Below are 144,179 nucleotides of genomic sequence, written 5' to 3' on the forward strand. Positions count from 1 at the left end.
GGGCTGCCCTCAATAAATAGAAAACTATTGATCTGTGAGTGCTGGTATTCTGTTTGTTATTAACATTTAAACCAAACAATCTTTCATAAACCTTAACCAAACCTAAATCTAACCACACACAGGACTCAGAATCCTGCATCTTGTACCTCTGATTTCACAGCGATATATTAATGTAGCACTTTATTCATTCGAAACAACATTGCCTGTGAACATAATCCAGGCAGCACAATCGGCAGCAAACGTAACTGAGGAAACAATTTAGCAGTATATAAAATGCAATTTCAAGGAGACAGTGTTGCTATGTGATATGTAACATAGCATGGTCATGGCAGAGTTATGGACATAGATAAAACCAGTAACAACTCACTAAAATACAAATCTGTCCATTTAAATATAAATCTGTCAAGTTTTCTGCTGTTCATTTGTTTTTCCTCAGTGAGAAACAGGTACTATAAGTGTAAAATTTTGTAATCTTGAAAACAATGTGATGACCTGTTGGCTTAAAACAGGTGCAAACTGTGTACATTTGTAGTCTGTGAGTAATGTTTTTTTCTTGTGTAAAAGATCTGGCTGAGTGTGAGAGGGATGGCAGATGTTTTGAAGTTTAGTCAATAATATAATAGTGGGATTCAATGAGAATGACACCAGGGATAGGGATGGGTTTCTGTCTTTGAAATCCACAGTTTGCTACTGTGAGAAAGCTGCTCGGAAAGTGAGGTGGCTGTTTTTGTTTTGTTTCAGCAATATGGCATTGGATTTTCAGGAGACCCAACAAGGAACTAACATGGCATATAAAGGGTCATGACAATTTTGAAATCAAGAAGGATAAATGAAACACATCTAAATGAGACTCTGGGTTTTTTCCTACAGCAATCAGCCGCTGAAGCACCCTTGAACAACCATGTTTTTTTGTGGATTTATCTTTTGGGAAATCTCTAGTTAAAAAGCGAGAGTATTTTTCACTTTTTTTTTTTCCTCCAAAGATGAAATGAGCGAACTCTAATATCTTAGTGAAACCATTAATTGAGGCGTTTTACTGAATAGACATCACTTCAGGTCATCATGCAAAGGGCATAAAAATGCAAAAAGGAATTTATCCTCAACCCTCTCTACTGGAGGTTACATAACAAACATTTCCTCTTCTCCTCTGGAACTCAAATAAAAAAAAAAATGTTTCAAGTGCCAGAGGATGAGTAGCAGATTGTATCTGTGCACAAACAGACCTTTGGCACCATGTTATTAAGATTAAGGATAAATACTGTCTTTTTCTTCAACCGGTGCTCTCATATGAGGAGAGATTGTACTACTGCCAGCTCAAGGTTCAAATAGGGCATCAGTGAAGTTGTTTCAAATATTTGTACTGACAAACACGGCCGTCTCACAAACTCAAGCCTGTACGGCCCATAATAGAAACACACCTACAAAAAGGCTTTGTCACTCAAGCAACACCTGGCCATGATGGGTCTCTAAGCAACGAGTGTTAGTGCATGAAAGGAAGGAGAAGAAACAGCACCCATTTAATTATGTGCTGGTTGAAATCTGCCTCCATTCTTTTGCTCTCGGTATATATATTTTGTGCTGTTATGAGGTTGATTAGTGCATTCATGTTATATGGCAGTTGGAAAATAGTTGATTGATAAAAACAGATGAAGTTTGTAAGAAATGCAAATGAAAAATTTTCTCTTCTTGCAGGAAAAACTGTTGAGTATCAAAATGGATTCAAAACATGGTGCTGTTGTGGCAGGTCTACAGAACACTTGTTTATAATAGTGCTCATTTGTGTCCGTGTTATTTTACACATTGCTCATGATTTGACGCTGTTGGCACGTAAGGATGCAATCATCTGAGGCTTACTGTTAAGTGTCCTTCTTACTTCATGCCTCTCTAACATCTGATAGGACTCTGCATGCTTACATTGCAGAGGTAGTTCTCACAGGAGTTGCTAGGGGAAATCTTAAGGCAGCGGTGATGGGAATTTAAACATTTTCACTAGGATCTGCACATGATATTGTAGCATAATTAGTTTTACTTTTCCTACTAACTAGTGAACTCATAAAAAAAAGATATTAAATTAGTTAGTGTGGCTGAATTGGCAATTCAGATGTCTTGATGGTGGCAGCTTTGACAGTGTGAGAGGTCATTTGTGATGCAATTTTACCATAAATCACCAAATAAATTAAAATAAAGCTTTAAACATAGAGAGTGCATGTGTTTTCAGCTGATGCCTATGGTTAGAGCCTTTCTCTTCTGGCTGGATACTGTCATATCTGTTGGCTCAGCCTCTGATGTCACTGAATGAGCAGTGCGGGCTTCCAGTGCGCACCTTCGGGGACGCAGCGGTGGCACAGACAGTGCTTTTTCTGCTCGTGCACAACTACCTAGAAACCTTTTGGTTTTGCCATATTTCCAGCATTCGGATTTTAAGCGGTGACTGAGAGCCCTATAAGCTGCTCCCCATCAGTCTTGCTTAATTAGGACGAACTTTTTGGAAGCAGAAAAAAAAAACAGGTAGGGTGGTTTCACACTTAGGTAATGATGGTGTTGTCCTTGAGCGCGGGCTGTTGCAGTCTGGAGCCATAATCTGTGATAATAGAGAAATTTTCTGTTTTTTTCCTATTTTTTAGTGTGTGTGTAGCAGTCGTTGGAAATCCAGCTGTTTTGACTGATATCTGTCTCAGTTGAGCGGTCACTTTACCCCCCCAGCAGCCCGGACGGTGCAGGCAGTTTTAAGCACCATGGAGAGCGGCGTGGTGCACATCTATAAAGATGACAGATGTCCCACGGGGCAGCCTGAGGAGTGCGTCCCAAACTTCACCTGGCAACCCGGCTTATCGGACATCTTCAACTACACACCCAACGGCACCTGGGATGCTGAGCCCGAGCCCATGTCGCCCATCATCCCCATTATAGTCGCGGTGTACTCCGTGGTGTTTGTGGTGGGCTTGGTAGGCAATTGTTTGGTGATGTATGTCATCATTAGGTGAGTTTTCAGCTTTGAAATATGTAAGCTATGCATGTTATGTCTAAAGCAATGACAGCGTCTGCCTCATGTCATAAAGTGAGGAATATAACGTGTGCACTTGCATGCCCATATGGCTCACAGAACAAAAGCGGATACGGTGTGTATACATGTTTGAATAGTATAATACGTGAAATTGCGAGACGCAAGTGTTTGTTCAGCTGCTGTCATGACTGTGTTGAGTTCAGTCACTTGCATCCAGGTCCCTGCAGGGCCGTAAATGTAAATCAACAGTGATAAAGTAGAAAAGCAAAGCTTAGAAATGTCTTTACTTTTATATTTCTTGTATTTCTGCGTCTTCCACTATTTGGTGTTTGCGCACGTTTTCCTGCGCATGTGCTTAAAGGTGCATTTGGGCGGTTTTTTTTTATTGGTAAACTGATTTGAATCCAGCATCCTGAGCTATTTTTCCTTCACCAATGACCACAGTACGTTATAAATTGTAACAAGTCTTGCAGTGATTGTAAATTCAATATTTCCTCTCAAAGTCAATCTGTTCCATTTCATGTTACATCATGTCAAGTGTTGGATGTGAAATTAACTTTGATAAATTACACGTTCCAGCCATGAATAAGGCAGTGTTAATGGAATTGGAGATATTTCCCTCCATTTGGTTCCCTTTTTATTAGACTTTGTGTGTGTACTTTGGCTGCTAAAGTTAATCTGTTTAGTGAGGAGAACAGTTAAACCCCATGACTAATCCTTATCTGAAAAATAGTTTCATTGACCTTGTTCCTCTTTTGATTGAAACAGCAAAGAATGAACACAAAGCACAATCAACACAGTCAACCTGTTCGTGTTTCCCTCTGCTTTCGTTCTTTTCCTACTACAGATACACCAAAATGAAAACAGCCACCAACATCTACATTTTCAACCTGGCTGTGGCTGATGCTCTGGTCACCACCACCATGCCCTTCCAGAGCACCGACTACCTGCTCAGCTCCTGGCCGTTTGGTGAAGTGGCGTGCAAAGTCTTCATCTCCATCGATTACTACAACATGTTCACCAGCATCTTCACTTTGACCATGATGAGCGTTGATCGCTACGTGGCTGTGTGCCACCCTGTCAAGGCCCTGGATTTCCGCACACCCGTCAAGGCCAAGATCATTAATGTGATTATCTGGGTGTTGTCGTCTGCTGCCGGGATACCAGCAATGATACTTGGCAGCACCAAAACCAATAACGGTATCTTGAACTTTCAAACATTCACACTTTTTTTCTTACCAACTTTTTATTGATATACTGTATATACAATATATATGTATATATGTATGTGTGTGTGTGTGTGTGTGTAACAACAAACTCAAAAGCACATACAGAGAAACTAAAGATGGTACTACTAGAAAAATGACCAAAATGCAACATTCACACTTTTATGTAGTCGTGTGACTCCACTTTAGATGTTTCACAGGATTGGCTTGAAATAGCTTAATTGGCTGCAGGAAAAGCAATGAAGTGAAGAGGATGTTCTGTAGGTTTGATGAGAGCCTACATTACAGCTACTTGATTTTCTGAAGCTATGACAGACATAATGGGTCTTCCTCGATTGAGAATAGAACTTGAAAGATTTTTTTTTTCTTTCGGTGACATTCTAATAGATTGTCCACTTTGACAATGAGCCTCCTGTCAATGAAGCACAGAGCACTTTACCCAGAGTTATTAGACTAGTCTCTCTGTGGTGTCAGCCCGACTCCATTTTAGGATCTGACATTATGATTTTTAGTCATGCTAGTGGCGTGGCTCTGTTGGTCAGTCCAACACTTCGATTGAAATACCTCAACAACAGTTTGATGGATTGGTATGACATTTTGTACAGACATTTATGATCCCTAGGCTTTTCCTCCAGCACCATCTTGAAGTTGACTTTTCGAGTTTTCAGTGAAATTTCTAGACAACCATTGGATGGATTGCCGTCTTCAGGATGAATTGTAATACCTTTGGTGTTCCCATGACTTTTCATCCATCACCATCATCAAGTCAAAAGTTTTGTTTGTTCAAAACTTTAGTTTATGACCAAATAATCCTGAATTAAATACAACTGTGTCTTTGCATTTGTCTTATTCTACAACTAACAGGGACTACAGAATGTGCCCTACAGTTCCCTGAACCCTACTCCTACTGGGATACCCTGATGAAGATCTGTGTCTTCATCTTTGCCTTTGTGGCGCCCGTCATCATCATCACTGTCTGCTACACACTGATGGTCATGCGGCTGAAGAGTGTGCGTCTGCTGTCGGGCTCACGCGAGAAGGACCGCAACCTGCGTCGGATCACGCGCTTGGTGCTGGTGGTGGTCGCCGTCTTCGTGGTGTGCTGGACGCCGATCCACATCTTCATCCTGGTCAAGGCTCTGTCAGCCAATGTGCCCGAGACCACTCCCGTCATGGCCGCCTACTTCTTCTGTGTGGCGCTAGGCTACACCAACAGCAGCCTCAACCCTATCCTCTACGCCTTTCTTGATGAGAACTTCAAGAGGTGCTTCAGAGACTTTTGCTGTCCTGGTGCACAGGGACACGGGGACTGCCAGGGTGTGAGTCGGGTGAGGAGCACCCTACGGGATCACTCGTGTCCCACAGAAGCCAGGGGAGGTATGAGGCAAGCCAGGCCCGTATGACTAGCCATGGACGTGTCCTCTATGCCCTATCAGGGCTGGGAGGACTCCAATGACCTGGGCTTGACTCAAATCACCACTGCCATCTGAGGGCGGCAAGTGAGAGTAGTTGTTATTTCTTCAAAAGCATAGTCACTTAAAGAATAAGACTGGTGATATTCTACATTTGTCTTATTGTCCGCAAATCCCATCAAAAGACTAAAACCAATGTTGAATGATCCTACGAAAACAAGTATTAGTATGTACTACTTAGTAAGAAGTAGCTTATTCCTCCATTGTGGTACAAAAACTATTAACAACACATCAATGAGCCACACAGTTGTACAGGATGATGTGTTCCTTTATTACAATGAACAGAGCCCCAGTAGTTTATTTTGCCACTGTTTCTCTGCCACGAAATATTCACTAGAGCACCAAATGCGTACCAATCCGCCACTGAAAATAGTCCACAAAAAATGCACTTTTTGCACCTGTTTGAGTAACATTTGCTAAAAACTAAAATGCCCAGCCGTTCTAGGAAATTCCTGAGACTTTTTAAATAAAACTACAGTACCAGTCAAAAGTCTGGACACACTTTCTCATTCAAGAGAATGGGTGCGTCAGGACTTTTGACTAGTACTGTATATAAACAGTATGTGACTTTTTTTTTTAAGATTTATATTTTATGTAGGAACCAATGGGCTTGTTGACAGTAAGAAAAATAATAGAAAAACACCAGATTTATCCTTTAAGATGACATCAAAAGCCTATTAGACAGTGATGGTTGAAAAAGATGCTTCTGGGATCACACCACAGCTAGATACTGGATCACTGTATAGTGTTTCGTAATGTATGAAATCCCTTATGAAGGAATTGAAGCTTAATGCATTAAAAAGCTGAAGACTAATTATTAACATGTACATGACGTCATTTTTCACATTATTCATATTAACAAATGCCAATCTCTTCATATATTGATAAAAGATGTCAAAACAGACAAACCAAAAGTATTTTATTGTGTAGCTACAGTGTATTCATATGTAAATTGTCCTATAGGTTTTCATATTAAAGTGATTAATATAGTTCTCACATGCATAAAAAGATCAAGTGGTATTTTGAAAGAATGAAAGTGTTCCTGATTATTTTGGGATCAAATCGCATTTCAAGCATCATATTACACTGATTGTGTATTATGTGAATTGTGGTTTGGTTCTTTGCTCTATTGTGAATTTGTGAATATCTTTGAATAGTCTCACTTTTGCAGTAAAACCTTGTAGAAAATGTGATAATGTCTCAGGGACCATCCTCTGTAACTCACCGCAAGAAGATATTGAATACAAAGTGTTTTCTCCTTGACGAGATGGTTGACTTTGACAAGGCTTCAGTGTCGAAACGTCAGTGGCTACTATTCTTTAAAGCTGAACTTTGTGCTTTAAGAAACTATTATTACATCTGACAGTGTATTACAGCTTTGAACACTTTCAGCTGTGATGCTGCATCTCATCAAGGATAAGTCGAATATTGTACATAGTGTTGTCATTCAGGCATGTTCTCACCTTGTCTGAAGCACTAGTACATGTGAAAACTGGGCAGAGGGCTCCAAGGCAACAGTCGACATGACAATACCATACTGTATCTACACAGCAGGGCTTTTTGTGTTTAACGCAATTTAATCTTTTCAGCTTGACAACCATGTGGGGGTTTTTTTTGTTTTGTTTTGTTTTTTGTTTAAGCAGCAGGTTTTTGTGAATTTTCAAAAACACAGGTGTAATTCTTATAGAGAAAATGTGATCCTTCAATTTGGCCAACACATGAAAATGAGGTTTTCTCTTGACAGAAAGTGCAGCTTTTTTTGTGTACATAGATAAATGACAGCCTGAATGTGACGTTAAGCCCTTAATTCAAATAGCAAGGCGGTGGCTTTTCAGCTTTATATGTTTGACATTGGCTGCAGTGATTATTTCCTGTTTAATCAGTTCATTATAATGAATAACAATTATTGAATGTATACAGATAAGGAATGTATATGGCTCAGTGTATATCACATCTATGTTTCATCATGTAAAAAGTCATTCATCTTTCTGTCATTGTTTCTGGATTATTGTAGCTTTTATAGGAGTCACCAGATCAACGGGATTTTTTGAGGTTTTTTTTAAACGTAAAGCTGAAATTCAATATTTTATGTCTAAATCTGGTAATGATACAGTAGTTATAGCAGAAACTGTGTTTTGTGCCTTGTTTTGTGTGCCTTATCTTTGGCCTCAGCTTGCTCAGCAATTAGCCACATCCATTTTTGTAGTATATTTTATATTCTGGTATAAGCTTACTGCTTAAAGTTATTGTAGCATTATCTCTGAGAAAATTGAAGTCTTACAGTGGACATCCCACTGTTAGTTACAGCATGTATTTCTTAATTATTCCTATAATACTGTAACTTATTCAGTACATGAGATTGCATTCAATTCTAACTGTGTTCATAAACAAATGATGAGCCGAATTGAGCTCAGGTCTGAGCACCATATATGTGTAAGTGCTGCATTGTAAACTCACTGTATCTGTTGGATATTTTGCTGTATCTTTAAGCTTTGAATGTCAAAATATACTTCATACATGTGCAACTAAGCCACAATAAAGCTGTAAAATGTGAGCTCGCTTCATTTAAAGGTGGGGGTTCATTTCTGTCCTTAATGATTTTCTTGTAGTTCAAGGAAGAAAAACATGGACTAGCATCACAAAACAGCCATGAGATTATAACTAACTTTGCAAATGGTATTTTTGTCAATCCTGTATCAATTCTATTCAACTGGAATACAAAGTTTGTGTTTCCATGGTGAGCGCACTGACTGAAAAGCAGAAGTCCAGGGCTCATTGTACTAATTGTCAGTCGTTTTTGTGTTGGTGGCCTTGCAGAGGAATTTTCAATGACCACAAATTCAGCCACTGCGTGAGGAGCTTGAGGATATGTTGCTGCTGCTGTGCCTCTCTAGATTTGGGATTTACCAATTTCACTACCCAGGTGTGAACATGGATGTGTCTAGAACATTATGAATGGGATGACTCAGTTTGCAATAGAGGGCCAATTGCCACCTGGACCTACCTTTTGTTGTGATGTTCTACAAGCAGCTTAATATCTGATGACATTACTGTAATCTAGGCTGAAACACTTGAAGATGAAGTACCTCTGATGGTGTGATTGCAGCAGAAACACAAACAATATTTGACTAGATTGCCAAAGTAGCCTTTAACATTTCAGTTCACCCTGTTCTGCAGACCTTATCACTGCTAACTCTGCTCTTCTGACTCCTTTGATACACATAACTGCATGGGTTTACACTACCCCACACTTGCACCCTGCAAGTGCCCAGAAATAACAGTAAAGACTGTCCTTACAGCATTTGTTGTTTGTTCAAATTCCTTAAACAATCTATATTTACATTTACCTGACAAGGCCTGAAGTAGCATGACACCACTATAGCACAGCAAAACCTTTGAGAGGTCAGGGATGGTGGTTAGGTCGAAAAAGCGAACTTTGACACTAGACTTCACAGTTTGCATCCCATTTTCCTTCAACAATCAACAAAGTTTTGACCCTAGGCTGAACTACCAACTGGGCAACGCAAGCAAATGTAAATTTGTAACTACTTTTAAGGCCTTTATTATGTTAACAAAGTAATTACTAGTTACTAACTAATACACAATACACAGAGTTGGTGGAAATGTCCAGCCCTAACCTTTCCCTAACCAAGTATTTTTTGTGCCCAAACTTGACTAATTCTTAACTCAGTAGTGGTGGCAGATCAGGAAAATGGTCATATCAATCCATTTTTCAACAGTCATTTGTAACATTTTTGGAAGGAAATGTTGTCCTGCCTATACGGGTCTCAGATCAGAAAATGGTCATTTGGGTCATTTTGTCACAGTGTGTTCTGTATTTTAGCACTTGTTGAGTAGGAATTGCTATAAGGCAGCAACAAGCCTGTGATCCCTCACAGACTTTGCAACTGCAAACACTGTCATTTGTGTTTGTGAATGCACAACCAATCAGAAGTTTCCTGTGTAAGTAATTGAACCCTGGTCTCAGTGGTGCAGTGGTGGGCAATTATTTTACTTTTGAATTTTATTTTACTGCAAGAACAATTGTTTTTCTCATAGTGGACATTTGTCAAAGGCTTTTGGAGGATGCAGCACTCTTTCCGGCAGCTGACAGGCATTCTCAGAGATTTGAGAGGCAAATTAAATCAATCTGTCCTTTTGTGCATTGATGAAGCTGTCAGACATAATGACCAAGATTACTGCATTTTTTCCCCCCACTCTCTCTCTTTTTGTTTGTCAAGGTGCGTGTGCATTAACAAACCATTCCATATGGCCAGCCTCAGTAATAGGCTCTTGTGTTTAATAAGGCTTTAATAGGCGTCATTGTTCAAAGGAGAAAATGTCACTCATCATTTGCTGGATAAAGCTTACACTACAGATAACAGCACTAGGGGGAAAACAGAATGTAGATGTGCTATTAATATTATGTGTATAAGTATTATGTACTGTTAATTATATTAAGCTTAACTGGCTAAGTAAGGCACTCTTATGCTTACAGTAATACTTTATTAATCTGTCGAAAGCCATTATAAAGAATAAGTTTGGGGTTGCCAGGTTGTGAAAAATCCCTTTGGCTGGCGTTTATCCTTTCAACTGGATAATAATGCAGTTGAAAATGTTGGTAATCATTTAATAAATGCTCATGGGATTTTCACTTTTTGATAGGCCATCATGTATACAGTTATAAATGTCAACTTGAATGTGCATTTCCTGAAGAAAATGTATGTGATTGATGCTATCTGATTAGACTGTTAGCTGCTCCTGCCACCTTATTAATAATAGGTCAACACTGTAACAGCTGAGTGTCAGAAAATGTTTTTATTAATTTTAAGATTATAAAAACGTTTAACTGAAGACACAGAGATGGGCTCCACCAAGTATACTGATCAGTGGCGTTACTGCTATTATGTAAGCTGATTACTGTTGGTGTAATCTGATTACTCATGTAATCTGATTACTGTGGAGACATGAAAATCGCACGATTTTTATGGACCAGCGAGCCAATACCTTGGGTTGGCCCGGGAACACAAATGTGTCCACCAAGTGCTGTTGTTGCTATTATTGCTGTTGCTCCTCCAGTCTGCCCAGATAGGGCTGTAACAAGAGGTCTGCTCCTCAGTTGGGATGTCTCCTGGATGGGAGGCTTTATACCCACTAAAACCTTGTATATTCTCCCATTAGTAGTCCAGACCCGCCACAGCAAGCTGCTGCCTTCTAGGGTTCTCCCTGGGTAAGTGGTCCCCAGAGAGGATGGAGGCTGTTCCATCACGGAGCAAACCAGGACTAGCTGCAGTGAGCTGCTGCCTCCTGGGGCTTTCTCCCAGTGTCTCCCCTCCCCGGGTACTCCCCCACTAAGGGCCGACCAGAATTAGCCGCAGACAATTGCAGCCATCCAGCCAGCCCCAGTAGAGTATGTGGACCAGCCACAGTGAACTACTGCCTTCCAGATCCCACTGAAGCCCCCATGCTAGGAGGAGCAAATGGGAATACTGGTCGGGCACCTGGGACCAGCCACAGTGAGTGCCCTGTTTCTACAGGGTAGTGGGTGTGAGGGAAATTATTGTATGAATATAAATGCTTATGTGAACTTCTGAAAGGTTAAAAATGCTTAGTGACAGTCATAGAAACAATGTTTGTGCATCTGAACAGTATGTTCTTGTGTGAAAGAGGAACAAAGAACATCTGTTCATGCTGAAGCATATCCAGCCATCTCTGTATGGGTATAACCATGCACAGAGAAGTCACAACTACCCCTCGAGGTTGGTGTGAAAGAGATAAAGGATTTATTTATTCAGCCCATTCTTCAGGCTCACTCCTCTGCAGCAGCTTGTATGTGTGTATCAAGGTTGAGTGAGTCATGCTCTGAGCATTAAAGAAAGTGTGACAATATAATACTGACAAATTGTTTCTTTCTTCATGGAAGTCAAGTGCAAGAGGTGAATTGCCACGACAACAAGTATCCTGGACCAGCTGTACTTCCCAAAAGTAGGGTTGCCATTAATTTACTGCAAAATTAAAGGTGTCTTACTGTTGCAGAAAGTAACAGTTTGTTGCTGTTTTTAGAAATACAGCATAAAACTGTTATTTTCCACTTTTACAGTAAATACATTGCCAAAAGGATTGCAGTTTCTTACTGTTAATTTGTACTTTTCGCAAGTGTTATACTTACAGATTTTTACTGTAAACTGCAATATGCACGACATACTACTCAACACACTGTTGTGAGGACTACACTGAGTTTTGTTAAATTTTTAAAATATTTTTTCCCCAAACCTTGGGACTTGACATAATTACTCACTGACAGTATTTACAACAGTGGATAAACATTGTTTTGAATTGTGACTTAAAATGTTAAGACAAATTAACTTTAAGGTGTTTATTTGAAGATGCTAAACATTTGTACAAAATTAGAAAGTAACAGAAAAAACAAAACATTGCGCTCATTCAGGTAATTAAACTTAAATTTCAGTCATTTAAAAAACAAATACTTAAACAAGTAGTGCAGGTTGCCTGAACATTGTACACAAATAAAGACATAAAACATTACAAAAATATGAACATGCTCCTCTAATGCAAGCTGTAACCAAACTGTCTAAGTTAAGTGTGTATTTATATGAGTTTGTAGTGAGTGAGTGACTGACTGACTGACTGAGAAAGTGACTGACAGTCATGAGTGACCAAGAATAACAGAGTGAGTGACTGAAAAGTGTGGCTGGGTGATTGTGTGGGTGGGTTCACTGACCTATACAAAGTCCAACTCAAAAGTCCATTAGTTTCTTTAGTGGACTCAACACACAAAGGTTGACTGATGTCATCTTTTTCTGTGTGACTTTCTCTGTCTTTTGCAGACTTTGTCCTGTCCTGCCAGGGTGCCTCTCTCAGAGTTTGTCTCTGTGAACCTGAAAAAAAGAAGCGTGTTCAGAAAGGGTGTGGAAATATGTTTTATTTATTAAAATATTATTATTATTATCATCATTATTACATATTTTTTTTATCACCATATCATAACTATTTAGGAGCAGTGGGCAGCAACAGTCTAACACCTGATACTTGAAGCAGGTGCACTTTGTACTTCATGGAGAAAGGCTGGTCTGGTGTGCTGGCTCTCTGTATTCACTTATCTCATATGCATGGATTAACCAAAACATGGGAATGAATTTTTATGACCAATTAAAGGTCCTCTTCAATCACTGTAATTTTAATAAAGAAATAATTGTTGGGGATGATTTTAATAGACTATAAATTGGAATTAAAAGAAAGAAAGAAAAAATATTGCAGATTACTTCAATCTTACACAACAGATACAACAGCCTACTAGAATAACCCATCATTCAAAAACAAGAATATATTTATTGTTCACGAATCGACCTGAAAGAATCACTAAGACCCAAAACCTCTTGACTAGCCTGTCAGACCATAATGCAATTATTTTATTTCAAGAAAGCTCACAAAATGTTTTTTCAAATTAATTTAAAACTACATCCTATTATGAAAGAGTCCCAAAGAGTCAACAGCAAAACCTTGTGGCAACTCTAAAAGAGTTTGATTGGGGTTAAGTCCTCTTAAGCAGAGACAGAGTGGCTGAGATTGATTCCTTGCAACAATTAATGAAGTGATGGCGTCCTTCACTAGAACGGGGAGCCAAAATCAAAGAAAGGGGAATGTTCTGCCCTGGCTGAATGTTGAATTTAGGAAACAGATGAAAGACCAACTGCTTAAAAAATCTTTGAAGTCTGGTCTGACTACAGACCAACAAAAATTCACCTCAACTAGTGCAGTGCCCATCAAAAATGTGCCTGTTCTGAATGGGCCAATTGGCCTCCAGCTGCTACTTCATAATTTCTATGCGTTGAAGTAGCTCACAGTTGATGTGAGGTGTGAATGAGTATATACACCAACAACATGAAAGAAACTAACAATCTATTTTACACAGTTATAAATAATAAGTACTCTAATAGTAAATGCATGTTCTTTTCTCATTTCAAATAAAATAAGGGCTGCATTCAAAAATAGAATAATGTGCATCCTAACATAAAGTGGATCAATAATATTGGGCTCTTAGATTGTTCCTGTTTCAGTTCAGATTTGAGTGGGTATGTTTGCTCCAAAGATTTGTGCTTTGTCTGTAGGTCTCAGAGCATATGAGACAAACTGGTTTAGAACTGCCTGTGGAAGTATTTGCTCCGTTTTATGTGCATAACTACTTTTCTCTTTTTTTCTCTGACTTGTGTCACACCTCCTCTCTGGCATGTTGGAGTCAGTCATCAGATCCCTGAAGCACTGCCCTGCCCCTGTACAGAGCAGAGCTGCTTGCTGATTGCTGGTTTATTCAAAGTTTATTAATATTAAACGTAGTACATGTCAAATGTGTCACACGTATCACAAATTGCACCAAATTGGACACTGCACTCCCTTGAGTCCCCAGCCATATACCCACCAAGTGTGGAGTCAATCGGATGAACGGTTCAAGAGATACATGAAAGACATACATACATACATACATACATACATACATACATACATACATACACAGATTCCTTCCTTTAGTAGATAGATAGATGAGAAACAAAGTAATACAGACTATATGAAAGGCCAAAGCAAATTTCTTATGGACATTATTGAAGGTGCAAAAGGGAATTTTAAAAAATGGCAAAATATTAAATTAATCAGTAGACAAAACAAACAGAACAATAAAATATTAGAACTCAAAATGAATAATGTGGGCTATTAGTGAAAAATAAATCATCCTTGCTACCAATCACAATATTTTTTCTTAAATTCTGTCCATGAGATAACCCAGCTTTTTACTCCATCTAGTGTTACCTATAGTCCTCCTAATCATGCACAGCCTATTTTTTAAAATAGAGGAAATAACAAATCAGAAGTGGCTGACACTATCGGTGCACTGAAAAGCTCTTAAGCTAAGGATAAACAGTTTTGATTAAAAAAAATAAACAAAAAAACAAACAAACCAAAAAAAACAAAAACAAAACACTCTCATTCCATCATTGTAACATCCTGGAATATATAATATATTGTGCTTTGAGAACTTTTTAACTTTAATTGTAAATATGCTTGTTTTATGTATAAGGCTTTGCATGGGCTTGCCCCACCTACTTTAAATGAATTCATTGAACAGAGGGCTGACAGTGGCTATAGCACCAGCGGAGGGGACTGTGTTGTGCCACATAGGTGGACCACATGTGGACAAACTATACTGTCAGTAAAGGGAAGTACATTTTGGAATGGCCGACCACTTGCAATAAGCGGTGATCTACATATCACACCTTTAAGACTCATCTCAAACAATGGCTCAAGGCGATTGCTACTGTTTCTGTTTTTTGTTACCTGCCAAGGGACTACAGATGTAAATTAGCATTCTTGCTAACTCCGGAACGTTTACATTGTGTATTCTATACTGTTGCTCATTAATGAGCTCTGTCCATATCAAAGAAAGAAAGAAAGAAAGAAAGAAAGAAAGAAAGAAAGAAAGAATTGTATCTTGTGCACACGCATTAGCATTTTGAGCACTCGATACATAGTAAAATGTGGCCTGGATTTTTTTTTCTCCTCTGCTCTTAAGATTTTATATACAGTATTTGATACTAAAAAAGTCAAAACTCATTTTTTTAACCAGGAAAATTTCAGCAAAATAGTTTGGTTTTGGATATAAATAGTTTGACTGAACCAGTAAATATTGAACTGTGATATTATTGAACATACTAGATGTTTGTATGGTAATTCCTCAATATATTTTAAGTTAAGTTTGTCATTTATCTTTCTCAACTCAAGGCTCAACTGGAACATGAGTGCTGAGGTTACTTTAGCTTCAAAGAAGTCTCAGTACGATGTATGCTGAAATAGTGTTGGTGCTTGAATGTTTAATTAGCCATGTACCCGAGGGTTCCCCCAGCGCTAACACTCCAGTGACTGGTTGTCTCATCTGAAGTAGCCACTGGCCTTTAATTTGAACTTTTTCATAGGTGTAGGATTTCAGTTTTTCAGTTGTTTCAGGCAAACATTTTCAGACCAAATTTTTGAAGACCAAATAAATTAAATTGCTCACAACTTCAAACTAAGGCTGTAACTAACGATTATTTTCTTGATTAATCAATTAATTGCTTTCAGTCTATAAAATGTCAAAAAGTAGGAAAAAACACCCATTATAGTGTCATTTGAAGAAGCCCAAGATAGCTGCAGCAATCACACAATAAAGAGTGAGAAGAACAAGGTGTGATTGCTGCAAATTTCCTCTTTTTGTCACTATTCTCCCACTGCATCTCAACAGGGAAACACTGTCTGAGGGAATTTGATACTAAAAAGTTATAAATGTGGCAGATATCCACTTGATATGACTAACTCAGACTGCTGAAGCCTCATATAAGCTTCAGATAAACTTTTAAATGCATTTTTGCACAAAATGACTCTGTGGACGCACTGTGGATTTTGCCCCCCATCACTTACATTGAAAAAACATTTGAAGGGGATCTTTTAATAGCCAGTATGAACAGGAGGAATGATTACAGCCAGGAAAACCCCTCTTTCAGTGTTCATATGGGCACCTGACTGTTGTTTTAAGACAAACTTGAAAAATTGTGAACCTCCCCTTTAAGTAAAGGATCTGGATAATTCTCCTACCACTGACATATGGAGGGGTATACTCCACGCACTTGCTATAATCAATTAGATAAGTCAAAAATATGATTAAAAGCCTAATTTAATGCCATCATATCTGCAGTGGGTGTGCAACAAAGACTGATGGATGCAGTGTCAACGGGGACAATAGGTTACCAGTGAAGCTGCAGTACCGATGTACGTCACAAGGTGGCAGGCGCGACTTCAAACTCTCATTGGCCATCACTGTTTACGCCAACCAATGCGAGCCGTCTGCATCCGCCCCGTTGCTTCCGGGTGTCTTCAATGAAGAGATCCTTTTACATTTGATGCTTTTTGTGTTTTGTAAGGAAACCTACAAGCTACTAACCCCATTAAACGTTGAGAATGAACAGAATATTCGGACGCGGGAAGCCCAAAGCGCCTCCTCCGAACCTGTCGGACTGCATAGGCAATGTGAGTTGTTGTTTATGTCTTTAGATGTGACCTAACGGTACCGTCAAGACAGCTAGCATGGTCACAAAGGAGGAGACAAGCCAGTAAACCGTGCCTAGCGAGTAAACAAGCCATATTTAACCAGCACCTTTTACTGCTGTACAACACAAAACGACTCTTCTTGTACTTTAATCCTGGTTGGACAACGAAAGACTGATATATTTGATAATTAGAGATAGGCTTCTCACACACATATACACATACACAAGCAGTTTAGGACACCTCAGCAGTGTGTTTAATCTGCCAGGATGCTGGAAATCTTTCTGACACCTCTCACTGATGTCCTCCTCACTCAGGTGGATGCGAGGGCAGAGTCCATAGACAAGAAGATTGGCAGACTAGACGCTGAACTTCTGAAGTACAAGGATCAGATGAAAAAGATGAGAGATGGGCCCTCCAAGGTAGGACTCAGCATGTCAACGATAAGTCTTATACATGGTTACAAGATAATTTTGCAAACATTGCAAATATGACTTGTATTTATTATTTTCTAAATGCAGAACATGGTGAAACAGAAGGCGATGAGAGTCCTGAAGCAGAAGAGGATGTGAGTCCGTCACTTTTGGTTTGATTTTTAACACAGATATGACAACTAGAGCGTGGCTGATATCAGCGCTTCAAAAGTCTTAAAAAGCACTAACACACTTTCCTACATATTCACCAAGAAAACTAACAAGAGCACACAGATTTAAACCAGCGTAAAACATGGACATGCAAAATAAACTGTAATTATAAGCATATAAAACAAGGTGTTATGCATAAAGTTGAAGCATGACACAGTATAAAAACACTAAAATATCTAGGCTGCAAATATTAACCAATATATATATATATATTGTTATTGGACACTGAAATACTGACTATTATTGGCCTCAAATCTACAGTATCAGTTGAGCTCTAATTTGAATTGAGCTTTGAAAACCATTGTGTGCATAATACAGATGTTTCAAAACCAACTGTATTATTTTTCACACAGGTATGAAGGTCAAAGGGAGCAGCTGGCTCAGCAGTCTTTTAACATGGAGCAGGCAAACTACACAATCCAGACACTAAAGGACACCAAAACAACAGTAAGGACATGATGTGATTGTCCACTCTGAGCAAAGATGAAGATTAGAAGAGGTTGAGACAAAGTCAGTCAGTTAAACATGTGCCCAGATGGACACCTGACTTAATCACTGCAGATGGAGTCCTCTTACTTTTAACTTGTAACTAAACATACTTTCTATAATTTACTTTCTTTTCAGGTGGAGGCCATGAAGATTGGTGCAAAGGAAATGAAAAGGGCTTACAAGGACGTCAAACTTGACCAGATTGATGTATGTTTGTTATATATACACAACTATACTGTTTCTGTTATCACTCAGCAATTATTCATTGATTGTTTAGGCTACAATGGGCATCAGTACTAAACAGGGCCATGTATTCTCTCTGTGTCTATTTTCTTTGTCCTTGGTTCTTCAGTGTTGCTTCAGTCAAATGTAATTTAAAGCCTCTTTCAGACATGCACCACTCTACGTTAATCTCATGGCAATTTAACATGTTGGTCTCACGTCTGAATAAACACCCTGCTCATTTTTATGTAAAAGTCACAACGGCAGTCTTACTAGTAACATTTCCATATCATGTTCAACACAGCACAAGTCTGAAGTGAATGTTGTCAGATTAATGTAAAGGCTGCAGCAGCACAAGTCAAACAAGCAGAAATACACATCTTGTTTCGCCTTCTAACATCACTGTTAATAAGTTAATATCTTAATCGTCATCTCTTATGTACAAAATTGGTTTAATGAACAAGGAAACACTGTGAAAGAGCCATTCTTAGGTTGATCTTAGCAACCTACAGTAAAAGATCTGATGAGAAAATTGTCCTCCACTGTTGGCTAAATGAGTATTTGTACAGAATGGTTAAAAACTTCTAACATGGATAGATAGAAACAGGTGAATTTGCATCTTACATGACAGTTTAATGTCAGTAGTGAGTAAATACCAGGCACTGAGAGTGATCACATATATTTGAACCTTCAGGATTTACAGGACCAACTGGAGGACATGATGGAAGACGCCAACGAGGTACAAGAGGCCCTGAGCCGCAGCTACGGCACACCAGAGATAGACGAGGAAGATCTTGAAGCAGGTAAACCTGACATATTTCTTTTTGCATTTAGTTTCTGGGCAGACACCTTCATCTGTAGAGCAGCCTAAAATAAAGAGGACTCAGCACTTGGAAAAACGACAAAGATGACTCACAGAACATCATGTATATCATGGTTTTATGTTGATGGAGTTTATCATCAAGCATTAAACCTCAAATAGTGAATGAACTGGCAAATAGTGTATCAGATCAATGACAAATCCATCCATATAACATCTGTTTATCTGTAACTTTCTGTGATGCGGTGGTGGCTTTTTATTGGTCTGGTGATAAAGTTTCTTTACCAGTAATTGTTGACCGATTGAACCAAATACCTGGTAATTACAACGCAGACTCTCATGATGAATTACATGATGGATACACAAGTTGAGTCTCCCAAATTTGGGCAAAAGTAGGCTGCAATTCCTGCCTTTCGAAACGGAGTAAACGTTTGTCATTTCTTACACATTTGGAGGATCCTGCCCCTAAATTTGGGACACAACTTGTGTGACCATAGCTACTTGAAGTTAAGATGGATAAACCAGCAAAGACGACTTTTCTCTACCATTATATAAAAAAAAACATTGTGCCTGACAAACAGCTACTAATACTTTGCAAAGTATTTGGATTTTTTTGAACAATAACAACAAAAAGAACAAGAATGCAACAGTGAAAACAATAATGTTGCTACCGCTACAAGTGACGAGAAAAGTTTATATTAAAAGTCATGTGCAAACATAAATTACAGTATAAGAAAGATAAATAATAGTCATTAATAATCAGACAAATCGCACAATCAAAATATCGCAATGCAGAACAATTAGTTGTTAGAGAGCCTGTTAGTCTCTCTGTTGTAATAACTTAAATGTTGACAGTACTGCAGTAAGTTACAGATAAACAAATATGGATGACAGTGCTGACAGTATGACTGTGGTTTCAGAGCTGGACGCTCTGGGTGATGAGCTGCTGCTGGATGATGACAGCTCCTATCTGGATGAAGCCTCAGCTGCCCCGTCGATTCCTGAGGGAATCCCCAGTGACAGCAAGACAAACAAGGTAACAGTCTACAGAGCACAGTGGAGATCTCTTTAGATTTAGCCTCTCAGTTATGATGATTTAATGCTTTTCTTTGTCGTACATGATTGTAAACTGAATATATTTGAGTTTTGGACTTTTGTTTAGACATTTTAAGACATAACTGGAAAATTAAAACAGGCATTTTCACAATTATCTGATGATTAAAAGAGAAGCAATTAAGAAAATAAATAAAATATTATATGAAAGTCAACATAAAGACACTGGAAAACTCACCCAAGGTTCATGCATACATGCCGTGGTGAGAAGCTCCAACATCTGAGAATTAATGCCCGTTATCCCTTTCACAACGTCCATGGATGTTTCTTATTGAGTTTGACTTCTTCTCAACTTCAGGATTTGGGAGTGTGTGTTATCTTGGCTTATTCAACTTTATATGTTAGTCTTAGCTGCGTTTCCATGTAAGAATACTCTGATAAACCAGTAACAAGCTGTTGACTGATGGATAACCAATCTCAAACAAGTTTCAGGACTTGAACTATTTTCATACCCATATTATTGCCATTACCGCTGACAGCGATGAAAAGTGTGTTTTCATTATTAGTAACATTAGTAAATATAGTTATTTTTTTCTTGACAACCTTCTTTTGCTTTCAGGACGGTGTTTTGGTGGATGAGTTCGGCCTGCCGCAGATTCCTGCCACATAAACAAGGAATGGATGAACCGACTGCGCTTCAACTAAAAACACTTTTATATGTAGAGTAACATTTATACATGCAAAACCATTTGACCTGAGAACACTACAATTTTGAAGTTGTCCCGGTGTTGGGTTGTGTATTGTTACTACTACCGTGCTAGCATGTGGCCTTGTAACATACTGAACCTTTTCTAAAACATCATTCCCCTTCTTTTCACCCCATCGTCCTCCTGTCTTACTCTTGTCAGTCTCGTTCATCACCAGTATTACCGAATGTTAATTTATTTTAATTTATTACTAGTTTTATGTGTTAGTGTGCAGTCATTACCATCTTTGTTTGAATTCTCAAACTCAGCCTGATCAATATGTCTGCAGGTTATTTGAAAAATGCAAATAAAATGGTGCGTTTGAATTTAATCTTGAATTACTGATTTATTGACTACTGTAACACACTTCTTTTTTCTTTGTGGGTTTTTATTTCTTCCTTTTAGTTGCTGTTTTTGATTCTTTGCCCTTTAGTGGTTTATTCATGGTAACTTAGAGCTGTTGTGGCTCAGACTTCACTCACAGACCTTGATGTTTATGCTGCTGGCAAAGACAATGAAGAATCATGCTTATTTTTTAGGAGATTACATGAGGTGTGTTGCTATGAACCTTTTATGGTTAATGATTTTCTCTTAGAGATGCTAGTAGCATGGCAATCAGTCGGTCTGTCCACAATTTTGGTCTATACTAAAATTTCTCTACTATCATTCTATACTATACTATGCTTGTGTTGTATCAGCTCTCAGATGTACATCGCTTTGGATAAAAGTGACTGCTAAACGAAATTGTAAGATTGTACTATTGCCATGGAATTTTTTTTTATGGGCATTCATGATCCCTAGAGGATGAATCCTAATGACTTTGGTGATTCTCAGACTTACCGAGCGCCTCCTAGAAGGTTTGAGTGAAACATCTCCGCAATTATTGGATCGATTGGCATGAAATGTTGTACAGACATTCATGTTCCCCTCAATAAGAATTGTAATCACTTTGCAATGACCCAACTTTTCATCTAGCACCGTCATCAGTTCAAAACTGCAATTTGTCCAATAATTTGTTTTATGAACAAGTTTTTGTAGAGCTAATAATATTCCCCTCAGCCTCAAGTGTACTTTGTGCTCATTAGCAAATGTTAGCACACTAGCACGCTAACTACGATGGTGAACATGGTAGGCATTAGCTGCTAAACATCAGCACGCAAACTGTGTCTTGTCGACTTTTTTACCTGACTGTAAAATTATAAAAATACATGACGAGTACCACTTCAGTATTTTTAAGAACATATTAACTACAATTCATGTCATACAATAACTAGTACGACTTCTTCAATGTTTTCACTTCAACTATTTTATTCTGGACAGGAGTCACAAAACTGAGTTCAGGATGTTGTGTCTGGCTTTGGTGTCACACTGCCGGCACGAGTGGCTCCCACATTTTGCTTCTCTGATTCAAGAATGTGCGACTCATCTGTTATCTCGCTGCAGGCCTGAAACATCTCAATCAAGCAGCCCAGCGACAGCCTCTCCTGCACAGATTTTGGTGATGGTTGTTTTTCTAACGACAAGAGAAGATAAAACTTTATTCATCAAATAATAATTTACAAGTTAAACTATATACAAGGTCAATGTAGAGTAGGATAAAGAAGTATGATACACGTTGGATAACAACCTTCAGGCTCGGGGCTTGGTTTTACAGTGAATAGGGAGAAGACGGAGTTGACTGAATGAGACTTTTCTTTGACGGGCTTGCTGTCTGTATTTTCTTCTCCAACCCAATTGTTGTACAGAGTTTTCATTGGTTCCTGCTCTTTAGCCTTCAGGTCAGAGGTCAGGCGTTTGGGGCTAGCTGCGTCTTCCACTCTTGGCTGATTTTCCACAGTGGTCAAATTGTGCATGGGACTTGTAAGCCACAGCTGCTCCTCTACCCGCATCACCCTTTTCCACTCAAGCCTCTCTTTCCTCAGTCGCTCTTGTTCCTGCCTTATCTTCTCCTCAAGTTTTTCTTTCTGTATCCTCTGACTCTCTATTGCTTTTTCCCTCTCCTCTTTTTCCCTCTTGCACCTCTCTGCGATCTCCTGAGCAATTCTTTCTCTGCGCCCCTTCTCCACAGCTCTCAGCTCGATGTACGTACGTCTTCTGACCTCTTTATGTCTCTCCTCTGGGGTCAGTTTCATCAGGGTTTTCACAATCTCCATTTCAGTCAGGAGGGAACTGAGCTGTTTTGCAGCCATCTTTTCTTTTGTCTTGTTACGCGCTTTCTCTACGCGTACAAATACGTTTACTTGGGCAGCTTTAACTTATGAATCCAGACAGGAGAGTTTTGTATGACTTGTGATATGATGAAATTCTTATGACCCAACAATGAACATTATAACACGTGTTCTAAGAGAGTGTCAGCAGAGTTCCATTCAAGGCAATAAATACTGTTTATACTTCAGCCACATGTAAAAACACATTGTACAGTTAAATACTTTGCTAGTGGCTTGAACTTGGATTTGTGACTTTGGATCATCTTTTATAACGTCATCCATCATGATCTCTTCTCTGATTAATTGTTCACTACTCTTAGCAGCAGGTGGTCCGCAGGTGTCTTGTAAAGGGTTATAAAGCATTCAGTTAATCTAAATTAACAGGAATTATTGAAAGACTTTTTTTAAATGAATGAATAAATCCATAAATAAATAGATGACATTATGAGGTATATATTGAATTCATTGATATAAATTGTTTTTTTTAATCTATTTTGTCAAGTTTTTAGATATAATTTTATTTTAATCAATTTTATCATTATTATAGTTTCTATTTTATTTTCATATTTTTTATTTCTCATGCACATTAAACTCATATTGTTGTACTGTTTACTGTCTACATTTGTTCTGTCTTATTATCAGCTTGTCAGTCCTCTGTGAAGCACTAACCTGTATGAAAGGTGCTGTTTAAAGTTTGATTGATGGTTTGATTGAAAAGATGAATTAAATTAAAATAATTTACAAGTGAATATATTAATCTGTCAATTAATGATAAACAAATTAAAAAGGGGTTTATGAAAAAAACAACATGAAAACTTAAACATAAAAATAGATCAATCAATACTCATAAATAATGGAAATTTAATATCAATTTTGAAATCCAGTTTTAATAGAGAATTAAATAAATGAATTAAAATGAATTAACAATACAGGTTTTAATCAGGAAACTGGAGGGGCAATTCTTTTTTCCTTTTGCTTTTCCTGTGGCTTTTCTTTTACCATTTACTTATTGTTTATCGTTTAATACTGCCTGATGGCTGTAAGTGTATACAGTAAACACATATTTATGTCCATACCTTTCAACAGGCTGGACTCCCTTAAGTTTTCTATTCTCGTCGCCATTTAAACTAGGCTTTGTGTGAAACCTTTTCACCACCAAGCACTATTCTCATGGAGGTTTTTGTACACAACTTTCTCTTTGAAAGTTTTATTAAGGATTTTTTAAATTTGCCAATTGTGATTTGAATTCAAATGAGGTATTTGTGAGATACAAAAATAGCCAACTAAGAGATGCCTATCGATTAATTGATATCCACTATTTACAGTCGCAAGAAGCTCCTGTCTATCATACGTACAAGATGTCTGGAGTGATGCAGATTTTAGGGGAAGAATCATTTGAAGAAATCAAGTTTTCGTTTTAAAAGTCCGACTCTGGTGGGACTCGAACCCACAACCTTTGAATCGCATCTCAAGTGCTTGACTAGAAGTCCAATGCGCTATCCATTGCGCCACAGAGCCAGATATACGTAACTAAAGTCACACACCAACAGTTGTTCAATCTACAGACATGATGTGTCGTCCAGTCTAACTTTGGAAACTTTTGCTGAGAAATATGTGAACGTGCCGCCACAGTTCGCTGTTTAAACAGTAAAGATGAATAAACGCTTTTTTTATGTTATTTATTTAAAACAGTGAATGTATGTTTATTTTTTATAATATCTCTATATATACTCTCTATATATTTTTGCATCACTGGTGTGATCAGTTTGTTTGGATATTTAGTTTGTACATACCGTGCTGTTAACCATTTTTTTCCTAGGATGGCAAAGTCATGACCCGCCCTACTCTGCCTCTGATTAGTCCCTGTTGCTTTCGTTGGCTGGATTGGTTAGGTTTAGGCATGAGGACTGAGATTGGTTAGGATTACGATAAGAATATCAGGGTAAGCCAATCAGAGGCAGAGTAGGGCGGGACATACCTTCACCCTCCTAGGAAAAGAAATCTCGTGCCGTTAATAAAAAGTTAAAGAAATAATAAAGTTTAAAAAAAAGGCAGAACTGTTTCCGCTGTGGTCCGGAAGTAGTTAGCATCCAGCAACAGTTAGCTGTGTGATTCATGTTGTGATTAAAGGACGCTAAAATACAGAATGTCAGAGCAGGCGATAACAGTGACAGTTGCATACGGTAATAATATTTTACATGATATTACAACAATTACCAGACTGTAGATAAATTACTAATCATCGACCATCGCTCGAATAGCTAACCAAACATTTGCTAATAACTCACTTCAATAGCTAAGCTAGCAATTTAGATTCGTTGAATATGTCTAACTTAGATACACTTTAAGATCCTAAATGTAATATTGTCTTCCAATAAATACATTAGACTCGCGTTTAATATCTTACTCTTACATCCAAACATTCATGTGACAGTTTCATATTTGTCACGAAAATGTGTTGCGTTTGGTATTTACAAATGGTTTGGTTGTAAAGTCATAAAATGGCACGATTAACGTTTAAATATATGTATTTTAAGTAAATGAATATTTTGTCAATAGGAATTATTGGTGGATTAATTCATACACAAGTTAAAATTTAATAAATCAAAGCTCATGATGAATTTCTTTCCAAGTTATAATTTGTTCATACAGCTGTGGTGTAGGGAAAAACTCCAAAACGTTTTACTAACTTAATACAGTCTAAACTAAGTTTTATTTGTATGTATATCATTTTGTCTTTATCTTGATTTTTATGGCTAAAAATGAGACCTTTCTAAACAAAGGACGTATTTCTGTAATATCAGAAAGTATGCTCCAATGCTTTATCATTTTAACATCATAAGGCCTGCCAGGTATCATTTACCTGAGCTGTAATGTTATACAGTAAATGACCTTCATCTTCATCCCCCTTAGTCCACTCTGTCATTTACTAACTTCGTTCAAATACATTCAGATCATAATCATCATTCTGGGCTGCAACTAATGATTATTTTCATTATCGATTAATCTGACGGTTATTTCCTCTATAATTCAATTAAGAATTGTGTTAATTAAATGTAAGAAAATAGTGAAAAACAACTGCTTGTCTTCTCTTGTCTTCTGTCGAATAAACGGCCCAAATCCAAAGATATTGAGCTTACCATCATATATGATACAGAAAAGTTTCAAAACTTCACATTTGAGAAACAACAACCAGTGAATATTTTATATTTTTACTTTTAAAAATGATATTCAGTTATCAAAATAGTTGCCGATTAATTTAGTGTCAATCGACTAATCCCTTAATTGACTAATTTTTGCAGCTCTAGTGAAGCTAGAGGGTGATAATGATTGATCTCAGTATTTAGATAGTAACAGCCATATATAGATGTGTTTGTGCTATTGTTTTTAATAGTCACATTTATATTTTTTCTCCCACTCCAGGATCTACTAAGCACAGCATCACAGTAACGGGCCAGGAAGATGGAAAGAGTCCAACTGTTAAAGACCTGTCAGATGCTCTCACTCAAGTTACTGGCGTTCCATCAGCCTCACAGAAACTCATCTTCAAAGGTAGACTATAGGTCTCTTTTGTCTATTACAGCCAAATAAGCGCCTGTTTCAGATTATATAGCCAGTTCTAACCTTGTTTTATTCTTCCTGGCACTCCAGGGAAATCACTCAAGGACATGGAGGAGAGTCTACCCAGCTATGGAATAAAAGATGGTTGCAAACTCATGATGATTGGAAAGCAGGTAAGGCTTTTTACATGTGTGATATCTCTGATGTGTGACTGTATATGCAATCAGATACTGACAATAATCTACAAACAGAACAGTCCCGAGGAGGAAGCTGAACTAAAGAAGCTGAAAGACATTGAGAAATCTGTGGAACAGATGGCCAAAAAGCTGGAAAAGGTGGACGGGGAGTTGACTGGACTCAAGAACGTAAGCATTCAGTTTTCCTGTATTGGTTTGTTCTGTTCTTAAATGTGTTTGTGTTAAAGATTTTGATCGTCACCCGTTTGCTCCCATTTTTTCAGGGCTTCCTGGCCAAAGATCTCCAGGCAGAAGCGCTGGGTAAACTAGACCACAGAGTTAAAATAGCAGCAGAGCAGTTCATGAAGATCCTGGAGCAGATAGATGCTCTGGTAATCTATTTTAGCTCAAGTGTTAATTTTTGTGGGCATGTTATGTTTTTTTATGTGTCACACACATCAAACACTGAACTGTCTTTCCTTCCTTCAACAGAGCATCCCAGAAAATTTTAATGACTGCAGAATGAAGAAAAAGGGACTTGTTAAGACAGTGCAGGTTAATCTATTTGTTGTTTTTTTTTGGTGGTACCTTAACATTCATGCTTTGATTGAAAATGAGAGAGAATATTGAAATGTGTTCTTTTTCTGTTAGCAGGATTTCCTGGCCCAGTGTGACAAGATCGAGGCGTGTATATCAGACCACTTATCAAAGATCCAGTCTAAAAACCTAGCCCTGGCAGAGTAAAGAAGTCTCCTACATATCATGTGCTACACATTGCTCTGTGAGCAACTGCAAAGTGTACAGAAAGCTTCAGGTGTGGAGCAGATCCTTGTCTATTTATTGTTGGCGTGATGTGTCCGAGAGAGCCCTCATCACAAAGAATCCTGTTAATCCTAGTTAACACTGACACTCGGTAAAACTGATGTGTGCTCTTATAGAGCATTAAGACTGATATGTGATGAGATGTTTTCTGAGATATCGACACTCTGTGAAAGGATCAGAGGTGCTTTGAATTGTGGCAAAACATCCCAGACTAGTGCTAAATAGAACTCCCACTGCCAAATGTTCATCAAATTACCTGTGATGACGAAAGTAAACTATTACTAAAATGACCCCAAAATCTCAAGAACTGTGTACACAAACATAGGAAAACATTTTTCATTGTGATGTTGCATCTGCGGAGTGTGCCATATGGCATTTAATACACACATGTGGCCGAACGTATGTGGACCCCTGAATTTTATACTTCTAAAACACACAGGACGTCTGTCAAGATCTTCCTCAAACTGGGAAAACCATTTCTTGATGGAGGTCACTTTTTGCATGGGAGCATGTTAAAAAAAAAGGTGCAGCGGGTTCTTCTATCACCAGTAGTTAAAATAAACAAGCTGTACATTGAAAATAAGGTCATTTACATAGTGTTTAAGCACATTAGTGTCAAATATCACTGTATACTAACAGGAACTACAGGGCCTACCTCAAATTAGAGCTGAAGCTATGAGGCCGTTAAAAGAAAAGTGATCTGCAAGTATTTTGATAATGGAATAATCCTTTAAATTAATTTGAACTTTTTAAGTAAAAATATAAAATGCCATCCTATTCCAGTTTCGCACTTGTGAGGATTTGCTGCTCTTGTCTAGTTTGACAGAAAACTGAATTCTTGGATTTTTAACTCGCATAATCAAATTGATTGCATCACCTTGAGCATTTTTTCAACATTGACATTTTATAGACCAAAGGATTAAATGAGCAGATAATTTAGTTACAGACCCACACCAGGACAAGACTGTCCACATACTTTTGGCCATATATTGTATGTTTTTATTATTCAGTCTACATTGAGAGTCTACACCTTTGTTTAATCCAGTGACTGATCCTGTGTATTCATGTATCTTTGAAACGTGTGTAAACTGTGGAACTGTAATTTACTTTGAGTCATCATCACCATGAAAAACACATTGTGTCTTTTTTTCCTTTTGTTTTAAAATAAATACTTTTGCTAAATGAACAGAGCGTTGATTATTCAATTGAACCTTAAAACTTTAATTTCCTACAAAATACAAATGATTCAGCAACACCAAACCAGTCACAGTAACACAAACCTTGTTCCAGTTTATTTCCAGCTTTATCCATGAGGGTCTTTTCATACATCTCTACTAGCTTATACAGACCCTTAGTGGTGTTATCACAGATGTGCAAATGAGCTTTGATAGTAGGGTTGGAGAAGGGATCCAGAGATATGGTCCAATAAGCAGCATAAACAAATAACCTTTTGTTGGCTATACCACAGTGAAGCTTTCTCATCATGAGCCAAATGACAGAGTGTAGCGATTTTAACTTTAGTGGAAACCCATTAAAGATACACATAAACTCGTAACCCTCGTCCAGTGATGCTTCTGTAACTAATCGTCCTTGTCCTTTGCGCCGTGCTTTAGGATGCGTGTGAATGCTACATAGTTAAAGTTGCCTTTCTTGTCAATGGGGGCCTCACGGAAGAGCTCGTCCACTTCTTCATCTGTAAACCTGTCACCCATCGTGGTGAGCAGCTCCCGCAGGTACTCCTCCTGGATCATACCTGTGGGGTGAAGACCTTTTTAATTCCGATCCAAGAGAGGTAACAGAAAGCATCACACGTAACAGATTGATGCTATTTTCATTCAAAGAAGTACACCAAGTTAATTTCAGAAACCTCACGTGGCTCATAAAGCGAGTCAGGTACCCATATGAACACTGAAAGAGGTTTTCCTCGTTGTAATCATCTCTGTTCCTACAGGCTATATCAAATGCACTTTCAATGTAAGTGATGCAGGCAAAAATGCACAGCGTGTCCACACAGCGTGTCATTTTGTGCAAAAAATGCATTTATCTGAAGCTAAAATGAGGCTTCAACAGTCTGAGTTAGTCATATCAAGTGGATATCTGCCACATTTACAGGCATCAAATTCCCTCTTCCTCTTTCCTCAGACAGTGTTTCCCTGTTGAGCTGTTGTGAAGTATAGTAACAATGAGAGGGACTTTGGCGCTAAGAAGACTAACATTGAAAGATATCTACTTTATTCAACTCATTCGGACTTCTGAAGCTTCATACTATCTTCCAATAAACTTTTATACACATTTTTTTTACATGGAAGGAGGCTTGTAGATTTTGTCCCCCATCACTTACATTGTGAGTGCATTAAGAAGGGATTTTCATAATGCACCTATTTCAATGTTCATTTGGGCACCTGACTGTTGTTTTAAGGCAGACTTGGAAGAATTGTGAGCCTTTCCTTTAACTCACCTGTTCCCTCCTCGTCAAAGCAGGCAAAAGCGTTACGGATCACATCTTCAGGATCTGTGCCGTTCAGCTTTTCTCCAAACATGGTCAGGAACATAGTAAAGTTGATCGGGCCTGGGGCTTCATTCATCATTGCCTCCAGGTACTCATCTGTGGGGTTCTTACCTGGGAAAAGAAAATGTCAGAGGATTTACTACTTTCAGCCTGATGCACATCCTCACAGCTTCTGTCAAGGTTTCATTTCTTATCTCTAATCTTTGTGACAGTTTTGCATGTCACACATTTACTTTTAAAGAAGCGATTTTTTGTGTTATGGCTACCCTTCTCTTACATAATATATATTATTAAGTCTACCTAATGAGGCCAGCATGTCATGAAGGTCTTCTTTGTCAATAAAACCATCCCTGTTTTGGTCGATCATGTTGAAGGCCTCCTTGAACTCCTGGATTTGAGACTGATCAAACATGGCAAACACATTGGAGGTGGCGCGCTGAGGACGCTTCTTGGTGTTCTTCCCCTTGGCCCTTTTGCTTGACATCTTGGCGGCTGATAGGTCCCCTCCTCCTGTAAGACAGATGATATGAAGCAAGCGTTGGACAATATGATCTAAAATCTATATCACAAGATAAGTGTTATGGTAAGTAATTATTTCATGACGTCTCCACAATCTTAAAGTGATCATGCTATAATTAATACATAAGTAGTATGTTTCAGTTTCAGAGAGAATGTATTCTTAAGTTTCTGCACTTTTTGTTCATGGAGAGCACACTATATAACGGTCCTTTGTTACATAAAACAGGAGAACATAACGATTTAAATAAATTATTTTACATGTGAAGAATGAGACAATATTTTTTGAATGGTGGTCTTTGAATAAATATGGTTCAAATGCTACAAAAATGTGTATCCGCTGCACAAACATGTTTTTAAAAAGTTGAAATATTTCCATTTTTGTATATTCTGGGTCACATCAGGGGAAGTTTTCTACAATTTCTGATTTTCTTACATCTCTAAACAAAGTGTTTACAGTGTTTTTACTGCTCTCAAATGTAGAAATGGGTCAAATTAGACCTGAACAATATATAATTGCTTATTCAGGCTATTTATTTATTAAAAACTGGGAGGAGAGAACATTTAGCTCGGCAACAGATTCACATTATTGGTCATTTGTTTTATTATAAATAATAAGCTATTTCATAATTTGTTTGATGAGATATTTAACTAATTAACTAATCAACTAATTAATTGGATAAGAGCAGAGCAGCTTTACAAATCGTGCAGTACTTTAGATGAAACATAAATATTGAGCTTTAAGCTAAAGTTAAGAAGAAATAGGAGCCATCCATTGTCATCCATGATATCCTGAATCAATACAACACCTTTAACTAACGCTATATCTTTACATTTCTATCATCTCTTTGCGTTTGCTTGCACAGTGCTGACCTACATAACTAGCTGACCATGCTAACTGCGAGCTAGCCGAGATTAGTTCACAAGCAGAACCATGATTAAATGACACAAAACAACAACGACAACACTCAGAGCCACACAGAGAGAAGAAATCCACCAAGTTAAATCACCCACCTTGAAAAGAACAAGTGTTATTGCCAAAAAAAAGCTGTGCACACAGCTACCTCAGCATCCACTGGATGATGAGGAGGAACCATCAATGTTTTATTTCCTCTGACCAAAACTGACCAATCAGAGCCGAGTTGGACGGAACCAACAGCCTGGAATATTCCATGTATTTTTTTTTTTAACAATAATAATTAATAGTTAAATAAAGATATTTCGGGGCACTGCTGAGAAATGCATTTTTTAGACTTACACAGCTACATTAATGCAGCTCTCAATTTCATCATTTGTTTACATTTGTTCAAACGACAAATGCTGTAGTTAATGTTTTTCACCACCAAGTGGCAGCAATTACTCAAAGAAAGAGCATTTAAATGGCGTTACATGGGTGGTGCTCCAGGGTTTATTGCGATTTCCAATAAAGATGTGTCTCATTGTAAATATTCGACTCTGGTGTAGACCAAATAATGAATTGTCTTGTCTTGTATTGGGCACATATGATATTTATATGACAACTCAGGCGGCATGTGACCGACCTTCAATGTTGAAATGTGGTTGAAATAATCAATTGTTGTAATGGTTGTAAAGAGATAAACAAAATACTAATAAATCAACGTTGAAATTTTAACAAGATCTGTATGTTCAGTCAACATAATGCCTTCAATAACATGCACAATCAATTTGAATAATATAAATAATGATAATTATTATTATATTTTATGATATTAATGTACATATATAATTATTATTATATAGGTCTATTATAATTATTATATATTATAATTGACTATAATTATATAAGAAATTCTCATATTTTTTAGACATATATATCTCGCATGAAAATATATAACATTATCAAGCCCATTTCCATTTTTCTATTCCATTTGTATACAGTCCCATAGGCGATATATAAATAAGTGATGAGGTAATCTCACATGTGTATCACCATGTGTAGCACCATCACACCATTTTATGGATCCTTGGTAAAAAGATGGAGAGAACAACAGTGATGATACCAGCTTAGCAATGTTGTTGCTAGATTTAGCTAGCAACTTTTCAGACTACCTGGCAACTTTTTTTTAAAAAAGCACTGAGCAGCAAATTTAATTAAAATCAAAATATATCATTTTAAAATAAAATGAAAACATTTATTTGGAACTTTTTTAGCAACCTTTGAAAAATGATTAAAATGCTAAAATGCATGTATTTTTCCTCTAGATGACACAAAAACAATTGTTTTTTCATTTGTATAACTGTTCATTTACCAGGCCGCCCTTCTTTCGCTGGCTGCCATAAACTGTAAAAAAAATTGTATCAACAGAAGACACAGTATGACAGTAGATGAGATCAAGACCCTGTTGTTGATAATGCATGACGTAGTCAACGGTATAGTTGTGAAACAATCAGTAAAGAGCTCAGTGGCACTTCTGTTTCATCATTTACATTCTTATCATGGCCTGTTTGAATGTTCTCAGTGAGATGGATATACATGGCTGGGACTTGATGAGGAAACCAAGCAACAGCTGCAGGAGAAAGCAAACAAAATGAAGTCTGCACTTGAGCCCCCAGACTTCATAAACTGACTGGTTATTGCCCCAGCCCAGGCTTGCACAAACATCAGTCTCCCGTCCCTTTACTTTCCTCTCATCTCATCCCAAGGTTGACGAAACATCAGGAGCTACAGTATGTGAAGCAGCTTTTCCTACTTCAACTTTCCATCATCCCCTCTACAAATATCATCTGCAACTCGTCAGAGCAGAGTATTTCTCAGAAAATGGAACTGGAAATTCCCTCTTAGACGGGGTAGGGGGTCTGATGGATACTCAAATGGATCTATTTGTTGCACTTATGACACTGAAGAGTTTCACATTTTAGTGCTCTATTGTGAGCTGAGTATTTGGTTCTGTGCAGTAGTAGATAAGTAGATATTTATGGTGCATAGTACTTTAGCGATGGAGCTCTTTGGAATTTTGAACAATAGCAACGCCAATATTTTCACAGCATTTCAAAGGCCCACACAGTCTCCATCCTCAAGAAGACAATCCTAACAATACACTGATTCAGTTGAACTGCAGGCACAAGTCCTTGGTACATGAGAAAAAATCTTACACTGCATCAGAGACTGGTGTCCTGGCCATTTTGTGGGCCATGTGGGACCTTGCAGGTGGGGCTGCGCATATTCAGTGGGCCGCATACCCTTGTAAGTGAACCCAGAAGCTAGAAACTTTTTTGGCGTATGCGCCAGGCAAGCAGTTCTTAGTGGACTGAATAGGCACCATTTTTGGTCTGGTATCCAGCTCTTATAATATATCCATGAAACAGACAAAAAAACAACTTTATTTCTTAGAATCAAAGGAAAAATAATTAAAACATTAACCTATACATATTATAACATTAACCTATAGTATCGTTGAGTTATCAAGGACAAACCTTAAGAAGTAATTGACAGTGAGGAAAATACTTCTGGGCAGCAGGTCATCCGGTCCACCCAGCAGACTGATGCTCACAGTGCCATATAGCACTGCAAAAGGGTTAATATTAAGGTGAATGAACGGCCCTGCACACTGAAAATGATGCTAAGGGGTACCCAGTAGGCTACATTAAGAAGTAATGTCAAGGGGTCCTGACCAAGTGTCCATATGTGACGAGTTGAGAGTGAGAATGTGTTGAAGGGTTTGGTTAGACCTGAATGTGAACATGTATTATTATGTAAATCAAGCTGTTTGAATTAGTTTTCCAGTACCTTAGTCCTAGATGTATCAAGATAACATGGAAAGTCAGCATTTTTATTCTGACAAACAAATTCTAAGTCTCTTTCTCCCCTACGGAGTCTCCCACTGGTTCTGCTAGAAACATTTCCGGTTAAGGCATCTTCTTTAACAGGATAAAGGGTTGGAAAATCATGCAGAATTAAAAAATACTTAAAGGGGCGCTAGGCGAAATATATAGACCAATAAACTGTGTCAAAAAATAATATAAATATTATAATGTGGCATTTGTCTTAACTACAGAGGCTCACAGTTTATGTGCCATTTCAGACTATAATAGATTATCTACTGTCCCGTTAATTGGATTGCTAAGGCAGGGAGTTCTGGCAAACCTGGACCATAACTTCACTCTATATGTCATCTAAACCTTAATAGTTAAAGGGCAAAAAATTCAATCCCTTAGCAATTTTGCTGAACTTTTAGACCTCACACATATTTAGACTTTGATGGCCTGTAGTAGTTTGTTCAGAGATTGGGTTACAATGTTCACTGCAGAGGGATGACATATCATTCAACCATCTGATAAAACACTTATTTACACACACATATAGTGCAAATCAGTGGTAGGTAAATAGCATCCTGTGGGCCAAATCGGGTCCTCCAACAAAAATATTTCGCCCTCTAAAAAAGCTGATGTTTTCCCTTTTATAGATGACCTCAGATCTTTTACATGACTCTTCATAAATCTTAAGTAGATAACATTGTTAAAATAAGGCTCATGTAAATCCCATCAGATTTGACCTTGTAAGATCTTATAAAGTTACCAGATGAATAATAAAGGTACATAACATAATTTGGTCTATCTGAGCAGAACAGATTTCTGTCAAAACAGCACTTTGCTTCAACCATAAATTAAGCAGCCCACTGTTTATTGTGGATAAGTTATCAATTACATTACTGTGAAGGAATTTTCATATATGTGTCATATATGAAACGTTCCTATTTTCATACATGTGCTCCTTAGACAAGCAGACAGTGAGGGACAGACAGCTGTCTTTTTCTCGGTCGAGCCGACCTGGCTTTATGATTGTTGCCATAGAAACAGCGCTAAAGTAAACAATCTTATAGCAATATTGTGACTAGGGACAAGGTCGCCTGGACGCTGCCTGAATAACTGAGAGTGGTTCAACTCTTTTCCTTCAGATTTGCTGTGGCATTTCGCTGGGTCTAGGAGGGAAGAGATATCTATAACAATCACTAGTCTTGTAGTGTAACACAGACGACATGTTCATGTTTATGAGTCGATTTTTGCCAAATGAGTATGAACATACTGCCGTCACTTACTTGAGCCCTCACATACTGATGGGAATTATTAAATCTGTCCTCATACAACCCTAATACTTTAAAATCGATTTATTTTTGAATGAATTGAAATGAACAGAACATATTAAAAACATATTAGGCTTTGTTTTTACCACGTCTATATGTAGGCCCCCCAGTTGTGCAGTACTGAAAAAACACTAGCCCATGGTTGAACCTAATTGCTGATCTCTGCTGTAAATAATGTGTGGTTGCATATTGCTGACTGTGCGGCTTTGTCTGTGGAGCAGAAGTGATGATTTGACAGTAATAATCATCAGTCTTCAGTGGGTAGAGGAGGTTAAACGAATTAAAGCAGTGATATGTTCAGATTCTGCTGCTGCAATATAAAGTCTAATCATGACAAACAGTTCGAGAGGATCTTTTCATAGGGGTTTATGTGATCTTATTAAATCTACAGCAACTAGAAACAGATGTTCATGTCTATTGGATACTGGCACATGATGGAATAGAGGGAAATGAGTTTGCAAATAAATTTGCTAAAAGTGCATTAATCAAAAATGATAATGATATTTTAGGAACTTGTTTTGGGAGATCAAAAGCAAAATCACTAATTCAGTACAGAATAAGGACATTGTGGCAGGAAATCTGAAATAACAACACTAAGGATGGAGATTATTACAAAATTCAAAAGTCTGTCAGAGTGAGAAATAATAGAGGTAAATGTAGGAAAGAAGATTTTATTTTTTCTAGGTTAAGATTGGGACATACAGGACTCAATGCTACTTTATACACCATGAAAAAGACAGGGTAGGATAAATGTGAGACTTGTGACTGCAGGGAAACTGTTGAATGTGTGCTGATAGGTTGTATGAAGTTCAGTGTAGAGAGAGAGAGAGAGAGAGAGAGAGAGAGAGAGAGAATGAAGGGTGGGGTGGTAGATATGGGAGGGGGGGGGGGGCTCAAAGGTCTGTTAGAGACAGGGGACAAACAATTACAGGTTCAAAGGGCTTTATTTAAATATTTAAATGAAACAGGTTTCATATCCAGAATATAACTTCTATATAAAGTCACTCTGGTGTAGCTTCAGAAAACAGTTCATGTTAACTCACTCAACAGGCAGCAGCTACAAGCTCTTCAGCTCTTTTCTACTAATTATCAAATTGCTCAACAGAAATGCCCACATTTCCCACCTAAATTCATATTCATTCAAATACATAGCTGAGGGCCAGGCCGAGGAGAGGCTCCTCAGCTCGTCTGGCCCTTCTCATGGTCTCATGGTCTAAATTTAAAGCTGCCCCAGCCTTAAAAGGTCCTGACGGTGTCTTGTGCATTCTGCCGAGTGGCAGCATTATTTTTGTTCTGTGGACTGCCTTCCTGTCCACTGCCCCTTACCCTGCTGCTTTGCCTGGATCTGGACTTGCTTTAGCTACTTTTGGAATAACACACCCTTTCTCTTATTTCTGAACTATTGGTGGATTCTGAGTTGTGGTGAGTGTTGTATATCTTTTCTTTATTAACAAGTCTGTTATTCACAGGTAGTTATTAGGCTACTCTGGTACATGTCATGAATCAGTAAGGTCTGAAGCTCACCTTTAACCACCTAATTTATTTATTTGTATGTTTAACTAAGTTGTTTATGTTCACCTGTTCTACTAACAAGGCTTTGTTAATTTGTAGCTGTGTGTCCTTGTAAATGAGACTGCATGTGTCATTGTAGTGAAATGTCATTTTAAATGAAGAGCTCATCTATTCAATTAACATTTGATTTACATCAAAACAAAGTTTTGATGTAAATCAAAGTTTTTATGTCTCAGGTCTTTTTTTATGCACTCAGTGCTCTTACAGCTTACAGTCCAGTTTACAGTTTATAGCTCCAGAGAAATAAAGAGACATGTACACTGCCTGCAGTGGGTGTTACTCAAGGACACAACCATCACGGAAAAACTTTAACCTTGACAATTAAAACAGTGGCTGCAGACAGATCTTATAACCATCACATTGTTCTGTGGTTATATGGTGATGGGCCTGTGTCTAATGGGAGGGGAGCTGCTAATGTTTTTGAGCTAATTCAAGCCATACCTACAAGAGCTGAAACAATTAGTCAATTAGTTGATTTGTGGATCCAAATGAACTATTTTGACGATTGTTTGTAGTTTTTGAAGCAAAAGTGCCAAAAAGATTCACAAATTCAAACTTCTTAAATGTGAATTTTCTATGATGGTGAACTGAAAAACTTTGGGATTTGGACTGTTCGGAGAAAACAAGCAGTTTGTCAATTTGGGATTAAAGAAATTGAGATGGACATTTTTCACTATTTTCTATATAAACCAAATGATTAATCCATTTATAAAGACAATAATCAACAGATTGAGAAATTATTATTTGTCACAGCCTTAGCACTTATAGAGTGTAAAATCTATTATTGACCAAAGCCTGGAAATTAATTAAGATATTCCCAAACATAACATTTACACTTTTTCAAGTCATTTTCTTCCATCACAACGCATTTTGCCTTCCATTTCATCACAAAGCCGTTATGAGGTGACTGTCATCTGCTGTCTTTGGAGCCGCAAAATCAAGATGTATAGCGTTGATGTGTTGACAAATCAATGCTGCCACAGCTTATTATTAACCTGCTGCTTCCTCATTTAACGCCGTAGAAGTAGAGCTTAACAAGAGCTAACGCTTTACCTGCTCACGCAGAGCAAAAATCATCATCGTAATCAATCGCCACCATTCTTAATACCTAATCACCATCCCCCGCTTAAACTAACCCCCCAATTCAGAAATTAATTTATAATAGTAACAATGAGATTGATTCACAGAGCTGGTAAAGTGAAAGACAGTCTGGCATTATAAGTTGGCGGAGTGGCCCTCACGATGTCAGGATCTTTACAAGTGTCGATGAAGCAGCATCGGCATCAACATCAGCATCATCATCTGCATCAGGAGCATCATCAGGAGCATCATCAGGCGCATCATCAGGCGCATCATCAACATCATGAGGAGCATCATCATCGTCAACATCAACATCAGGAGCATCATCATCATCAGCATCAGGAGCATCATCTGAAGCAGCACCATGAGAGCAGCCATCACCTGAGCGCCAAGTCGTCTGTTAGCCAGCAGTCGTTCTCGACTTTTAAGACTACCAGCCATCGGTAAGAGGATGGGAGTGAAGCAGACACAGAGGCCAAAATACTTATGAGCTCGTAAAGACAGTAAAATAATGCGATACTCTTAATGTAATCTGCCACTTCCATAACCTAGGAAGGAATGCACGCTTTCAAGCAGACCTCTTTCAAATCCAAGGAGGGTTGAGTCAAGGGCGACTGGACTTCTTGGTTGTAGATACTTGAAGATGTTTCGCCTCTCATCCAAGGGGCTTCTTCAGATCTGTAGAAGAAGTCAAGTTGCTCTTGATTCAACCCTCCTTGGATAACCACAACCTGGTTGACTGAGAATCTACACAGACACCGCTTTCAAATATTCAACACTGGAATACGTACGGTTCGTTGCCCTGGTCTGGATTGGAGAAAAAGACCATGCAGCTCAAAGTCTTCATCTACCCATAGCTGTTCATCTTTAATGATTTCAGGGTTTTGTGTCATTACAAGAACACATCTAAATTTCCTTGAGGGTCTTGCAAAACTCCAAGTCAAGTCCCCAGTCTTCATATGCAAATTGCAAGTCAAGATACAAGTCCTTCAGGTCTCTGAATGCTGACCAGCATTTCAATACCAGCATTTGAACGTTTATTTCAAAAGTTTTAGAAAGCTGAAAGTGAAAACAGGTCCTTTCAAAGCATAGGCCTAATTATTAAATATTCTAGCTTTGAGGCTTTGCAAGGCCTGCCTGACAATGACACTTTTTTATTGCCATTACCAGGTCTAAATTCGAGATCTTAAGTAAGTCACACCTCAAAGCGGTCAAGTCCAAGTCATGCCCAAAGTTCTCATCAAGTCTACAGCTGTGGGCTATTGTATTGTTTCTAACTATTAGCTCTACTTAGCTGTAGTATTGTACTCATGTATTTGACAGAAACAGTATGTTATGTTTATGTGATTTAATTTGCACCATATTAGAGTCTGAGGCTAATTAGCATTTAGCCATAAGCAAATTAAAATACAGTAATGCAATGTCCAACGAATACAATAATAAAAGATATTAACAATATAAGGTAGAGCTGAAACAATTAGACAATTAATTGATTAGTTGATCAACAGACCCGTGATATTAAATAGAATTTCTTTCTTTCATTTTCCTGCTGATTTTTCTTTACTTTCACTTGTATGTGAAATTCTGTGTTAGAATCAAACAAAGCTTGATCAAAGTATGTTCAAAGTTTAACATAAGTGCTGTGTGAAAGGGATACTGTCTATCAGAACTAGTCTTAATTGGAAAGTTTCAATTGCTGTCAAGTGCAACAGCTTAGATTTGTAGATGTATATGTCCCATTGTGTCACTAGAACAACATAACATGTAATATGGTCAGTTCTTTTGTCCTTCAAACTGCAGGGCTCAGTGTGCATGTTGGAACCATGATCGCTTCCTAAACGGGGTCAAGGAAGGAATTTCAGCTGTAGTGAATGGCTGCCAGATGTATTCTTGGACCACAGAGCTATTTCTCTAGGCAGGAACTGAGACGTTACCATTAGGCCAACTGTAAAGACACTGTATGGACGTCATGACATTGTAAACAGTTGTGTACTGGCCCTCACAGAAGTTTAATAGTTAATGATCTAGGTTCAGTCATGCTGATTTGTCAGTTTCAACTCTTACTTCTTGTGGTGGATACACTGCATAAAAAGTTTACTATAGGTACTTTTATTATTATAGACACATAGCTTCACGAACTGTAAGGAATTGATGTCTTTTATCAGCACTAAAACTTTTTATAACCATGACTTCCGAATGCCTTGAACCAAAGACTTCCTTTCAACACACCTGGTGCGTCAGCAGTGGAAATAACTTCTTGACACTGCAGAAATCTTTTGTGAGACTCCATCTGTCTGTCTCAGCTGTGCATTCAGCCCCTTCGACTTGATCCTGCCTCACCAGTTTGGAATAGAGTTTATCAAAGCCATGCTTTGCCACTACTCCTCTAGGCCAAATGGATAGACTAGAGCTGGCTTGGCAGAGATTATAAGTGAAAGCAGGGCTTTAAACTGAAACTTTCCACCCTGCTGCATATCCACCAATTCCAGTTCCATTTATAAACCAAGCTGACAATAGGGAAGCCTGAGTGGCTGATGTTCGAGTGTAATATGGGTCAGGGTCGTAGATGGTGGACAGAAATACATCTTCCATCTCTGAGTAACTAGACTACAGTGTATTCTGGATATGTCTTTATGTAACCAGCACATTTATTTAAAGTTTTATAAATGCAGAGAGGCACTGTAGTGCATGTTGAGTATTTTTGTCATTATTATTGGATTGCACCATTGTTACATATTCTTTATCCCATTTTGTCATTACAAATAAATACGGTACATACAATGAAAAGTACATGTATTTGCTTGACTAGGTCAGTTCAGTTTTAAACTACATGCCAGTAGTCTGATTATTTAGAATTTAATAAATTATATAGTTTTAATCAGTTAGTACCATAATTCAGAATTGTGTAGAACTTGTTTTATCTGTTCAGAATGCCAGACTTTATTCTATTAATATGACTGAAAAGTGTTAGTTACAACAAGGTATGTGCAATTAAAGGATACGCATGACGTTATTCTATACTTTCCTTAAAGTCAACAAATCCCATGAAATTACCAAAACCAATAATGTGTTAGTTTGTCTCTAAATGCTTTGCAACGTCCCCTTCCGCTTGTTCCTATTGAAAATGTAAAGGCTGAGTGATTTTCTAAAACAACTGAGCAGTGTAGTTTCTGACAAAGGTCACTCAAACTGGAGTAAATTGCACATTTGTTGGGGTCTAATTTCAGCCGTGGATGAATATGCATTTTCTGCACTAGTGAGTATTTACAGCAGTAAGGTGATGTATGTAGGATTGACTCTAAATAAACTACAGTGCACATTTTCATTGTAATGAAGGAACATGTCACCCAGTACAATAATGTGGCTCACTGATATGTTTTTATTAGTTTTTGGACAATAATAGAAGTTTATGGCACAGTTTTGGTTTTGGTCTTTTCATGGGATTTGATGACACTAAGAAAATACAGAACATCAACAGCCTTATCCTTAATTTGGACTGTGGATAATATCCTTATCCACAATGTGTTTTTTATGTACAATCATCTACACAAAAAACTGTACATTGTAATACCATTTGATGTCTAGGTTTGTAGTTCAAGTGATGTGACTGTTGTGTGTTACCTCTAAGCGTGAAGACCTCTGTGAAGACAGAGAAGGGGCAGGAGGTGGTTAAGCTGAGCCCGCTACCCAAGAGAGCCAAACGCACCTACCTGGCGATGGACACGGACAAAGAAGTTATCGGCTATGTTGTTCCCGTATTTAGAGCCAAGTGAGTGAGGAAGCTGCAAAACACCATTAACTGATAATCACTGATGTAAAAAATCAATACTATTAATGCTGAACACTGATGATCTATGTTTGTTACATTTACTGACACTGAACAAGAATGGTTTTTTGTGTTGTAGTCATGATGTGGTTCGGGGCCTGATGGAGGCCCAGGAGGAGGAGAGGACAGAGGAGGGTATTAACTATGTGGCCATGAGGAACCTGTTTGTCAGGGAGGCCAAGGAGTCCCTTGATGTTAAAGTGGAGAAGAAAACCAGGACGATGCATGTCCGGGAATCTGCCGAACGTTTGGAACTGGGCAAGACGGTAAATCGTTTTCATTCCTTTGTGCATTTGCAATGACAAGGTCAAAGAAATCTAATTTCTGACATAAAGCCTTCATCTTCTCCTGTGCTCAATATCATAATCTGGCTTCACTCTCTTGATATAGATGGGTGAGTGGGTAGAGTTCCGTAGGAAAATGAACCCAGACAGCCTGACACACCCTCCAGAGTTTGTCGTCAAGCCCCGTGGACAGACTGTCTGGGAAGGCAAGACTGTCAAGCTGCACTGCACCGTGGCCGGGTGGCCCAAACCCAGGATTGCCTGGTAAGCTATGTTCCAGTTTCACTGGTCCCCACCTTCTCTGAGTCATACAAAAAAACACTGATGAGTGTGTGTGTCACAGACAAGTTCACGTCCAAAGCTCTCGTCATCAGCCTGGTGTATTTTCTATAGATTGGACATGAACACACAAACACTCTTCTGCAGTTACAGACTCTGGAGACAAAAAATAAACCAGCTGTCTTTCTGATGTCTTCAAGGTATAAAAACAACGTGCTGATTGATGCCAAGGCCCACTCTGAGAAGTACCATGTCGAGAGCAATTACAACATGCACTCCTTGGAGATCAAGAAGTAGGTAATCATTAAGCTCACACTGCATGGCCTTATTAGAATGAATGAGATGCACTTAAAATACACATTACCCCAACTTGTATGTTTTGGGATGAAAATACTCTACAGAGTGCTGAATGCTAACGCAAATGAGATGCCGCTAATTCATTATGTGGTCTTGTTTTACTTTTTAGCTGTGATTTCTTGGACACTGCTCAGTATCACGTCTCTGCCCTCAATGTGAAAGGAGAAATGTCTTCTGTGGCTACTATTGTTGTGAAAAGTAGGTAACTATTTTCTGTGCTGATGACAGTTCCCTCTTTCTCCTGCAGCAGCTTGTATCTCTTTTGTTTAGCAACAGTAGAGCTTTAAAATATCACCATTGTAAACTCAACATGGTCCTACAGTTGTGTCTAGTAGTCTATTTTTCAGGAGTTAATTGGCTTTAGGCTGCAGGAAAGTCCTAAAGCTCATACTCAAGCGTAAAAGTTGTTTTTGTGCCTAGTATATCATATTTTACTCTTGTCAAATGTGTATCCAAAAACCCTACAACAAGGTTACTTACTGATATTTTTCTCTGTTTCAGGGTTCGGGGAGGGTGAGGAAGCAGGCCCACTTGATGTTAAACCACGTGAGTCACTTCAAAGAATTATATTTAATTGGAAGTTATCTAGATAAGACATAAAATAACAGAACTTAAAGTTGCACTAATTACACTAGTTGCACTCATTTTTTATAATACCAAGGAAAAAAATAATGTGAAAGGGGTTGTCCATTGTGACGAAACGAACAGTGTTTATTACTCAACTCTGCAATTCCTCTTAGCTCTACAGAGTGTTTTAGTGTCTTTCAGCTCATTGTTTTGGTTTTACATTCAGCAACTTCACTGTTTTTGTTCATTCTCACTGCTCTCATGTACACTATTTCTGGCAGCAGCAGGAAGTTATTTTCAGGTATGATTTAAGGTATGCAACCTGCCCAGCACCATACAGCAGACAGACAAAATTGGCAACTAACTGTCATGATTGAGTGTAGCAGGTGGACCCTAATGCAGGACACAGCAGGCACAGGAAGAAATTATCTTTATTCAGGATTCAACACAGGAACAGGGGGGCTATACTATGAAGCAAGTTCAACATACCCAGATTATCTTTTCATTAGCTGGCTTCACTGAGCCTAAAATTGACAGATCTGGATAACCAGTGTCAAGAAGCTGCCTATCAACTAGCTCAGTCAACTCCAGGTTTTCCTATCCAGCTATGGGTTCATGTGAAAAAGGCAGAGTTGTTAATTACACGTGATATCATCAGAACCATGAATGAAGTACTTAATATGATACAGATGCAGGCAAACAGAACAGAACAAAAAAATTGACCCAACAAAGACTAAACTGAACAACAGAACTTCAATACAAACTAAACTGATGAGGGAACAGGGAACAGTTGATGAAACAGGGGAACAAGCAGGAAGCTGATTGGCTGGGGGAAACACTGGGAGCAAGGCAGGGTTAACAAAGCTGATGCAGGGCAGGTGTGGAGGGAAAAGCAGTCTGGGAAGGAGTACAGGATGCTTGAGACTACAAGAAAAAATACAATAAAGACAGGATAGTGACACTAACTGGTGAACATAGTGCAGCATTTAGCGGCTAAAGACTCCCTCAGGAGCTGGTGGAGACCAAAATAGAGCTAAAAGGAGAGTGAGGATTGGACTTACTTACTAATGTCTAATTAAGACTTACTAATGTCTGCCAGATGTATAAAAAGCATGTTCATTCACCATAACAACTTTATAAGGTGGTAATATTGCGCTATTCTGGAGTGTAAAAAGTCAATTAATGCAGAATGCTTTAATAGTAGTGTGTTTAATTTTCTATTTTTCCTACATCTCCACAGATGGTTTCTGCGCTGAGCATGGTGTTACCTTCAAGACCACTATCATTGACAAATTTGAAGTGGCCTTTGGTCATGAGGGCGAGACATTGAGTCTGGGCTGCACAGTCATTGTTTATCCCACTGTGAAAAAGTACCAGCCTGAAGTCGTGTGGTACAGAGACTGTAAGCAGGAAAATAGTGCATTATCTTTCTTTATAACTGTTTATTTCCTTCACATGTATTAATCTACTATACATAGCCAATCACACCCCTTTTGTTTTTGACATCACCCATCAGCTGTGCCCTTGAAGGACTCTAAATGGGTACACACCCACTGGTCTGGGGAACGTGCCACACTCACCCTCGTCCACCTCAACAAGGAAGATGAGGGCAGGTACACTCTACGCGTCAACACGAAGTCTGGCTTTGACACATACTCTGCCTATGTGTTTGTGAAAGGTAAACTGCCTGATAAGTATTTTAATTGTGGATGTTTATTTTATTGCAGAATGGGAGACTTTTCAGTTTTGTATGACATTAAAAGTATCAGTTGGGAAATGTGAAGCAACTAGGCCTCACGTCTGTGCTGAATTTTGCAGTTGTGATTACCACTGTTATGTGCAGAGCAAAGCAACATATTAGCAATCATGACACACAGATGAAGTAGAGAACCACTCAAAACTGCCGTGTCTTTAAGTGACAACACTCTCTCTGCTCTGGGGTGTTAGGTTTCCTCTGTGGCATGTTGCTTCTATATCTGTCTCCCCGTCAGAAAGGAAACCACAGAGTGTTTTCTGTTTGAACTAAAAAATCTGCAGGTTTACGCACACAAGGGGATCTTAATGAGAATTTCCTTCAATGTTAAGATGATATAAACTAATCCATCATACTGTAGCTATAGTGCTGCCACATATACGCTACTGTAAAGGGCATAAGTAGGTCAGAAAATGGAAACTGAGTATGTAATGGAGACCAGACTGATTTAGAAACAGCACTACTCACAAGTGTGTGTATGTGTGTTCCTGAATATGTGTGTGTGTCTTGCTATGCCAGATGCTGATGTGGAGGTGGAGGGGGTTCCCGTGGCCCCCCTTGATGTGCGCTGTCATGATGCCAACAAGGACTATGTGGTGGTTACCTGGAAGCAGCCAGCGGTGGAGGGCAGCAGCTCCATTCTGGGATACTATATTGATAGGTCGGTCAGCTCACTGAGTTGTTTTTTTTTTTCAAGATTTTGTCCACATATTACATAAATTTGTTGCCAATGACATTATGATTAACTTTCATCCTGTTATTTAGCATATGGTAAGATTCTATACACAGGTTATGCAGTGAAACTAGTTGTATTTCAGCTTTCTCTGTGTAGGATAAATTATACTGGAGGCATATGGCACTAACCCAAATTCCCCTTAGATTTCCACCAAACTGTGGTCTTGACAGATAAATGTCACTTCCCAGATAAATAAAACACCCACATTCCTAACTGCCTGCATACCTATTATAGCTCACATCAGTGAGTCTGTTACTACTGTATGTGGGCGGATAGTATGAATGATTAACAGTGAATTTCAAGAGCAACTACACATCTGATAACTAAGTTACAATGCTGCTTGTGGTGTTCACAAATCAGATTTGTATGTGTTTTGTTGGCAGGTGTGAGGTGGGCACCCACCACTGGGCCCAGTGCAATGACACCCCAGTCAAGTACACCCGCTTCCCCGTCACAGGGCTGGTGGAGGGCCGTTCTTACATCTTCAGGGTGACGGCCTTGAACAAGTCAGGAGTCAGCCGTCCATCTCGTGTCTCTGACCCAGTGATGGCCATGGATCCTTCCGACAGAGCCCGCCTCCATGGTGAGAGATGCATCAGAGTTCTGCTGACAAGCTGCAACAAAGCTAACAACCGCACTTTTCAACTGATTTCTTTTTTTCCCCCCAACAGCTGGCCCCTCAGCCCCTTGGACTGGGATGATCAAGTTCACAGAGGAGGAACCCACTGGTATGACAACTTAAAACTAACTTTTTTTTAATGTAAACCCAATCTAAAAGTCTTTATCTGGCTATGACTTCAAACATATAATGTGAACTTCCTCTTGCCTCCTTAGTGGGCGTGGTCCCTGGAGAACCCAGTGATGTTGTGGTTACCGAGGCAACTAAGAGCTATGTGGTGCTAGCCTGGAAGCCTCCAATCCAGAGGGGTCATGAAGGAGTCATGTATTACATTGAAAAGGTGAGGAGAAGTGGATAACTGTCTCTTGTAACTTGTTTTGAAGTGACAGCGGTTTGCAATCTGAAAATACATTATGCATCTGAACCCACTGTTAAATTACTAATGAACCACACATGCAACTGTATAACAGCTAATTTATTTATTAATATGATATTTTCAGAGAGAATAAGATTTTATGTGTTTTCTATTATCTACAGTGACTATTGTTCACAATGAAAAATTTCTAAAGCACTGGTGTTATTTCTTTTGTAATACAATAAAACATTGGTATCTAACTATCTTCCAGAACAACTCAGTATTAAACTACTCATTTGCTCAGTTTTACATCGCTACTAATATCCTCATTACTAAATTTACTAAGTCACTTGAGTGTCAGGAACCCACAGACAAATCTGAGGGGTCTCAAAATGATTATCAGGATAGAAAAGCAGAAAAAACATATTTCAGCTGTTCCAAATTATGTTCATATTTTAGACTTTCCTCTAATTTTTGCTTTTTGCCTTGTGAATTACTGGATGACTTCACCTCTAAAAAATGATTCACATGAAACAAGGACAAAAACTGGTGGACTTGTCACAACAAGTGGACATATACAGTCGGTTAAAGTAGACATTGCTTATGGAGGTTTGAGCACCCTCATATCTAACCATTATATACAGTGTGTTGTCTTAAATTCCAGTTGTCAGATTTCACCGATTACTGTCATGTTATCTTCTTCCTCACTGAGATTTCTCTGGCTTCCTGTCCACCCCAGTGTATTTCAGGGACAGATAGCTGGCAGAGGGTGAACACCAGTATGCCGGTCAAGTCTCCTCGCTTTGCTCTGTTTGATCTGGCAGAGGGTAACTCCTACAGCTTCCGCGTGCGCTGCTGCAACTCCGCAGGTGTGGGTGATCCCTCTATATCCACAGGAGAGATCACTGTTGGAGATAAACTCGGTGAGCAGGAAAGACTTGCACGTCTATCAGTGTTAGTGTTACATCTTTTCAGGCCCCTCCTGTATATATGACCTATAATCTATATCATAATATCATTAGTTTATTTTCCAGACTGTTGGTTCTTTCTAAATTATATTCTCTGATCCCAATCTCTTTCAAACCTCTTTCTTTGCAGACCTGCCCTCAGTTCCGGGCGATGCAGTTGCCATCAGGAACACTGACACCTCTGTGGTGGTCACCTGGGGGGCATCTAAGGATGTGAAACACCTGGTGGGCTACTATGTTGAATGTAGTGTGGTGGGCACGGAGGTCTGGATGCCTTGCAACAACAAACCTGTCAAGCAGACCAGGTAGTTAATTTAACAGCTGCAGTTAAGTCATTTCTGGGTTTATGAATTCATATGTCATAATTGATTGCTTAAAGGACCAGTGTGTAGGATTTAGTATCATCTAAATGATGTTGCAGATTGCAACCAAGTGATAACCCCTTGCCCTCCCCCCTCCCTTTCTAGCGTGTAGGAGAACCTACAGTGGCCATGAAAACGCTAAATGCCCTCTCTCTAGAGCCAGTGTTTGGTTTGTCCATTGGGGGCTAGAAACTTGGCAGGCTCTGTGGAAGAGGATCTGCTCCCTATGGATATAAAGGGCTCATTCTAAGCTGATGAAAACAGCTTAGAATAACATATATTATGTATGAATTAAAACATACTTATTTAAAACTTAATTAAAACATACTTATGAATATTATATTCCGTCTCTGCCAATAGATCCCCATAAATCTTACACACTAGTCTTTAAAAAGGCACACACCCAAAATGTAGGTAAAATAATTATCATAATTAATTTTGGTGTTCAAGTTAGATGACCTAATTGAAAACTGGAGCTGCAAAAATAGAATATTGGTCAAAAACAATAAATGTGACTGATTTGTTTTTTCTTTGATTCATTATCATCATCAATCACCTTGTATGTTTAGATATAGATAGCTATAGATAGCAAAACAACTAAATAGCTAAAACATAGCATAACAGTAACACAAGACAAGTCACAAAATCAGTGAACTGACTTAATAATGTCAGTTACGCAGCAATAAAGTTTGCTAACATTAGCTAGCATTAGTCAAGCTACTGGTCATACCAGACCATGTAGCCAAGGTTGTCACAGTGAAACCCCTTTATTGCCTATTAATTCACCTTTTCATTTGTAAGAGGAAGAGGGTGTTATTTCATATTTTTTATCATAATAAAATAAAAATTATAATGTTGCTCTTAATGTGCAAAATCAGTCAGTCAGCTCATTAGCTAATGCTAGCCTATTTGGCTATTCATTTTCAGGGTAATTAGCAAGGGCACTACTACTTCATAAAATTAAGCACCTATTTTCTCTAGGCTTTAGTACAGGGCTACACATTTTAGTTTATGAATATTTTCTGCTTCCACAGCTGGAAAGCCTCCAAGTAACCTTTGTAAAACTAAATTCTGTTGGTTGCCATTTATTTTCACAGTTGCGTAAAAGTTTCTAGCTATTACTCCTGCTGCTGAAACTGAGTGCAATGATAATATAAGTCTCTTGACCTCTTTTTCTTGAATGTGTTCAGGTTTGTGTGTCATGGCCTGACCACCGGGGCAAACTACGTGTTTAGGGTGAAGGCGGTCAACGCCGCTGGATACAGCCATACCTCCGTCGAATCTGATGCGGTGATTGTACAGGCTGCCATCTGTGAGTGTCCTCATAATTCATCTCCATTATTCACTTTGCCTGTAGCATTCAAGCCATTCTCTCTCCCTCTGTTCCATCCTCCCAGCTATTTTTAAACATTATTTCTCCTCTCTAGAAAGACATGTATACTTTAAATTCATTCAACACATTCACACACATGACCTGCAGCCATCTGTTCTTTGCAACTGAGCAGTGAGCTTCTCTGAACTCATCGTTGGTCATGAACCTTGTTCATTTTCATCATGCCAATTTTTCCCCACTTTTCTAAACAAACATTTTTAAATCATTATTTTCATTTTTTCCATATCTTGTCTGTTCGATTTTGTTCAGACACTGTTTGCTTCATATATACCATCTCTCCTGTCTCACAGTTCTTGCATTTCTTTCATTTAATAAATGCAAGTGGCATATAACATGTTCATATAACATGTTTTAATTGATTTGCATGTGCCTGCCTGATCTACTCATCGCTAACACTTGTCTTTGGATCTTGTTGTTTTGTCAATCCCGTTTCTTTCATTTATTAGTGACAAGGTCAAATAACAAATTAGATGATCGTCTACATTGCTTGTACTTTGTGTATTGATTTCTATATAAATTATTTTTGCTTGAGTTCTGTTTTGCCGTTTGATAACTCTTCAGGGTTGCCTCTTGGTGCATGGCCAAGGTGAAGGCTAAAACACTGTGTTCTTAAAGAGCATGAATATAATGAGAGTCTCATCTGGCTTCGGAGATTCTCTTAGCCTGAAACTTATCCTGCTTCTGGCCTCGAGTGTAAGTACTTTATCCATTACAATGACCCTAAAAAAAGTGTGTTACTTCTGTGCCCAAAGCATGCAGCGTGTTTAACTGTAGCACTTGTAATCGTGTGAGATCTTAACACTAATGACAACTAAGATCCTTGCAATCTTTGTCGTATGTGATGAGCCTGCTCGTTAATGCAGTCATCTGTATGAGATGACTTATGAGATTGAATTTGTATTCCTTCAATATTAAATCTCAATGTCTGAGAATTATCCTGTTTAAAAAAACATCATTTATTCTTTTACAATAAACACTGACCAGCAAATCTACTCCCTTCTCAGCCGTCCCTGGGAAGCCCACTAATGTGACCCTGCTGGAAGCTGTCAAGGACCACATGGTGCTGGGCTGGTCTGCGCCTGCCAACGATGGAGGAGCTGATATCAGGGGATACTTTGTGGACTATAGGACCGTGAAGGGAGGCGTTCATGGGAAATGGCACGAAATGAACCACGAGGCAGTGACTACAACCTCCTATAAAGTAAGTTCTTTTATTTCAGTTACAATGCCCAGTGTCATTATTGACTGTATTTTGTTAAGCTGGCAGCCAGTTTGACCTTACTGCCATGTTGTGTATAAACGATGAAGCACAAATGAGATTATCTATGTGGTAATTATGATAATTAAACTGCTGCTCAGAGTTATATGATTTCATTTTTTGAATCATTTCTAATTATCTGCATTTTGTTTCACCTTAGGCTGAGAACCTGAAGGAGAACGTGTTCTACCAGTTCCAGGTGCGTGCTATGAACATGGCAGGTGTGAGCAAAGCCTCTCTGCACAGTGCAAACCTGGAGTGCAAAGAATGGACCATTACTGTGCCAGGTACAGTATGAGAGACAACTTTAGAGAGACAAAATACTCAACAAAGTAATGCCAAGTCAAGTCAAGATTAATTTTAAGTACATTATTACATAGAAAGTGTCTCAGAATATGGATCGAGGAGGCAATTAGCTGACAAATTAAAACAAAAACTATTAGCTGTCTTAATAACGAGCTTCTGGTGCAGTTTCAGTGCTCCTCCAGGTTTCTGTCACTCCCGACACCATGCTTCCAAAAGATATTCCCTAATTTTAGTGTTTTTAGTGATGCAGAATGCTGCATGTTGTTCCCAAATCCCCCATAGGTGTTTAATTGAGTTGAAATCTAATGAGTGTTAAGTTCAAATCAAATGATTCATATCATTCTCAGACTCATCAAACCATTCAGTGATCCCTTTATGGAAGCATCTGCATTTGTTATATTTGTGACCTCGCCTGTATACACAACTTTGGCTTTTTCAGCGCAGTGGACAATGCATCATCTGAAATTGTTCTTAAAGAGAATGGACTATCTAAGTGTCTCAATTCAATTTACAAAAGACGACAGAAACAACAAAAGCACTAACACACAGTACAACTGATGCAAAAGAAGATAAAAGCATGGACCAAAGCAGAATAAATGCACAGAAAATAGTTTTGGTATCGTTATACAAGTTCATATTAACATGTGGTACAAGAATAACAGAGACGAACACAGAAACACTCAGTTATCTCACAATCCACAGCATTTGTTACAATGCATATTAAATAGATAGCCAATGCATTGTATTTTCAGAAACTTGCCAATAAATCAACGCCTTAGAATATTTTACTGAATTTGTATTCCTTTGTTGATATGGTATATTTGAAATCTTTTTCAAATATATTTTCTTTCCATTTGGGCAGTTGATCCCCACATTATTCAAACTATCCTACAGTTATTCAGAAGTAACGTGAAAACCCAGTAAAACACTTATTAAAGTTCCCTCCCTCGTTTGTCCTCCAAGGTGTTCCTGTTGGTCTTCATGTGCTGGAGGTTCGTGACTCCTCTGTTGTGGTTCTGTGGGAGCCACCTGCATTTGAGGGCCGCACTCCTGTCAACGGCTACTATGTGGACATCAAGGAGGCATCTGCTGGACATAAGGGCTGGAAGGCAGTCCATGAGAAGGCCACCAAGACGAAATACCTGAAAGTGAGGAAGATGAATAGAACGTTTTATATATCGTTTTAAATGTAGCTGAGATTTGCTGATGGTAAAATTCCCTCCGACTCCTTATGTGCCAACTCAGGTGACTGGGCTGAAGGCTGGTACATCCTACGTCTTCCGTGTGCGTGCTCAAAATCTTGCTGGAGTTGGAAAGCCCTCAGCAACCTTAGGCCCAGTTGTGGCACATACTCGCGCTGGTGAGTGTGATTGTTATGTAACTCACACATTCAGTCACATTGTGAATTTGTAGATCTCATGTTATGTCCACAAACCTGACCATTTACTAGTAAAAGTAACCATTTACTCTCCCTTCCTTAGGCAACAAGGAGATTTATGTGGATGTCGATGATGATGGTGTGATCTCTATGATATTTGAGTGCTCTGAGATGAGTGAGGGCTCTGAGTTTGTTTGGTCCAAGAATTATAAGACTATCACAGACAGTTCTCGTCTGACTATTGTCACCGAACATGGCAGGTAAGCATCCAATGCAATTTGTCATGCAGCTTCCAGGAAGCCAATTGATTCATCTCCACGGTGAATATTTTCCACATCTTTAAAACCCATCTTGTCCAAGTCCTGCCTCTTTCCTTAAACCCTGTTGTTCTCATGTGTCCTTATCTCCAGGTCCAGAGCTATCTTTAACAGTCCCTCCCTCGAGGATCTGGGCATCTTCTCCTGTGTGGTCACCAACACTGATGGCATCTCCTCCAGCTACACACTCACTGAGGAGGGTGAGTCAGCCCCACAGTCTTAGGGGTCTGAAACTCGATTCTCTTGTTATTTTTTTGGGTGATGTCAGTGCTAAAGGTGTGAGGAGGGCCTGAAGGGCTGTGTATACTGCTGTCTGTTATCCTGTTTCAACAGCTGCACCAAATTGACCTCTGTTACACTCTGGGATACGTGCGATGTTTGTCTTGAAGCTTGTCTCAAACTACGTTGCCCTGTATGTTTGTCAGAGTTGTAATATTTGTATTTGACACATATCTTGACAGTCTTGGCAGCATTAATGTTACTTCTTTAAAATACTGTCAAACAAGAGAAAAGTAAAACAAGCAGTAGGTGGGGTGATGAAGTGAAGGGTTTTGCAGAGGTCACAACATTCACACATTTTGTTGCCGTTGTTATTTGTTATTTGACAGGTCTTATGCGTCTTCTGGACATCAGCCATGAGCACAAGTTCCCTGGTAAATATTCCACCACATCACACTTATTGCTGATACCACATTTTTTCTTTTCATCATTATCACTTAACACAACAAACACTCTATAAGTGCAGGTTTGTCTTGGATATTGTGGCTACCAAGCCTGGTACTTTATTCACCATGTACATAGCTATATAAGAACAGTATATATTGATACTACAAAGGCTTTCATCAATGTGGTTCTCTCCAGTTATTCCCTTTAAGCAGGAAATGTCCATGGAGTTGCTTGAGAAGGGTCGTGTGCGATTCTGGACTCAGCTGGAGAAATTCACTGCGGACTGCCAAGTGGAGTATGTCTTTAATGACGTCATTGTTAGTGAGGGAAAGGTAGGAATCACACTCTAATTTTTCTCTCTTGATCATGTTGTCCCATGTGTTCTATTTTGTATCATCTTCCACAAACTAATCATAGGCTTACAACTGACATGTTCTCTTTTTTGCCTCCAGAAATACCAAATGCACTTTGACAAGTCCACTGGCATTATTGAAATGTACTTGGAGTCTCTGGAGGTCACCGATGAGGGAACTTTCACCTTTAACCTGGTAGATGGCAAGGCCAAGGGCACAACCAGCTTGGTGCTCATTGGAGAAGGTATAGATGCAAGTTTTACTTCCATGTAGATGTTGTGAATACAGATTTTCAATATCTTCTTATTAAATATGGATAAGGAAGAGAAACCATGCAGATTATTTGGAACACCTGAAAATTCTTGCTCTGCTGGGTACATTTTATTTGATGCATTTAAAGCATATGTCCATTGAGGGGCAGCAGAAGACAACCTTTCATTACTGTCACACATTTATGTTTCATGGAGCTGACTTTCTGGTGCATTGCCTCTGAGAATTTTTAGTTATGTAAAAGAGAGGGCTTCTGTTGTGAGGACTGAAAATCTGGTGTTTAACAGTTCATGTTGTTGTTATCTAGAATTCAGGGAGCTTCAAAAGAAATCTGAATTTGAGAGAGCAGAATGGATCAGGAAACAAGGTAAGAGATCTTACTTTTCTGTTATATTTGTATAACACTAATTACTTAAGTGTGTTTCTGTAACAAGTTTTTGCTGGGTGTCCACAGGTCCTCACTTTGTTGAGTACCTCAACTTCACCGTTACTCCAGAATGTGATGTGCTGTTGAAATGCAAGGTAAGAAAAATAACACACACACACACACAAACACAAAAATATTCATATTGCTGTTGATGTTTTTGTAAAAGGTGCGGCACAAACATATTGCTATCTCTTCTATTTCTCTCCACAGATAGGAAATATCAAACCAGAGACTGAGATCTTCTGGTCCAAGGACAACATTGAGATTAAAGAGGATGATGAGGAAGCTCAGAAAATTGAGCAAAAAGACGGCGTGCTGACCTTTAATATCGGAAAGGTCAGACCATTAGACAGAGGCCATGCTTTGTGAGGAGTCGTGAGCTCATGAGCAAGGAGCTAAAAGCGATGCTTCTAATACAGCTATGCTTCCATTGTAGAGCTAGACTAAATGCTACGCTGCCAACCATCCCTCTCTGACACACAGAATCATAAATGATGAAACACTTGGAAAAATATTCACGTTCCTGCGTCCTGCTGGAGTGCTGCTGGAGCCAGCGCGTCAGCATGTCGCACACAGGAATTGTGATGCTTCTACTTTTGATTTTTATTCTTCTAATACATATTTTGTATTTGAACAACCAGACTTTTATGTCATACTCTTCAATATTTATGCCCATGTAGTTTAAATACAGTATATGGTTTATCTGTGTGATTCATTCATTCAAATCATTTCATACTGTCTATACAATTTAACTCCTCTGGCTACCGTAAACAAACATTTAAAAACTGGAAAGCTGTCGTTTTTCGATTATGTTAATCTGGTCTGTGAGTCACTGCTGGTGCCAGTAGAGTTATATTGATGTTTCAAGGAACTTTACATTGAAACTGTATAAACATTACTCACAAAGAGAGGGTTGGTGTCATTGCATGAGCTCAGGAGAGGCGGCCTGTTCAATGCCACTCCTGTCACCTGCATTTGCATTAACTGGCTTATCTGTCTAATTTACAGTGCGTTATTAAGCAAGAGAAACAGAAAGAAAAAGAAGGAAAAAAGCCATCTGCAGAGGACGTTCCCCCGAAGCCACGACCCAAAGTCTGGACATAAACTATGCTGCCATAAGTTGTCGCCTATGATTTCTCCATGTGTCCTCCTTGTCTTACCTATTTCATGTTTCCCATTTAACGCCTGCAGCATCCCAGGCGGGAGAAAAGCTTACCTTTTCAGTCCAGTTGGTCTCTGTCTGGCTGTTCTACTGTCTATTATCTGTCCCAAGATTTATACTGTGTTCCCATGTTTCTGTTTACGGTAGAAGGGGATACATTGTTGTATCAAGGATACTTATGTTGCTTTTTTTTCAATCCCGTAGATCTGCAAGAAGGATGCTGGTATTTACCAGGTTACCCTGAAGGACGAGAGAGGCAAAGATAAGAGCACCTTCAATCTGACTGATGAGGGTAAAGTCTTTCATGAATGTCATATATTCACTGTTTGAAGTAGACATCTATGCTGTTAGTCTTGCAAAGAAAAATGTAAGCTTAGTGAATATGACATTAATTGCTGTTCTCATTTTTTTCTCCAGGCTACCAAGCTGTAATGAATGAGCTGTTCAGGGTTATTGGTGAGTCATTAAACTTCACACAAGCAGTAATGAAGAACTACTCATACTGCAGTCAATGCACAACCTTTTTGACAGCTAAAGATGGAAATGTTTTATGCAGTATTGTATACCATTGATCTATATGGTTCCCTTAGGATGTAAATAAATGACTTGCTTTTATTTATTGTTTTTCCTTTTAGCCAACTCCTCCACTGATGTTAAAGTCATCAGCACTGAACACGGCATCATCCTCTACTCCATGGTCACATATTACACTGAGGAGCAGCATGTTGGTTGGCTTCATAAGTATGTAAAATCAACCTTATTCACACTGCTATACACTAATATGAACACGACTCTTTTAAATTCTGTTGTTTAATGTAGTTGTTACCAAACACATATCCTGGATCTTTCTGGTGCCCATGAGATAAAATGTGCCAGCAAATATGTTAAATAATAATTTCACCAATAGTGAACAACATGCAGTGTTAAAATATGTATGAATTTGGCTATTTTAACTATAATTGGCCTGAAAAAAGCTTCCCACCTGTCAGCCTAATTCTCTCAGTTGTGTACAGAGGTCAGACCTCTTCTTTTTGTAATAATACAGGGATACTTTAAGGGTTGCTATATAAACACTTTTGCATTATGTGATCTTTTTTGTTTTACCTTTCTCTTCCTTAGAGATGCTAAGATTTCTGCCTCAGAGAGAGTTAAGTCTGGAGTCACAGGAGAGCAGCTTTGGCTTAAGATCAATGAGCCCACTGAGAAGGACAAGGGCAAATACACCATGGACATCTTTGATGGCAAGGACGGTGTAAAGAGGGTCTTTGATCTGTCTGGCCAGGGTGAGTGAAGATTTTAAAGTTCAAACAAGCAAGATACTTCAGAAAGACTCAGGTTCCGTTAACTCTTGACATTTTTGCTCTTATGTAAGTGAATAGTAATTGCTGATTTGTTCTTTTGCAGTATGGGAAGAGGCATTTGAAGAGTTCCAAAGGCTCAAGTAAGTAAACAAACTCATCTGACTTGATCTTTGTGTTGCGTAATTCTGTATTTCTGTCTGAAAAGGATGTTTATACAAATAAATAATAACTGTGTTCACACACTTAAAATAGACTCTATGTATTTTGTGAGCCCATTTAGAGGCACTCAAAATACACTTCCTGGCATTGTATAGCTTTGCAAAAACAACAAAAAAAAAATGCTGTGACCGTTGCGCCTATGATACCATTTTGAGATGCGTCTGACAATGTCCGTATCCTTCCTTCCGTAGGGCGGCAGCAATCGCAGAGAGAAGTAAGTGGTTATTTATTCTTTGATTTCTCCCAAGAGACATGGCTCTCTGAAACGATGTAACATTTTTCTGGACATGGCAGCTGCCAGAGTTTTAATATAAGATTTAATTTTCTACAAGTTTTTACAAGTTTTTTTTTTTTTTTTTTACAAGTTTTACAAGTCATCACTCATGGAAAATGGTTTTTCTGGAGATGAAATGTCTCCACCTCTGAAATATGGAAAGGGAATTCCCGGCCAGAACATTTTAAAAATATCATTCATACATGCAGTAGAGATAAAATTATTGTAAAATTAGAATGCATCATCTGTCACTCACTGAAGTCGTTAAACATAAGTTATCAAATGTTTTAAAGAAGTCAGAGTTAGGTGAACGTCATGCTGAGTTGAGTATGTTTGTACACAGACAAAAAGTCCTCAGGTTAGTTGATTGATGGGTGACATTTGCTTCTTGGCTCACTCTTGTATTTCTCGTTTAGACCGCGCTCGTGTTGTTGGAGGCTTGCCAGATGTGGTTGCAATCCAAGAGGGCAAGGTAAATAAATGATATTTACTCTGTTAATATTACACCATGTTGAGCTCCTTGTCTCACCTTCCACTTTCCTTTTCTTTGTCTCTTTCTTGTGAGCATCTCTTTCCTTGGCAATTTCTCTTTCTGACAATCCATCAACTCTGTTCCACCCTATTTATTCCCTTTAGTCCCTGAACCTGACTGGCAATGTCTGGGGCGAGCCCGTACCTGAGGTATCTTGGATGAAGAATGAGAGGGAGCTGGTATCTGATGACCACTACAAACTCAAGTTCGAGCACGGAAAGTTTGCCAGCATCACAATCGCCGCCGTCACCACAGCTGACTCCGGCAAATACGCTCTCCTGGTCAAGAACAAGTACGGCACAGAGGCTGGTGAGTTCACCGTCAGCGTTTACAACCCAGATGAAGAGGAGAAGGAAGAGAAGAAAGACTAAAGGATGATGCAGTGCAATGAAATAAAGCAGAAAAGATGAACGACTGGGCTATCTCCAAAGCGTTTTACCCCGGCACATGCCGGTGCACCACAGCAGTCTAAATAAATGATGAATACAGATGCTTCCTCCTGCGTCTTTCATGTGCTGGGTTAAAGAGCTTTGGGGCGTTGCTTGTCAAAGGTGGTACAGAGAGGATAATTGTGTGCTTGTAGTTGCTCAACATGTCTTCTGTCATTTCTTCCCACTATCAACAGTTAATGTATAATCATGGGAGATGGTTAACCTGTCTTAATCTTTGTTATAAAAACAGGAATTAAATTATGCAGAACACCACACTGTTTTCTTATAATATTACAGTATTACATTTGGGTAAAATTTGACCTCTTGAACCAAGTCATGCCTGAGGTTTATGTACTGTAAAGAAATAAAGGAAAAACTGGTGTCATGAATTTCCTACTCAGTATTTGCTTTGTGTTGTGAAACACTGCAGACACTGCTTCTTGGAAATGTCTCTGAGTAGAAGTCTTGGTGTCTATTTACAAACCACTATTGTGTTTAAATTGTACTGTATGTTGATGTACTGTGGAGGTAAAGCATGACAACGTTTAGAGTAGCGTGACAACACACACCTCAGTTGAAATGGGTTCATTCAAGGTGTCTCACGCCTTACAATTAGCTGTGTGCAAGGGGGGTGCAGGCATAATGATTCTTCTGGAGGTCTTTCAGTAACACTAGTTGTATGAGTGTCAGACACTGTCAGAAAAATGTGTTGGAAGTGTGGAGGAATGTTGTTTTTCAGGTACAATAGAAGGAAACCATACAGATAAACCGCCCTGCAGCATTTGGTTTGAGGCTATATGTCTAATAAGATAAACAGAAGTCTGTTTTCTTTTCAAGACAATCCATCTTGTAGTAAAGGTACACCTACTTTAGAGAGGTTTCCATTTGTTTTAATATCATCTCCCATAGACCGTTCATTCATTGAGAGGAATGCCTTTCTTGAAGTTAAATCATTTGATTTGCAAAAAGCTCAAGGGGGTTGGGGATTAATGGTGGCCTATTAGAAAACAGCTGTTCAAATGATGGCTACTGATTTCTGCCTGCTTTCATTTTTGGAGCCATTTAACACAAGTCCCCAAAGTGGGGTCCTGGGCCCAAAAAGGGTTGTTAGGAGGATTCCAGGGTCCCATGCTTCTGAATGACTATTTTGATCAGACATGTCACCTGTAAATGAAGATACTTCTCCATATAAATACGTAATCCTGACTTTTTTCACAGCAGACATTTGACTTATAACATGAATTGATAATGTAGTGACTCCATTGCATTCAGGTGAACCATCATGTACGATACCAGGGTCATGAATTCAGAAAAACTAATGGTTAAATTGCAGTGGTGGGGGAAGTATTCAGATGCTTTACTTAAGTAAAAAAATACCAATACAGCAATGTAAAAATACTCCATTACAACTAAAAGTCCTGCATGAAAATTCCTACTAAAGTAAAAGTACATAAGTATTAACAGCAAAATGTACTTAAAGTATTAAAGTAAAAGTAATGGTTTGGTCCCTCTGACTGATATATTATTATCTATGACATCATTAGATATTAATACTGAAGCATCAGTCTGTAAGCAGCATGTTACTGTTGTAGCTGCTGGAGGTGGAGCTAGTTTGAACTACTTTATATACAGTTAGCTGGTTTGTTCCCAACCCAGGGGTCAGGCCCCTCCAAAGGGTCACCAGATAAATCTGAGGGGTCGTGAGATGATTCATGGGAGAGGAAAGAAGAAAAGACACACAAAGATACACAAATCTGTTTTCAGTTTTTTCTCTAATCTTTGATTTTTGGTGAAATATTGGATCAGTTGAACATTTATTGAAATGAAACCATGTGAGAAGTTTAGAGGGAAAAATCACTATTTGGTGAAGCTGTTAACAACTCATAAACATCTGAAATGTGACCCTGACTACACACTGCTTTTTTAGGACAAAACTCAAAAAGGTTAGAAACCACTGGTTTAATCTTTAACAATGTGTTGTTTTTTAAAAGCTTGTTATATTATTAATTAATCTGAAAAGTAATTAGTAACTATAGATGTGAAATAAGTGGAATGGAATAAAAAGTACAATATTTCCCTTTGAAATATAGTGAAGTTAAAGTATAAAATAGAATAAAATAGAAATATGCAAGTAAAGTACAAGTCTCTCAAAATTGTACTTGAGTACAGCACTTGAGTAAATGTATTTATTAGTTTCCACCACTGTTTAATTGCACCTGTGCATTTCCTGCTTTGACATGTGTGCTGCTGTGAAAAAGGTTTACAGCTGTCAATAAATATCATCCAATAAAGTCGTGCTAAAAGGAATAAATGGAAGTTCGACCATAAACTGGAGTAATGTGACCCTGGGTATTATTACTGACATACTGGCAGCAGCTGTGTGAGTGTGCAGCCACTGTGCGGCTCCCTGTCCCATCAACTTCAGCTCGCTGTTTCCAGCCACACCAGCAGTCAGCCACGGTGGTCCAGGGACGGACACGTCAGGAGGCTTTAGAGGAGTTTCACGGGCAAAGATATGGGGACTCACTGAAGACATACAACATCCCTCATCGGCAGCATCCCGCTGAAGTAACCGAAAGGTAAATCGTAAGCTACTGGATGATTTTAACCCTTCTCACACATAGCTGTTCGCCGCTGCCTGTGATAAAAAATGCATATCTCTTGAGTCTACCGTCAGCTAATGTTAGCTAGCCTGTAAGCTAGCTGACGTATTTTAGCCTACGAATGATTCATTTAACCCAGAGACATATAAGCAACCAGATTTGAAATTAATTTAACCGTCTACAAATTAACGTGACGGCTTTTCATTGAAACCGGCGACGTAGCGATAGAGGGGACTCTCGCCTGTTACCGTTTCACCGTTTGCTGTTAACGGTAATGTAAACGCCACGGCTAGCTGAGGGTTAACTAACTGGCTGTAACAGCTCAGCTAGCAGAGACCCATTCATTTATTTCTCGGTCTACTCTTCTCTGCTCCGTCGATTATGGTTTGGAAAAACAAGCATTACGGCCCATAATAATGACAAGTTATGTTTTCGTTTTAGCTTTCTTTTCGTTTCACTGTTATTTCCTCAATTTCAGTTCATGTAGCTTAACGTAAGAGCGGTGGTGGAAAGTAGCTAATTACGTTAGATTTACTCAAGTCTTGTACTTATGTACAATTTTGAGATACTTGTACTTTGAGTAACGTTGAGTAACGTTATTTCCATTTTATGCTAGTTTATTCTTCCACTCTACATTTCAGAGGAAAGTATTGTACTTGCTACTCCACTAACTTAGTTACATTTATTTGACAGCATTATTTACTTTTCAGATGAAGATTTTACACAATAGATAATATAACAAGGTTTTAAAATACAACATACTGTTAACGATTAAATCAGTGGTTTCCAACATTTTTGGCTTTCATCCTCTTACAAAAGGCAGTATGTAGTCAGGGTCACATTTCAGATGTCTATGAGTTGTTAACAGCTTCACCAAATAGTGATTTTTCCCTCTAAACTTCTCACATGGTTTCATTTCAATAAATGTTCAACTGATCCAATATTTCACCAAAAATCAAAGATTAGAGAAAAAACTGAAAACAGATTTGTGTATCAGAACTTTGTTTTTTCTTCTTTCCTCTCCCATGAATCATCTCATGAATTTATCTGGTGACCCTTTGGAGGGGCCTGGCCTCTAAGTTGGGAACCACTGGACTAAACTAGCTAACTGTAGGCTATATAAAGAAGTTCAAACTAGCTCCACATCCAGCAGCTACAACAGTAACATGCTGCTTACACACTGATGCTTCAATATTAATAATCTAGTGATGTCATATATAATAATATAACAGTCAGGGATGAAATGAATACTTTTACTTTAATACTTTTAAGTACGTATTGCTGCTAATACATATGTACTTTTACTCAAGTGGGATTTTTCATGCAGGACTTTTACTTGTAATGGAGTATTTTTACATTGCTGTATTGGTACTTAAGTAAAGGATATAAATACTTCTTTCACCACTGCGTTCAAGCGCTTGTGTAATGGTGACATCCCATTAAGCAAGCACTATGGTATTGTTAGCTTTAACCTCTGGATTAGCATTTTTAGCCTCAACAGCTAAGGCTAACATTAAATGTGTGTGATATGCTTGGATTTGGCTAGCTTGCATTTTGTGTTAATTCACATTTTTGTAGTTCGCTACAGAAGTCTTTGTTGGCAAACATTGCTGCCATCTTGCCAAACTAACAAATCACCTTCCTATGTGTGTGGTGTTTCACAATACCAGTAAACTAGTGTTAGAACTTCTTCACTTCAAGTGAGATAAAAACCTTTTTCAGTCCATTTTATGTAAATGTGTAAAGCGAGATAATCCCACACTGATACTGTGTCACTTAATCAGTGACACCTCACAGTCTATCACTAAACTGTTATCGAAGGTAACATTACAGTACTCAGATAAGTTGCCATGACATCACCCTCAACAGTACTGTACATTTTAACTCATCTGAACTCACTTGCCACTTTATTTCGTGCAGTAATATAGTGAAATACCACACCCCTCTCATTTTCATCAATCTTCAGTTTTTGTAGAAACTGTGAGAGGTGTTGATTCAATATTGTTTGACCTGCAAGCTAATTGCTTTAGTTTTGGTTTTTACTCAAAACAAAGTGAGTTTGAGTCAGATTTGAACTCAGAAATCATGAGCCCATACTTGCTTTTTATAAATTTACTGCAGCAGATGAAGACTGGATAAATAATGGATTTGTTGTACATTTTTAACCTTTTAGGAAAAAAACACACTATAAATAGAACTTTTGGCTTCTTCTTTCTCACAGGGTGTAGCCTCGATCTTACGTGGGCAAATTACTATTAGGTTTTGGCTATTACTGCTATGACTGTCCCCAAATTCAAAGCAAACAGCAATTTTGGCACTTGGCTGAAAATAGGACATGGAATTGAATTATTCATTCAAGAGTTCCTATGAAAAAACAGTGTTTTTCTTACACTGCACAATGTGTTAAAACGCCTCTCTTTTCTATCTGTGCTCATGGTTGTCACGGTTGGTTTTACACACGTGTTAAGTAGGCTCATGTTGGTGCAGTTTGGTGTAATCTAATATTTGAAAGTGTGTAACGTGAACCATTTGTGGTCTGGTTGGCCAGTGCAGTCAGTCAGTACTGATTCTTTTGTCGCCCAGTCAAAGCAAATTGTACATTGGATCTTTCCAGATGTAAACCGTAATTATGTAGTTAGAGTAGGTAGGACCATGATACTCACATGCTTTGTCTTGTCATTTTTAATTGGTACATGCATGGAGTTTTTAAGGTCAAGGACTTTCTTTGTTGATAATTGCTTTGTGTGTTTAGTTACTGCTACTGTCAACTCAGCATATAAGTGGTACTTTTCTTTTTAAAACTCCTAAAATCATCTCTGAAAGTAAACTATTTATATATTTTCCATGGCTCTTGTCAAATCTGTGAACACAGAGCAGATCGTGGGCTGGCTCAGGGGGAGGATGAACCCAACAGCCTTCAGCTCAGTGGGCCTGCATGTTTTCTTTGATAATGTTTACAAAGGGTTTAGCAGATGGGGCACCAGGGATGGAAGAGCCTCATACATTATGTGTATCTTAGGCTTTCACTCAGGAGCTAAACCAGGCATGAGGATGCTGGAAGCCATACCACACAGAACCTCCTGATGACAAAAACATGGTTGAATTTGGACTACAGTCTCATGAGTGTACCCGCTCTATTTGTATTAAGTGTAAAAATGGCACTAATACCTAAAATTCGCACCTGGGCTAATTTTAGTGAGCTGGAGTGATATTTAATGTGAACGAATCCCTGCAGAGGTTATACCCTCTACAGAACTTTCACCTGTTTAGTTTTGCTTTCACGTGTCCAGGACGTCAAAAAGTTTCAGGGTAATGACCAACAAAAAAATCAATAAGTCCATTGTGCTGAATATCCCATTGGTTGACTCCTGCAGCCAACGAATGTCACAATCTCCCTCCTGTTTTGATTAGTCATGCATAATAACAAGCACACGCAGCAACGATTGTATCGTACATGTGACTGTGTGTGCCAGAACATCACGCCGCAGAGTTTTTTTTCCCTGAGCTTGCCCTCCTTATCAGGGAAAAAACATTGCCTAGCCCTTCACAGAAATTAGCCATCCCTTATCAGTCATACACCGCCACCTTGAAGGGGCCATCCCATTGGTTGAACCTGTAGTGTTCTGTCAGCTGACTGGATGAGCAGAAATGCACATCCTGCAAAGAATAACTAAGAAGAACACTGACAAAGTTTATGACGGTGTTGCATAATTACCACTGGCGTCATATCATGGTGTACTGCTGTTTACCTCTGGGGAGGTTATTCCAAGGTGATAAGGTGGGGAGTATTTTAGATTGGATCCAGGATGGCAGCCAGACATTATCATCATAATCTGTGGGAGAAAAACATTGGTCCCAGTGGAGTATCCTGAGTTAGGAAAAGTGAGAGCTCGTGCTCCACTAACAGTGATGAAAAGACAAAGATCCTGGGGGGACAGGGAGCATCTGGAAAGCAACACAGAAGACACCACAGACAACAGTGAGCAGGATGACTCTCCGTCTCTGAAGTCCTCCTGGTCCTTGGTGAGTCAGTGTTGACAGGTTTCTTAATTGGTCACAGCTTTGGCCTGAAGCTGGAGGGTCTACTACAGCATTAGTCATCCCGTATTGTTTGGTTTGGTAGGTTTGTCTGGCTCATTGGCTTATTGTTTGACCACAATGACTCAGGTGGATGATGTGAGTTTAAGAGCTTCACACAATACTGTTTTTTAGGGATTAAAGTTAGACAGTGGAAGAAATGAAATGCTTATTGAGTATCTCAATTTTATAAACAGTTAGGCCAAGATGCCTGCATCTTCCTGTCAGATGTTGTAATTATTTCATATCCAAAATACCAAGCCTGTCCTCTTTTTAATTTGTAGTTTTTGGTCTGGCAATATAGCTACTTGTGTGTCCTACTTCTGAATTGACACTGAAAGGAGGAAAAGACAATGGGTAGCAGCAGGTAGCAGGTCGGTTGGTTGGTCCTTCACTTTTGGAATCACTTGTTGATCCTTTTGTCTAGCACCATCATCAGGATAAATTTAATTTTGTCCAATACTTACATTTGTTTAGTTTTTTTTTGTTTTTTTGCTTTGTACTGTTTGTTGTTGTGCTGTTGTATGTTTTGATTATGGGGGACTATGGATGCAAATTAGCTTCGAGCCAACTCTGGTGCAGTGCATCTTTAATGTTTAAAGCTGCACACTGTCCCAATCAATAAATCAAATCAATTTATGACCTTATACCTGAAAAACTCATTACATTCCCATCAGATGCAGTTGTACTTGTTGTTGATGTTCAGTGCTAGTTAGCAAATGGTAGCATGCTAAAACAGTACACTAAGATGTGAACAGAGTAAACATTACACCTGCTAAACATCAGCATGCTAGCATCATCACTGTGAGCATGTTAGCGTGCTGAGGTGAACTTTTCGGTCAAGAACAACCTCCCAGAGCTGCTAGCATGGCTGTAGATTCTTAGTCTTGTTTATGTTTCAGACCATGTTTGATTTTATTGGTCCCTCAGAGATGATTCCATCTATGTTTTGCAGTTTTATCTCCATGGTTGATATTTGAGTGATTTTATGTGTATCAGTCAACAGTACACTGTAAATAAACCCCCCCATATTTAAGTTTAAAGTAGGTAGGTTTCAGGTATCATCTATGCATTGAACTAAAACATTTGATTGGAAAAACAAGACAACACAAAATGTGGATCTGTTTTCACATTTGCTGTCTATAGGCCCACCAATTTTATTGTGGACTAAAAATGCAAAATACAAATCCCTACCTAACCTTTTAAATGCTTAAACGTTCTTAGTCAGATTAATAAACTGGTTGTTTTCCTGTAGATTATGGTGTGTGATTGTGATTTTTTTTTTTTTTCCATCCAGCTTCAGTTCACGTGTGGGGTGAAGTTCTTAAAAAGAACTGAGAGCTTCTTGTTGTTGACAGAAGGCCTTCTATGAAATCATCTAAACCATTTTACAGCCTTTTTAGCAGTCATCTCACAATGGTGGCTGTTTGATTTCCATGATATTTGCCTCTCCGTGTGTCGATAAATGGTGCAAAATAGTCTCAGTAGCCTGCATATATGAATATTTTTACTACTATCTAATCAATAGCATACTCTTTCGGGGAAAAAAAATATCATGGCAGAGTTTCCCCGCGTACCAAGATGCCACCATTGCACAGATGCCTCTATTCTCTCCCCCTACCCCCCACTGCTCTCATAGCTAGACTCTGAACAAAAGGTCAGTGTGAGATAGGAGCATTTCAGGTTACATAAACCCAATGAAGTCAGTAGGGGTAATGTGTTTACAAACCCCACTAAACTAGACCCTGACCTGAGCAAACCAAAATCATGTTTGCTAAAGCAGCAGCAGTTTTGTGAACTCTGTGTCACAGTGCACAAGTGACAGCAAATAATCTAGCTCAGTAAATTCAGTGAAGAGGCCACAGAAAGGCTGGGGAGGTTTGTGTGATTATGTATGATTAGCCTAGGCCTGGCTGTGATTTTCTCTCTGATTCAGCAGCTTTGATAGATTGCTTGTAAAAGAGTTTGTATGTCCCAAGTGACAAAGAAGTGCTTTGAGAAAATGCATAAAATTACAGCCACAGAACTATGGCTTTTTAGTATTGTATTTGTTATACTTAGCAGAGGCTTATGAATGTAAACAGGAAGTCAGCTGCCTCCATGGCAGTGGGAACTCTGTGTGAGGTTGTCTCTACTCATTGTTTCAGCCCAGCCGTCAGCTCCCTTCTCAGATGTTGCTCTTGTGGGACAGCGGCCAGTGACATGGGACTAACAGTGGCACTCTGGCAGTCTGTATGCAGGTCAGGAGATAACAGATACCACAGGGCAGCCAGTCAGGCAGTGAGGGGAGAAGAGAGATGAAAGCAAAGGACAAATGAGACAACCCGAGTGACAGGAAAAGGATAGTTAAAAGAAGAGACAACGGTGGATTGGAGTGTAAGGGGGAAAACTTAGGCAATAGAAGTGAAATCAAGTGGAAAAACTTTGAGATTCCACAACTTGTAGGGGCCAAATCTGTCTCCTCTAGTGGACTCTTGCTGAACCCTCATCCTGTCTTTCCTTTAACACAGCTAATCCTTTTGTTTTTGTCCCCCCTCCAGGCGGACACCATGAACTACGTGGGCCAGCTGGCAGGTCAGGTGCTGGTAACGGTCAAAGAACTGTATAAGGGTATTAATCAAGCCACGTTGTCCGGTTGCATCGATGTTGTGGTTGTCCGCCAGAGAGATGGCACCTACCAGTGCTCACCATTCCACGTGCGCTTTGGCAAGCTGGGTGTGCTGCGCTCCAAGGAGAAAGTGGTGGGTTAAAATAATTTATCTTTCTTCTTCTCTCTCCTTTACCTATGTTAACGTCATGTAAATATTTAAACTCTTATGGGCTCAATAAAAACGTCCATGATCTACATTAGGAAATTTTCTTACAGAGAAGACTACCTTGTGTTTGCCAACTACGAAACTTGTTTTTCTTTAAAGAGGCAGGCCTTTTTCTCACAATGTGTACTTTTAATTAATATTTTGAATTCTCATACAGTCTGATCACTCCTCAAGAGAACTTAAACATTAGTTACTTAAAATAATTGACCAGACAACTATGTTTTACGTTACTGAAGTCTTAACTTCAAGGACATACACGTCAATGGTCTGCCTACAGGTGTTTTCACATATTTGTTTGATTGTACCACTTTTCAGGACAGTGCAGGCATGTAGAAAATGCACTTTATTAACATCATTGAGATTGGCAGCCCGATTGATTCCGTGCATTGCTTTGCTCAATGTCAACCAGAGCAGGCGTCCAATCAGTCAGGTCAACTGTAAACACCTGTGTGGGAATGCAAGTTCATCTAGAAAAAAATCTTGTGTTTCTGTTTCTCTTTCAAGCAGCTGCACTTTATTTCAGTTCTGATTTCATTAATAAGTTATAAATAGACAGCTTGGGTCATATGTGTGCCTCACTGAACACAAGTTGCCCCATTTACCAGTCTGGTAGGAATTTAATAGAAGCTTGCATTTGTATCAAGATTTTTATGTGAGTTGATCAGTTTATATAAATATAAAATGATATAACATGGTAGTCAGTCAGTAGCCTAATTGGTAATACATGATACATATTATTTTGCCACCACATTGCTCTATTCTTAGAACAGTAATGGTGAGCTATGACTTGAAGAAAGCTTATTTACTTGCTTGTGGACCAGAGGGGGTGATGATTCGTGGGGGATTGACACTGTCTCACCACCTACCCAGAATGCTGATGGGCTTCGGAGGGAGGAATGAATGAGTGGTTCCTATGGCAACAGCTCTACAACTTGAATGTGTGGGAGGGGGAGGAAACGTGAAGAAGAAGAAGGCCTCAGCAAGGGCTGTTGTGTAACAGTTGCATGTGTCCCTGAGATCACTTATCAGATCCCCAAGGGATGCTGCTAAATATATTTATTAGAAATTACTGGAGCAAAAAAAAATCATTTGATTTTTTGGATTTTTAAAAATACATGTCAGGAACAGAGTGGGAAACTGTAGTTGCCAGCCAAATACTAATTAAATTTTGGCTGTGGCTGGTGTGTCTGTCCCCCTGCACTAGTCACTTTGGATGACAACCAGGAATGTTTTTAAAGTACTTTTTGATTCTAAAAACATTTGGGATAATAACTCAACTGAGCTATGCATAGACAGTTCTTTTCTGCTTTCTTTTACTCCACTTTTTTGTTATTCTAGTCAGAACTGAACATGAGCTTTGAAGCTACTATTCCTTTATTTTGAGCATTGTCCTGCATCTATTGCCACCAGTTTCCAGTAATCCTGTAGACTGTGTAGATTCAGCCACTCCAGTGAATGTAACCTGTCACTAACTGTGAAAGGTTGAAGAGGACCCTCATTTATTCTGGCTCATTATTAATTGGGCATTGAAATTCCCAGCCATCACACACCACACATAAATTCCCCTTAGCAACCCTGAGGGGGTGAAATTAAATCTCGAGGCTGGCTGAGAAACCACATTGGCAGTAAAGGACATCAGCAAAAGGAAAGATACAACATAGCAGATCACGAGAGGGGGAAAAAAAACAGATTATGTTGGTTGCCGTATTGATAATTTGGTTTCAGGTTGTCAGACTGGGCAGTGCACTTGTAAGTCAAAGTCTGCCTCCTCCTTACTCATCTGTAGTCACTGCCAGACGTGACCTGGTTTTGCTTTTGAGGTGTCAAGTTTCTGAATAGCCTCAGGTCCACTGGAGGTTCGCCTGGCGGTCATGAATGGCCCTGTTCTATTGGCAGGCTCCACAGAATGCAAGCCCAGAGGACCCATACTCTTATTAGGTTTTGTAAAGCCTTGGGAGAAAGATGGGCTTTATGTAGCTACCGTACAGGCCCTCTATAAAGCTTGTTGGAAGTATAAAAGAAAACCTAATTTGTTTCTAAATTACTTTAAAAAAAGCCAAGTTAGATTCGCACAAATCAATGTATGTATGTGCTGATTTGACAGCATATAGGCTATGCCAGCTAGTAAACACCATTTTCAGTGTCCTCCTAATAGCCAGTACTTCACAATTGTTCACATTGGTCCAGAGGTGTCAGCTTGTAATTCTTTTTTCTTTCTTTTTTCTTTTTTTTCAGATCGACATCGAAGTGAATGGAGAGCCTGTAGAGCTGCACATGAAACTTGGAGACAATGGCGAGGCCTTTTTTGTCCAGGAGGCTGAGCAGCAGAATGTAAGCATCTAACTGACTACATAGATAGATAAAGACTCTTTTTGGAAAACCATTCAGAAAAATACAATAATTATATTTATGTTTTTAGATTGATAACCAAAAAATGAAAGCATTTCTCCTTTCTCACTGAAGTTAAGTGAATCAGTATATACAGTATTTTGTGAAATCTATCATAGTTTTTTGAAACATCTTTGTAGGTTTCTAATTTGTTGTAGTATTTGTCAAGCAGAGACTTGCAATCTTAATGATTTATTTGAGGAACATGCTGTACACATATTTGGGAAAATATATTATACCAGATTCATCATTGTTTGTGTACACAGGATACCAGAAAGACTCTCAGGATCTCAAGATGTTTTTCCCCCTAAAGCAATATTACAGTCATTATAATCCACAGCAATCATGAGGAACAAGTGTAGGGCATGTTTGTGTGTGGGAATAATTACTCTACTGTTAGGCCGTATTCAGACCTAATCAGGTGGTGCGGTGAAAACGTCAGTCCTCCCTTTCATTTGAAAGAGTCAACTTTTGGAGAAACACAACCTGATGTCACGCTGCGGTGGCCAATCATAGCCATTGATCAGACTTAGCAGAGCTGTAAAATCCTTCCATGAGGGAGGTAAAAAATGTTACTTGGAGGAGGGGAGGACATTTGTCTTCATTTGATAACGTTAAAAGTAAAGTTAGACTTTGCTGTCGGCTTACCAACTCATTTTAAAAAGGCTGAGAGAAAAAGAGAGAGAGGGAGAGCTGAGAGCACCAGGGAGTGAGAGAGAGCAATGGTGGTCCGAGTGAGCTAGAGAGTGAATGAAGAAAAGGAGTGGTGGTAACAAGAAAGCCGGTGAATCAGATCAATAAAACGTTAACCTCTCATTGTTTCACAGCGGTTACGTTCTAGAGCACAAATAAACATGCTCACACCCCCACACACCTCTGCTCAACCCTGCAGTGGTGCATCACATCGCCTGATTTAGTCTGAATGGCCTTATGCACTTGCTACATTTGACAGATGACCTATTGCTCAAGCTTGCTAGAGTCACATTGTGACAGCTCAGCAACAACCCTGTTCTGCTGGACTAGTCATAGATCTAGTCATAGCTTTACTATGCTGAATCTAGTGATATGTATTTGCTGCTTTGTTTTACACTTAAAATGTATCCTGAGCTCTATGTTTCTGCATTCTTGCCTGGTCTTTTAGCAGATTGTCCCTGCCCACTTGGCCACCTCACCAATCCCCACTGAAAGTCACCTGTTCTGGATCTCAGAGGTGGAGCACAGGGCACCAAAAGATTTGGAAGATGACCCTGCTGACCGAGAGGATCCACCTGAGCCTCCTGCTCCCAGTACCGTGGCTACAAAAAAGAAGAAGAGACGGAAGAAGAAGCACAAAGGAGACCCCCGAAGAGAGGAGCTGACCCCACCCATGTCAGTCACTACTGGTAATGCTATTGCTGCTAACGCACCTGCTGCTACGACTGCTGCTATGTCCAGCACTGGGCAAAATGAGGAGATCTTTGAGATGGACCTGAGCTCTGATGAGGATATTGCAGCACATGTCTCAAGGTAGGTTCAGGGTCAATGCTTGTTTGCTTAACCAAGGCCAATTTAAAGGAAGATTAATTAATGAATGTGTATTTCTTGATTCAGGTCACCTTCAGTGACCACAATGCGAGACATTGACCCCAAATTACCTGCAGCCAGGCCCAACCTTGATGGTTATCCGCTGTCAGATGGAGATTGGCGGGCAGATGACAGGTATTATTGATTAGAACATGGGTCCATTTGCAAAGGTGTGACATAGACACCTAAATAGACTCCTATTGATCGTTTGCATTTCTTTATCTGTCCCTTTAGTCATGGCTTGTCTCAGGCTTTTTCCCCAAAGAGTGACTCTGAACTGGTGGTGAGGCCCTCAGAGAGTTTGCTCAGAGCTGAGTCCCACATGCAGTGGACCTGGGGAGAATTTCCAGAAACTACCAGGGTAAGCACTTCTCTCTACAAACACTCATGAGGACATAGTTGTCAGTATACTCTTATCTTACTCTCTTTTTTTCCCCCTGATACCCAATATCCAGATCACCAAAAAAGAGAAACCAGAACTACTAAAAACAGTGACCATCACCCCTTCAGAGAGCACTCACTTCCGCGTAATCCTCAGTTCTGAGGCCATGGAGACTGAGAGTGAGATCGAAAAGGAAGACGGCGCCTCCTCAGTGTGTACCATTGTCAAGCCACAGCCACGCACCCCTATCACCACTGTAACACCTGTAAATCCTCTCACATCTGTCAGCACTGCTACTGCTCTGAGTCCTGTAAGCCCCATAGAGCCTCTGGATGTCTTGCCCTCCAATATGGTGACCTCCACCCCCTCCAACAGCCAACAGAGCGATTCACCCTCTAAAAAGAAAGGTACGTTTGGTGATTGTCAATTGGCTCATTCTGAGGCAAGTCTTGGTTAGCACTAGTGATAATTGTACATTAACTGATGAATAATTCTGTTGTCGAATGCAGGTGTCCCAAAGAGGAGCCAGCATCAGGGTCCTGAGGATATCTACCTTGATGACCTGAATGTACTTGAACCTGATGTTGCTGCACGATATTTTCCTAAGAGGTTAGATTATGAAAGAGGCACCTAATTGCTTGACCTCTTTTAATTAAAAACAGAAAGTCTATTTTAAAACTGAATATAAGTAGGGGAAAAAAACTCCTCTAAAATAACCTTGAAAGACATAGACCAGTATAATGATGTGTTGTACTCTGTATTCCTTTGTGACATGGTCTGTTTTTGTTGCTCCAGTGAGTCTGAAGCAGCCACTAAGCACTGGATGGAATCGGAGATGCGCTCTGGTTCACAGTCTCCACAGTCGGTGGGAAGTGCAGCAGCTGACAGCGGGACAGAGTGTCTTTCTGATTCAGCTAGCGACCTCCCTGATGTCACTCTTTCTCTGTGTGGAGGCCTCACAGAGAACGCTGAAATATCCAAAGGTACATCAGAATGGCACTCATAAAAAATGTAGCCTAAAGTGCATTTTTATGCAAGATAGAAAGTTAACCCCAATCAGTAGAGACATACTGCTAGAATTCTTTTTTTTGTATAACTGAAAACGCTCCCTACTGAATAAGCTGCATAAGAAGACGCCACTGTTGATAGAGGCTCTTTTCTATTAAAAAAAATCCGTCAGTTTTGTCTGTTTGATGGCAAATGCTTGTTACCACATTTCCCTTTTTTAAGGCCACATGTGCCTCGTTTTACTAGCGTTGAATCCCAACAGAACTGTTCTCTCTTGTGTCTCAACCACTCTGTCTTCCTCTTTTCATATGTGTTGATAAATGATTAAAAAAAGAACACTATTTTTTAAGTGTTACTTGGAAAACCTCAGCTGCTGCGGGAGCTGTAACAAAAACTTTCCTGACCTTTCCATGTGTCTTAAAGTGAGATGTTATGGCTTACTATGACTGGCCTTTTCATCTGCTGTCTTTAATTAATGTTCTTCTCTCCTTGCAGAAAAGTTCATGGAGCATATCATCACCTATCATGAATTTGCTGAAAATCCAGCAATTATAGATAACCCCAACTTGGTAGTAAAGATAGGAAATAGGTAAGTAAACGTTTTAATTTCACAAGTGAAATGTACAAGAAAGACGTTTTAAAGGGGATATATTGTCGAAAGGGAGATGTCCATTTCCTTTTTTGATTATAAAGCATGTCTAGGTGCTATATAAATACTGTGAAAATGTCAAAATGCTCAGTCCTCTGAGAAATGCACACAACCCTTATCAGAAATTGTGTCTTTTAACGAGCCATTTGGACTTCCGTAAGGTTGTGATGTCGCAACAATACACTCAGCATTTCTCCTACCATTGCCTATGTTATTTATCTAATTTATGTGCACTTATTTCATTTCAGCTCAGTGTGAGGGTCTCCATTGCGTTTTGTTGTCATTTATGGTCATGCTAGTTTCTCTCCTCTGCACTCCGTGTGCTACACAGTCATTACCTGTTGGTTGGCCTGGGCATGCGTCACTCAGAAACAGTCAGCCAATCAGAAGAGAGGGGCATAGAGCAGACACATAACAGCCCATTTCAGGCTGAGTGAGACAGAGGGGCTATATCCATGGCTTGTACAGCTGCTTTTTGACCATAAAAGCATGCAAATGTTTGTAAATAGACCACAACAATTAAAATATTAAATTTGGAAAGGGGCAGAATATGATCTCTTCAAGTACACGGTCAATATTGGTTCTCAACTGTCTATGTTTTCAGATATTATAACTGGGCACTAGCTGCACCCTTGATTCTCAGTCTACAAGCGTTTCAGAAGAATTTACCAAAGGTAATTGGAATTTTGTTTTGCATTGTCTTCTATATGTTGCCATTACATGTGGATAAATTGGCATCTAGCTCACTGTTCACTATCTTTGTCTTCTTGTTTATCATAGGCTACAGAGGAGGCCTGGGTGAAGGAGAAAATGCCAAAGAAGTCAGGCCGCTGGTGGTTCTGGCGGAAAAGGGCGGATAGTACAATCAAGCAGGTGTGCACATGTCATGATATGTACAAACATGAGGACACAGCTTGTGCTACAAAATAAACCACCATAATTTTTGTAAAAGTCACAACTATATGTACAGTGTTGCTTTTCTATCTGCTTGCCTGATTGTGTTGCTTGTCTTGGGATTTCTTAATTTTTCCAGTCAGAGACTAAGCTTGAAACAAAGGAGGAGTCTAATTTGGAGGAGGAAGGACCCTCCATATCTCAGGAGAAGCTGGTCTTACCGTAAGTGTTACCAAGTGTTTATTGATCCTGTGTCATGTGGAGTGAATTCATTGACATACTGAACCCCTGGCATTGCATTGAAGGAAATCCACAGCTTCATAAATCCACGGTTTCATGATAGCTCTGCACAATCACATTATATTGCCAGACAAAGAATGGAGTCAGCCAACAGTCAGGTGCTTTCCCAGGGTTATAAGGCAGGAGCTCTGAGTATATAAAACACTCACCAAATTTTTAGCACAGTAGTTGTTGACTAATGCTTATCTGATATAGCTTGTTTGTTTTGACGTAATTAAGCTATTAAGATAAGTTTCAAACAGTGATTCACATGGAGAAAATTATGTTGTTGCAACAGCAAGGTCTACTGAGCATAACACAGTTCATAGACAAGGATAATAAAAATACATTTTCTTTGACATGTCCAATTAAATGTAGTTGGCAGTTTTATTACTAAGCAGCTCTTGGTATACATCATGTTAAGTCCCAAAGCCTTACATTTTGATTAAGAAACGAAGGTGGTTTGATAACTGTTGTTGTTTCTCTGTAGGCCTAAAGCAGGAGACTCATCTAGCGATGAAGAGGGCAAGGAGGTTAGCGCTGTATCCTGTCAAGAGAGACTGCAGCCAATTGATGGTCAGCATCACCCCAGCCCACACACTTACAGGAAGTCACTACGCCTCTCTTCTGATCAGATAGTAAGTACATTCTTACATGTTGTCCTTCCTCAAAATCATCTACCCTACTTCTTTGAAAGGAAGCATTAACTCTGTAATAATTTTGTAATATTCCATATTTTATTAACTTGTACTTTTATTAGACGGTTTAATTTTCAAATGATGATCTGGCTTGGTTTTCATAATGGAAGATCGAACAGTTTCATATTGCAGTGAAGAATATACATTGGGACTTTTACTTGTCAAAGGGTTTATTTATAGCTAGCCAGCTCCCCCTGCTGGCTAGCTATGGATTGCATAGTGTTTGCCCTAATAGTAGTCTGTAGGGGGCTCTGAAGACCTTTACATTTTCATTGTGCTGTGGAAAAACAAATCATACAGTCACTGTTTGAACACATTAGTGAATAAAATTGTGAGACTGTGCTTCCAGATGGCTTCACTGTTTTCTTTGTGTTACCAGGCCAGTCTGAAACTGAAGGAGGGGCCTAATGATGTGACATTTAGCATCACCACACAATACCAGGGCACATGCCGCTGTGAAGGCACCATCTACCTGTGGAACTGGGATGACAGAGTCATTATCTCTGACATTGACGGCACCATCACCAAGTACGTCCCTCTAAGTCACTCACAACCCTTCATAACGCATACAGTGAGGTATTACTGAGCATTCGTGCCTCTCTACAGAGCACATACATGTACACATAAATACTGAACAACAATTTCTCGGAGCGAACTGACTTTGTGAGGTGAGGGTAAAACAGTTCTGGCATCTGATACTGTACCATAAAATAAATCACCCTTATATTGTTCAGGGCTCATTGATTATCCACCAATGCATGGGAACTTTGCTCTTTCAACTGCGTATAATAACAGCTGCTTGTATTATACTGTATTAATAGATAACAAAGACTGATTAGGCATGTATATGAGGAGTAATCTTTTCCTTATACACATCTCTTGTAGAAGCATTCTTCATTTATTATTATTTATCGTTTAATGGATATCTAATTTTAGATCAATAGTCAAATGACGCAAAAGTACCTGAACCACACCAGTCTCAGATCATGATCTGCAAGCCTCCGTATTGCAAGAAAGGGAATAATTCATGTATTAGTGAGACAGCTTCTGTAGCAGTGCAATGTTACAGTCCTGTGTGCCTATAAATAGCGCACATGCTGTGAAATAAGCTTCCTTATATGATGATGAGTATGATCACAGGTGCAGGCCAGCAGGTGAATGAAGTTGTATTAACTTTAACATTGTATAGGTTTGATCATCTATATCTATTAAAGGAAGGAATATCTGTCTGCGTGTCTGTATGTGTGCGTGTCCTTCGCGTATCTCTTTAACCATTCATCCGATCAACTCCACACTTGGCAGGTGCATTGCTGGGGAACAAACGGAGTGCAGTGTAGAACTTGGTGCAATTTGGACACGCAGCACGATTAATATTAATAAATTTAAACTCTGAATAAACAAGCAATCAACCGCTCCTCTCTGCAGTGATGGGGCGGGGCTTCTGGGCTTCATGATCAGAGCTATACATCCCTGCCATGAGAGAGCGGGGGGGACGACTTCTTCATTTGCTAAAGTTAAAAGTTAGGCTTTGTTGTTGGTTTCCCGACTCATTTTAAAAAGTGCACGAGCGAGTGACAGAGAGACAGACTGGAAAGCTTTCTATAAGAAAGAGAAAGCCTGTGAATGAGAAATTCCCAGTGTTGAAGTCTCTGTCTGTATTAAAACCATTTATTAAATTATTAAATGTATTAAATCCAAACAGGCACATTTTGAACGGGCATTACACTAGTGTAGAGTTAAATGACAGAAAACAAGGAGGATGATAAATGAGTTTTAGAGATCATTTCATTTCCCTTTACATGGATATTTTCTGAGCAGCTTCATTGCCATGTTCAAATCTTTCTCAAATAGCAGATGATAATGAAGTCCATAATCTTGTTCTATTTATGTTAAGCTTTTTAATTAGCTTAAAGCTAGCTCCATCTCTTCTGACACAAAATTAATGTCTGCTGCTTTCCTTACGCCCACTCTGTGAGGCTCAAAGGTGGTCAACATCAAACAGGTCCAGATTGACTTGAGCTTATTATCTCTGTGACCCTTTAGTCCAACCTATGACATGTGGCTTTCTTTGAGTAACAGGGCGAAGAGCATGGGGGCTATAATGAGCCCATTTACATTTCAGTCTGTAAGCACACACAGCCATAAGCTCAGGTTGAGACAGTGCCTCCCCCATGGGCCTATAATCCTCATTAGCGGAGAACAGTCCATAATATTCTCTATTTATGATGAAATGATAAAGTAGTTATGGTGCTTTATGTGACCTCCTTTGAACAGCCTGTACTACCGATCTTCCATGTTTTCTTTCACGCACTTTCTTTCTCACGCTCTCACATTGTACATCTGTTACATTTTTGGAGCCTGGTTCTTGGTAATGTAACTGACAGATGGGGGAATTCCTCTCTTTATGTCAGTAATATTTACATGTATTTGTTTAATATTTTAGGTCAGATGTGTTTGGACAGATCTTGCCACAGCTGGGGAAGGACTGGACCCACCAAGGCATTGCCAAACTCTACCACTCAGTAGCTGAGTAAGTGCAGGACGACACTGATTAATTACAGAGGAAAGATGAATGGTCAGTCAGTGGTTTGCACTGTCTGGGTTTGATTTTCCAATTTCCCACTGCAGAGTTGATATTTTTGCCCAGTGTTTGTGTGGGTTGCTTTGAGGTGGATGACTCAGTAAGTTTAACTATAATCAAGTAAAAAATTATGAAACTCCTATGTCATTATTTCACCACTATCGTCATTGTATTTTCTTCCAGGGGTTTAAAAACTTAATGTTAAATCTGCAGTGAAAATCTGAACTTGTCTTCACTTCTTTAGTCACGCAGAGAATAGAAAATTTAATACACACAGTAGGAAATAGGCTCTAGTGAGCATGGGTAATAATGGTTCCTAATGATCTCTCCTCAGTAAAAGATTCATTGAATCGGTATGATTTCTGCACATTATGAAAGTAACCAATATAGCTGATATAATTAAAGTGCTATTCTTAGTAGCTGCTAATGATGGTCATGATATTAAACTCTATTGGAATAAGTGTTAATGAGCGCTGCTCTCCTCGTTCGGCAGGAATGGCTACAAGTTCTTGTACTGCTCAGCGCGGGCTATTGGCATGGCAGACATGACAAGGGGTTACCTGCAGTGGGTCAACGATGGAGGCACCATCTTACCCCGGGGACCTCTCATGCTGTCTCCCAGCAGCCTCTTCTCTGCCTTCCACAGGTACAAGGAGTATACACAGTTTCAGTGTCTTAAAACCAAATACCAGAGTCATCGCATAAATTCAATACTCAGTATCCCTAAATCCTGTTTTTGTCTTCCTTCAAACTTAAATCCTTTTTATCTTAATTTCACATGAAATATGTCCAGGTGTCTCAAAATCCTCTTCTCTCTTCAAAACCTCATTCATTATTATGAACATTTTATATGATGAGGTTGTTACGGCTACAGAAAACTCATGTAAATAACTCAAATAAATAGATGTTGGTTGCCCTGCCATCAGCTCCTAGAAACATACTCATATTTTTTATCATTAATTCCAACGTGTCTCCTCTTGATGTGTGATTGACAGGTAATTAGCTACAGTAGGTGGACTTGAGAGAATGGCAACTTGTCAGTTTCTGTGTAGTGTTGTTATAGGAGAGAGCTCTTTTTTTTTTAGCTTATTCTAAGTGAGTTTACACTGAGCATTTTAAAAATCAATGAAAAAATATTGATCTCAGTAAACAAGATTTTAGATGTTTCCATTGTTTGCATTTCCGGAGCTCAGCAAATGTTTTCCAAATAAACTGTGAAATGGCAGTGATATCAACATCAAGTTAATTAAACAGCTGTAACACTGCACACATTGTTTCAGCCGTAGCTTGGGGTGGACATTAATGTCAATGGCTTGTTGGTATCACTAAAGTATTGAACCATCTCCCTTCCTCTAAATAGGCAGACACACACACACAGAAAACAGGCTTTGTAATGCAGCATATTCATGAAACATAGTTAAAGCCTCAGTTTTATTCATGCTCTGTCTACTTTTGGCACAAATAAATAAACTTTCCATCCAGTTACCTGCTCTGCTGTTTAATTATACAGGGTGGCAGTGGGCTTTTTCTGTTACTGTCACTGCTGAACATCACAGTTAACATGTAACCATAGCAACCTGCACAGTTTTTTTTTTTGTGTGATCTCTTTAGAGAACTGAAACCTCCATCCAGAATATTCAAATTTCCTGTAACTTAATCCAAGATTCAGAGAAATTGAACAAGTATTTAAGTTAACTCTCCATAGTTTGACCCACGGTAAGGACACACATGTGTTGCTCTAATCAAACTGTCTTTGCTTCAGGGAAGTCATCGAGAAGAAACCGGAGATCTTCAAGATTGAATGCCTTACTGACATCAAGAATCTGTTCCAGCATAACAAGCAGCCATTCTACGCCGCTTTTGGGAATAGAACTAATGTGAGTTAATGGATTTTTGAAGATGTCAGACTTCCAGACATTAAAGAGGCCGCTTTTACATGTCAGAGAGCTGCTTTTTCCAGAAGCCGATGTAGTCATGATGTATCGTAAGATCAACGTGACACTTTGGCTATCAATTAGCAGACAAAAACATATGAAATCAGTATTGGGCTGAACCTGAGCTGAGGTCACTGGCGGAATATGATCCCATGTGACTTCATCCGTGGAAGGGGAGCTCAAGCTGGGCACAGTGTCCCGTCTTCAGCTGCATAAACACCAACACCCAGATGAAGTATTGGGACAGCCATCTAACAACCTTTTGTCTGTCTGTGACGCTAGCCAGAGAAAACAAAAAAATAAAATAACACACACAAACACACACAAACAGTCTTGCACTTGATCACCAAAACATTCACTCTCGAAATATTACCATTACGTGCATTAGGTGGAACACAAACAGGAAATTTGTGGTTAATGTTATTAACGTGCTTATGCCGGATTGTATCAGTGTGTATTATGCATGAGAACTACTTTCTGAAAATTACATAATCAAGTGTTCTCTCTTCTCAGATGTGTTTAAAAGGCCCAGTCAGTTTTTAATATATAAATTACGGGTGTATTAACATACTATATGTAAGAAGAAAAATCAGCATTTGGTGTGTTTTAACAAATTATATTTAAAAACATAAGCTTGTTTTGTGCTTATTAACATATTATAGAAAAATATTGACTGTTAATGTCTCTCTGTACAGGATGTGTTTGCCTATAAGGAGGTGGGAGTTCCAGTGTGCAGGATCTTCACAGTCAACCCCAAGGGAGAGCTGATCCAGGAGCAGACAAAGGGCAACAAGTCCTCGTGAGTACATTCACTTACAGGTCCTGTCTGTTTCACTGTAAAGAACAAGACATTGATACCATCAGAATTACTGACAAACCCACAGAGAATTATCCCCTGACGCAGCAGTTCCCCTTCGCTCTATGAAGCGATTAAGCATCTTTCGGGTCATTGTTTTGGTTTTACCGAACTGTTTTGATTCACTCTCACCGCTCTCATCCACCCTGTTTCAAGCCAGAGGCAGCAACAAAGCTAAAAGCTGATAAACCCACTATACACTTCCTGCTCAACATCAAAGGGCGGACAGTTTGCAACTAGCTGTTGAACATAGTAGAGCGTTTAGCCGCTAATGAGCCAGATATTTCCCTCAGGAGATGACGGAGACCAAACCAGCTACGAGGAGAATGAATATTGGACTGAAACAAGACTTATAACGAGAGCCAATGTTACTGCATGTCTGCTGGATGTATAAATAGGCAACTCTTTGCTAACACATTCACCATAATAACTTTGTGAGGTCACAATACTGTATGTCAGTATTGTGTTTGCACAGCTTGTTGTGCTGCCCCCAAGAGGCTAAAAAAATCAGTAAATGCGGCTTTAAGTTTTACTTTCTTTCAACCTTTTTAAGAATTTGATTTTGTCCATGCTTGATCACTTACTAGCTACAAATAACTGCCATGTTTTGGTGTTTTAACTGTTAGTGCTCGCTGTTCTCTGACTCTCTGTCTTCACTTCTTTATCTCTCATTCTGTCTTTCTGTCCCTGTCTTTTCCTCCATAGTTACGGCAGGCTTAGTGAGCTGGTGGAGCATGTGTTCCCTCTTTTGAGCAAAGAGCAGAATGAGGCCTTTGTCATGCCAGAGTACAGCTCTTTCTGTTATTGGAGACAGCCCATACCAGACATCAACCCTGATGAACTGCTGTAATCCAGCACACATGGACACTCAGGTATACATATGCATGTATACACACATGGAGCGGGCACTTGAATGCATCTGCAAAGAAACACATGGACTGGAACCCCATCTTCCCTCTGTAATACTCCCAACCGATGCAAACACAGAAACTCACACGGCTCTACAAAAGTAACAGGAATGTGAGCATAAACACAGAAAAAGCTAGTAAACTGTAATTTTAGATGAGTGGATGTTTTCTCCAGAACAGTAAATCCTGGTGAATAATCCCTGGGAGACAAAAGACTAATCACCACCTAAACTATTGGCCCAGCAGACACTCTTTAGTCCCCACCACTGTACAGGGATAAAGATCTTTTTCTCTCTCTAACTTCTAGCAAAGAGGATGGTCTGCATTTACCATCAAGAGAGCGACTGAAGCCCCACGCGAGGCATTAGCCTTTAGCACTATACTCTGAGCTCTTAGCCAGAATGCACTAAAACTGGGCAGAAGGAAAAGACATCGTTTTCAGGAGTAAGGACGTTTTCTGAACATCCTTAACAAATGAAGTGTTCAAAGCTGAAAAGACACACTGTTCATTAAAACAAGACAGGCACTAGTCATGTGCCGATTATATATTTTGCTGTGGATGCTAAGTTTGCCTAAATTTGGTAGCCAGCCTTTAATTGGAGGCTTTATTCTGTTCTAACAAAATAAGTAAAAATCGTGATAGTGGCTGCCAAATAGTGACTATAAACTTTCTAGGATCCTGCTGTAGGAAAGGGTGTTTTCAGTTTTTTATGTGTACTCACTGTGGTGACGAGTTCACTGCTGGTGGAGGCGCGAACATATTTCCGATGGTCACTTTCTCCCTGTAGTTAATATCATACTGAATGAGTCATGTTTGGTATTTAATATTCAAGGTCATGCCTGGGATTTACTTTCGCCAACAAGTATGTGATGATGCACAGTTAGGTTTGACTTTAAAAAAAACAAAAAAACAAAACAAGAAAATGAAGCAGCTTCATGCTATATTGTCTCGCTGTTATTTTAATATGTTTATTCTGTTATTCAAGCTTTGGCGAATCAAGTGTGTTTTGTTAACAATGCAGTCATTATTTATGATAATTGATATGTTAAATTATTGATTTCTATCGTGATGCCTTTGCTTGTCTGAAAATGTAATTTATCACCAATGAAATGTGGAAATACTTCAAATCGGTATTTTGTATGCTTGGTCACAGGTTAACATGCACTTAACAGTAACTGCTAAGCCTTGTACGATTTTTTTTTTTTTTTTTTTTTTTTCACACCGATCTATATTCCTTGCTTTACACATTCCTGAACCTCAGACTCCACAGCTTTAGTATTAAAATATGTGTAAATGTCAAAGATAATGCTTGAGTTGGAACAGTGGAGATAAGCAGATCTGAGAAGAGCTTAAAATGAAGAATTTTGGTTTGCGAAGTCCTCTGTACGGCTACGTGTGTGTGTGTGTGTGTGTGTGTGTGTGTATGTGTGTGTGCACGAGCGCGTGTGCGTGCGTGTATGTGTGTGTGTGCATACATAATCACTGAGTGCTGCTGCTGTTGTGGTGAAAGGATCTTGCACCCTTTGCTCATGTTCCCTCAGTGGCTTTACCAAAACTTATCCAACGCACTTTGTCTAAGCTGCACTCGGAAGACGCGGGCTTTACACCTCAGCACACCTCTCGCCCACATGCACTTCATTTCAAGGTCTTTTTGTCGACGGAAGACCGGAGTATGCAATTGAATGCAGGATGAAAAGTTCTAGTTTTACCTCTTTGTTGTGTGAGTGACACCGCAGACGAATCAATGTAGGTGTTTGTTGGTTGCAAGGCAAAATGTGGGGATTAAAAACAAAATCATGTTTATTTAGGGATATGAAGTTAGCATCAGAGCTAGCCCTTAGCCTCTGTGTGTTTGTGCACGCATGTGGTGTGTGTGTGCGTGCGTGTGTGTGTGTGTGTGTGTGTGTGTGTATATGAGGGACAGAAAAAAGACTGAAACCATGCCTCATGACCTGAGGAAGAGCCATTGGGTCTTGTTTTGAGATAAACAGGAAATACTTGACTGTTTGCAGGAAGCTTTTTGAAGTGCTTCACCGGCATTACAGCATGTGTGTTGTGAGCAGATGTGCCACTCCACTGACACGGATCAGACCTCCAGCACAAGTGTAACAGTAACATGGTAGTATGTGCTAGGGAGGACTTAAAAAACCGGGTGAGACTTGACGGACAAAAAGCACAATTTACGATGACAGCTGTATCCAGATTGTCACTTATAGTCGTCATTATTTCGCCGAAGTGTTTCCGCGTTCACTCTGTAGCTCAGATTTTTTTGTAATGACTAAAATGCGTGTTTTGCTTTGATTCGTTTGCTTGTTCTCTAAGACGTTTGGTGAAGTCAAATAGATATATCTTCTAATTAACTAAATGAATTCCATTCTTTCTATGAAAGTAAAGCATCTTGTGTGGAAAGATCACACTTCATCCTCTATGATCGTGGGATATGTGGTATATAATATTGTTTGTTCTCATTCAACTGCTGTGGAAAATGATCCAGTTTATGTGCTGATCATCACATTCTTCTGTCTTTGATGCCTTTTTTGTTTTATTATTTCTCTTATAAAGTGTATGACCTTTTGTGGGATTGTGTTTGTTTTGTTCTGTTTGGAGGTTAATGCTTGCTATGTGATTGTGTCTGACCAACAGAAATACTTTAAGTGTATGCTGTGTTGATTTGTATAGAAATGTGGTTTAAAGTATGTTTAAAGAACAAAATCCAATGTAAGAAGAAAAAAAAAATACAGGCCTAATGAAGCTAACAAAGTGTGGCTTGTGGTCATATTTGTATGAAATAAAGTTTCTAACTGAATACATACTGTGTGTGCTACACTTTTCTGAGTAGGAGTCAAAAAGTTCAACAGTAACCACAGGCTAGTTCAGTAACTTTTAGCCTATTGCTTATTTTTAAGTACATGAAAGAGATTACTGCAGTTAAAATCCCTCAGGTTCCAAATTTCAGTTTATTTTATTGAATAACACAAACATTAAAGATTTATAAAACAGTAACACAGAGGACCAGTATTTGGTTAACTGTAGTCTGTATTTTTGTCATTTGCCTCCTTTTATTAAGGTTAACAGAGGTTCACTCCCTGGTTCTCAGTCTGCCATTGGAATATTTTCTAATTCTCAGGGGTGAGAAGAGGGGAAATTTATTTTTCATCCACACCCGTTTTACGTAATCACCCAAATAGGGGTTTTGCCTTCTAACTTTGTCTTTCTCAGTGCAGTTTCTAAAGCCGACCAGCCCTGAGACATTACTAAAAGCTTGTTGTGTTGCTAAAACCTCTTTATGTATGTTTAGTGATCATCAGTCACTCCTCTTTAGAGTAGATTACACATTGTGGAGCTCATGCTCACAGGTGATTTAACACTTTTTATTGAAACAACATTATATTCTACACATACTGTATGTTTATCATACTATATATTGAGTCTCGGAGATGGTTTTGTTAAAATAATAGAGATTTTATGAGTTTCATGTTAATTTATAAACACTTTTACACAAGACATTCACAATACGTACACAAAAGCAAATTGATAATCAAATATATTAGAAACAAATCCTGCTTCATGTATTCAGGTATCTTTGGCAACTGGCTTACAAATTGCAATCTGATGCATTCTTAACCCTTACACACTGTTCAGGTCAAATTTATGCCAAAAGACCCTCAACACCATTCTTTAAGCCTGAAATTTTTTTTTTAAATTTCTGTGCAGCTTATACACATTTTTGAGGTTGTTCTGGGTTAAATTTGACCAAAAATCACAATTCATTGAAATCACGATGGATCTTATGTCTTCCTGTTGTAGGTAACATAATTTAATGTGATGATGATGACAGTATGTAAGGGTTTTATAACTGAAAATCTTCACACTGCTCGGTAAAATAGCTGCATCACAGCGAATCAGTGAAAACTATGGTTTCTTCCACATTTCCTCCAGTCCAGTTGGCTGCGAACAAATTAGTCTTTGCTGTTACTGGCCGGCTGAGCTCCAGCTATCTGTTGGCCTGTGGTGCATACAGGAAGATGGCGCTGTAGGTGGAGAGGATCTCCCTGGCCTCGGTGGTGGCCAGCTGGCCTCCGGTCCTCACCAGGCCCACGCGATCTCCTTTCCTCAGGGGCAGGATCACACTGAAGGACACCGAACCTCCACAGCCGCAGTTACCACTGGCTGAGCTACCATAATAACCAGCCACAGGCCCTGCTGAGCTCTGCAGCTTCTGGACGCTGCGGTTAGACACGGACAGGACGGCCTCTACACGGTCACCCTGCTTTGCTGTCAGCAGTCCTGAAATCAGGTATCGGCCATCCATTGGAACAGTAAAGATCCCTGTAGAAATGAGAAAGGGAACGATTTAGAGTTTATATTATCAATAATGTATACAGCACGGTGATTGTTGAGTCACACGTTTGTTTGTTTGAGGGCCCTGCTCTTCATAGCCAATATGAATAACTGAATTATCTTACATTAACTGTTGATTTGACACTTTGATGTTTTAGTTCTCCAAAACTGGCTTAACATTTATCTGAAGCTGTAAATCAGAGCAACATGTCCTTAATCCCAAATCTACAGGAATACACGCTTATTCACAGTTATAATGATGTGCACGTGATCTCCATTCATTCATTTTCACATATGAATGACACAAGTTTCTTAGAGGCCCCAATTTAGATATGATTTAAGATGAGAGCATGTAAGTTATTGAGAAATTGTTAAAATCTGTTGGTGTAATTATCATAATTTCATTTTAACATTACAGAATTAAATTCCATTTCCATTCAATCAAATGAAACCATGACTCAAAATAACAACAAATTAACAGGATCATGTTAGCTGGTTAGCATTATGTTAACTTGGTTTAGTTATCCCACATTTGAAAAACAAGGTCCTGACGATAAACTACAGACACTAAAAATGTTCAAGAAAACAAAGCAATAAAATTAATGCTATATGCAATTTAGATGTTTGTTGTTTGTTTGTGTCACTGGGGTGCAGTGGCAGAAGAAGTGCTCAGAACTTATATTTGAGTACAAGTAAAAATAGCAGCATAAAAATGCTCCATTACAGTCCTGCTTTCAAAAATGTACTCAAAGGTGCAGTGTGCAGGATTTAGTGGCATTTAGCGGAACAGACTTGGCAGAAATGGAATATAATGTTCATAAGTTTCATTTGTTTTAATTAGTGTATAATCACTTGGAAATAAGAATTGTTGTGTTTTCGTAACCTTAGAATGAGCCCTTTATATCTACATGCGGGTCCTCTTCCACACGGAGGCCGCCATGTTGCACTGCCATGTTTCTACAGTAGCTCAGAACAGACAAATCAAACCCTGGCTCTGCATTTTTCTGTCAGTGTCACACTCCCACACACTTGGAAGGGGAGGGTGAGGGGAGGGGTTTTCATTTGGTTGCAATTGGCCACTTCACCACTAGATGCCGCTAAATCTTTCACACTGGTCCTTTAAGTAAAAATATGTAAGTATTAGCAGCAAAATGTAGGAAGTATAAGACTAAAAGTATTCACAACAAGCCCCCAGGAACAGCGCCGGGCTTTAAAGTCAATTTTCACATAGTGGCCACATCGTGTAATTACAACTTTACAGGTCTGACGGGCCTCAAAGGCATTTTTCCCGTGCACAATCATGGGAAAAGGAATGGCTGTAAAGTGATGGATACATACACAACCCCCGCAAAATGACTCATTTCACTATCAGAATTTGATCCGTTCAGTCCAATCACATTTCAAAAGTATAGAAGAGCCGCACTATTTAATTTTAGAATAACATGAAAAATATCCCCATTCAAATACTTGAATAGGGATATTTTTCATGTTATTCTGATAATATATCTCAGAATAACATATAAAATATCTTGTTATAACATGAAAAGTATCTCGTTAAAACGATAAAATTTCCTGTTTTTTTGTCATTTTGTACATTACTATATACTTTGTACTTGAATATTATTACTAATGCGTTAACATATAAGCAGCATTTTACTGTAGCTGGCTCAGGTGGAGCTAATTTTTTACTTTACTAACAAAGAAACAAGTAGAATATTTTCCTCTGAAATTTAGTGGTGTAGAAGTACGAGGTAGCATAAAATGTAAATACTAAAGTAAAGTACCCCATAATTTTACTTAGCTACAATACTGGAGTAAACGCACTAGTTACTTTCCATCACTGCTGTGGTATGGATTACACCAAGTGCATCATACCCTGCAAGTACATGTATCAGTCATCAAGATTACCTGTTTGGGGACTGTAGTGTCCACCATCATTGATTAGAACTCTGTTGAAGCGGATGATGCCAAAGTCACCAGAGAAGGGCTGCTGTGTGAGGCCAGCGGAGAAGGAGAAGGGATCTGCAAAGGCGCTGTTGTCTACTGAAACTGGACCCAGAAAATGTGCATGTAAGTGGATCAGTGGCTCATTTTAAACACAACTTATTGTGCAATTCTCACCTCGTTTAACTGTGCACACTTTTATCCACACAGAGTAAGAGAGATGATTTCCAAATTGACTTTACCTGGTGATGCAACTGGAGCTTGATGCATTGGGTTCCAAGCCACCTTGGCCGCCAACGGAGCTATAAAGAAAGTGATAAATCATAATGCATTCCTATAATCAACGCTGTGAGCCGGAGGGAGCACAGCTTTATTTTTAAAGATGTTTCATTCTGAGAGTCATTAGTGGTGTGTTGAACACAAACATAGGCACCTGAGCAATGGAGCAAGTGGAGGAAATGTGTCCCCACTATTCAATTAGGCGAGCAAATGGTTTTGCTACCCCACTATTTGTCTTTTTAAAAATAAACTTATAATCATACAGTCCCCACAATCAGGTGATTATCTTTAAGCAGCCAATGATCATTTTACTATTTTCAGCAACTGACAAAAACAAGTAAGAAAAAAAATCATTCTGTTTCTTGACTTAATCCAAGAGGTTAGGTGGTGTAGAAATGCAGGAAATTTGTTTTTTGATAACCAGACAACATGAACATGAACATACAGAATTTATTTAAATATGTGTGCATTTCTGGATTGGTAAAAGAGACGGATATGCCATTTTTTTCATCATCACTACATGTAACATTTGCCACGCAGCCCAGGGTAAAACTTTCTGCTAAGCGCCTGCACACAAGCTAAATTCCCTCCACAGTCTGCCCACACCTCTTTATCTAAACACGTCCAGTTCCCACTCCCTCACACTCCCAGGCTACAAATTATTCACAGCGTTTCCACTTTTTACACCGATGTAGCAGAAGGGCAAAGCCTGTAGATGCATGAAATTAAACTTCATAATAAACTGCTACAATACCTCTACGGCCAGTTGATTGAGAATCGAAAGATGTACGCTGCAAAGGAGGATAGCCTGCGAAAGAAACAGATGACAAACACATCATGTTTTATCATTGTCTGAAGAGAAGGTCTAGTGAACACACTTGCCAGAGGTAATTGTCTGGTTTTCCATCTGAACGTTAAGGCAAAACACTGTGTCATAGTTTCCCAGAGAAGGTATAAATCAAAGCAAAACAAATTATAATATGGAGTACATCACTGTGATTTTACAAGTGGCTTTTTTGAATCGTTCTGACTTTCTGATTTTTTCTGTTTCAGGACAATGGAATCTATGAGCAGATTTATGTGTTGAAAGTTTCCTCAGAACCTTGAGATGAATTTTAACCTGCAGGTATTTGTGCTGATTGAAATCCAAATAAAACCACAAAACTGAAATAAAACCAACCAAATGCAGGCATTCACAGCCACATAATAACAAAAAGATTTTGTACAAACTTGTGCTTGAACGAAGAACAATTGGAAACTTGAAACAAATGTTATATTTAATATCAGAAGATTGTTTTGTTTTGTTTCTTGGGTTAGACAAATAGGAACTGAACAGTAACAGCAAGACTAATGTAGGCTGTTCTGTGTTTCTCTTCTGCCAAAATATGCCCATGTGAAATCTAAAACAAAGCCTTTGTTTTGTTGTTTGTCATTTTCTCTAATCTTCCTACATGCAGTCCAGTTACACTAATTCAATCCAGAACTGGCAAAATCTATGTCTCTTCTGTCCAATTTGAGTCGGCCCCCATTAAAATCCTTTTTCGGTATAGGACTCCAAAGTGCAATGACAAAAAAAAGAAGTAATGTGCATAGATAATTAAACCTTTCTTATGGGTTCCATGTTGTGAAAAAGGCAAAAAAAACAAGATTTGCAAAACAGACTGAGGCTCAATTCCAAATTTTCTCATTGCTGATTAATTTAGATGACTGTTTTGTATGATGTATGATATTTGTTGGAAAGAAGAACACATAAATAATTATGGCACACCTGGTAATGCTGGCTCAGTCTAGCTGCTGGATTTATCACAGAGTGTCAAAGTTTCCTTCTTGTCATGGCAGTGATGACAGTTTCCAATTTCAGCACTAAAATGCAAGTTACAAGTAGACTCTATGCATCAGGTTCTGATTTTGTGCCACAAATAGTTGTGTTCTTGATTTAAAACAAAATGGGACAGATTTTTTGTTGTTTATACATATTAGAAAACTTGAGATTCATATCGCTTATAAAGGAAAACCCTCTGAGTTTGAATGTTTTCAGCTGCAGAGTGACTGTAGCATTTGTAACCCAAACGCCATCATCACCATTAGCACTCCTCACCTGGTGCTCCAGCAAACCCTTTGACATGCCTGCTAGACGAGTCCTCAGACCCTCTCCTCACAGTCACCCTGCGGATGTACCCTGGCGGTCCTGCCTCACCGGTTTCCAACACCGGCCGTCTGGGAACGAGGGGCGGAGCGGGGTGGCCTGGTTGCTGGGGGCTGGATGGCTGGGTGATCATGATCGTGTGTGTGTTGGGTTGCATTGGTTGGCTGGGATTGTAAGGCTGCCTGGGGCTGGATGGCGGTTTAGGGATGATAAGGGGGATGTGGATTTGTGGGATTCTGGTTCTGGTTGGAGTTGAATCTGGCACAGAGATCGGCTTCTCGGGTCTTAGGGTCATTCCTTGGAAAGCAACAGAAAAAGAAAGACAGTGGTAAGTTTATATCAATGTATTATTCATTCATATTACTTCTTTATTTATAAATCCCTTTTCCTCGCTCACATTCACACCACATGCCTCGCTTCTCCTGCAAATTCTCACTTAACAACTTATATTCTGATGACAGGCCAAATGAGACTTGGCTTGCACTGCACCTCAGTGCTTTTTTCCCCAACCGATACCATTATTGCCCTTCATAAAAGCAAAGCAGGCAGTCAGTGTGAGTTTTATGAAACGAAAACCATCTGAACGGAAACCAGTTGGCAGGCTGTCAGACCCCCTGAAGGCACAGACATCGCCTGGGCCTTAGAGGTGAGTATAGACGCTGTACGAGTGTCCAGGGGACAAATAACAAAAATAATTACACTACCTGCTTTGTGCCAGCCCCTTTGTGTCAGACAGATTTGTGTCACACTGTATTTAGATTCAGTGAAGGGGTTTGTACATTAAGTGGCTTGTTTGGTACTTCACATACAGTATCTGTTGTGTCTTTTGAACTTTGAGGTTGGGCTGTAGGAAGATTACAGTAAAGCTATTCAGCCAGAGACTGACACATCAAGGAAATGATCACTTACATAGTTAGAGTTTGCAGGAAAGGCTCTGCTCCTTGAGGAAGCTCTCAAAGAATACAAACAGAAACAAAGATGGTGCTAGGAGGACCAATCGTGTCACAAAATACACATATGAACTATAGTATACGGAATCTAGAAATAGGTGTAAATTAATTTAATTTATTATTTGTAAGGACAACACACATTAATTAACGTTTCTGTAAATGTGCCAGTGTTAGCCTGCTAGCTAATTTTCCCCCGCAGCCCTTTGGCAATGTTACTGGTTAGCTGGTAGATGATCATCTGGCATAACAATCAGCCATAGATGCTGAAGCATGAATGAAACAGCTTTTAGCTGATTAGCTGATGCAAATGCCTCTGCAGTATTTTGCCTGAACAAAAAAATCCTCCTTTTATAACAAGAAAAAGAATGTACAGCCATGCTAGCAGCTTGTGAGGCTGTATTTATAGACACTGTCGTGCTTTGAGCTAAATGCTAACATCAGCATGCTAACATGCCTGCAATGAAATTCCCAACTATTACCCAACTATTTCTAAGTTTAAGAATGAAAATACATTTAAATTTATTTTTAGCATCTTGAAATGACAATCAGATATTTTAAGATATTACACTGAATTAAAATTCAACTTGTTCTGTGGCTAAGCCATGAATTCAAAAGTACCTGAAAGCAATCCTATTGCATTAAAATCTGCCTGTTGCACTGAATTATGAAAGTAGTCAGCCACGCTGTCCTTATCGAATAAAAGATCATCAACAAAATTCTTCCTTCTTACAGCAAATGATACCACAAGCTACTCAGAAACCACATGTTTAATGAAAAACAAATTAAACCCAGCAATCATGTTGTACTGAGATAATCAGAAATCTCTTCCTCATTTCCTCCCTATGCCTCCATCAGGATGCTGGTTGCCTGAGTGCATATTTCCCATGAGCTCTCAGCCTGTGTCTCACTGAGGGGGCAACCACAAAGTCAAAAAAACACACAGAAAGGCATACACATACACACGAGTTCTGGTGCAACCAAGAGCATCACCAAACCCAGATGTTATCGCTTACACCATATTGAGACACTGCGGAGGGGGGGTGGTTGCGCTTTAGTTACTGTTGCTTCCACAGATTCGGGTGACAGTGCCTGAGTGTTGGAAAGTGTCTTAAAGCGTCAAGGAATATTGCAACAGACAAGCTGATCACGCAATGGAAAATGGTGTCAAGGGGCATGGCGCAGGGTGTGGCTGTTACACACACACAATAATGCATCACTCATACATTTTTCTTTTTCCCTTCCTTGCTACGCACATGGACACAATTTCATCCTCCACCCAATTCTCCTCCAGTGATATTAATGATGGGAGGTTCAAATTGTGCACTGCATGGCAAACCTCAGGGACTCCCATTGTGTATCTGGGTCCATTCTCCTCTGAAGACTTCCAGATGGGCTCCTGGGTCAGACATGGAAACACCTCACCTCACCAGCTTCACAAACCTCTCCAGGGAGATTGTTGCAGTCAAAGCACCCCCTTGGATTTCTGGTGCTGACTAAACATATACAGTGTGTGCAGCAGAGCTGAATACAATATTCCATTCTTTCCCAACAGACACCCCCTTGACTTCAAAAAGCCTTTGATGTCTTGTTTTTCTTGTATTCCCTCATCACGGTAGACAGTTCTTACAGCCTGTCTCTCCGATATAAAGTCAGAATGATCAATTGCAAAGCATTGATCCATGAAATCAAAGCATTCATTATATCCCAGCTTTAATACAACTGCCTTTTTTTTTTGTGAAGGCCTCGCCTGTCGATAGAAACTTACAGGACAGAGTGGAGGGACGGGAAAAAGAAAAGTCCTCTGGCATTCTTGGAAGGACAAATTGTAAGGAAAAAACTGGACAGAAGGGGAGAGCGATGAGGGAGTAGAGAGAGAAATTCAGAGATAAGAGAGAGAGAGAAGGAAATGACGAGGAAGTGTTTTGAGCTAGACTGGGATCACCTCCAAAAAGTGTGTGTGTGTGTGTGTGTGTGGTAGAAAAAAACAGCTTGAGAATCGAATGAAAAAATCTGTAAAAAAAAAAAGGTTGATTAGTCACCGTCTGAATGAGGAACAGCACGCTAAAGCTTGTTGAAAACAGAAGCATTTTCCAATTAGAAATATTTCTATATTTCCTAACAACCTCTATTAAAGCAGTTTGCAACCCTTAAAACAGCCTCTCATCCAATTTCAAAATGACTTTGATACATCAGTCTTTCACTTTTAAATGATGTAACAGAGAGATACAAACACACTAGCTGTAGTGGCAAACCTCTGCTGCAGCAGCTGCTGTGGGTGAAGCAGTGCCAATATTTTGCAACCAAGTCACACAATTCCATTTAGCAGTCACATTGAGTAAGGGCAAAGCTATTCCAGTTAATCTTTCAGTTATGTTATTACAACACTTCATCTGTTCGCAGCCTCCTCGGGGTCTTCATATGACTGTGTGGAGAATATGAGCTCAAACACAGAGAGGAAACATTTCAGTAGGCTCTCAACCACCACCACACCCAAAGAACTTGGATTTTTATGGAAATGTTTTTATCTCTATTAATACTATTTCTCTCTTTCCACCATTAAAATTCTCATTCTACATAAACCAAACAGTCCAACTCCCTTTCTTGTGTTATTAGGATATAGAAAACTATAGAAACATACCCATCTCTTACAAATAATAGCTAGAAAATGTTTGGGGGTTCTTAATAAGAGATAAAAAGTGAAAACCCTGACAAATATTTTTCACAATCCTGCTGCAGTACGCACAGTTCAGTCTGATTCATTGCTGGGCAGAAGCGCAGTATAATGTTCCATGTAAGGTAATGAAATCAAATATCGCAGTTTGGAAATAACAGGCCATATTTGGCAAAGAGTGAAATGGAATACAAAATGCCTTCACGCTTTCCGTCTCTCTATCCCACAACCATTAATCCATCCACCCTCATTTTCTCCTCAGGTCCCTATCATACTATTGTTTTGGACGATGGTTTAAGAAAGGGAGGCACCAGTGATTGGGGCCCCAGTCATGACATCACAGCTGAGGGGTAGAAGACGCATCTGGTCCTGGGTGTGGAGCCCTGCTTCTCCCCTCTCCATCAAGACTGGCTCCAGCAGTGAGTCAGGGTCCTTAATGAGGACCAGACTCCACACATCAGGCTGAGGTCACCTTACGGGAATCTCTAGAGGTTGGTATGTGTAAGGAGAAAACGAGGGAGAGAGGTGTATTGTGTATGCGAATGTGTGTGCATGTGTGTACCAAGTGACTGGGAGCTGAGGTTGAGGTCTGCAGTTATGCGGTATAAGTGAAAAAGCTATGTCACGGTGCAAGAAAGACGACCTCAACTCAACATGTTCGTAAAGGAAGTGGGAAAGACGAAACAGTCTACTCGGGTGTTCTGACATTTACATAAGGGAGCAATAAGGCAGGAAACAGTGCAAGTAAGTCATTACAGTTGTTAGGAGGGGCTGACATTGAGGTATAAACTGAGCTCGGCATGTAAAAATGTAAGATTCAATCTATCTGCCCTATCCTTTCTATAAAACCTGGGAATTCTTAGGACAACATGGATCTAAGTCACAGGAAGTTTCCAATGTGGGCCTCTGCCTCTTGGTGCAGGACATATTGAATGACATACTCAAGGCGAGCAGGAGAGGCCCTGTGAACTCATGTCCTCCCACTCCGGGAAATACCCTGTAGCCATTCATGGGATCTGATCCCTCCCTTCAAGCCCCCATGTAAACCAAGCAAGCAGAATGCATTATATGGAGGATTATCTTCAGGAAAAGTTTGTGTTTACACAGATGTTAATCACACTTGATAAACGCATATGCTGGAAGTCGGGGAGGAAGCTGAAAAAAAAGGAGTATGTGTATTTGGTAGCTATTTATCCAACTGCTAATGGCTTATTTCAGTCCCTAACTGCGCTAATGTGGGAATCCATGGACAAATGTATAAAAAATTGACTTTTTTAGTGATAAAATTGTGCCATATTCTATATCTAATTACTGTCCTGACAGTTCGATGTTTTGGGAAATACACCTCTTTGCTGTCTTGCTGAGAGTTAGATGAGAACTTTGATACCTTTCTCATATCTATGCATGTAATATGAAGCTGCAACGACCAGCCAATCAGCTTAGCATAATTTAAAGATTGGAAACGGGGGAAACAGCCAGCCTGGCTCTGTGCAGAGGTAATATAATATCAACACTGTATATATTCTAAAGTCACACAATAATATATTCCATATGAATTGTCAGACAGAAATGACAAAGCTTTTGAATATTGGCTCCAAACTGAAACAAAAGTGTTTTGCTGGTTAAATAAATATTAATACATATAACCTCATATATGACCTTTAAGATACCCTTGATAATTCCTGCAATTTTCTTTTACCACAGGTAGCTAATGTTGTCATGAAACTATCACCAAATCACCAACTCACCTGGCTGTTTGGCCATTGCAGACAGCTGTGTCTGGAATCTCTGCAGGGAATTCTGCAGCGCCACAATGTCTGCACCATGATTTCCACAGGTGACGTTCATCCTGTTGACACAGTCCCGCAGACCACCAACATGTCTCTCCAGCCCGTCTTTCAGCTCTTTGATATTAGCAGAAACCCCGTCTAGCCTTCCACACACCTTTTCAAGTCTGGTTATGCGGCCATCCACAGCAGAAATGCCATCAGAAACACCCTGGGTGTTCTGTTTGCATTGACTCAGTTCAGATGACACCTGTTTACTGAGTGTATCAAGTCTGTTCTTTAGCTCCTCCACCTGACGGCTGGTGGCGTCTGCCTGACCACTGGGTACTGCGGGTACCCATGCTGGTCTCCCAGTGCCACTCTGCTCTGCCTGGCAGCATGTTGTGTTAATTCTCTCTACATCTTGGTTGTATTTGCTCAAGGAATCACTTAGCCCAGTAACAGCACCAGCCAGCCCAAGAACATTATCTTGGAGATTAATCAACCCCTTCTGGAAGTCCTCCATCGTCTTGGAACGTCTTTCGATCCCAACTGACTGCCTTTCAACAAGGTGCTCCAGTTGCCTGAGCTTGTCTGTGTTTGCATTAACATCTGTGTGTAGAATGTCCAAGTCATCCCTATACCGGCTCAGGTCCCTCAAAATGTTTTCTAGACCCTTAGATGTGGGTGATGAAGCTCCTTCACCTACAGTTATTCCTGATGCTGAACATCCTGCAGAGCATAACTCTCCAACAGTATTTACCTTCTCATCCAAAGCCTGGAGGAGGAACTTGTTGTTGTTGACTTGTGTCTGGATGGCATCCATGGAGTCCCCAAACATCCCAGGGAAGGAGTTGTTGCTCATTTCCACCAGCATGTTCGTAAACTGGTCCTCCATGCTGTTCAGACGCTCACCCATATGCTGCTGAAGTACTGCCACTTCTTCCGCAATTGTACGGGTCAGCTTCTCTTCTATATAGAAACAGTGAGTCTCTGCATTTTGTTCCGTGATATTTATGCGTGCCTCCAGCTCCTCAATCTGCGAGCTAAAATCATTGTCTTCCTGAGGTGCAGACAGGTGCTCCAGCTCGTTGTCAATGCGGACATTCAGGATGCGGTGAGCCTCTGCAATACGCTCAATCTCACGCCACAAGTCTTTGTGGTCACTGTGATCCTTTTCCTCTTTAGATGGATCTGTCTGCCTCTGAATGCGTACAGGTCCATCTGCAGCAGCCATGTCCAGACGTAGTGCCCGGATCTCCTTTCTCAGGTCAGCCTCCTTGGTGTCCACCAGCTTGGTCAGGCTGACCAAACCTTGGTCACAGCTGTTTTCACAGGTATTCTGCAAGGTCTGAATCTTGTCATTGTATGAGCTTTGTAGCTTGGCCATTTGTTCCTCCATATTCTGGTCTAACTCCTTCTTCAGCTTCTCAAACTTTCCATCAATATAGGTCTGTATAACTTCAAACTCTGCCATGGCTGGAGTCTGAGATTGTGAGGCATCCATCAGGACACGAATCTGCCCCTCATGACTTGACATGGCTCCTCTAATGTCTTCCAAAGCTTCATCCTTGCTTTTCAGTGAAGTGTTGATATCATCCAAGCGGGCCACTATTTTTTCTATGGCCTTCTCTCCAGCAATCCCACCTCTTGTAGCCTGATGACCATCCAGCACTGCTGGGCTCTTCTCCGTATCTGTAGCTGTAGCTGTGTCTGGTGGACGGATGTTGTGGAGGAGTGTCTCCAGCATCTTCTTTGAATCTTCCTGCAGGTCTGTGCGGAGGTTGGTGGTTAACCCTGTCAAAGCTGACTGAAGATCCAGCACTGTCTGAGACAAACGCTGAACTTCACCTTCCAGAAGACGCACTTTATCTGTTCCATCATGCCTCGTCTCATGGTGCGCAGTCTCTCTCCGTTCTGGTCCTATAAGCAAAGAATTGAGTTTTTACTAATAAACACAAAGAAATAACTCTCTTATATTAGCTTACCGTGGTCATTTAGTGGTAATAAGGAAAATTTGGTAATACATAGAAATTCAGTATGAATTGACAAAAGTAGAGCAGAAAATGGTGTCTTACTTTGTGTGTGCCTGGTTGTATGTACAGGATTTGATGGGAGGTAAGGCTGTGTTCCCTGCACTAACTGTCGGTCTGGAGGTGGTTTTAAATCTTTACAGTCCGGACCTTGGTAAGCAGGACAGCATCTCCACTCTAACTCTGTGACTGTCTTGAAGGCAATCTTGTATGTGGGTCGAAACCGAGATTGGTATCTGTAAAGCAGGGCAGAGAAATCATTACGTTTCAGACAAACAAATACCAACAATATATATTTTTATCTGGAACCGATGGCTCCTGTTTTTTGAGTTTCCACTTTCTAGCCAAGGCAAACACAGTTCCCAAAGAAACAATAGATGACATCACTTCCCTGAAGGCAGGGGTCATGTCATGCAGAACATCTGGAAAGTTGATGACTGAAACAATCATCTTTGCACATTTCCCAAATCTCACACTGATTAATACTGTTCTAGCTTGACTGATAGTAAAAAGTAAACTGAAAACTTGTGGCTGTAATCAACAAGTGTACTAAAGTCTCAGTCTGATATGACATATTATTAGGCCGGTGCTGTAAATCATAACTTAGAAATGGAAAAACCCAAGGTGTCTGTTATCACTGCCAGCTATTCTTCCTTTACACAGAAACTTGGAAATGTGCTCCTGTTACCTAAGATTAATCAGTTTCCAGTAATATTTTCCACAGCACAGTGTGTGTATGTCATTTCAGAACTAACAATAATTCACACAGCAAAATGAATGAAATTGCAACACAGCATTTGCTATTACAGAATTAATGACAACTGTTACTCACCAATTACTAGTCTAGATACTCCCATTTAGACAGTCCAAGTACTCCATGGGAGGAACAGAATGCTTTGTTTATCTTAAAAGACTTTGACTCCAGATATGGGCTTAAATCATATGTATTACTTGGACTTCATTTATTATCATATCAAAGGGAAGAAAATAGTAGAGGAAAGAAAAACCCATACTGACAGAAATGCATGACATACTACAGTAAGTTCAGAATATGTTTAACTGTCACATCTTAAAATGTGCACCAGATAAACACATAGTTCCAAAAGTTTGGACACACCCTCCCATTGTCTTGAATGAAAAAATGTCTCCAAACCTTTGACTGGTACTGTATGTCTAGTGTATTTATACATACTTAGATTACACACTGAGAATAACTCTTATGCACTGCTCACAACTGTTTATCTGCAGACTCAGAGCCCCTGAATTCACCTTGATTGAAATTCCTTGTCCCTTGATGAGCGTTCAGGTCTATTAGTTTTGCATTATGATGATGACAGCTATAACAGAACATTGAGTTGTATTTAGGGACAGAAACCTGCTAATGATAAATTAACAGCTGCTCAGCCATGTGCAAGAATTTGATAACACACATTTAAACACTTGATGAACTACCACAAATAATTTTAAAAAGGATTTGTCAGAAACAGACTTGTTCTGGATGTGTAAATAATTTGATTAAGTAAAACATTGATGCATGGAGCCAGAGAAACTCACAAAGTGGTAAATAAAAGAGGCTAAACTCTAGGAACTCTGGCCTAGATTCTATTCTATTGACTAATTGGCAATGACTCATTTTTTTATTTATTCCTGACCATGTAAACATTCATGATTTTGGAATGTCTGCAGTCTCTAGTAGAGTAGCTAACTTAAATAGATAAACCAATCATAGGCATAAGTATGGTTTGTTATCATGTACTGTATTTTTTGCTAAAAGTTTTGCAGGTATGTTGCTGTTGGCTAGCAACCTTTGTTTAAACTTGAAGGATCATTTAGGATAACTAACCTTGACTATGGTGTACCCTTTTTCAGCTATTCCTCATTAGCTTGAGGCCACATTTCCTGTTTTAATCAGCCTGATTCAGTAGGCTCATTAACTTGCTGAAAACTCAGTGCCTTTTAGGTTCAGCCAGTGAAGTTTCTTTAGCCACTGTGAATATTTCTGCCTCCAGTCACATTTTGTATCAGAACTCCAGCCTGTCTCATGTAGCCCACATCAAAAGATGCATCCTCAACCCTTCCCCCTTTTGCTCCTTGGATGCTCACGTCACTTGTTGCTGGCAGTCGGGCTGGTAGGCTGGGCAGGGGGCCATCACGGGCTCCTGGAAGCTCTCCACACCCCCCTTCACGGCGCAGCTCACGTTCTTGTGCACCACATAGGCGCACCAGTTCCTGAAGAGAGAGAGAGAGAGAGCAGAGATGAGCATACCTATAATAAATATTGTAGAGGAATACTGTACTGTGAAGATATTAAAGAAAATAGTTATGGAATTTTTAGTGACTTGGAAATCATCACAAATAAGTCCTGATGCTTCACTGAGCTTTCTCTAAAGGGTGCGTCATTTCAGTGATGGCTTTCTCTCTCTCTGTGTTTTTCTTTTTCTTGCTCGCCTATTTTAAGTTATCAGTGGCCAGCTGGAAATGCACTAATGCTTTCTTGTAGATTCGAGATTGGAGTAATCAGCGACATACCAGTGTTTATCTGGATCTTATCACCTTTGGCAACACTCTCAATCTCGAGCCAAATTTAGTCACAGGCTGATAAAAGCACAGTGTATGTTAACAGGCTATATATGACTGTAAGAGGTTAAAAGCTGCCTCGATTTTTAGGTCATTCCGATCGATGAGAAGTTTGAAAGCCATCGCCTTTTATTGGCAACTGCGTAAGTTTTGCCAAACAAAAGCGCACAAGGAAAGGTGGGTTTAAAGGAACGCCCGAAGATTGACCGAGGATTTTAAGACAAACAGAAAAGCTAAAATGATTCGCCCAAAAAAACAAACCAAAAAAAAAGGTATAAAACCCATTACTTACCTATTTCTGTGTCTGTGTACCACTCCAGTGTATGCTGACCCGTGGAACAAGTCGTAAGAGGAGGGAGACCCGTAAGTAAATTGAAAGTTCAAAAGTAGTGTGAAAACTGTCCACCACCAGTCCATCTCTCCATGCCTGTTATTCATATTTGACAACAGTCTTAAAATAAATATTCCTAGCATAAGAAAGAAGGCTACTCTGTTATTATCATGCGCGACGTTCCCAAACACCAAAGTCACATTGTCCCAGTGACTGATCCAACTCCAATAACTCAAGTTTGGGGAAGTCCACATTCACTGCAACTCCCTTGGAATGACGTTCAGGGCCCACACCCTCCTCCTAAAAAAATTCAGGAGAGGAAAAAAAAACTTCCCCCCAATGCCCTTTAAAAAAAAACAACAAAAAAAACTTATAGCCTAAGAGGTGTTTTTGTTTGTGGTAAAGTTTAGTTTAATTGTGTTCTGCTTTGAAGTGTTGGGTCATTAATTACTGTAACAGGCTCAGGAGATGTTTGCACCAAAAATGATTTGGGACAAGTTGATTACTTCTTTGTCAGCCAACAGCCAATAATTCACACCTCACTGATGAATAACAGGGTAATGTCTTTTGAATGCAACCTCCAGGGTTGAAAGCTGTGTCCATATAATGGTAGCGTTGATGATATTCATGGCCAGGGATAACAGTAGTAATTTGCATTCTTTCTGCCCTGTTGCTGAATGGGGATAAAGGGAATACTTATTGTGCAGTCTGCTCTTTCCTACACACCAACTTGAATCCCTCACCTCTCTGAGCAAACTCTACTACTTTTTAAGCCAAACTGAGCAATTTTGTTGAGTGATATCTTAACGTGGATGGAGACAGAAAGTAGCACATTAGTTTCATACGAGCCACGATTCACAGCACTCGAGGCAGGAATTCTTTGTCAGTGCTTTAACACAGTGTGAAAGTGCGAGGATAAGGATGAGGAGAGTTTCCATGCACACGGGTGGTGCTGTGAAAATTATTTTTGTGAGATGGCCTTAAGCAGTTTCCTCACCAGTTTCCCAGGGTGCTGTCGTGGGGCATATAGAAAGGCTCTCTCCTGATCTGATACATGCTGCCAGTTAACACAAAAATGATTACGGGAGGAAAGAAAAACAGAGAAGGAGACAGAAAGAAATGGATATTAAGAGTTAAACAGAGGCAGAGGGAGAATGCAAAGTGCTGGATGTGGTGTACAGTAATGATTCAGAGGGATGCTGTGAAGCATTATGGGAGAACGTGATGTATAAACACACATGTGGACACACACAAGTAACAGCTCCTCCCTCATCCAAAAGAACCTTTCATCATTTAGCAAGCTTCTTTTTTTTTTTTTTTACGAACTCTCTCAGACCATAGATACCCCTTCCCAAAATACGACTGCACTGTTTCATCAGGCAGGGAGCGCCAGATCGGCCAAGTGTGAGATGATGGAATAGGTTATGTAAGTGGATGATGTTTGCAGGGATTCAATGGTCAAGTTTTAGTGTTTAATCAACAACAGAAACTTGAGATATCATCATTACCCTCCACACCCTTCATCTGCATGATTCTTGCTGCAATTACTGACATTTTCATTGGTTTCCTTTTGTTAATTTCCCCCCTCACTTTCTTATATTAATTTAACTTTAACCAACAATATACTATTAACTAACTTTACCATCCAGTCTATTAAGAGAGTTAAAAAAAAGAATATTGGTTTTAGGATTCATGTGAGTCATATTTCTGAGTTTATGGGCTGTTTGTTTGGTCTCCAGAAGAGGGCAGCACAGCAGCAGTAAAGAAAACAAAAAGCTCATCTTGTAGTCATGGCAATTCCTTGTCCAAAAGTGTTGGAGTGAGAAAAGGACATTTCATTACTGAGGCATCATGAGAGCCCAAATGTCCCCAATTCCATCACCTCGCCATGCTATTCTCACGTCAATTATCTGTGTTATGCACCCTGAATTCAACATCATTTTATTTATAGCAGTACATTCTGGCAGAATTTTGTTTCCTATTTTACTAAATCATTATCAACCATAGTCTATGTCTGTGTTGTTATTTGTCACTGATATTATAAACATGACCATTTATAGCTCACTGTCACCAGATGTCATTGCAATGATGACATTATCAAGCCACACACCTCACACCTATGTGTCCTGCTCAAGTTAAAAATAGTCATTAACTTCCTATATGCACTGACATTCATGCATAATGGGAAGCAAGATGAGTCATGACTGAAGGAAAATACCAGCCCATATCTTTCAGTTTGAAAACACAACCACGATTTCAGCCGTATAAATCCAGGGGACGTTTCCTCGTTTCACCTTTCTCAGATCGATTTCTTTCTTTCTTTTTTTCGACTTTGGAGAAGTTGGGAGACTGATTGGAACTGGAATAGCCTGCATTGAAGAACTGGTGAGGATCCTTTGCAGCACACAATGAATTTGTCATTGAGACATGCACTTTGCAAGGCCACCCCTTACTCACTCGAATCCTTTAAATTCCGTGTGCTCCCACTCAAGCAGCGACCTTGATCTTTATGTTAAGGTGAAATATTAAATGTGCTGGTGCACCTGAGGGAGGGTGGGAAGGGGGAGGGGGGGCTGCTGCCAAGCCACACAAAGCAGCTTTTTCTTTAAAAGGACTACATGGCTATATTGCAGAGCATTTACACCACAAAAGCCCTGGTATACACTGCCTCATATCAAATTAAATTCAGCTAACTGTGCATGTCGCCACAATGTGGATTTTAAAGGCTTCCTAACTGTAAACATGCCCTTGCAAACTCATAAAACCAACACAGGCTTTTTGTGTCACCCGGGGAAAGCAAGTAATGCTGCAGAGATTGCTTTCATTTGGCAAGCAACAGCTATGCACCACGCATATTATACTGTACCATGATATTGCTGCACTGTGACTCTGAGTGGTGGAGCCTAGGCCTGCACACACTGCCCACACAGGTACTGTTCAAAGTGGGGTCAAGGGGCTGCCTAAGGGTGCTGCGGTGGGATCGTTACTTCAATTTCACTTCTCTCTCCTTTAGCTCTGCACAGTGAGGCAGATACTATGAAACGTGTTTTGATCACATACAGTTTTTCAAGTTATCCATTAACTGCAACATATCTCTGAGGTGTTGTGAATTTTAAAATCTTCTTCATCTGAGGCCCCAGGTCTAGATCATCGTCTGGAGATTTAGGAGCTCAGTGCATCCCGCTCCTGATGTGACGATGCTTGATTAATTTGTCCCTTCTAGATACATACCCTACAATACCAACACACACACACACATACACACATTTTATGGGATGATGAAGCAGCTCAAAACTCCTGGTCTCACTGCACACTGTCACACCTACAGTACTCTCAGAGGTTTTTGAATCTGCTTTAGGTGCGAGGAGGGAAGTAGAAATGATGATACCTTAGAGAATCGACTCTACCAGATTGTCTTCCACCATCAGCTTCAGCTTTATCCCTCTTGTCTCCCCTTCTCTCCTCTCCCTTTTTGTTCATTTGGATTCTCACAATGAAAAAAAAAAACTTGACAGAGCTGTCGCTTTGTAAGTCGACTGATTGAAAATAGCACCCTAATTAGTCGACCTTTCCATTATGTTTGACACTTGCATTTGTGAGAATTTAGCTGGATGTATCTTTTTAGGCTGTTAATTGGCATAATACTGTAAATAACCTCATTGAGATCAGGTTGCTGGGTATTTCTTGTTTTGCTGAAGAAAAGGCATTATGGGTATAATTCACTACAGTGTCATGACCAGAACATAAGATTAAGAGAAAGTTCAGACAAATGTCATGGTCAGAGACAGACGAGACAGACTTGAAGACAAAGGGAGAGATGAAGTTGCCTGTTGTGGTTGTACACAAATAACGCACCCGCCCACCCACCCACACACACACGCACCGTCTCCCCCCCGTGTCTATCACACATGCACACACACATGGACATGTGCAGGCAGACACACACAGCAGATTAGGAAAGCTGATTTATTGGTTGTAAAATGTTAATATAGCTATAAGCCGTGCTCATGAATTGTTAATTAAGGCTGTGACAGACTCGTCACCTAAAATGTTAATGAGGTGAGATTGCGTCGGGGCCGAGAGGTCTCTGTGAGCTTCTGAGCAAATACAACAGATGAGCTGAATCCACAAGACCCCCACATGCTATAATAAGAAACGCTAAGGGCACCTGAGATGGGTCATGCCCATTTGGCTATAGAATAATTAAATTAATGAATGGTGGTGTGTGAATTAACCGTTGTGATAGTGAAAGGGAATGATAAATATGATCCATTTTTACCCTCATTCGTTCTATATCTGTACTGACTTGACTCATCAGAGGGGGAAGAAGTAATCAGATCCTTTACTCGAGTAAAAGATGAGTATCTAAGATAACATAAGATAGGTTAAGATAAGAAAGAACTTTATTAATCAGCTGATTATTTTCTTGATTAATTGTTTTGTCTATAAAATGTCAGAAAATAGGGAAATAGAGCTGTTTTAATTTCCAGGATCAAAGGTGAGAGATATCTTGTTTTGTCCAACCAATAGTCTAGAGCTGCAACCATTTGTCGATTAATTGATTAGTCGACTGAAAGAAAATTGATCGGGAGTAATTTTGATTGAGGCAAAAATGCCCAATGTTCTTTGCCCCTAGCTTCTCAAATGTGACAATTTGCTGTTTTTCCTTGTCATATTTGACAATAAATTGAATACTTAAAGGTTTTGGACTGTTAGTCAGATAAAACAAGCAAGTTGAAGACATCATCGTGGGCTCTGAGAAATTGTAAATGCTATTTTTCCACTATTTTTTTAACATTTCATTGACTAAACGATTAATAGAATCGTTAGTCGCAACCCTACAACAGTCCAAAACCCAAAGATATTCAATTTTCTATCATGTATGACAAAGAAAAGCAGAAACCAGGAAATTGTTCATCCTTTTTGCTTAAAGCTAATGTGTGAGATGGATACTGTTGGGTTGTTTATCCAAAGATTCTCCATATTTGATATGCTCATCACATATTTTATTTGAAAAAGCTAACTATTAGCTCATAAAAGGTCGTGGACTGAAAAGTACACTTCCCTCAAAATTGTAGTGATGTCTAAGTATAAAGCTGCAGTACTCGAGTTATTGTAAATGTACTTTATTTTCCACTGTTGCCTTGTATCTATTAGGAAAAAACTGAACAGACCCCTTTTTGACTTGTCAAAATGTCTGCTGTGAAAAGGGTCAATGCCATATTACAAACTAATTGTACACAGTACAATATACTAATATTTTGGGTACAAGAAATCAACATACCTACTGTTTTATATCAACAATAATGTAATGTCACTGAGACTTTAGAAGGATATTGCCAATCAAATTTCACAAATAAAAGCAAAACAGTATTAAAATATTATATTGTATTTATAAATGTTAATGATAATATCAATAATTGCAGCTGGGAGCACCACCTCCTGTAACTCTTAGAGGGGGTGTATCATGTAGTAAAGAGGGTTTATCATGTGTGTCTGCAAAACTGCAAATAGACCCCTCTCAACCTAGGGGTCGGGCCCCTCCAAAGGGACACCAGATAAATCTGAGGGGTCGTGAGATGATTAATGAGAGAGAAAAGAAGAAAAAACAAATTTCTGATACACAAATCTGTTTTCAGTTTTTGGGCTTTTTCTCTAATCTTTGATTTTTGGTGAAATATTGGGTCATTTGAACATTTATTGAAATGAAATCATGTGAGAAGTTTAGAGGGAAAAATCACTATTTGGTGGAGCTATTAAAAACTCATAGACATCTGAAATGTGACCCAGACTACACACTGTTTTATGTAAGATGTCAAAAGCCCAAAAGGTTGGAAACCACTGGTTTCATCTTTTACAATGTGTTGTATTTTAAAAACTTGTTATATTATCCATTGTGTCAAATCTTCATCTGAAAAGTAGCTAAAGCTGTCAAATAAATGTAGTGGAGTGGAAGTAGCCTATAAGGTGGCATAAAATGGAAATACTCAAGTAAAGTACCTCAAAGTTGTACTTAAGTACAGTACTTGAGTAAATAGTTACTTTCCACCACTGACTGTATAAGAGTCTACAACAGTCAATAGCACACTCAAATGTCAATTTGAGTACACTTACTCTTTTGAATATACTGTACTTTGTCACACTCTGCTCAGAACTAGTATGCAGAATGAAACTGCGACAAACTGGCTGTAACATACATTATATCTAACGCACCTTTCTGCAGCAGTTCACTCTATTTAAACCCTCAATGCCCGCCTTCTCTGTTTGGCCAGGCTACTGCTGCACTGCTTATTAGCTAACTTTGCTATCTCTTCTACAAACAGTTTGCTGCTACCGCTGTTGTCAATAGTGTAGCATTTCGCTTCAGGACGGTTTTGCGGAGGAATAATATCAAGGTAAAGTTTTCCTGTCATGCTGCCTGCTGCTTCAAACTACAACTTTTCTCCAGGGGTCACTCACTGCTTCACTTCCCCCTGCTAAGGTAGGTGTGCTAGCTAACCTGGTGCTAACATATACTGTATATTGTGAGTGATATATTGGCTTTGTTCGGTATAAATAGTCTTCTAAAAACTAATTTTTAAATATCGCAGTGTCATGCTGAGAGGCGTGAGCTGCTGTAAATGTTTTGGTGTCTAACTTACTAACTTGGCTGCTAATTTTGTTCTGGTGAGCAGATGTGCAGCATTTGCATTGGTATTAGCTAAATGTAATTTACTTTATTGAACTTGCTCAGCTTATTCTGCCTTTGGTTGTTGTTTGGCATGCAGGGTTTTATGCTTTCATGCTGTTTATTTAGATGTTAAATGCTCATGTTTCAGTTGGATGTGGTGCATCTTCCACCTGGTTGTTGCTGCTGGTTTTTTTTAGGGTGGTTTTCATTTGGCCCACTAGTAGAAGGTAATTGTTTATTGGTTTAAGGCAGTGTTTCTCAAACTTTTTCACATTAAGGACCCCTAAACTGACACAAATTAGACCATGGACCTGCATTTGATAACATTTTGTCCCAGTCTCCCCCCGCCTGATAAGATTTTTGCTTTTAATACAGAAAGTGTACGAAACTCATGACCAAAATAGTTATACTTCTGTCACTGTGTTACTTACGAATGGAATTACTCTATAGTGAAAATAAATTATTCCCCTTTTTACCCTGGAACTCCTTTGAGAACCACTGGTTTAAGGGATATCAATCAAATCTTGTTCACATAACTTTTTTTTCCTTGTAATTTTGCTTACTGTGAAACTCAGTGTGGCTTTTGTCACACTCTTGATCACACACTTCACATTCAGCAAGGCAACACAGGAGTATTTCATCTCAAAGCAATGGGATTATGTGACTGCGTGCTGCTTTATATCACAATTACATGTTAACTGCTGAGCTCTTGTTCACTCAGCTTCACTCATTGGCAACATTAAGCTTGTAACATGTACTGCTGGTCATCTGCTGCTTATCAACGCTGCATAACTTTTCATAATAAAGCGATTGTCTCCTCAGAGCCATATACTGATGATTTTTTGGATGCGGAAGTGAATAATGTAATGCTTGCTGTGGCTGATGTGTCTTTGCCTGCTGCTGCTGTAGATTTCTGGGTTTTAATTGATCCAACTCAGTTCATCAGGTGTTTTACCCACAATGGCTGAAGGTGCTTTGTCTGGGAACGGCTACATGTCAGCTGTTGAAGGGAAAAGTCAGACAAAAGATTTGCACATTGTATTAATAGCTCCCATTAATTTTAACAGAGAAACTTTTTGACTAACTAACTCAGATCGTCATCAGGCAGAGCAGAACAAGTAAGACATAAACACACCAAATCTACTCTGACAGGAGCAATCAGAGCAGTGCTGGCTAGCACAAAGCATGAAAATATTTACAATAACAAAATAGAAAAGATATAGAACAAATATAGAAAAGTTGTAGAATAAATATACAAGAATATGTTGAATCTACTACACCACTAAAATTCAGTAAAATACACGAGTCACACAAATTATCCAAGATAACTGATGAACATGAAAGTGCTAAATAGAGAAAATATAAAGCAATAATACATTACTCCTACCTTACCTAAGTACAAACTAGCTTAGATTTAATAGATTTAATATTAATTAATATTAAGGAAGATACATCAACAGGTTTTCACTCCTGGTAAGTAGAGCTGCAATGATTGGTCGATTAATCGATTAGATGCTAACTATCAAATTAATCGCTGACTATTTTGATAATCAATTAATCATTTCATGGTTTTATGATAGTAAACTGAATATCTTTAGGTTGTGGAGTGTTGGTTGGGACAAAACAAGACATTTGAGGACGATATCTTGGGCTATGGGAAATATAATTTTTCATCATTTTCAGACGACCAACAACTAATCGATTAATCGAAAAAATAATCAACAGATTAAACAATAATGACAGTTATCGTTTAACATATAAATGATCCAAAATGGAAAAAATGTCAGTCATAGTTTTCCAGGACATTTAAAAGTGTTTTGGACGCACTAAAGGCCAAAACACACCGCTGCCGAACGGTGCGCATCAAAACAGCTGCCTCTGTTATTTCCTATGTACAACCCCCACACTGGTGGCGGTGTGGGGGTTGTACATATGCGCACACCACCCCGCAGCACTTCTCACCACTGTCCTGTTTCCAGCGCCACTCTCAGAACGCATTTTTTTCCAGAGAAAAAGCTGTTTTGTACTTCAATACAATGTTGACCCAACTACAGACGTTATTTACTAGTTTGTAGCTTGCTTTTCACTGTAGTTTTAACCGTTTCACTTGTGCTCATATCTACAAGGCAAAAATGAATTAATTGTTGGATCTGCTGCTTTCAAAACATAATCTCACTGCTGAGATTATTATTTTTAGAGATATAAATCAAAAATAGTCGACTACAGTGGGCAACTCACCCAGAACTGGAGTTATATCCAGGTAACCACTATATTGACGCGCTGCGGCATGATGCTTCCTATTGGTGCTAGGGCCGGCACTTGACGCATGTCATATGACGCACCGCAGCGCTGCAACAGCAGTGTGTTTTCAGCTTGACGTAGCGGCTGCTGCCCACACATAAAGGATACTCACTACAGATAGTTATCTTTACGGTCTGAAGTAGAATCTGACGCAGATCTGTGTTTTGTGTTTATAATCACTCCCCAATCTGTCTTGTGTTGATCTTTGTGTTTGTTTTTGTGGAGTGACTCAACTCTGTATAAACTCTGTATTAACATAGGAAGTCAGTTCAACTAGTCGGCTGATAAAACTGTATTTGTAGATCTTTCTATCTCACAACACTGTAACTATGAGTAGCCTATCACATGTAGCCAATATATTTTAACTCTGTGTGTATGTGGACATTCTGGCCATAGGAGATCTTAAAGTTTTTTTTTTTCTAAGTCTATCTTTGTACAGTACTCACATTCCTATAAGTAAATTGAAAGAGTTGTTGGTCACGCTACTCATTCTTCCTCTTGAGCAAGTCTGAGTTAGCTGAATAAAGTGGTTATTTTCCAAAGTTACAGACTTTTTAGTACAAATATGTCCACAGAGAGCACTGACAAGTATATTTTTCAACTGTAAAAATATGAGGCCGCAACTAACGATTATTTTCATTATCGATTAATCTGCCGATTATTATCTTGATTAATCAATCAATCATTTATATGTCAAAAAAAATAGTGAAAAATGACCATAACAATTTTACAGAGCCCAAAGTGGCGTCTTCAGATTGCTTGTTTTATCCCACCACCACCAGTCCAAATCCCAAAGATATTTCATTGACTATTAAATACGACAAAGGAAAGCAGCAAATCTTCACATTTGAGAATCCAAAACTAGCAAAAGTTTGACATTTATACTTGAAAAATGATTCATTGATTATTAAAATAGTTGTCCATTAATTTTCTTTCCATCAACAAATTGATAAACCTAATCGACTAATCATTGCAGCTCAGCTCTCGGTCATAATCTTTTGATAAGCACATTTCATCTAAAATGTTTACTTGTGTTTATGTTAGAAATGAAAATTGGCCAATATATCATTATTGGATTTTCTAAAGTTTCCATCTGCCAGGTATCCTTTGGGCCCTACAAAGTTCCCTTTTTGAAACATGAAGAGAAACACAAAGACCTTATTGGACAAAATATACATAAACACAACAACTATTACTCGAGTACTTAACTAACACTCGAGTGGAGTCATTATGATGTTTGCATTAGCTGAGTTCATGAAGTTCATCTTTTCACACATACTTTCACACGGGGAAGAGGTGACAGTCTCCTCCTCTAACACAAAATCTGTACTGCCTTTTAGACATTTTTTCTACTTCTCAAGGAGTTTTCGTCAATCAAGGAAGCACCGCATTAGTGAACTTCAACCTTCCTTTCATCTTCCTCTCACTCTTGTTGATTCTTTCCTTTCATTTGACTTCATTTTAAAATGTCTTCTTTTATCTTTAAAAAAAAATCTTTCTATTCACTTCTTTGTCAGTCGCATGCCTCCATTCTAACGTAATTTAGTCAAGGACTACTCTGAATCAGATGTAAGTGATGTAACCCTCTTTCAGATTTTGTCCTTTTGTTGTTCAGAGGGAACAAACACCTCTCCGTCTGTGCTTTTGTGTAAAAGTGTGAAGAAAGAAGTAACCCTGAGTTTTGGCTTGAATGCCACAGCATTAGTTGGAAAAGGGTACAGGGTTTTTTCTCAAGTTTCATTTAATTTCACCTCCAACTCAGGCAGAGTGTGAATTCTTCTAGTTCATACATTACCATTTAGGCTAGATATTGAACTTGATCAAAAATATGTATGAATTCTGAATTTGACGATGATAAATAAGGGTTGATTGACAGATACAGGTTTGTCATTCTGTTTCATCAGTGGAGCATTGATCTTGAACTTTTCTCTGCAGTATGACTCAGAGTGATGCAAATGTTTTTTGTGTTGAGTGTATGGCAGGGGCTGGGGGCGATGATGTCAGCGTGACATCAGAAGTGATCTGTAATGCTAGGAGTTAATTGACCCACTTTGTATCCCCCATTCCCTTTTATTGTACATGTTCCCTCAGTGGTCCCTCCCTACTCTTTCTCCCACATGCAGCACACCCATGTGTGCAGAGTTTCACTCTGCACCAAAGTATCCAGCAGAGAGTCACACAAAAGTAGTCATCTCTTTCAAAAAACTTAAGATTTCAAGACACAAAGTGAGGAGGAAAAAAATGCAGATCACCAGTGGTCTCTGATCCATATTGGTGTGAATGTAATTGATTTCCTGCTGTGTGGAATCTGTCTCTCAGAATTTCAGAACAAACGCTGACTGAATAGTTGAAAGGGCAAAGAAAATCTGGGCTTCATTTCACATCTCTGTCTACATCTGCTTTATCCCTGTCAAATACATTGGCAAAGAATAGCACACACAGCTGTCTCTGGTGAAACTTCATGAAAATAGTATTTATTTAAAGGATATGGCTGTTGATTTTCTATATTTTTCCTATTGTCAACAAATCTGATGCTGAGTCAAAACAATAATTAACTCATCCCACTTAGAAGTATTGTACGTGTATCCAGTATCATATTCCTCTGTGCCATAGACCTGCATTTTTGTCCAAAAACTATTAAAAACTGCGCCACACCCCAAAGACAATGTTTACCGTAGTTTGTTTAGTCATGGCTCCAAAGACTGGTAAAAGCAATAAAATTTTCACCATCATGAGAGAAGCTCCTTGTATGGCAGACCCTACTGCCTGCATATGCGCTACATATCACAACCTCTTGACTTTATACTTAAGTTATTTACAATGTACAATGTAGTACAAAGTTAAGAGGTTTTAATATGTGACACAACAAGCTAGCAAAGCTCAGAAAATGGAGCCACGTTCCTGCACATGTACACCTAACTTCTCTCCTGAGGGTGAGAATTTTATCGCTGTAATTAGTCTTTGGAGCCACAATAATTATCATGAACTCTGCAGTTCCTCTCATATGTAGTGTTTTGGGGTCATTGTCTTTCATGCCAAAAAAAAAAAAAATCCACTAGCAAGCTGGTGAACATAGTCGAACATTTAGCAGCTAAAGAGTCCCTCAGGAGGTGCCGGAGGTGGCAAAGGGCAAAACAGAGCTAAAAGGAGGGTGACTATGAGACTTACAATCATCAGTTGGACACGTACACTACTCCAAATGAATGCTAATGTTGATCTGAGTCTGCAGGATGTGTATAAAAAAAGCAACTGTTTGTTAATATCAATTTAACACATGATGATATGTCAGTGTTGCATTTACAGCTTGTTTCTGCTGCCCCCAAGTGGCCAAAAAATCTATTGCAGGAGTTAAGATGATTCCAGTCATCTATTTTGAGTTCTGGGGGTAAGAAGTTCCACATACTAATCCCGAGAACAGAGAAAGTTGTCTGTCCAAAGAATCTTTTACAAAAGGGAACCTTACAGTTTCCTATGACACACCCTGTGAGATTTCACAATGTCATTTTTATATGTTTGTCGAATTTGAGATGGGAATCAAATATGATATTTTTATGCATTAATCTTTTAAATTTAATTCAACATGTGATGAAAAGTATTGACACTTTTTTGTGCTATATGGTTAGCCAGCAAATTGCCCTGGAAATAGATCCCTATGTAATAAACTAGAATAACTAATCCAGCAAATTCCATGTTTTCTATTTGTTGGACTCAGAGACAGGCATTTAAAATGAACATATAATTAGTATATTATGTAAAATGTAGGATTATTTAGAGAGCTCCTGTATTTTTCTCCTCCTCATGTTTCCCGAATCTCTACCATGGATATTGTGAGTGCAAAGTCATCATGACCCATTCATTAAAATGGCCACAATTATGAGAATATGACCCGGGTTTCAGTTTCCTTTTAATCCTTTTAATAAAAGTGTTGAACATGAGTTCAGGATACCTCACCTGTTGTTGAAACCGCAGTGTCTTTCAGAGTTGTGCCTCAGCTAGCCAGAACTTTGGCTGCCATAAACTCCTTGGAGTGCAGGCGCTGCTGGCAGTAAAGGCTCATCTGTAACACTGGAGACAGTGATTAGAGAGAGGGAATCAATAATACATGGTAAGGGACGGCTAATGTACCACAGGGACTGACAGACAGACAGTGACGTCTCTGGTACCCAGCCCACCGTCTCATATCCGCTGGTTTCGACACACAAAGCAAGCACATGAGGTATGAAAAGCAACAGGGGAAATAAAAGCTGTGGAAGAGAAAGGTTAGGTAAATACAGATAAGAGTCTGAAAGCACAGAAAAAAAAGAACATGCAGGTACCATAGGAGTAAAGCAAAAAGACAGTGAAGAGTAAAGAGACCTGCGTTTATTTAACAAATAATTATTTAGTTCATAATTTTCTTAATTCCCCAAATCACATGATCACAAAGGAATTTATTTTATTGACTACAGAAGAAGAAAAGAAAACAGTGGTGGACAAACACAACAAGCTTATTACAGAGGCTTGTGTTCAAACGAGAGCCCTTCATCCTCACACCAACATGATGTTTCAAAAATCAATACAGGGCTGTGAAACAGGCCAAAATGAAATAAGTGTGCAAGCTATCCGGGAAATAAGATTGGCAGGCAGACAGAAGCATGCCACCAGTCTCGGGGGACGGATGCTCGGCAAGCGGTCTCTCATCCTGAGAGATTGGGGTTAATGCCTCCTCTGCATTAGCACACTAACACCACGCCGGTCAGCTCCAGAAATACTGTATGAACCCGCACAAACATACAAACACAAACAAAAAGATGAACAAGAGAAGTCTGAGAGAATGATGATCTAATTAATCAGTGATTAGAACAACTGCATGCTTCCTCTTTTGAATGCCACCCACCCCCGCACACACATACACAGCCTCCTCCTGCCCCCACCTTTCTCCCTCTTCATTACACCCCCACCTCTTCATCTCATTTCCAGGACTGCTCATTATTAGGCTACAAATACAAACACACAAACATAGTTTACAGATTCAGATAGAAAGATATTTGTCCACACACAAGGGTGCTGATGTCCTGAGACAGCTTCTGTCTAAATAAAATCTCATTACTAAATTGACACTCCAGAGGCAGACTCACGCACCACCAAGCCACAGGTTGCTTGTTACTGCTTGACTTTCCCTTCGTAGCTTGAACCTCTACACCGGCAGACCAGACTCTGTTGGCTCCCCCATTCAACATTGCTGTTGGTGACCTCCTGCTCATCATGACAGAAACCCAGCAAAGCTGTGATTGCTGAAGAAAACATATAGACATTGTATTTTTTGTCTGATAAAGTGCATGTCTGAACATGGCATTTGGCTGTGAAATGTCTCTATTGCATTGCAGAAGATACAGACATGGCACTGAGCAGGATGGGAGGCGGGATCCACTTGCTTCAGTAGCTACGCATGTTGAGGTAATAGCAGAAGTGTTACCACAATGACACAAGTGAAATTACTGAAATGTTTTTACTCTTAACCTCGAATCAGATGCCGTTCATGTGAAGCTCAAGCGACACAAAAATCTGATTTTTGTGTTCAGGGGGCAATTGAGTAAAGTGAGTCAAGCTCACAGCTTTTTGCATCCTTATTCAATGAGTTCAGCCCATTCGAAGCACTCGTTACCACGAAGTGTGGAGCAAGTCTATAAGAGCAAAGTGAGTCAGTGCACAGACACATTCAGAGGCACAACACCAGCACAGCAACAAAATCACACATTGTATTGGTTTAACCCTGCCGGTGCAACCAATTTGATTTTTACTTAATCGTTTAGTCTGTAAATCAAAATAGTGAAAAATGCCCATCACACTTCCCCAGAGCCCAACTGACATCTTAAAATTGGTCGTTTTTTCTGACCAACAAGTCCAAAGTCAAAGATATGCAATTCACAAAGGATTAAACAGATAGAAGATAGATAGAAGCAAATCTTCACATTTAACAATCTGGAACCAGCCAATGTTTGATTCAACCCATTAAAATCCAGTTTACCCTTTTTCCTCATTAAATACTTAAAAAAAAAAAATCTTAATCCAAATCCTGTATTATCACATGTACTGCACACTATACTCTTCATTATCTCGTTCAAGCTCTTGTGAATGAGTGAATTATTTTCATAATGTTTGTTGTTGTTATTTAATTTCTTTAGCAATTAATCTAGTGATTATGTTTTCGATTAATAATGTACTCTATTAAAACAGAAAATAGCAAAAATTGCCCATCATAATTTGTCACAGCCCAAGGTAACATCTTTAAATTTCTTCTTATGCTGGTGATTAATTTTCTGTCATCCAACTAAAGGAATTAATGGACTTATCATTTCAACAATACAAATATTCAAACCTAAGACTTTTTTCACGGCTTCACCATTCAATCTAATGAAAATATTCTAGATACCTTGTGCATAATTTTATACACATTTCTCCCAAAATTCAGACATATTTGGTGTCTTTGGAAACTATGTAGTGGGACTCCCACCTTGACTAGACCTTTATAATGACTGAATCATCGTTGAGTTTGTGAGGTTTAAACTTGCCTGATATCAGACAGAATTGTCAACTCATTCTACTCCATTTTCATCCTCAGTCTGACGTTACCTCTGCTCTAACCGATTACTGTGGGGGAGGGGGATTCGATGTTTCCAAACCAGTCACTGGGGACCAACATATCTGCCTGAATCTAACATCATAAGTCGACACTGATGCGTAGCCATGTAAACATACTGGTTTTGCCGGGGTTTTAAGAGTGAAGTAAAAACAAACTACGATGTCAGACTATATTGAGAAGACATTCTGTCTATGTAAAATAAATTTCTTAATCAAGGGGGTCATATCAAATTCAAGAATATTATACAGCAGCCCAAAGGTGAAAGAGAGGCTATTTGCGAGATGTCGGGGTAATTCTCCCATATAAACCCGGTGTCTATTCTGGGAGGATTTGTGTCAAATGATTTCGACTTGTCAGGGTTGAAGATTTGCAAATTACTCTAAAGAAATGGCGGTTAGAGCTTAACGTTACGGACACACTTGACAACACTTGACAACAGCTTGACGATGGTGTTTGTCCCGCCGGTGGTGCTGATTGACTAATCGTAAGTCCCCCTGTGACACTCATTGGATAATCACTGTTTCAACCAAGAAACCGCTTTCATGTCATGATGCCAGATCAGAATCAGCACTTGGTTGAGTGAGCGGATTCAAAGGTCTGGACCCAGGCAAGCTTTAAACAATTACTCTATTCATTTTCTGTCAGGTCAGTAAGGTTTTCTGTCAATACACTAATTGATTAATTGACTAATCATTTCACCACTATGTAAAACAGACATCCCTTGGCGCTACAGTTTGTCATTCCGTTTTTTATTGGAGGCAACCTGCACAGAAGCAAGGGTGACAATCCCGAGTGTAACTCACTGACTTAAAGTGATTACGGCTTGTGAATAACACCGTAGGAAATGTGTAAGGTTGTCACAAACGGGCTGACTGGCACCTTGTCAAACGCTCATTCACCCTCTCGTCACCATGCGCCCTCTCTGCTGGATTCCATGATTCATCATCTCCCAGACGAAGGAGGTTGAACTGTAAAGGGATATTTGTCTGTGTTGGAGAGGATCTCCCTGAACAGCCTCTGCTGAGCCTGTGATGACATTTTCATTTGACCCATAGCCAACATTCCTGTAATGAGAAGCCATCAAAAAGCAATCTCCTAAAATAGAAAGGGATTTCAATTTCAGGACACCTATATTGATATGCAAAATATGTCCAAAAAAAACCCTTTCAGTTAGATCAGTTGGATAAGCCTGAGGAAGCCATGTGATGATGCCTTGGATTGGTTTGATCTGCGTATGCCAGAATAAAATTATACTAATGGCTATGGACTGAGAAAGGAGATCTTAAAAAGGGAGGGAAAATATTAATCTGACATTCAGTTTTATTGAAGATATGTATGAAATAGATTTCCCCTTCAGGGTGTTTCAAACCTAAATCAATTATATACCTTCTGTAATTGGTCCATAAGAAACCACAGAGCAGCTTCAACCTCATAAATCGTTTTTGCAGCGAAGAAGTGTTAGAAGTATTTTACACACTTGTTACTCAAACACTGTGGTTTGGCTGAAATGTTGTTTTTTTTCCCCCAATCTTTAACTGCCAATTCTCAACAAATAGAAGAAGAAGAAGAAGTTGTATTTACAAGCTTATCAGTCTCTGTGAATTGGAAATGGCGCTTAATTATTGTGACAGTGTAAAAATACCTATGAGAGATTATTTCTGAAAGTATAATTTGGGTTTTGCTAAACTATTCTTTTGGTATGTTATGGTTCTGTATCCTTGTCTTTATTTCACCTGATGATGTCTTTTCTCCCTATTGGCTTATCAGTAGTATAATGACCTTCCCTCCTTCAGCCAGGACTACGCAGCATTACTGTACTTACTCTGAAACTTAGTCATAAATTCCCAACTGTTGGACACTCTGTATCACTCTACTTTGAGCAAATTATGATGAACCTCTGCATACAAAATAGGGGAACACACTGCTTTCAGGTTCATTGAGAAAATGCTTTTACAAATTAAATTAATAAAATTTTATTACAAATTAATCTACATGTAAGTAATCCCAACCCGCTTAGTTGATTGACAGAAAACTATTTTTCACAAGTGATTAAGTAGTGCATTACTGATATAGGATTTTTGGGGCTGATACTGTTGATATTTGAGTTTAAAACAGCAATAATTTTAGTGAGGATACCTTATATTTGGTTATAAACAAATGTGGTCAAGATGGGTACTGAGCAGGACATTTTACAGTTGGAAAAATAACCTTGACAGTGCTAACTGGTGGACACAGTATGGTATATAACAGACACTGTTTTTGACACTGACACTTTTTACATCAAAAATATCTTTGGCGTTTCTGTACTGCAATTCCTTATCACTTATCAGCTGAAATATATATCAACACAGATAACAGCCCATCCAATTCATTGGTTGAGCTCTAATTTTAAGTAATCTATCTCACATATTTTCTACACTAAATAATTAATTGATTCATCTAAAAAAAAAAGGATAATGAAAAACACCATTTGATTGCAGCACAAATCATACTGGATCATCAATAATTTCTTTATAGTCTTTTGAGTAATTTTTAGAGTGAAACTGTGAATCTTAAACCTTGTTTGCCCTATTTATTGAAATGATAGCTCTGCAACCATATTTTTAATGTTAAGCTTTTTCAATTGACTCGATAGTTTCAAAGAGGTCAAAGTAAACCAGAGAAAATCACAGATACTTGCATTAGCTACTCACTGAGGTTTGTTGTTAGAAGCTTATACTCGATTGCATGGACATAACAGGGATGAAGTATAAGACTATTTTCATGTACTTCACAAATGCAGCAGTTAAGATAGTTCAACAGGTAGTTATACAAGTATATTACAAAACAAGATCAAGACAGGACACTGCCATTTATTTTATCTGTTGTGAAGGAAACAATCACTTACAACAGAGTGAGTAAAAGAAGAAAAAAACATGCAACAGTAATTTACGTTTAATTTCCCTCCATGGGTGGAACCAGATGAAAACATTACATGCTCTACTGTCATCGGAAGGTTTCATTTTCTCCAGAGCCTCGCATGAAATCCACCTTATTGCTGCTTCCCTCCACCCCCACACCCAGCGTAATGAGAGAATATTTCCCCAGCGTGTGGAAGCAGATCCAAGCTGTACTTTTAGAAACTTTATTAAACCAACCTAACCAATTATTTTTGTGTTTGCCTTCTTTCTGACGGGTGACGATCCATTCAATAAGACTGGTAAATGTTAATGTAAAATGAATTTTCTGTTGAGTTAGTGATCAGTAATTTCTTCTCGGATTGCCAACAGTGCTGCCAACAATACTTTCATATCTTCCAGCAGGGTTGGTTTAGCTGTATGGACTGTAGAGACGGGGAAGGGGAGCTAGGTATTGGAGCAACAGTAGAAGCAATACCTCAGCCTCAGAAGGGATTGCATTTAAATACAAAAGTCTGGCAAGACTCCAGCTGGCAAGACTCCAGCTGGGGCAAAATATTTTATTGAATTGCCCAGTTAGCTGTGATCAAACACTTGGTGGGAGATTGAATTCCTCAGCTGACATTTATCTATTTATCTTTTCAGAAAAAAAGGAAAAAATAGAAAAAAAAACAATCAGGCTTTAGAAATGAGACAATATTGGCTGCAGGCTGATAGATGTCTTGTCACTCGCTGTTACCACAAACTTCAACATTGAGCCCGAAGAGACCAATATAGCCTCACAAGTCGATTAGCTGCTGTGCAACACTTAAAGGTGATAGGAAGATTGTGAAACATCTAATTACCCATCAGAAAATCACAAACTGCTACGGATTGTAGGTGTCAGAAACCAGAACAAAAAACTCTTGATGTCACAATTTCATATGTGAAGGAGAATTCTTGTTTGGCTCAATCACAAAATAAATTTAGTTTGTTGGTGTTGGTGGATCGATTCATTATGGGTTGGCATTATTCAAGTATTTAATCACTTCCTTGTTAATTCAGATAAATTGAAAATACAAGATTCATTATCGCTAAGATCATTACGACATGATATTTATTTCTTTACAGGTACCAAAGTGCATATTATAGACCTATCAGTCTGTTGCTTGTGTCACTCCTTCCTTTTGAATCACTGCTATGAACAAGTGAGTGGACATATGGTAATTTAATGTCTCTGGAGTTCAAAACAACATTATAGCCTAGAACCCTTTAATATAGTGCAGCAATATGTCAAAGCAGTCATTCCTCATGCAAAGGGTAGCTTTCATTTTTACTGTCCAATGGCAATGTCTCAAACTGTCACGATTCACACTTTCAAATGCTTGTAACAGTGAGTGTCCATATGGCAATGGCAGTGTCATCTAAAGTTCCTCAACTTTTGTGAAAGTTTGTTTTTACTTTCCCCTGACCTCTAAACCATGAAAGAGATGCTGTGGAAGCAGCAAAGCTGCCTTTGAAAACTGTACAGAAAAAAAAAGTCGATTTTTAAAAAATGCTCATTGATACCAGCAGTGCCCCTCTCAGACGAAAGCGAGGATGTTTAATGTGTGAATGGGCTGACATGTCATGATGACCCAGCTCCTGTACTGGATTTAATGCACCTCCTCTGCTCATGTTTAGTAGGAAAGGCTGAACAAGAGCTTCTATGATAACTACAGAATTACTATAACACTATAGTAGGTAATGGCAGCGATGTTTAGACCTCTAATCAACCAAATCTGCCACTGTCAACCTCAAAATGCTTAAATTAGTCTAGAAATTTAGTTGTGTTCATAAGGTGCCTGAATTTAGGAGAACCAAAACTTGTGGTGTGGGAAATTGTTAGGGGTATTTTTATGATATTTTGGAAAGTTAATCAAGCAGTTAATCAAGAAGACAATCTTAATCAATCGTGAAAATCATAGTTATAGTAGTTGCTGCCCTTGAAAACACTTTACCATTGCACTATTTTGCCATTACAGTCATCTTGAATAAGAATATGATTGACAGTTGGGCAAACATTACAGCAAACACTTAAATAATCTAAAACCTGACAAACCTGTAGAGGACATAGATTTATGCAAGATCTGTAATTCTGTGATGTTAGAATAGATGTTGATTGTACTGCAGTTACAGTACTGATTTTGCTCTCTGTGTGAATACTGACAATCAGATATTTATGAGCAACAGTCTAGTATTAATGGTCAAACTTCGGTTGAACTTGTGGTCATTATTCTACATTATACATTGAATTTATGTCAGTAAGTGTTAAGAGTGAGAGTTTTTTTTTTTGTTTTAGCAGATGGCTATTCCAGCTTGATAAATTGATTTGTCTATTAAGGCCGGCTGCTCTGCATTTGATTTGGAGTCTACTGTCTGCCTTTTCACCATCAAAAGTCCCTTAATGGCTGTAAAATATGAAGGCATACAAATACATCAACAGCAAAATGTAAAAAATATACAAATAATGTTTTTTGTAAGCTAATTATCTTTATTTATTGTTCTCAGCAGAATCTGGACAACCGAGGCCCACAGTGTTCTGTGCTTGAGCCACGACTTTACATCTTGTTCCACACACTGTGACACCACATGTAGACTGTAAAGCAAATCCCATTCAGTTGTAAAACAACATCCATCAAGCTGTCACTGTGGGGATGGTGGACCAGCTCCAGTGGATCCACAAAACAACATTAAACCACAACAACAAGATGTAGTAACACTCAAAAAACAGCATGGAGATTGCTGTCACCTGTAATTATAGATTAGACTTATACATGTTTTGGCATGTTAACTAAGATCAAGATTTAATGTAGTGTAATTTTGTTATTGTTTTCCTTTTTGTTAATTTTAAATAGGAGCGAGAAGACAACAAGTAGAAGCAACTTTAATTTGAGGAGGAGTGCATCATCATAGTGTCCACTTTCTGCAAGTCACTAGTGTCTCAGTGCCAGACCTCCATCTTTTCAAGCCCACAGAGGTCTAAAAATCAAGCCACAAATGTCAGTTAGATATGTGAACTGCCATCATGCAGTAACCAAGATTTAAATAAATATTAAATAATCAATACCTATATAAAGATGAATTTAAATTAAAAACGTTTCTGACTGGTCTTAACACTCTGGAGAAGTTTTTGTATGAGTGGGTCCCTACTTTGAGTGGGTCTCATGCATGAGGAGTGGGTGACATGATATATAGTCCTGCCAATGGTTTCACACTATTCTACTATATATTCTGCTATTCCACTAGAGGTGGCTGTAAGGCTGTGTTAGGTCCGACATTAGCCCTGTGTTGGAAAAACACAGGTTCGTCTGGCAAAAAAGTTTATCCAGGCTCATCTTTTGCTACAATGCAACATGATGTCACCCGGCAAGGTGTTGCACTGGCCAATCACATACGGGCACGCGCACATTCCAGGTAGATTACCTGTATTTCTGCTGTTGATCTCATGATCACCAACTGTCTCAGTGTATTATAAAATGCTTTGCAGTGTTTTGGCATCTGCTAAGCCTTCAGATTCACGGATCTGTTACTCAAACTGGACTTCCTGGATCGTATTTCATGTCTTAGTGGTAGGGTTCGACGATATGGATCAAGAATCATATCTCAGTATTTTTAGGCTGAATGGGGATACATGATATATATCTAAGTATTTTCTTCGAAGTGGGCTAAGTGTTCAGTTGTAAGTTAAATCCAAATATGAGATGTCACAAGCACTTTTCAAAATACACAGCTGTGCAAAAATAACAAAAGGCCTAGTTAGTCAACCTCAAGCCTACAAGCACCAGCTTTTCAAAATGTTGCTACAGGAGCAGGAGGCCCAATACTCGGACCTAATGTACTGCAGTACAATGTGCAGTGGTTGAGTAGGGGAAGAGTTCTGCAGCAATTCAATGCAATTGTGGAAAGAAGTAACGTAATGTCTTTCCAGTCAGAAATCAAACAAATTGGAGGAGCTGTCCAAGTTCGTGCAAGATCATGAGTCCATGGCCAACGCGCATTTCTGACATCACCAATCACTTGAACAAACTCAGTCTGCAACTTCAAGGTGGGGATGCGAATGTGGGAGAGCTGTTTGAAAATGCTTTTTCGGGTAAACTTGGACCTATTCCTGGCTGACATAGGGGGGAAAAAAACTACACTTTCCCACACTGCGTGATACTCCTACAAATAAGACTGCGCTGTCACCAATGATAGTATTGCTGAAAAGTTTGGCAGAGCACTTAAGTACACAGTTCGACAACTTTGAAATCCACGGACAAGTGCTGCTGTTTGTACGCAACCCATTCACTGTCGCTGTCACTGGGAGCTGTCCAGCGGAGGCAAAGGCTGTGCTGCCTGTGATCGACGAGGGCACATTCCAGCTGGAAATAGTCCAGCAACGATGTCCTGAGAGCCAAGTCCAGGGAGGAGAGACTGTGTGCGTTTTGGGCACGCTCTGTCCGTCAATATCTGAACTGTAAAAGACACACCATATACATTTTGACAATGTTCGGATGGAACTACATATGCGAGTCAGGATTTTCAATAATGAATCAAATTAAAGACAAGAAGAGCAATACACTCACAGACTGGCATCTCAACCAGTGGGTGCATATTGCCTTGACCTCTCACGAGCCTCTCTTCAGCAAGCTATCAAAGGAAATAAAATGCAGTCACTCACACTAAGCAGGTAGTCAAGAAATGACACAGTATGATGCATATGAATGTGGACTATATACATTTGTTCTTGAAGGACCACGCCAGTGTTTTTGACTGGCACAATGTGGGCTATGTACATTTGTTCTTAAGGAGTGTGACTACTGGTACTGTAGATGGAAAATATGCTATTTGGAATTTTCTTGATGCATGTATGTTCTACAACTCCAGTTTTTATTAAATGTTTCAAATATAGCCAAAGCATTACAACTAAAATGCAGTTGCAGCTGTTAAATGCTGTAAAATATTAGATTTATCTGACATACAGGCCTACTGTCAGTCCTTGTACCAAGCGTTCAGTCGATTCATTTGAAAATAAAAGAATTTCAAAAAAAGATGAGTTATGGGCCTTTTAATGTTTGTTCATGTTATTTGATAAATATTATTAATGTTTGTTTATTAATTGGCCTCCGGCCTCCTGTCATTTTTCAAAGGACAAAGCAAGTTGAGTATACCTGTCTTATGGGTTTTGTGCAAGGAAAACTAGCCTATCACTAGCCTCAGGCATCAGGGATGCCCTGTGGCAGGTTACAATTTTACCACTGCAAATGAAAACCTAGGGAGGGGAACTTGTGGCAAAGATACTTCTTTGCCAGGTGGCTCAGTGCTGGAAAAACAATTGATGTTCCTTCCATCATTTGAGAGGATGTGTATCACTCTCTACACTGACTGCAAGTAGCTTGAAAGTTCATTTTCAGTTGCCTCCCTCTGTGTCAGTGCGGTGCCGGTGGCTGTGCTCTGCTTGAAGAAGTTTGCCAGTGACTTCTTCTTCTTAGCTGTTGGTGGCACTGCTGCTTCTTGGTCTGCAGGCCTGGGCACAGTGGGCACAACTGGGTCAAGCTGACTTTTGTCCTCGATCAGCCAGCAGAGACTCCACCTCCAAGACAGCTTTGTGTTTCAATTAAGGATGAATGATATTGGATTTTTTGCATATATCTGATATGCCGATATTTTCCAACTCCTTTCGGCTGATTGCCAATACCGATACATGCACATATTTTTTCCACCTGGCTGAGGAGACTATTAAGCATGCAATCATAGATTGTACTAAGTATGATCAAGAAAGACAGTATATGAAGGAAGAACGTAGGAAGACTGGAGTTCAGGAGCTCAGCATTAAAACTTCAATGAATCTGCCAGCAGAAGGCTGCGAAGGCTTCGCAGCCAGGATTGCAGCAGCAGCATGAATTTTAATACTCTCTATGTACTGCTGTTTATGGCGCTGTTTTAAATGGTGGAAGAGATTTGAAGTGCTTCCACTTTTGAATGCAACCTGTTAATGGCATACAGATGACATGGTTCTGCTGCTCATCTGATCTTTTAAATCCGAACAATCTCCAAATAATTGAACCATTGTTTATCTTTTTACAAACCAGGTCTTCTTTGGCAGTGCGGACCGGCGCCGTGTCTCCCTCCATGTTGCAGGAGAACTTGTGAGCGAGTGAAGCAGGGTTTGCACGCAGGGGGAGAGCGGGGGCGGGGTTGCGCAGAGAGTGGGAGAGGGTAGAGATGCAAACACTAGCACAGCTTTACAGAAGAAACGGGTTATGTATTTTAATACAACATCAAACTATATTGATATAAATGGTATCGTCTAATCCTATATCTCATTTGACGATATACCATAAAAAGTCAATATACCGCCCAACCGTACTTAATGGAGATAAAGCAACATGCCCCCACTAACGCATTGTTTTAATGCAGAACTGCTTTTGGTCTTAATCCCCATGTACCAAGAAAGGCAGCAATGCAACAGAAAAGGCATGGAAAAAGAAGAAGAAGACTGCAAGCTAGTAAACATGGATGTAAACAATGCAGGATTTAAAATACTTTCTACGAAAATCAGTGTTTTGTCTAACACTTTTGTTAGACATCAAGGACAGACACAGTGTGTTTTGGGGAGTAACACTCAATACAAACATAACTTTTGGTTGTTTACAAAATAACTCCACAGGGCACCTTTTTAAGAGATTAAGGTGTACATGATGAAACACAGTCTGAATTTTAATGATATTAAATGCCATGGTATTAAAAGTCTTGGTTAACACTGCCACTGTTCCTTCTTCTGAAATGCAAATTGGACAGATAAAGGTTTTAAGATTCATGAAGATTTAACTTTAACCATGAGGGAAGGTGACAGATGGGAAGGAAGACTTCCTCAGTAAATCTATGAAAATACTACATAATGTATACTCAATGGAATTGAACCAATTTGAAAGAATGAACCATATGGAAAAGCTAAATCTATATATATAATAAGTGGATGGAATATGATGTAGTGGATGCCATGATGGCATGTCAAGGCTCCAGAGATCTGACAAGGAAACCCATCCACCCATACTTATTTTCTCATTAACAATTGTTGCATCAATAAACTCAATTTGCACCTTTTCTGAACTCCCTATAGCACAACCTGCTGTTACCAAGGTAACTGTGGGGAGTTATCAGAGTGTAATGCACCATCAAAGGACTCTGAAACAAACAGTGTGCTGCAAGTCCTTGAAGGCAATCGCACAACAGACTCAGAGTTTTAGACTTTTAGTGACAAAAACTGCAAATGTGAAAAGTTGAGAGGGAGTGAAATGTCCTTAAATGAGGTTGAATTTCACTTTAACAGGTTTGCCTGCTGCACAGATGATGTGATCATGGGAAATGAAGGCTGGGAACATCAGTGATGCATTCCCCATGGGAAATGAGGGACTGAAATGTATGGAGATAATTATTTCCTCCAATCTTCCGGCCTGCCCCCTGCCCAGGTCTCTGCGTCCCATCTGTGACTGACCTCTGATCCCCAGAGACTTGTGTGCGTGCGTGTGTGTATGTGTGTGTGAGTACCTGTCTACATATTCCTGTTCAGTAATTAATCAAAACTGATTAACAGAATATGTAAAAAGCAAATAGGAAGTGGTTAATTAAATTCACATGTAAATGCTGTATTTAGCATAGTATATAGTAAACCAGACAAATTAATTGGGAAATAATATTAAAAATCATTTTTTTAAAAGTATTTTTTCATTATTTTAAAGGAATTATTATAAAATTGAAGTCATTAATTGACAAATATAATGATCATTTTAATTTTGTGTGAATTTGAATCGTCCTAAACAATCAATCAGTCAATAATAATCAAATGTTCAGGTTTTCACACTATACCTTTAATTCTAACATGATGAATCATTGTCCGTTGAATGGCAGTGGCTCACAAACCACAGCACACGTCAGAACCAGCTCACTAATTCAATCTTAACAAGTCTTGAAATCTTGAAGGGTGAACGGCACGAGGGTGAGGGATGATGATAGCCTTCTCATGACATGGCAGCGCTGTGAATATTTCCACCGGCGTGGGGTTGAAGGGTCATCCATCTTTCTGTGCAGACAGAAAGACAAATAGGCTGACACTCTCCTGTGAGTGGCTGTCATACATCTATCTCATCATTATTGAGCTGCTGGGGACTGGCACCCCATCAGCCCGTGTCACACTGCCAGCATTTCCACTCAACCGTGGTACGCTGGATCAGACACTACTACAATAGATGCGAGTCTCCTCACGATGTGTTTGGAATCCTAACAAGAGGTTAGAAATTTGTCTCCAGGTATGGGCTTCAGTCTGCAGGACCAAATTGTTTTCTACTGGTGTTAGCTAATTTTCTCAACTTATTGGCTTTAAAGCATAACCCCACATGTTAAAAGTGTCATTTAATTAATCAACAGAAAAAATATCAACACAAAGTTTGATAATCAATTAATCATATGTCATTTATCAAATTAAAATCCCAACCATTCACTGGTTCCAACTTCTCAAATGTGAGAATTTGCTGTTTCTGTCTCATTTTAGAGCTGAAACAATTTGTCAATTAATTGATTACTGGATTGAGCTAAAATTAATCCACAACTGTATTTTGATAATCACTGAATGCCTCTTTAGAGCTAATGTAAAGCACTTTGAAGAGCCTTGTTGTCCAAAAACGCTGTACAAATAAACATTAATTGGACAAAAAAAAAGAGATTTGAAGATGTCACCTTGACCTCTGGGAAACTGCATTGGTCATTTTTCACCCTTTGTAAAGATTAAGACAACATTTTATTTGATTAATCTAGAAAATACTGGCAATTGACAAAAACAATTGTTAGTTGCAGCCCTACTCTTCATTTTGGGGGTTTTGTACTGTTTATTGTGCACAACTACAAACAATGCTGTAGGTGTCCAGTTGGACTTTTGTGCAGTGCACACATTTTTCACAACTGTTTGACCAAAAGATTAATGTAGTATTTAGAGAAATAATTAACAGATTATTCAGTAATGAAAATAGTCATTATGCCTTTTTGGTATTTAATGTTTTGAGCCTATCTATTTGAAAAAAAACCACAGGAGTTCTGTGACACTCCCTAAAACCCTAACCCTGGAGGAAATGTCAGGCAGAACGTGGCTAAGAATAGAAAGGGGCTGTGAGGGTTGATCTAAGCCATGGGCCCATCAATGGGCATATCCTGCTGCCCTGATCTGTTTTGTTTCTGGTTGGCTGCTCGGTGTAATCACCGGGTGCAAAGAAATCTCATTATCCTGGGTCCTGATCTCGGCGTACTGGGCTGAATAGCAACTACGGTCGGCTAGTGTATTAAAACTTTGACCCCGGCATTAATTGGGCATGACTTGTTGGGTGCCTGCACTGGAAGGGGGTGAGGGATTTTCACTGCGAGGCTTCCTTTTCCCCTCAGCAGCTGGTGGGCAGACTACCAGGGGACTGAGGGGGTGAGGGTTCATGATTGCAGCACATGGGTCAAAGGAAATCGCATCTTCTCTTTCACACTCTGATTACCCAATCTGTGCAACCACAAATATGGACCTGCTGTATTTGAGCACCAATACTGATATAGGTATTATTTATTGCATTAAATGAAATGCCTATTTATTCTTCAATAAGACTGACTCGACTGTGAAAGGCCAATAAAATTCATTAAGACAAAGAAGGCAATAACTATGCTTAGCTGTTAAGCAGGAACCTTTGGAGGGAAAAGCCAAAGACGGAAATTACTGTACTGTTGTGCTCCACGTGTTTGTGTATGCGTGTGTGTTTCTGTGTGTATGTTTTTATGTATTTTGTGTGTGTGTGTGTGCGTCTACAGCAAAGCCTAAGGAGCAGACACGGTCGCCCCTTGAGATTAGAGTGCAATAAAGGAGGATGAACGTGTCCGGAAAGCTCCAGAATGCGCTCCAGACACCGCCTTACTGGAAATCAATCCGCTCGGTCAGGCCCCCAGCGTACTAGGTTTAAGTGGGAGTGATGGCAGGAGAGAAAGAGCCAAGTAAAGAAACTGAGAGAGGGAGGGAGGGGGTGGGGGGGGTCAGGAGGGTAAGGAAGGGAGGAAAATGAGTAGAAAGGCTGAGTGAGAGGGCTGATTGAAAGTATTATGGTCAGCTGGATTAGCGTGCTACCTTTCAGCACTCAGGTCTGAGTAGAGGTCACTGTGAGCCAAAGGGACAAAAGGGCACGAAGGCTGCAACTTGTTCTTGTTTGTTTTTTAACACTGTAACAATCGGCTGGTGCTGAGATTCATTGAACTTCCTCAAAATGCCAATATCCCTGCTAGTTTAATAGCGCACGCACACAGAGGTGAGTCCAATCTCTCATCCGGAGCCGAACAAAACGCGAGAATGAAGAAATACAGATTTTATTTTTCAGTTTTATGTAATCTTCCTGTGAAACTTTCTTTCACCCTCTTATTTAAGTGCTTCTTGTGGCGGGGTCGAGTGTCAGGTCAACAATCGTATCTGTGGTGCTGAGGTGTAACCTGACAAGCATAAAGATTCGGAATTGAATACAACTTGTTCTAGCTTCAAAACCCGAACAACAATGATCATTGTTGCTGTGAATGTGTCAGAGGTGTCAAATGTGCCTATTTAGCGAATTGCACATTGGCCATGGCTCACTGTGAAGAGTAAAGTTCTCACACCAAACACAAAGTGATAGAACACTAAGAAGATGTGGGTGCTCATCCAAGAGGAGAAATCTGCTGTGGAGGTGTTGAACACACACATACTGTAATGTATAAACTCACTTTAGCTGTACAGCGTAGTCTTACTTCTTAGACTTTATTGATGTGCTTTAATCACCGAGAGGAAATAAGTGACAGATTTGTCTTGGTGACATTGGTGTACAGACATATTGACGAATTGAAGAGTTTCACACCGCATACTGATAGCCTACACATTGTGCAAGGACAACAGCAAAGGACTCTGCTATCATATGGACACTCTGCATGCTAGGGCTGCAACAAATGTTTATTTTCAATATGAAATAATCCATCTTTTCTTTGCAACATTATTAGTTACATTATTAATAGCTAATAACTACAAGGCTGGTGATGTTCTATATTTTTCTTACTGTCAACAAATCACATGAAAACACCAAAACTAATAACGAGTTAGTTCGTCTATCATTTCTCTCCCACTTCCCTTCTCTGCCTGTGGCACAATCCCAAGCCAATTTGTTTCTACTGAAGATGTAAATCTTTAAGTCACAAATACACAGTTTCATTTTTTAACAAAGGCTCAGTAATTTCCTAAAACAGCTGGACAGTGTTATTTATCAAATGTTACTCAAACAGGAGTAAATAAGGTATATGTTGGGACTATTGTTACAGTGATAAGTCGATCAACAGAAAATTAATTGCCAAAAATGCCAAAATTCTCTGATTCCAGCTTCTTAAATGTGAGAATTTTCTGGTTTCTTTAGTCCTCTGTGATAGTAAACTGAATATCTTTGGGTTGTAGACTGTTGGTTGGGACAAAACAAGACATTTTAGGTTACATCTTGGGCTTTGGAAAAGATTTTTCACCATTTTATAGACCAAGCAACTAATCGGTTAATTGAGATAATAATCGACAGATTAATCGATAATGAAAATAATATCCCTAGACTGTTTTCAGCCACAGATTGATACTCATTTTTATGCAAGAATGTGTGTTTAGCAGCAAGATGGTGTATGTAGGATTGATTGAAAATAAACTACAGTGACCATGTACGTTTTAATAAATAAACATGTCAGCCAGAGCAACAGTAAGCTCATTTATGTGTTTTCAATGCTCATTCAAAAACAATGGATCTCTGTGATACATAAGAATAAGTTGTATCAGGCTTTGGCTACACAGGCAGTACTTGTTAGCTGGATCAACCTGGTGTCAAAAAAGTGAAAAATGCCCATCACAAGTTCCCAGAGCCCAGACTCGCTAACACTACAAAATTCAAAGGTTTTCAATATATATTGAAGTAAAACAGAGAGGCACCAAATCATCAAATTTGAGAAACTGAAACCAGTACATGTTTGGTGTTTTTACATGATAAATAACTTAATTATTAATTGAAAATGGTTAATTTTCTGCCCATTGCTTAGAAAATCAACTTGTCTTTTCAGGACTGCTGCATTAAAACATTTAGTTTCACCATTATTCCACCAACCAAAGATATGTTTGTGTTGTGTGTATAAGTGATCTTCCATATGTGAGCCCTGACAGAATGATTTCCACAGTACATATCACCAGTAATGTTTCTTTTATTGGTTTTATAGGATTCTCTACAACAAACCAACTCCCTTTGTGTTGACTCTGTCTTTCTTATGGATACTGTGAGCTTCAGTCAAACATAAAGGATTGCGGTATTTGTTGTTTTTTAATTAAATTCCATGAGGCTGCTCCCCTACAGTTTTATGGTCCCTAATGGATGATGAAATGTCAGTCTTGGCATTATGACAAATCACAGTAATCAGATCAATTGCCATACAAGAAAATTTCCACCTATGATTACACTTTCATGCCATTTTGAAGTCTATTGTCATTTCATGGCCCTCCGGAGTATACACCTATATTAACTAAATGACGAGTGTGGCAAGCTAATATTTTGAGTGTCAAGCGTGTCATTGTTTTATGGTCGGCAGTAAATATAGACACACGATGCAAATATTGATAATGACTACTAGGAGAAAATCGAGATTGTGTGGGCTAGAGATTAAAAAATACAGCAAGAGAAGCAAATGAGTTTCTATGTGTGTGTGTTAGAAATAAAGCGATGGAAGATTCTCACATGCACCATACTGGGGTTTATTCATAAGCCAAGCTGTTGGTTGTCATTTGTCCAGGGCCACTTAGCGCTCCTAGGAAAGAAATGATCCATTCCTCTATCTGAATAGAGGACCACATGTTGTCAAGTCAATACTTTGCTATTGAAATTGTGGACAAAGACTTCCCTGTAAGGCAAGAAAGCTTGACCTTCAACAAATCACAACTCTTTCAGCTTGCTGCAAAGAGCTCCATCTGTCTGTCTGCTCCTACGTCTGTCTGCCTGAAAGCCAAGGAATATATATTTTAGGTAAGCCCTCGGCAGTAAATTCAACTGAAGTATCCAAAAGTTTCTCTGTGGTGATACATATGTCTTATTTTATCACACTTCTGCTTATCTATTGCTCATTCTACAACAGGAAGTATTTGGGGGGGAAAAAACAGCACCCAGTGTATTACATGAATTGGATGCTATATTACATTTAATTACCTAATATTGTTCATGCACAGGATTGCAATGAGCAGCAAGAGGGCAGCAGATGAGCACTCACTTTTTCCTCCAGGCAACAAAGATTAAAGTGCACACTCTATTGTGGAAAACAATGAAATAATCCCATCATTTACCACCATCATGCTGTAGTTTCCTCCAAACACTAAAGTGCCTGTGCCAGATCCCTACACAATAATCCCATAAGCATATCACGTCTTTGCCCACATCTGGTTTAATTACATATTCAATACGAGGACTATAATCTCTGTGGCCGCTGTTTTTTATATCGTACTGTATCTGCGGTTCTTACTGCGGGCTCCCCTTGGCCTGAGTTTAGCCAACTTGGGCGATGAGATGATTTGCTTGAGGCAAGAGCTTGGGGAAGAGCCCGGAGCAGAGCTGAGGCATCAAACACCACAGAAACACTGATGGAGAGAGAAGCACAAAAGCAAATGAGATCAGTCGTAACTCCACGAGGACACACTGCTGGAATCCAGGGTATCAAAGATTGTTGTCATGACTACAGATTATTATTGCATGAACAGTCCATGATCTGTGGCCAGCTGTAATGTTCTGCAGATTTTACTTATAAGCTTAGTCGTTTTTTTTTTTTTCATTCAACATTTTGGAATTTTTCTCACTCAAAGTGAAATCCGTCTCAGCAGCAGTCTCGCCCAACAAATGTATTAAAACAAGAACACGACCAGCATTTCAAAAACAACTTATATGATTTAAAACATTTAAAAGATGAATCTGAGAAGGACAAATAAGCGTGTGATTGTGGTTGTTTGCCTTGATAAATCTGAGGCTGGCTGAGGAAAACTGCTGCGTTCTTAACGTCCTGACCTCTTGACAGTCCACCCCCGTGCAGATAGGTAGCCACAAATGAGCTCATTTAAAACGAGACTGTTGCTGCGGCAAGGCTAAAAGTTAGACAGCCAACTCTGACAGGTGCCAGAGTGCTCAGTCGCGTCCTCTGCGAGGGCACTGTACTGCACTCCTTTCACCGAGTGCAAGTGCGAGGTACATTTTCACAGAGGGGAATGTTATGAGCACAGAAAAATGTTCTTTCATTAGTGGAATACTGTCACTAGTGTTGAAATGTGGCATAGGGGATTATCTAATCCCCTAAATGAAGTCGTGGTAAAAAATAATAATCTTTGGATGTTTAAAATTCCACTTGGTGACACAGTAACATGTCTTATAACCTGAAGATCTTTTTTGTAGAGATACTCCCAAAACAAACTACATACCATGGCCGACATTGCATGGGAGATGATAAAAGATGATGAGAGCTAAGCACAAGTGCAAAATATGATTCTGTGCTATCAGATTAAGCAGGATGCCTCTCCAGCTCTTGCATGATTCTCTTTCAGCTCGATGACGTGCTATGAAATACATATTCTGAGATGAAGCGATTATTCCACATCCCACAGAGGTATAGTTAGTTCCTCATAAATAAAATAATCTAAATTATGATATCACAGCTTAGAAGTAACTGCCTGACAGTACTATTAATGTCCCGACATCTCAGGTTTTACCGTGTTTCATTTCCACATCACCCCTTCCTGACAAGTGATGTCAATATAATTAAGCATTAATTTTTGTAATCCATTTGCTTTACACTGACGTCATGCATATACATTTGAAAAGTCCAAACACAGCATGTGCTGTCACTGAGTAGAAGTGTGTAGGGAAACTTTTACCTTCCCATCGCTTTCATGCCTGTCTGCTTCCTGGAAAAGCAACAACAACCACAAAGAATCAACTCATGAGTCTAATTAGAGCCACAAAGTGCTAACAGCTAACAATGGCTCCTCTGTGAGATACCAAGAGACATTTTGACAGCTATGGCATGATATTTATATTAAATTATTTACCTGTTTTTTAATTTATCTATCTATTTTTCCTCTCTGAGGAGTTCTAGCACAGGGGAAAAAACAAACCTCAGATATAAAGATATATCCCTTCCAATAAATTACCAGCCAGTGCGAGCAAAAGGTGACAAGGTGTGTCCAATTAAAAGTAAGGAAATGATCATGATATGGCTGAATGGAAAGTGAACAGACACCACTGATCATAACAAATAGAGGCCTAAGCTTTGGGTTTGCTGGGTCAGTACGCCAAAAATAACGCTCAGTATCTTTTCCTCGTATCCCGAAGTCAGAGGTTTGAATTTTCACTTTGCTAAATGACATTTTCTGTCTCATTCAGTGCATCTAATGGGACATGTGTTGTATTAATTTGTTATTAGTTATTAAAACTGTAGATCTTTAGAGTTGAAAATCAGTGGCTGGTATAAATATATCACAAAAATAGCAGGTCTGAGACTGTGAGGAGGAACATTTCTTGAGAAATGATGAGAACTTTTTTTCTCCTAACTGTGCGTGTGTTTATGTATTTGTCTTTAATGTGTACCAAGCTGGAGAAACACACTGGGGCTGTGTGTTTGTGTGTGTGTGTGTATGTGTGTGCTCTTTTGCTCCCCTGCTGACAGTGTGTGGGTGATGGATGGCAGTTGTGTATACCGCCTGTTATGTCACAGACGCATGCATGCACGCGCACACACGCACACACGCACACACACACACATTTGGCTAGCCGTTTCAATAGCCAGCTTTATTACATGGACATAACAAGGATGACAATGCTCTCTAATCAAGCATGCTAACGCTGTGTCACACTCTCTTCTTCTGCATATTCCCACTAATCTGGACATATCAGCCTCCAAGCATGTTGATTTGTTGCTAATGAGACAAGCCAACCCTGCTTTGCTTTAAACACGGAAACATCTCAACAGTGTATATTAATGCAGTCCTTCCTCTCTTTGTAACAGATGTAACCTAGTTTGCAGTATAGTATTTTTTTAAATGAAACCAAACATGTAAAATACAAGAACTCATCAAGTTTGTCTCCCTCACTGTCTTTGAGATGTAGTGAACAACTACTTCGCCCTGTTACATCTACGCATGCAGGCTTTGACGGATGGAGTCCAAGCAGCAGGGGCACACGGACTGAAACTAAAAATCCAGGCATCATATTTTGTTTGCATATCCTTTGGGCGTTTCTGGGGTTACATTGTGACAAAGTACAATCAAGCTTCCTTTGCGACCTCCGAGTAAATATCAATGAGAAACCTGGAACTGGTTCACAGCATATATAGAGCAGTAAGTCAAAAACTATACCTATTAGTGTTGACAGACTTTTCATGCCAGTAGTACACATTTATCCATGTACATCCATGAGATATTTATGAACTCGTTATCAGTGTTGGGCAGTAAGGTGATTACTTTTTTCAGTAATGAGTACTGTAAGGGATTACAATTTGAAATTCAGTAATTATATTACAGTTATAAATCACACTAATGCTCAATTACTTCTTTTTTTTTTTTACCAATATCTTTATTGAAAGTATGACATGCATACTTGACGGTAACATAGGACAGTAAGGACTTTATATATTTCTTATATATGTTCATCTCTTCTCCTTCCCCTCCCCTCCTTTCCCCTCCCTCATGTGAAAGTCTTCAAAGAATAATACAACTAATGGCAATATTCATTGTTTTACAAGTAAGAGGGAAATGTATTTAAAATAATAATAATACTCCAACACCTATACATGTATTCATATACAGAAATACATTTACATACATATGCAAGATAAGTGAGTCCTAAGCGAACCAGACAGAAAAAAACAACAAAAAACAAACCTGAACAAAGAAACAGAAGACAGAGAAACAAGACAAAACAAAAGAAACATCATAATGTCTCCCTCCTCACATAGTTGTCTCCTTTTCACATCTAGTGCCGGTGTATTACTTGTTGTTGCACCTGAAGGTATCATTACACTTTGTCATCCAGGTATTTTTTTAAAGTCACTCCAGTGTTTCTCAAAGAGAGATGGATTACTTTTAAGATTAAACATTATTTTTTCAGAGGCCATATATGAGGCCACTTCTTCAAACCACATGGAGATGATATTCTTCCATTTCATTGCAAAACATTTATCGCCCGCAATAAGGGCCATTTTCATGAATCATCCATTAAGCCTCTTGTCCTGGAGCAATATTAATTTGTCCCCCAACAGGATAAGTCTGGGCGAGTAAGGTACATCAACTCCTGTGATCTTCTTAATTGTGTCGCTAATGGAACACCAATAGGGGTCTAATTTCACACAATCTCAGAGCATATGAATGAGAGTCTGTGTTTTATATCTAGGACACACTTGGGAAGTACTTCTGTTCATCCTAGTTTCTGGTGTGAAGTAAGTTCTGTGGATGATGTTAAACTGTAACACTTTATGATGGCTATTGTAAGAAAAAGACTGCGCCTCTCTACGTGACGATTCTCATTCACCATCTGTAAAACAGATCCAAATCTTTTTCCCACCTAGCCTTCACTGTTAGGCTTCCATTAGGTGCTAGGTCCAGCAGTCTATAGTGAAATTAGAGATAGAAAGCCTCTAGTATGTTGTATATTTTTCACAATATATTCACTGTGGGATGGTTATAATGAGTTGGGATGTCCTCCCTTTGATGTACAATTGTAGTGTCTGAACCTGAACTTTACCACATCTTTGTAATCCCATCAGGAAACGCGGCAGGGAGAGAGGGATTATGATGAAACGGGGTTTGTTTATATAACCTTGCTGTATCCTGGAGGTATACCTGTATCTCTGTCCATATCCTAGAGGAGAAGTTTGAGGGGATTATATGTTCCTGTTGTGTGTGAAATTTCTTCACTGCTCTATCTGCTTTCAAGCAGGAAGGTTGTCACATTTGTTTAGCCAAATCCAGATTGATATAGTTTAGACAGCCCAAAAATATAGCTGGAAGTTTGGGACAGCAAACAGCAGAAGTGTTAAGGCTGAACTCCTGTCCTCCTAAGTTCTTCCTTCATATATCGTCTTTCTTGATCATACTTAATACAATCTGTGCATGCATGTGAGTTGGAAATATTGGCATATCAGATATCGGCAAAAAATCCAATATCCCTAATATCTTGTATTCAGATGGTAAAAGTGAGATTGGTCTGTACCAGGATCTGTCCTGGTTTCAATAAGACTGTTATAAGAGTTTGGTCCATAGTCTGGGGTAAACACATAATATTAATTGGGTAGTTAAACATTTCTAAGAGAGGGTTTGTTAGTTTACGCAAGAATATTTTAAAGAAATCAAAGGAGAAACCGTCTGGTATCCTACGTTACTTTTACACAGCATGCTCACTGTCTTACTGGGATTAATGGTGGGATTAATCAGTATGATCTCTGCATTGAGCTGACAGACTGCTCCAGAAGAGGAGAAATGCAACTTGCGGTAATTCCAAAGTTGTCTTATTCACATGTTATGTTTTCTTAACTGGCTTGCTAATGTTAGCCATGGGTACACCTACAATCAGAAGTCACCTGGCGCTAGCTCAGTTCAGGATCGGAGAGTGTGTGAATTGTGCAGCTGAGGTCCGGAGTGCTGTATTCAGTGACTGAGGCTATGCTAACGCTAGCTGTTGGATGGTCAATGAATCCTTCCAAACTGTATCCTGCCTGCTTGTTAAACCACAAATGTCTCATTTTCTATTTCTACATGTTAAATCTAAAAGATGCCACGGATTTAGAGTTGTTTAAAGGCAATTTAAAGTTTGAGTTGATGGCTGAGTAACGAAAGTAAAGTAACGAGTAATGTAACACGTTGCTTTTGCTGCTGAGTAATGAGTAAAGTAATGTAATTACTTTCAAAATAAGTAATGTTTAATCAGTAATTTATTACAATTTCCAAGTAACTTGCTCAACACTGCTCATTACAGGACTGTACTTTGTGAAATGTCTGCAGCATGCACCATGATGCTACATGAGAGCCGCTGATGTCACATGTGAGTTGTTAAGGTCACATGGAGGTCCTGAGAGTTGATCATATCATTTATCAAGTATCATGTCCTGTAATCTCTTCTACCTTACAACAATACCCCTGAGGATAGTTGAATTTTAACTTAATGCTTTTTCTTTATCAACATATTTTAATAAAAATATTCCTGCTTGATGAAATATCTTATTATTCGCTTGTGGTATTGAGATGGATGCTTTCAGTTAAGAAGGTACAAGGAGGAGGAAATGCTAAACTCATTACGTGATGGGAATATTCCCTCATTTGCTCTGCATCTTATTAAACCAAGAACATACAGTGTATGTGCACTAGCTGGTATTTATAGAAATATGATTGGATAGCTTCAGTGTTGTTTTGCCTCTGTAGTCATACAGGCATGACCATGCTGTATGTTCTGTGTGTGGGGTGGGGGGTGAGGGGGGGTTTGTGCATGTATGTGCCTGGGTATCTTTTGATAGAGTGACTGGAAATAGAAGCTGACCTTAAAAAATGTGATGGATGAGTGGGTTGAATGCAGAATACTAAAGCTGCTGGTGTCAGGGACCGGCCCCTGTTGGCTTATAGCTTAAGGTCACAATGCAGTGACAGAAATGGGAATGGGGGGGGTGGAAGACAATTCATCTCACTGTGGCCTGAACCTCCGATCCCTCATCACAACTCTGTCACAGTCTTGTGTTTTTGTGCAGCCAGACACGTCACGACGAATTAGGCGAACTCACTTGCCAGTAATTGGTTTCTGGGGAAAGGTTTTTAGGCTGACATTAGGAAAAGGGTGGCTTCTTTCTCTTGCTAATTGAGCCAGTGGTTAGAGTCAAAGAACATGGCAGAGATGTTCCTTCACAGTGAACAATGGCATTAAGAGGATCCGCGCTTAAAAACTTTCTGCTTCATTTTGTCAGGTCATTGGAAACCTGTCCAGCCTGCCACCATGTTCTGTGAGGATTTGTGTATCATTACGAAGAAAGATTAAACGATAATGGGTTGAATGAAAGTTGCTGTACCCTCCTGATGCGATTGTAGCTGACATGCTCAGGATAATGTTGAGCGGTTGTGTCATGATGGATGGGTCTGCAGGGTATGCAACAACTCGCAGCTGTTTAAACTTTTATCTTTCCAATGCATTTTTGATGCCATGACCTTCCAATGGGGAGCCAAGTTGTTTGCACATTTATGTCCAATATGAATTCATTATGGGAAGTCAAGTCAGTTTTATTTGTACAGCCCATCTTGGTGTGACAATTCTCCAAACCCACAGTTTGGTTCATACCTCTTTTCTTTTTTTTTTTTTTTTTTGGACAGGGGGTTAGAAAAGACGGGGAAATAAATTTCTGGGTTTTATTATATCAGCTACAATTTGGAATATCACGGTCTCAAGAGACAGAACTGTGGACTTTTGTTTCTCAATTTCAGTCTGGGTTTTAGAACTATTACACCCCTAATAGCCCAATATCACAAATCACAAATTTGCCTCAGGGGGATTTACAGTCTGTACAGCAATATAACATCCTCTGTCCTTAGACCTTCAATTCTAATAGGGAAAAACTCCTTAAAAAAAACTTAAATGGGGGAGAAAAAAAAGGAAGAAACCACAGGAAGAGCAACAGAGGAGGGATCACTCTTCTAGGACAGACAGACATGCAATAGATGTGTGTGCAGAATAAAATACAAATTACAGAATACAGCATTGAGCATTCAGCATTGAGAAAATAATAATGAATTTATAATATATATGAAGAATGTGATGAAAAGGATGCCAAACAGCTTCCAGGTGCCACCAGAACAGAATAGGACCTGAGCGATGCAACCTCCATCACCGTGGACACCTGACAGGAGGACAGAATACACATGCACACAGGGGAGACTCTCATCACACTATTCACATACATGGGAGAAGAAACACGAAGCAAGTTCACAGATATTGACTCACTAAATAGAATTGTAATTGTAAAATGATTCACTGAAAGCAGATCTCAAATGGCTTCTGTGAGCACCCGTTTCTGTTACAGTATATGTGGAGATGTGGGTGTGCTTGAAAATTAACAATTCACAATGTGCTGGTGTGCATGTGTGTTCATGTATAGAAACACATAAGAGAGAAAAACCATGCACCCACATCTCTGCAGAGAAAGTGCATGCACCTCTGAACAGATCTGCCTCTGTGTGATTGGAATCTTCTCAAAGACATGTAGGTTTGTGGTTGAAACCCCTTCAGTGTTACAGTATAATGAAGAGGATGCTGCGTATAGATATAGATCATAATCTACACCTCTTCATTGGTGTGTAGCTGTGTTTGTACACAGGCTTAAAAATAGAGGCACAGGTGAAGAACATTTTGTTCTGAAAATGACCTTTTTCACAAGCATACCTTTTCACTCGTTCTAAAAGCACGAAGCAGTTTGTAACAATTTAAGGTACAAATTTGTACCAATTAATCCTGAACTAAAAGTACAGTTACTTAAGTTGGTTAGGGTATTAGGGCACTGCGTAGTGCAGGGGAAACAACTTTCCCATCACATAGACCAGGGTTCAAACCCCAGTAGTGGTGCTCTCTGGTTGGCCCCATTGAACAGAACTGGCCAACAAAGGGAATATTTTGTCAGTGACTACCAAAAGTGATTTATATGGCCCTTGAGGTTAAGTTAATCTTAGATAACAGTTTCAAACTTAGGAATGCACACACAGTGAGGTACAGACCAGTGTGAACTCCAGTGCAAGTCCTTCAAAATTATACAACTAAATCTTACCCAGTATAGTCTTCTTTATTCCTTAAACTTTACATCAGGGTGGTAGAGATAGGTTTAGGTAAGAGGGTTGAGTTTAGGGAAAGAACATCTTCATGTTTGTCTGTTAAAGTCCAGATGAAACAGCATTTCGAGAGTATCTAACCTCCATACCGTGATGTATTTCCAAGTGAAATCAGGATAGACTGGCAGGACATAATGTTTGGAGGAATTTGATTTGAACGTTGAAAAGTGGATGTGTCATAATGAATCTTAGCTCTGTGCTGCTGTAAATTCAAGATTGATTGATGGGTGGATGTCATGATATTATTGGTTGAAATTGGTTGGTTCAAGCCTACATAAGCACGTCCTATTTTGTTTTACAGGAAGAAAACATGATTGAATTTTGATATAAAAATACAACGAAATTGACTTTTTGTAATTTTTTGTGCATATATTGTTAAATAGGTGCACAGTATGACCAGAGATGTGATCTAAAATGGTTTAAAAGGCATTTTTCATTTCATCTTGACTTCAGAAGATAAGATATAACCTCACACTGCTTCCTGTTTCAGCACTGAATATAAATATAGGTCGTTTTAGAGTGGTTTTAATAGATTGGCCAGCATTGTCTTTTTCTTGAGGGGACAGCCTCCATTTGGTAGCTTTCCTGGGTGGGAAGCCAGTGAGGGATCATCGGTCTACTTGTTTCTTTATGCCTACCATTGTTTACAGCCACATTTTAGTTACTTGTGGTACATAACTGTACAGTCCAAATGATTATTGATTAATCGATTGAGAGAAACATGGTCAAAAACTATTTTGACAACCGATTCATCGTTTCATTCAATTTTTCAAATCAAACATTTGCTGGTTCCAGCTTTTCATGTGATGATTTACTGCATTTCTTTGTCACATATAATAATAAATTTATTACCTTTGGGTTTTGGACTGTTGGTCAGACAAACCGAGACATTTTAAGATGTTACTCCAATGTCTGGGAAATTGTTTTGGATATTTTTTCACTATTCTTTGACATTTAGACTAAATGATTAATTGATTGAGGGCTTTTCAACAGACTAGTCAACAATAAAATAATCATTAGTTGCATCCTTACGTGATTGTACCTCTGAAGGTAATAATTTAATGGGAACAAAAATTTATTTACAAGAAAGGGTAAGATCATGCACTCAAATAGCGTACTACCCAGCAACAAGATTTTGTATTCTGAAAGGTACAACCCTTTTCAGAAATGTACAGGTGAGTGTGAGTGCATGTGGGTGTGCGTTTAGATGTTTAGGTGTGTCACGCTTCTTCACACATGAGCTCAGTATGAGTAAGTACCAGACTGTGACACAATAAAAAAGCAGAACCTTGACAGTGATGTTTATTGTCTGTAGTGCTATTTAATGTCCCCTCCTCTCTCCTTCACTGCCACTTTATTTGCTATGAGCTCAATTTTCAGACCTCGTCATACTCAACATCTGGGAAACACTGAAGCCACAGTCATCCTTGAGCTCATCAGTGTAAAATAGGCATCAACCACATTCGTCATGACACCATCTCATTTCCTGTCTGTTGAGTGGTGGAAAGTGGTCAGATCAAACGCCCTTCTGTGGAGTGAGAGCATTTGGTAAGCAAGCCCAGAGATGCAGCCGTTGATGCTGTTTGATAGCCAGACAGACAAGACAAGGAACTGACAGATGAATGAATGATGGGTGGATGAGTCCTCAGAATCAGAGGCTGGCTGGTAAGAGATGGTGCTTGTCAGGAATTAAAGGCTCTCATGTCGGTCTGGGTAGGCTGGTGTGCTGTGAATAGTAATTGCAAGTATGTGGGCTGTGGGTCTGGTGATATCAGCATTAGCCGGGTGAAACACAAAACTCTTAGGGCATCATGAAATAAATATGCATGATAGAAAATGAAATCACTCCCCATCAGAGGATCATTTTAAAAGTCTGATGCTGCTGCCCTGTTATAGGAAAAGTAGTCTGGATGATTGTGGATGTGCTCTAGTTTAAGGCATTGAACACCAACGGGATTTCTTCACAAAACATCCTTTCACTGAGTGACCATGATCTGTGTTAACATATTTTGGCTTGATATTATTTTGTGAAAGGTATTTTTACTGAATAGATTTACCTTTTACCTCCCAACAGGAAATAACTCAAGGCCGGTTAGAGACAGTGTGTGGGATATTTTGCTATTGTAAGTAGGATTGTGAGAGGTGGAATTGTTATTAAACCCTGGTGCATACAGGGTCAACCCATTTGCTGTGGTTATTTTGAGCTCACAGGCTGCGGCACGATTGGTCAAGCGTGGGTTACAGCCATAGCCGTAGCCATATTTTTGACAGCTCTATTTTGTTTGGGAAAGTGTAATGCTGTTATCACTCTCATCTTCTCTGATGATGATGATGTCAATGTGGAGGACAGCGGCGGTGACAGTCAAGCTAGA

General features: G+C 39.2%; 8 protein-coding genes and 1 non-coding gene across 13 annotated transcripts; 5 read left to right on the forward strand and 4 right to left on the reverse strand.

Annotated features, from left to right (window-relative positions):
• The first annotated feature begins 2,483 nt into the window (after nt 1-2,483).
• On the forward strand, nt 2,484-6,082 carry oprk1 (opioid receptor, kappa 1). The gene is made up of 3 exons (XM_044368247.1): nt 2,484-2,980; nt 3,852-4,204; nt 5,095-6,082. The coding sequence occupies exons 1-3, from the start codon at nt 2,736-2,738 to the stop codon at nt 5,631-5,633; spliced, it is 1,137 nt and encodes a 378-aa protein (XP_044224182.1). The 5' UTR covers nt 2,484-2,735; the 3' UTR covers nt 5,634-6,082.
• A 10,497-nt stretch (nt 6,083-16,579) lies between these two features.
• On the forward strand, nt 16,580-21,095 carry chmp5a (charged multivesicular body protein 5a). The gene is made up of 8 exons (XM_044369348.1): nt 16,580-16,772; nt 17,108-17,212; nt 17,312-17,358; nt 17,788-17,881; nt 18,059-18,130; nt 18,840-18,948; nt 19,886-20,001; nt 20,638-21,095. Exons 1-8 carry the CDS (start codon nt 16,704-16,706, stop codon nt 20,686-20,688), a joined length of 663 nt encoding a protein of 220 aa, XP_044225283.1. The 5' UTR covers nt 16,580-16,703; the 3' UTR covers nt 20,689-21,095.
• A 952-nt stretch (nt 21,096-22,047) lies between these two features.
• Nucleotides 22,048-23,369, reverse strand: LOC122994216 (vicilin-like seed storage protein At2g18540). Its single transcript, XM_044368789.1, has 2 exons — nt 22,392-23,369; nt 22,048-22,277 (listed from the first exon to the last, which is right to left on the reverse strand). The coding sequence occupies exons 1-2, from the start codon at nt 22,951-22,953 to the stop codon at nt 22,102-22,104; spliced, it is 738 nt and encodes a 245-aa protein (XP_044224724.1). The 5' UTR covers nt 22,954-23,369; the 3' UTR covers nt 22,048-22,101.
• Nucleotides 23,370-24,397: 1,028 nt separating this feature from the next.
• On the reverse strand, nt 24,398-24,489 carry trnar-ucu. The gene is given in 2 exon segments: nt 24,398-24,433; nt 24,453-24,489. It is a non-coding gene; the product is annotated as a tRNA-Arg (tRNA).
• Nucleotides 24,490-25,023: 534 nt separating this feature from the next.
• Nucleotides 25,024-28,716, forward strand: bag1 (BCL2 associated athanogene 1). Its single transcript, XM_044368194.1, has 7 exons — nt 25,024-25,154; nt 26,395-26,523; nt 26,623-26,705; nt 26,784-26,897; nt 26,993-27,100; nt 27,201-27,263; nt 27,363-28,716. The coding sequence occupies exons 1-7, from the start codon at nt 25,118-25,120 to the stop codon at nt 27,450-27,452; spliced, it is 624 nt and encodes a 207-aa protein (XP_044224129.1). The 5' UTR covers nt 25,024-25,117; the 3' UTR covers nt 27,453-28,716.
• Nucleotides 28,717-28,794: 78 nt separating this feature from the next.
• On the reverse strand, nt 28,795-31,686 carry myl12.2 (myosin, light chain 12, genome duplicate 2). The gene is made up of 4 exons (XM_044368196.1): nt 31,570-31,686; nt 30,340-30,549; nt 29,989-30,150; nt 28,795-29,283 (listed from the first exon to the last, which is right to left on the reverse strand). Exons 2-4 carry the CDS (start codon nt 30,521-30,523, stop codon nt 29,111-29,113), a joined length of 519 nt encoding a protein of 172 aa, XP_044224131.1. The 5' UTR covers nt 30,524-30,549; nt 31,570-31,686; the 3' UTR covers nt 28,795-29,110.
• Nucleotides 31,687-36,906: 5,220 nt separating this feature from the next.
• On the forward strand, nt 36,907-59,091 carry myom1a (myomesin 1a (skelemin)). The gene is made up of 37 exons (XM_044368686.1): nt 36,907-37,079; nt 38,417-38,752; nt 41,938-42,078; nt 42,215-42,401; nt 42,526-42,683; nt 42,899-42,991; nt 43,165-43,253; nt 43,557-43,601; nt 44,863-45,024; nt 45,139-45,300; nt 45,895-46,036; nt 46,495-46,694; nt 46,783-46,839; nt 46,946-47,070; nt 47,825-48,008; nt 48,184-48,358; nt 49,606-49,727; nt 50,813-51,009; nt 51,227-51,353; nt 52,336-52,520; nt 52,618-52,732; nt 52,854-53,010; nt 53,161-53,267; nt 53,676-53,720; nt 53,929-54,065; nt 54,186-54,330; nt 54,664-54,723; nt 54,811-54,878; nt 54,994-55,119; nt 56,150-56,237; nt 56,363-56,401; nt 56,581-56,686; nt 57,065-57,228; nt 57,350-57,386; nt 57,657-57,679; nt 58,156-58,211; nt 58,376-59,091. Exons 2-37 carry the CDS (start codon nt 38,472-38,474, stop codon nt 58,640-58,642), a joined length of 4,572 nt encoding a protein of 1,523 aa, XP_044224621.1. The 5' UTR covers nt 36,907-37,079; nt 38,417-38,471; the 3' UTR covers nt 58,643-59,091.
• Nucleotides 59,092-61,088: 1,997 nt separating this feature from the next.
• Nucleotides 61,089-85,145, forward strand: lpin2 (lipin 2). Of its 5 annotated transcripts, none has more exons than XM_044367761.1 (20): nt 61,089-61,281; nt 67,923-68,123; nt 70,434-70,529; nt 71,731-72,092; nt 72,177-72,284; nt 72,384-72,510; nt 72,605-72,938; nt 73,041-73,140; nt 73,327-73,514; nt 74,035-74,128; nt 74,793-74,862; nt 74,969-75,061; nt 75,222-75,304; nt 75,852-75,999; nt 76,439-76,587; nt 78,503-78,589; nt 79,134-79,286; nt 80,403-80,517; nt 81,270-81,373; nt 82,136-85,145. In XM_044367761.1, the coding sequence occupies exons 2-20, from the start codon at nt 67,932-67,934 to the stop codon at nt 82,278-82,280; spliced, it is 2,748 nt and encodes a 915-aa protein (XP_044223696.1). In that variant the 5' UTR covers nt 61,089-61,281; nt 67,923-67,931; the 3' UTR covers nt 82,281-85,145. The 5 variants fall into 5 exon arrangements, with proteins under 5 accessions (XP_044223696.1, XP_044223694.1, XP_044223693.1 ...); XM_044367759.1 differs by having other exon boundaries at nt 61,090-61,281; nt 71,728-72,092; XM_044367758.1 differs by lacking the exon at nt 61,089-61,281 and adding an exon at nt 64,011-65,328.
• A 132-nt stretch (nt 85,146-85,277) lies between these two features.
• emilin2a (elastin microfibril interfacer 2a) lies at nt 85,278-101,618 on the reverse strand. The gene is made up of 9 exons (XM_044368371.1): nt 101,339-101,618; nt 100,573-100,698; nt 98,515-98,705; nt 96,419-98,359; nt 91,002-91,346; nt 89,658-89,711; nt 88,867-88,926; nt 88,589-88,729; nt 85,278-86,668 (listed from the first exon to the last, which is right to left on the reverse strand). Exons 1-9 carry the CDS (start codon nt 101,518-101,520, stop codon nt 86,334-86,336), a joined length of 3,375 nt encoding a protein of 1,124 aa, XP_044224306.1. The 5' UTR covers nt 101,521-101,618; the 3' UTR covers nt 85,278-86,333.
• Nucleotides 101,619-144,179: the final 42,561 nt, after the last annotated feature.

This window comes from Thunnus albacares, chromosome 12 (genome assembly GCF_914725855.1).
Source record: "Thunnus albacares chromosome 12, fThuAlb1.1, whole genome shotgun sequence".
Lineage (NCBI taxonomy): Eukaryota > Metazoa > Chordata > Actinopteri > Scombriformes > Scombridae > Thunnus > Thunnus albacares.

What these genes read in the sequence shown, in the direction of transcription:
- emilin2a (XM_044368371.1), bottom strand. Translation starts at nt 101,520, where the DNA reads ATGCTAGGAATATTTATTTTAAGACTGTTGTCAAATATGAATAACAGG. An exon ending in GACTGCCAGCAACAAGTGAC is followed by an intron (nt 98,706 to 100,572) that starts GTGAGCATCCAA and finishes CCTGCTTTACAG; the next exon opens with ATACCAATCTCGGTTTCGAC. An exon ending in TACAACCAGGCACACACAAA is followed by an intron (nt 98,360 to 98,514) that starts GTAAGACACCAT and finishes CTTTGCTTATAG; the next exon opens with GACCAGAACGGAGAGAGACT.
- LOC122994216 (XM_044368789.1), bottom strand. Translation starts at nt 22,953, where the DNA reads ATGGCTGCAAAACAGCTCAGTTCCCTCCTGACTGAAATGGAGATTGTG. An exon ending in ACCAAGCCCCGAGCCTGAAG is followed by an intron (nt 22,278 to 22,391) that starts GTTGTTATCCAA and finishes TCTTGTCGTTAG; the next exon opens with AAAAACAACCATCACCAAAA.
- myom1a (XM_044368686.1), top strand. Translation starts at nt 38,472, where the DNA reads ATGTCAGGATCTTTACAAGTGTCGATGAAGCAGCATCGGCATCAACAT. An exon ending in CACTCCTTGGAGATCAAGAA is followed by an intron (nt 42,992 to 43,164) that starts GTAGGTAATCAT and finishes TTTACTTTTTAG; the next exon opens with CTGTGATTTCTTGGACACTG. An exon ending in ATTGTCACCGAACATGGCAG is followed by an intron (nt 53,011 to 53,160) that starts GTAAGCATCCAA and finishes CCTTATCTCCAG; the next exon opens with GTCCAGAGCTATCTTTAACA.
- chmp5a (XM_044369348.1), top strand. Translation starts at nt 16,704, where the DNA reads ATGAACAGAATATTCGGACGCGGGAAGCCCAAAGCGCCTCCTCCGAAC. An exon ending in TGAGAGATGGGCCCTCCAAG is followed by an intron (nt 17,213 to 17,311) that starts GTAGGACTCAGC and finishes TTCTAAATGCAG; the next exon opens with AACATGGTGAAACAGAAGGC. An exon ending in GTCCTGAAGCAGAAGAGGAT is followed by an intron (nt 17,359 to 17,787) that starts GTGAGTCCGTCA and finishes TTTTTCACACAG; the next exon opens with GTATGAAGGTCAAAGGGAGC.
- myl12.2 (XM_044368196.1), bottom strand. Translation starts at nt 30,523, where the DNA reads ATGTCAAGCAAAAGGGCCAAGGGGAAGAACACCAAGAAGCGTCCTCAG. An exon ending in TGACATGCTGGCCTCATTAG is followed by an intron (nt 30,151 to 30,339) that starts GTAGACTTAATA and finishes TTCTTTTCCCAG; the next exon opens with GTAAGAACCCCACAGATGAG. An exon ending in CTTTGACGAGGAGGGAACAG is followed by an intron (nt 29,284 to 29,988) that starts GTGAGTTAAAGG and finishes TTCACCCCACAG; the next exon opens with GTATGATCCAGGAGGAGTAC.
- lpin2 (XM_044367757.1), top strand. Translation starts at nt 65,215, where the DNA reads ATGAAAAGACAAAGATCCTGGGGGGACAGGGAGCATCTGGAAAGCAAC. An exon ending in GAACGCTGAAATATCCAAAG is followed by an intron (nt 73,515 to 74,034) that starts GTACATCAGAAT and finishes CTCTCCTTGCAG; the next exon opens with AAAAGTTCATGGAGCATATC. An exon ending in ACAAAGGGCAACAAGTCCTC is followed by an intron (nt 81,374 to 82,135) that starts GTGAGTACATTC and finishes TTTCCTCCATAG; the next exon opens with TTACGGCAGGCTTAGTGAGC.
- oprk1 (XM_044368247.1), top strand. Translation starts at nt 2,736, where the DNA reads ATGGAGAGCGGCGTGGTGCACATCTATAAAGATGACAGATGTCCCACG. An exon ending in GTGATGTATGTCATCATTAG is followed by an intron (nt 2,981 to 3,851) that starts GTGAGTTTTCAG and finishes TTCCTACTACAG; the next exon opens with ATACACCAAAATGAAAACAG. An exon ending in CAGCACCAAAACCAATAACG is followed by an intron (nt 4,205 to 5,094) that starts GTATCTTGAACT and finishes TACAACTAACAG; the next exon opens with GGACTACAGAATGTGCCCTA.
- bag1 (XM_044368194.1), top strand. Translation starts at nt 25,118, where the DNA reads ATGTCAGAGCAGGCGATAACAGTGACAGTTGCATACG. An exon ending in TCATGATGATTGGAAAGCAG is followed by an intron (nt 26,706 to 26,783) that starts GTAAGGCTTTTT and finishes ATCTACAAACAG; the next exon opens with AACAGTCCCGAGGAGGAAGC. An exon ending in TGGAGCAGATAGATGCTCTG is followed by an intron (nt 27,101 to 27,200) that starts GTAATCTATTTT and finishes TTCCTTCAACAG; the next exon opens with AGCATCCCAGAAAATTTTAA.